Genomic DNA, 144,179 nt, shown 5'->3' with positions numbered 1-144,179 from the left:
CCTGGGGCTACCTTCATCTTGACATTAGTGATGTCTGCCATGGAAAAGGGGATAGGAAACAGCAAGACGTTCTTGCCATCCTTGGTTTTCCAAAGTACATCTTGCTGAATTTTTTACAGGGATTTATATCTGAAGCTAAGGGATACACCCACATGAAAGTAAACTGGGTCTTCTGGGAGACGTGACCCTCCTAGAGTCCCTAAAATCTTACAAAAGACATGTGTGCCTTCATCTCTGCTCTATATAGAAACATGGCTGCCAAGGTCCATTCTAGAAGGAAACACTTCTTTGGTGCCCACTCAGTTACTCCTGCTCTCCAGTAACTCCCACTCCCTGGTTCCTCTTAACAATTAAGGAAGTTTACTGAGTTCACCCCAAAACAAAGTAAATCTAGAGCAGTCGTTGTCAACTGGAGGACATTTTTTTATCATTAGAACTTAGGGGGAAGGGGGCTGTTGCTGGCTTCTAGTGGGCAGAGGGCAGAGATGCTACAGAAAAAACCCTACAAAGCACCAGACAACTCCACAGCAAAGAACTGTTGGGCCCAGATGTGAGTAGTGCTGAGCCGAGAAATTGATCTAGAGAATCAAAATCTAGGTCTCTGAGCGCCTGATTCAACCAATAATAAACCCTTAACTTATGAATCACTAAATGGAGAATATAATTCTTCCAATAGAGGAAAATGAACCCAATTCTTGTGTTCGACCTAGGGAAACTGCTATCTATACGCTATCTTCATCAAATTAAAGGAAACTATGTTTCTAAACTCCTACTACCCTAGTGTTCCTGCAAAACCAGACATACTTCTTACTGTCTGGACCTGGGCACACCATCTGCGGCCACAACAAATTTGTTCAGCAGATGTGGTTGGGAGGGTAACTTACCGCTCCGCTCACCGCTAAGAAGGGTCAGATTAAACAAAGCACTCCTTGGGCCCCCCTGCTTACTTGCAGTAAATGATAATTGTAGTTTCTCCATCTTCAAGATCAAAATATTTAAAGGACTTGTGATTCCCACACCTATAAAAATGATGTGCTTAAAATGCTACAATCTTAAAAAAATAAATATTAAAACCTCAGTTCATTTAAGACATCAAGGGGAAAAAAAAGTTGTGTGGTTTTTTTTTTTCTTTCCTGATCAAATAAGGAACAAAATCAGCTACAACACTAGCTTTTGAAAACACTCGAGACTGTAGCATTTTATTGTAATGAGTCTGTGGCTTTGCAAGGCGAGCTGAAAAGTTAGGACAATCAACCGGATCCCAGAGGGAAGAGTTTAGTTGTGTAAGCACTGGGTTGGGGAATGCATATTCTGTAGAATCAAAGATTCCAATAGTAGCTGGGTTTTCTCAACCCTAAATTCTTCTAAGATGCATAATTGGATATTATGCAGTTAACTGAGAAGGACCTTTGGAGAAAAAAAAAAGTCCTCTTAGATCTTCATGAACATGAGAAGCAAAGCTTTCAACTCTCGCCAAATGCCATTACCACGAATTTCTTCCAATATATTGTTTAATCATAAAGCTTTATCCTTGATAGTACATGTGGTCCTGAAAGTTCAAAATTATAAACCAAGACTCCAGCACTTGAAATCCCAGAGGCAGACTGTGACCAACACAAGGCATGTCATATCTATATGTTGTAAAAAGCTACTGATGATAAAGTTGGACTGTGTGGGATTTGATTAAAGTCTCTACCGACTGCTTTGTGAGCGGTGGCATGGAGAAAAGTGGGTAGGTCTCTCCAAGTGGGTGCAATGGCAACTCAGTAGGAATAGTCATTACACAATTATAAGAAGGGTAGTGTTTCCTGCTCGAAGCCTCCAGGGTTTAAAGGAATTCTGGACTCTCTTGGGCTCCAGAATAATCCTTTCCTTGGACACTCAAAGGATTGTATAGTCCCCATCACTGACAACTGTCTTGGGACCAGGGAACAACTGCTTCAGTGTTATCTAAGACAATCCATTGAAATGGGGTTTATAACCCATCCCCATAGCTCCCACCCCTTCCCTGGGGCTACCTTCATCTTGACCTCAAACCCATTCCCCGCTCTTCTCCGCCCTTCTTATCAGCAATCTCACCAAACACTCCATCCTCACATGACGTTCACAGCGCCACCCTGCCTCCTTCCTTGTCACTTCCCCACCAATGTAGTCTCCTGGGGGTCTTCATTAAGCCCTCACTCTGGTTCCTGCTGATGCTGAGACAAGACGACCTTGGGCTTCCGGTGCGGCGGGTGACCCCGTGAAGGTGCGTTCCAACTGGATCACATAAGCACCCAAGCCTTGAGGGGCAGCTTCGCAATGAAGGCAAATTTTAATTTGACTTTGAAAATTTGGTCTGATTGACAGGCCAGAGAGGAAAAGAGAGATTTTCTTTCGCCGCATGAAGAAATAGGAACAAAAAAATTCTGAGGCAAAGATGTCAGGGCATTTCTAGCAAATACTTGGTCCAGAAGCTCAGCAAGTAAGCTGGAAGCAATGCTAAAAAAAAAAAAAAAAGTTTTGTTTTGTCCAACAGGCCGGAGGAGTTATTCATGTTTTGAGGTCAGAGTGGTTAGACGATCAAAGTGTTTCGGGAAAATTAATTAGATGGTATTATGGGTTGGGATGCAGTGTGGGTGGAAGAGAAAATTCAGTTAGGAGCCATTAGTGATGAGGAGTGAGGTGGGGAGGCCCGAGCCTGGGTGGGAAGAGACGGGGAAAGGCATTCCAGGAAGAACCGTGCCCAGATGGGTCGGCTCCCCCCAGGGAGAGCGGGAAGGGCACGGGGATCACAGGTGACTAGGCAGGCGTCAGGCCTGCACTCCATCAGTGGCCTTGTGGTTGGGGCGGGGGGTGCCGAGGCGTCTCTGTTCTGCTTGCGGCCCCCGCAGTCGTCGAAAGGGGTCACCGGGTGGTACCTCCTAGTCATGTGCTGCCGTCGTAAATGATGTCTCCCTGGTTCTCAGCATGCCCGGGCCCTGGCCTGAGTTTGCCCCCATCTGCCACTTGGGTTGAGTCTGATCAGATTAAATCCAGCCTTTTAGAACTGACCTTCCCTCTGCTTTTGAAGCGCATTTTCTGAAGCGATCTTGACGACCCTCTCCTTCCCCAGTCCTTCATTTTGAGCCCTTTGAGCCAGCTTTGTGGGCCTGGTGCACACAGCCTGTTTTTGTGGGGTTGGGTCTGAATCCCGACCTTTCGCTTTCTGTCCAGATGATTTGGGGCAAGTCATTTAAACCGGCGGGGCCTCAGTTTTCCCATTTAAAAAAAAAGAGGCTGACAGTAGCTACACAGGAGCATTATAAACATTAAATAGCATGTGATGGCAATCAGCACACTGTGAAATGGTTATATACTGTGAGAAAATATGAATAATGGAATGGGTATCTGTTGTTACTACGGCACATACAGAACACTGAAGTCAAAGTCTCGACCAGACTATACCTAAGGAGTTGATATATATTTATGTATAGTTGAATATATGCATATTATATAAATATATGGACCTAAGGAGTAAAAAAAACAACAATAACAATAACCACACATAAATCATCCTGCTCTTTAATCTGTTGCATAAAGACCCAAACACACCCGGGCTCAATTCTTTCTTTTTTTTTTTTTTTTAAAGATTTTATTTATTTATCTGACAGATAGACAGCGAGAGAGGGAACACAAGCAGGAGGAGTGGGAGAGGGAGAAGCAGGCTTCCCGCGGAGCAGGGAGCCCGATGCGGGGCTCGATCCCCGGACCCTGGGATTATGACCTGAGCCGAAGGCAGACGCTTAACGACTGAGCCACCCAGGCGCCCCCACGGGCTCAGTTCTTTCAAACATCACTCCACACGGTTAAGGTCCCAAACCCCTGCAGTCATTTACACGCCCATGAACTGAAAGGTTTAAAAAAAAAAAAAAAAGTTAATTGGTTCTAATCCCAGTTTAAGAAAGGGAATTCTAAAATACCAATGTATCATAACTCTTTTTAGGTAATTAAGCTAGTAGTTAGCCTTTGAGTAAGAAAAGACATTGGAAAAAAACTAATCTTACTATTTTAAAATAATAAAAGTTTATTTTGTTTTGTTTTTTAGATTACCTCTCTTCTTCTCAACCCTGGACCCACCTCTCCCTGCACTTGGGAGAGTCCTATATATCATTTTCAGCACAACCAGCCCATTTACAAATGGGCCCATTTCTGAAAATAGACCTTAACATAAACACGAATCCTTCCCAGAAATCAGAACTTAAATAAGAAAAACAAGTCTGTTTGCTAGAATTTCCTTGGCTACTCAGCTTTTCCTTCTCCCTTTCTGCTCATTTGAGGGAACACATTGACTATGAGGAAACCACAATAGCCTAGTGTTCATTTACCTCTGCCCAGGAAAGAGAAGAAAACTCAAGATGGCGGCTTCTTAATCACTTACTTACATACAAAGTGCAAGAGGAAGGCTGTGTTCATGATGTTTATGATTGTTCGTGTACCTGCGGTAAACATTTTTTTTTTTAAGATTTTATTTATTTATTTGAGAGAGAGCATGAGCAGAAGAGGGGCAGATGGAGAGGGAGCAGGCTTCCCGCCAAGCAGGGAGCCCGACGCGGGGCTCGATCCCAGGACCCTGGGACCATGACCTGAGCAGAAGGCAGACGCTTAGCCGACTGAGCCACCCAGGCGCCCCTGTGGTAAACGTTTGATCTGTGCTTGCTCCTTACTTGTAAAGCCCCCTTCAAAAGGAGTCTTACTGGGATAGCTCTTCAGCTGTGGCTCAACAGAAAGCTTTCTTCCCCACTGGAAGTCTGGGGCTTTCATCTCCCTGACCTCCTGCTTGCTCATGGTCTGTGCACACACAAGGAAGTGGTGCTCTTCAGCGTCTAGTGAATCTCTTAAAACTCAAGGAAATGTGCTTTTTTAGTTCATTCTTTCTCCCTAGGGACCACTGATAGTGATTGAGTTCTGAAGAGATGTGGGTAATGTAGGCAACTCATGCCCATTTTTATTACTGCTTAAGTTTTGAATTAAAGATTCAGTATTTCAGAAAAATAGCTTGATATATTAGCATCTGACCTGAATTTTTATGGTGTCATTTGACTGCTTTAAACTTGGCAACTCTCTACACCTCTTCAAGCCCAGCCGGGTGTCAGCAGCACGCTTCAGCCTTGATCCTCGGATATCTTTCCCCGTGATTACTGACAGTCCCTTTGGTTTTGCAGAGAAATGTAATAGCAATCTTTTTAAAGTTATATATTGATTTTAATTAAATACTAATCCATTTTGTACAGTAGAAAAATTAGAAAATACATCAGCCAACCCCTCAGAAATAACTACTTTTAACATATGGGCACAATTTATTCTAGTCTTATTTGTGTTTTCTACATGCTAGAGACCATTCTTTATGTACAATTTTATATCCTACTTTTGTTTTGCTTTAAAACCATATCATTAGGTGGGTCACTAAACACTCTTCACAAACATTTTAATGGTTACATAATATTTCCTCATATGGATATGCTTTACATTAATTATCCAAAGTCGACATTTGGGTTGTTTCCTACTTATATTAACCCTGCCATAAATACCAGTACTCATAAATCTCTATCTGCACTTCTAAACATTACCCTAGGTCCCTGGAAGCAAAATTTCAGGAAGAAAGGATCTTAGATTTTAAGACCATTTTCCCCCACATTTTAAAATTGGACTGACTTCTAAGGCTTGATACAATATGGTTTTTCACAGTTGTGAAGGAGAATGCACAGACCTGCAGCTTTCAATGTGAGAACATTGAGGCCCCATTGTCAAACATTATGAAGTTACATGTCGGGAGTCTAGAGTTTCCCTGTATGTGTTCCTACATGTGTCTACACGTGTCTCTTCGCTTTTCTTTGTCATTTTACACACGCCATTGTTCAAAATTTTCTAAAAACACAAGTTAAAAAAATATAACTTTTGTCAAAACATTTTGTATGATATGGATGAAATGTAAAGTGGTCATCTCTGAAGAGATGGACAGAGGAGGGTGGAATGTGAGAATTTTACTTTTGCTTTTTTTCTTTTTCTAGTATTGGAAGTTTCTAACTAAGTACACGTATTGCATTTTTTAAATATCAACGAGGGTGATCTTCATGTGACTACAAGTTTCTTATTATTTTCTTAAACAAAAGGTAATTTTTGAAGAAATAAACACAAGGGTCTGTCATCGAATTTATAATGAAAACGGTTAGTAGAAAAAGTCAATAAAAAGTTCAACTGTTGACAAAATTGTTCATGGTAAAATATAAATAATAAAATAATAAAAATATAATTTTAATAATGAATAATAGAAACATAAATATAAAAAATTAAAAAGAATCATCCTCATTAAATGAGATGTGTGAAATTTGGCAGGGAAAAGTTGCACTTATTTGAACAAAAGGCCAAGAAATAAAACCCTAAATGTATAACTGATAAAATTTTCATTTTTTAATATCTGAGGCAGATGAACATTTTCATGTTTATGAGCTCTTATATTTCCTCTTTTTAAAACTGTTCATGCCCTCTGCTATTTACATATTAGGCTCTTGATGTCTTTTCTTATTGATTTGCCTTACTTTTTGTATTACAAGCCTATTAATGATTCATTTGCAATGTTTATTGCAATTTTTTTTTTTTTAGCCAGCTTGTTTATGAAGTATTGCAACGACTACTTTGCTTCTTGCATCATTGTCCTAGTCATTCTTGCTGGAAGTTCTAAGACTTTCAACCCCATTCCTTCATTCATTCACAAGGCAGAATATGTACTTAGCATCAACCTCGTCTTATGCAGATTTGTGGTACTTCTGGGCAGTGGGCATCTGAACTCTGTTCCATGTTTTGCCACAGTCCATGCCCCAAACATAACAGAGTACTGAATGTATATTTGTTTCCTAGGGTGGCCATCACAAGGTACCACGATCTGGGGAGGCTTAAACAAAAGAGAGATTTCTTGTCTCACAGTTCCAAACGTAGAAGTCTGAAGTCAAAGGGTCAGCAGCTTTCTGAGGCTGTGAGGGAGAATCTACTCCAGTCTCTCCCCAGCCTCTGGTGGCTTGTTTCCAATCTTTTGCTTGTAGGTGCATCAGCCCAATCTCTGCCTTATTCTTCATGGTATGCTCCCTCTGTGCATGTCTCTGCGTCCAAATTTCCCTTTTTATAAGGACACCAGTCATATCGGAATAGGATCTAACCTAACAGCTTATTTCCAGATAAGGTCACATTCTGAGGCACCGGAAGTTAGGACTTGAACATTTCTCTCTTTGTGGGGGTACCATTTGGCCCAAGACAAGTTAACCAAGACCTGACTGAATGGTTCCTGGTTCTTAGGGCAAACAACAGAATCCCCTCTAGCAATTTTTAGACTGAAATAAATTTATTTAAAGACGTGAGGTGACCCTCAAAACCTCTGAGTGAGCAAAGAGCCAGGCTTGGAGGCTACGCCACCAAAAATAATCTAGTAGAAAAAGGTCTGGTCGCCGGGCCATGGGACCTCAGCACACAGTGCGCCAGGACTCAGAAGGGCCCCTGCATTTGGATGAACACCCTGCTCTCACTGTCCTGAAATGTTAACGATCTCATCTGTGAGCTTGTGTGTTGTGAGTGAGGTCCAGATAGAACGCACATGTGCGGGGGAGAAAAGTAACATATGCCCGCGCTCTGTTCTTAGTGGCCTCATTTGCATGTAGTGTTCCCGACACCTTATCAGCACCGAATTCCGGTGGGCCCACCCTGTGTGGTGGCTCAGGGAGGCTCGGGGCAAGTGCACGGTTGAGAGGAGTAAGCCCCGACAGCTCAGGCCACACGCTCCATCTGAAGTAGAACTTGCTCCAGCAGAGAGAGCAGGCCCAGCGATGGCGGACCCTGTCACATGCTCTCTTCCACTTGGCTGGGACAGCCAACAACTCAACTGCCAACTGACCACTTAGACGGAAAGGGAAAGAGAGGGCACTCTTTCCCTACAGCGCGCCATCACTCATGAGTAGCTGGAGCCAGAGTGTGCTGGTAGCAAGCGCGTGTTCCAAGGAGGGAAATAAAAACAGTCTGTGCAACTTCCCACTGTTCTGGTAAGTTGAAAACACACATGCGTGTATGGGCCAGGAAACACACCCTGTCATGCTGGTGATTCTGCACCCTTGTTAAATGCTCTTATATTTACACTTAAAACTGGTGTTGTAGAAAACGAAGATAAAGACAAAACTCATGCTAATAACTCAACCTTTTATTTTTAACTTAACAAGGATATGAAAGAGCAAATAAGAAAACATCATGACAAGTTGGGAAAGAAACGGCAGAAGAAACAAAGACACCTTAGACAGCACTGTTTTCCAACGTTTTGAACAAGGGCCCTGCCAATTGTGTAGCCTGTCTAGTAGAATAGCCCAACCCAGCCACAGACTGTGCCACGGACCCCCTCCACCTCCATAGCCAGACACCTGGCATCAGTGACTCCATAAACTAAATGCTACCGCTCCAACACAGGGGTGCTGGTTTTCCATCAGCGCCCAAACTCATGACCACACACTTGGCAGCTTAACCACCCCAGTGTATTATCTGATGATCAGAAGTCTGACATGGGGCGCCTGGGTGGCTCAGTTGGTTAAGTGACTGCCTTCGGCTCAGGTCATGATCCTGGAGTCCCGGGATCGAGTCCCGCATCTGGCTCCCTGCTCGGCAGGGAGTCTGCTTCTCCCTCTGACCCTCCCGACCCTCCCCCCTCTCATGTGCTCTCTCTCTCAGTCTCTCTCTCTCTCAAATAAATAAATAAAATCTTTAAAAAAAAAAAAAAGAAGTCTGACATGAGTTCACTGGGTTAGAATCAAGGTGTGCGAGTTCCTCGCCGGGGGCTTGGGTGGAATCTGTCTTCTTGCCTTTTCCACCTGCCTTTCTTAGCTCACAGCCTCTTCCTCCACCTGCAAAGTGGTACATGGGTGGTGTACCACTCATGTTTCTGATCTCTCCTCCTCCTGTTTCGTCTCTAATCCTGCCGGGGAAGTCTCTCTGATTTCAAGGACTCAGTGATGAGAATGGACCAAGCCAGATAATCCGGGCTAATCGCGGCACCCATGGTCCAGCGATCTAACTCCCTGGGCACGTCCACCTCCAGGTCTCAAGGAAGGGCAGCTGCCTGGTGCCGCTTACACAACAGGTGAAACTTTTTTTTTTTTTTTTAAGATTTTACTTATTCATTTGATACAGAGAGAGAGAGAGCACAAGCAGGGGCAGCGGCAGGCAGAGGGAGAGAGAGAAGCAGGCTCCCCGCTGAGCAGGGAGCCTGATGCAGGGCTGGATCCCAGGACCCTGGGACCGCGATCTGAGCCAAAGGCAGATGCCCAACCGACTGAGCCACCCAGGCGCCCCAACAGGTGGAACTCTTGCAGCAAGGGAGTTAAAGAAACATGGTCTCCGGTGCTCCCGGCTGGGTCACGCAGGAAGACAAAGCAGGTGCCGAGAAAGACAATATACAGTATCTGCAACAGCATGTTGGTTGGTGGAGGGAGACGGCGGAGAGAGAAAGGAGAATTTTACAGGATGCCGATGCCAAAGCCACATGACATAATGCAGCAGGAGAACAGGCTGAAAGGGTATGGCCTGCCATCCCTAAGCTGTGGCCCTCAGCTCTCACGTTGATCTTAACAGGACTGGATTTGTAATCTCTCACCATACTCTAAATGAAGCAATTAACTCTGTTGTCTTCTTTCCTCTACACTACTGTCAGATACATATATTTTTCGCCTTATTAAATACCCACAATAATCATGTCGGAGAGAGATTAAGATACTATAGAAAACATAAAATTTACATATAGCTTTTGCTTTCTTTAAGTTAAAATGGAACTTTAATATCTGGTTATTATTTATGGTGATATTAAATCTGGTTGCTGTTTTTAATGCAACTTAAATTGCTATAGAGGAGTAAAGCAACAACAACAAAAAATGGTTTTAGTAACACCTAACAAGCAGGCAATGTGATTTAGGCTAAAAGCCTAAAACTTAATTAACTCTGCTGTAATATAGCAAAGGCCATGCACCATGTGTTAAAGAAATAAAAAAGATGGAGGGGAAAATTTACTCCTACATCGATAGCAATTGCATTTTTATACTGCTGATTTCGGAGTAGGCAAAGCATTAGAATCAGGGAGTATATTCATTTTTAGTTTGCACCTAATTTTTTGAAGTGGAGTTTTTCCAGCTAGGAAAAAGCATGCAATAATTTAAAGAAAATGATTTCTAAATGCTTTCACACAAAATTGTAATTTTCACACAACCTAGATGAGCCACGCACACTGAAAACCTTACACAGATCTTTTATCAGGGAAGCTGGGGGCAAGGGGAGAGGGGAATTGGGCAGTGTTGCGAATTTGGCCTTGCTGTTCAGTAAGTAGAGGTGGGCGATCAAATATCAGGATTCAGAAAGAAGAGAATATCCCTAGGCCACCGGGAATTCGTGGAAGTGAGGTTTATTTCTACGTAAAGACACGTTCTGTCCTGGGCTCTGGTGAGCAAGTCGCGTAAATCCTCGCATTATGCGGAGAGGTGTTTTCTCATCCTGATGGGGAGGAAAGGCATCCCGCCGCAGTGGGGTCCTCATTTCACGCCCACCCGGTGCAGCCGGTGCTGACGGCTTGAGTGTGAGGCTGGAGGAGGGTGGGTGCAGTGCTCAGTCTGAGCTGCTCCAGCCCCACAAGGTTTTCCTTTGATCAGATGCTAAATATTCAACATATGTAAAAGCTTATCATGGGCAATCGCACCATCAGGACCCAAATCATCATAGTAACAAGGCAGCTCCTTGGGGATCCCCAAGAAGGGGCTGGACATGAAAGAGGAGGATGGTGTGCACGGAGGTCAATCCTTTTATCTTCGTGGAATGTGCCCTTGTGTCCCGACAGAGCACACACACAGGTGAGATCCCAAAATGCCTGCTCCATCTCAGTCCCCCTGGGTGGCCTGAGCCCCCCTTCATTTGGGACACTTTCTGATTTATTCCTTCTGTCACACTTGACCATCCTTACTCTCCTTCTCCCAGAGACCGCTCTCCCCTGGGGGATAATGAATGATAAGATGCTGTCCTTCCTGGGAAGTTTGTGGACAGCCCATGGGAAAAGTTAAGTCTCCAGAAGGTTGATAAGAGATGCACCCACAGCAGAATTTTAGGGCGCTGGGGCAGACTAGGAACAGATCGCTGTCATCAGGTGATCAGGTGGCCTTCTCAGTGTCCCCTCCCCAACTGTACGGTCTGGTGTTCATCGTCATCATCATCATTTTCTCTTCTGCTTTGCTGTTTATGACGCTCTGATACACGCACAGCTTTGTGTGATTAAATGTTAATGCAGCAGGTCTTCCGCAAGCAACCCCGAGGGGCGAGAGGAAGCAGATCTCAGTCCCGACAGTCCTGCAGAGGACCCAGGTCTCCGGCCATGACCACTCGGCTGAATGAAATTGCACGTTTTAGCTGTGGAGCTGTTGCTGAGGAAGCAATTCCTTCAGACCCGGGCAAGTGTGGGGAGACGAGAGGGAATGTCCCAGGGGGAATGCGTGGGGTCAAGGCATTGAAACCTGAAGGGACTGCGAGGTGCAGTGTCGGGCACGTGGTGTGTTTGGGGAAGTAGCCCTGTACGCATGCATCATCACTAGAGGACAAAATTCAGGATGACATGATAAAGGGGGTTCGGAGCCAAATTAGGGAGGCTTGAATACAATACAAAGAAACATGATCTGACCCACACAACAAATACCTCATCTAGATGGGAAATACACCATCCCTTTCCTTTAACAGACAGGGACCCTGAGAGGCCAGACCACACAGCTATTGAGCGGCGGGTGCGTGCCTCAGATCCAGCCCCCCGACCTTCCCCATCTCCAGCAGCCTCCCCTCATCACATGGACTAACCATGCAGGTGACCTTCGTTGCTGCTCACTCCCACGGCTGGTAAACTCAGCTCTACCCATGGCTCTTGTGGGGTGAAGTGAATCCCCCCAGAAAGACTTGTTGCAGTCCTAGCCCCTGGTTCCTGGGAACGTGACCTTATTTGGAAAGAGGGTCTTTGCAGATGTAAATAAGACGGAAGTTAGGATGAAGTCACACTAGAACAGGATGGAGAGTTCATCCTAGATGACCGGTGTCCTTATAGGAAGAGAGGAGACACAAAGAAACACAGAGTGCAGAGGGCCACATGAAGACCCACTCATGTGATGAAGGCAGAGGTCAGGATGATGCGGCTGCCAGCTAAGGACACCGAGGACTGTGGCCACCACCAGAAGGTGGGACAGGGCTGTGCTGACCCTGTTAAAACAGCCACCCTATGCCTGGTGCTTGGTTCCAGAAGCCGTAGGAAACGAAGACCATGTCCAGAGCAGTTCTGGAGCAAACCCAGCTCTCTGGGTGTCTGGATTACTTCAAGGATGGAATTTACAGAGGATCCGTACGGATGCACAGGCTTCCCTCCCGTCAAGCAGTCAAATCTGGAAGTCACCTTGCCTTCCGCGGGCTCCCTTCACCCACCCGGGGGCCACGGATTTGCTCTTGTCCCTAGCTGCTCCCATCCAGAGTGGGATAAAGGTCAGGTAAGCATTTTCCAAAAGGGTAACATTGTCCCAATCTCGGGCTTATAACTTGTCAGATCATTTGAAATCAGAAAGAGAAACGTTTGACTCAAACATTGGGAAAAGCAACCGAAAGGCCCGCTTGGGCCGTGAAACAGACTCTGATCTAAACTGCCTGGTGTTTACACACAAACTTCATCCCAGAAACAAACTGTGGAGTTAGTAAAACTGTAAGGATGCCAAAACAGAAAACTTAGAGGGCAGAAAGTCAAAAGAAAAGGGCTGACTTTTCTAAAAAATAGAGAAACCAAGACCAAGTAACAACGATTGTTCTAGAATTCAAAACAGCTTGGAAAGTAGCTTCTTTGCCAACAGTGGAAAACTCACTCGAGAGACAGAAGAGAGAAAAACCCTAACCAAATGAAGAAATGCAGTAAGGGGAGGAGGGGGGAAGCATGTAGGGGGTAAGGGTGCATGATGTTGGGCAACATCCAAGCTGATCTAAATATCTAAATGCCGGGTCCTCCTGCAATCTAGGAGAAGCCCAGCAGGTATTAGAGACTTCATTTTACAGATGAGAAAACACACACACATTTGTGCAAGTCACAGAGCTGACGAGTGGAAGAATCCTATTCCAAACTCCTAGCTGAAGATTTAGTGTTTTGGTTTTGTTTTTTGTTTCTGGTTGGTTTTTTTTCAGAACTCCCCAGCTGAGGAAAGAAGAGTGGAATTTTGGCATCCGGATTAAAGCCTATCAGTGCATGAGAGGAAAACGCAAAGGAATTAAACTGAAGACTGTATACACTGGTTTGGGGTTGTTTCTTTCTTCTTCTTCTTTTCATATGGATGAAGAGAAACGAGAGCTTCCCAGCAAAAACCAGAAAACTGAGTTCTGTTGGAATGTCTTCGTTCTAAGGCACGTGTGAATAAAGCAGGCAATAATGCCAGAGGGAAAAGTCTGCTAAGGAAAATGACAATATAATTTTTTTTTTTGGTCTGCCTTTGAATCTTAAAATATTTGGCACAAACCTTCACAATAGTTCAAAGATATTTCCTACCAGCTGTAAGTTAAATATTAGAAGTGAATGTCCTCATTGTGAATACAAACATAAATGTAAGAACATAAAACTGTCGGTTTCAAAGAAGGTTGTACTTCTCATGCAGCTGGTATCTTCGGAAAGAAGCACGAGCACCATTCTTTCCTTCGTTCTCATCTGTGACCCTTGTGTCGAGGTGCCTTTGGCCTAAAGCAAGATGTGATACTCTCTAGAAGGTTTTAAACAGTTTGCTTAACTCGGAGCATGGGGAGAGGGCAGGAGATGGGCCGGCAGGTCATCAACACCAGGCTTTGAATGCGCGCTCTGCCGCTCCGGGGTAAGGGAAGTCAATTTCTTTTTCTCCCCACCCTTAGCCATGAAATGGAGAAACCATACAGCTGTTGTAAGGACTAGATTAGATACTTTGTGTAAAATACTTGCTGTCCTCCATTGAATGGTGGCCCCCACGCCAATTCTATGTCTCCTTCTGACCCCTGGAATCTGTGACTGTGACCTTGTTTGGAAATAGGGCCTTTACAGATGTAATTAAGTTAAAGATCTTGAGATGAGATCATCCTGGATTCCCAGGGCAGGCCCTACATCCATGACAAATGTCCTCATTAGAGGCAGAGAGGCAGAGAGAAGACACGAAGGGGGAGGAGAGGCAGAGATCCGAGCCAGGCAGCCACAAGCCTGGGAGCACCTGGGGCCCCAGAGGCTGCACGAGACAACCAGCGGATTGCCCCCGGAGCCTTCATGGGAACTGCGCCCTGCGGGCCCCTTGATCTTGGATTTCTAGCCCCCAGCACAATGAGAGAATACATTTCCCAGTTTACAGTAGTTTATGGCAGCCCGAGGAAACTGACACACCTGCTAACTTCTCAGTAACGGTGTATTCGGTCCTCCCTTGTTCTCCTTCCCCAGCCTGGGGCGGGGGGCCCGTCTCCACCTGCTGTGGAACCAGAACACGGGTCTCTAGCGGACGACCTGCCACGTGCCCTGCCTGTGGGGAAGAGAAATCAGCAGTGCCCCCCCGTTTCCCCGGGCGTCCCCAACAGTGCACACAAGCCCTGTCGCGCCTTCATGGGGTCCTGCAGGGAAAGGCAGGCAGCCGTGATGCCCGCTGCGGATCACTGGTAGAAACGGCCCGGTCTCTCTGTGCTGGACGCCGTGGGCATCTCGCCACGCACAAGCACCTGTAATCTCCGCAGCCAGGTCAGGAGGCACACCCGGCCCCAGGACACTGTGCTGGCGCTCACACACAGACCTGAACGACGGAACGAGGGCCGAGCGATTGTCCTTCCTGCCACAGGTCACCAGCTCTGAATACCTTGCAGTCTGAGCTCATGCAAAACCAACAGATCGGGCCACAGCACCTGGTGGGTGTGAGTGCAGACCGCCGGCATCAAATCCTGGCTCTGGCACGTCTTCATTCTGGGACTTTGCGGAAAGATTTCAACTTCTGAGTTGAGCCTCTGTTTCCTCTTGAGAAATAAATACAGTCCCCACCTCCTAGCGCAGTGGGAGGGTGGGGTGAGCAAGCCCACATACAGCTGAGCCGCGACCGGTCAGCCCTGTTCTTACCTAACTGCTGTCTCCCTCCTTCGACCCTGGCACACCCTGCTCGTGTCCTTCGTTGACCTCTTCCGCGGGCCATTCTACAGCTTGTCCTTGGATGGGCCCTGCCCTACGGTATGTCAGGCCTGTAATTCCCACAGCAATTCCTCACCATCCTGCCCCTCCCTTTTTACCATCAATGGGAACTAACCCTTTCCCAGGCATTGGTACTGGGCGACAGCAGGTCTGGGCATGGCCAGAGCTGAGCAACCAAGGGCCGGCCATTGGGTGGCAAGTTGTCCAAATTCCAGGGTCCAGAAAGGCAGAGAAGACTCAGCCTTGACTCGAGCCAGGGTCTGTGTCCAAAGGGATATAATTCAGCTGAACCTTTTCATTTGATGCTCAAAAGTCCTATGAGATTGACAAACTGAGATTTTCAACTGAGGAAATGATGACTTACCCAGTGCCCATCCAAATGCAACGGCCAAGGTCAAAGATGGTACGACTACAAATGTCAGCAGAGTGGGGGGTCGGGGGGCCCCACTCAGCTCAGTTCAATTGGCTCAACAAACACTTACTGAGAATCAAGGAATCGTTAGAGCCAGTCCTAAAAAACAAGGGCATAGAGGTAGACACGGAGACGAATGTCTCCCTGCTCTCTGAGAACTCACAGTAAGAGGGAAGCATGTGTGTGGACATTACAGGAGGGAAGTGGGCGCATGGTTCAGTGGCCGTCCTGGGAGGGGGTGGCCCACCCAATCAAGGGGTTCAGGGGGAACCACACGGGGATCATCGGCAGGGTGGAGGAAATAGGAGAACGAAAGAATTTCCAGGCAGAAAGTGGAAGAGGAAAACAGAGATAGCCGTGTGGTCAGCCTTTGTAGGCAGAGGGAAGAGCCACAGAAGCTTGAAAAGCCATTTGTTTCTACTAACTGGGGAGCAGATGTGGGCAAGGGGAGTGTGGCAATAGAACCCTAGCTGTTTGGGGCGGGGGGCGGGGGGACGCAGGGGCCAGATGACCAAGGGCTCGGAACTGTTTCATGCCCAATGTGAACATTATCTGGTGAGTAACAGGAGACATTTAAGTGTTTTAAACCAAGAGACAAAATCAGTTTTGGATCTGAAGAACAGCTCACCACAGAGGATGGATGAGGGCAGAGGTTCTCCATCTTTACCAACAGAAGAATTTAATTGGGAAGGTTTGTTCAAATGCAGACTGCAGGGCCCACCCCCAGAGTTTCTAAGTCAGTAGGTGTGGGGCAGGGCCCGAGCACTCGCATTCCTAATCAGCTTCTAGCCGCTGTGGCTGGTCTCGGGATGTCCCTCTGAAAGCCACTGCCAGGGTCCGCGGGTGGGGAGGCCGGAGGAGAGGCTCCCAGTGATCGGGCCTGAGCGAGGGCTGGGGCTGAGCAGCACGGAAGGGCAATCTGGTGACTGGTCGCATGTGACGAGGCGGGAGGGAGCCGGACGTATCTCCTAGCTCTCCGGCTTCCTACTTGGGTCGATTGGCACAAACAGCTATGTCAGTGGATGGTGGGTGATGGGGAAAATGGTCCTAGGAGGTCAAACAGGTGCAACCAGACAGGCTTCTAGTACCTCGTGTGAGAGAGATCTTTCACAGCCACGGGCCAAGTCCTCTAGTTTGGGGCTCGGGGAAGGGGTCTACACTGGAGAGTGGACTGGTTTTGTAGCCATCTTAGTGACTCATTTCTGTTAGTCTTTACCTCAATTAGAAAATTTCAACCTGTGTTTTCACTTTAGAATAACATGATACATTATCAGTACTTCTTAGCATACGTTTTAAATACCAACTGTCCATAAATAGTCCGGAAAAGTATAAAATAAGATACTCTGAATTTTGCACTAATTTGCTAGTCACCTTCTTACAATATTATTCACCAGTGAATGTGAAATATGTACAGTATGGTCTGTTATGCTTCCAGGCCTTATCTTAGGGGGTAAACTAGGTCATCTACTTTAGGCACCGAAGTAGAAAATGTGTAATTTGTGCTTTATTGTTTTATTAATAATTTTACTCTGCATAAACTTTTATTAAATGACACAGTAAAGAGAAGTTGTAACAACCTTGTCTTTCACTTTTTTTCTACTGACGTTTTAAATTTCATTTCTCTCTACTATTATTACAAATATACAAATGACTCCATTTATTAGAAAACAACTATAGAATAAGTAAGCAAAAAGCATCTGATTATTATCACGCGAAGTTCGGCAACTATCACTTCCAATGTGACATCTAGTACTCAAATTACTACATTAAATCTATCGCTGAAATCTTCTGTTCTATCAGATTATGATATGGTAGGTTTCGGAGAGATAGGTTTGCGCGTGTTACATTTGCTTGACCAGAATGGCCAGTTCTGTCCGGTGTTTGAGCAGTGTGGTTGTCTTGCTGTCCCGTGAAGGGCTCCGTTCAGGGGATCCCAGTGGTGCCCCTCGCTCCTGAGTGGTGACCTGCCAGTGTCCCGCTCACTGCACCTTCCAGAGACACCTGCCGGGTGTGCTAATGGGAGTGTGGTCAGCAGCGTCCGGCTGCGGCACCTGCAGAGTAGCCCCCGGCTCTGACCAACGCCCTGCTGTTCTGGGGGGCCCCAGCCAGTGGACAAGCACAACAGGGGTCCCAGGGCCTGGCTGTCTCTGCCCAATACTCCTCTAGTGAGAAATCTTTGCTCCAGGATTCCAGACTTATTCACATGTTTTCATGGCTTTCTTACCTCTGTATGTGAACTCCATGAAGACAGTAAGTTTTATCCACCTCTTTTCACAGCAGGAATGCAGCTCCTGACACACAGTGGGGGTTTGCACTGAATGTTTGTGTCCTCCCCAAATTCAGATATTGAAGGCCTACCCTCCCCCCTCAAAGTGATAGCATTTGGAGGTGGGGCCTTTGAGAAGTCTTTAGGGGTAGATGAGGTCATGAGGGTGGTGCCCCCAAGATGGGATTGGTGTCCCTTTAAAAAAGAAGAGACAGGAGATCTCTCTCCCCACCACTGTCCCTCTCTTTCCATCTCTCTCCCTCTCTTTCCCTCTCCTGTCTCTCTCTCTACCCCTCTCTCTCCCCCTCTCCCTCTCCATCTCTCTCTCCCCCTCTCCTTCTCCATCTCTCTCTCCCCCTCTCCCTCTCCATCTCTCTCCCCCTCTCCCTCTCCATCTGTCTCCCCTCTCCCTCTCCGTCTTTCTCTCCCCCTCTCTCCCCTGCATGCCTGCACACAGAAGGACACAAGAAGAAGAAGGCTCTCTCCAGAACCCGGCCATGCCAGCACTCTGGGCTCAGACCTCTGGCCTCCAGAAAGGTGAGACAGACACTTCTGTTGTTTAAGCCCCCAGTCTAGGTTATCATGGTAGAGCAGCCCCAGCTGACTAGGACAGCTCCCAGTCATCTGACAACTGTCACCTCTCCATCAGGGTCAGAGGCTCTTCCTGCCCAGTCCTGCTTGCCACCCTCTTTCCTTACATACCTAACAAGTCTGCACTGCAATCCACAGGTCTTCCTGTCTCACCTCAAACAAGTGGTACCCCCATACTTTTCCCATCTCCCTTTAAAATAGGTTAATGGCTCTTGGCTAGGGTAATGATCAAATCTTTAAAGTGTGCTGTAAAGCATGGCGGCGTCTGGCATGCCCTCCAGCCTCCTCACCAACCATGCTGGCCCTGCGGCTCCCTACCTCCCTGCCCATCTCCGTCTGGGAGTGAGAGGCACCACGAGGCAACATTCACACATGGGCTCTCTCTCCTGGACCCCGCTGTTTCTTTTCACGCCCTCCTCACCAAGGCAAACTTTACTCTTCCTTCCGAGCTCAGCTCTAATGAACCTCCTCCGGAAAGCCTACCCTGACTGTGGCATTTTCTCCTATTATTAATTCTTATAGAACTGTGAACCTCTTCTTAGAAACACTCCAGTTGTTATCTTCCTATTTATCATCACGGTAGATTCTACTCCTGTCTGTCTCTCCCACTAAACGGAACACAAGCTCCACAAGGGCCGGAAGCACAATTTCTTGTACTGTTGTTACCACCTCGCCCACTGTGTTATCTCCAACATCAACACCTGGCACAGATCAGACTCTCCAAAAGCACTTGTTGAATAAATGAATTAATACACCTTCTATGATAAACGTGGAAAAGCAGAGGGTCTCCCATGCCAAGTGTCACGATTCAAGATGAGAAACTGTTGCTGGTTTTCTTTCTTTGCTTTTTGCAAGTCTTGCTCCCAGTTTCTGTTCCTGGAATCAGTGACTACAGCTAAAGTATATGAGAGCTGAACTCTGGGAGAAGCCCCAAACAAAGTGCAGCATTTGTAAACATTTAACCCAGGACGTGATGCCAAAGAGCATATGTCGGAGTGGATTGTAGCCATGTGGCATGGAGCTGCAGCGAGATTCTTTATGGTTTTTAATTGAATTGGGGTTGCAGGCCCTTGCTCTAAGGCCCTTCCCCGACCTCCCAAAATAAAAATGTTATGAAACCTCTAGAAAATGTCCATGTTTAAACTAACTCTCGGGCGTCTGGGTGGCTCAGATGGCTAAGCGTCTGCCTTCGGCTCAGGTCATGATCCCAGCGTCCTGGGATCGAGTCCCGCATCGGGCTCCCTGCTCCTTGGGAGCCTGCTTCTCTCTCTCTCTCTCTGTCTCTCATGAATAAATAAATAAAATCTTTAAAAAAAAAATTATAAACTAACTCTCAATTTCAACCCCTTCCTACTGCAAAGTTCAAAAGTTGGAAGTTCTTCTTGCTTAACTCCTAATTCAGTTCCATTATGAGCTGGGCTTTTCTTTCCAATATGGTGGCTAAATAGGTCAGTCATTGAGTCAAACTTCCCATGCCCAGTTCAGCAGTATCGAACCCATAAGTCCTCAAGGAAGCATTAGCAATTCAGAGACAATGAACAGTTTCTGTAAGAATGCGTTTCCGCCTTCGGTCTCAGCAAGGAATCAGAAATGTCTAACATCAGCAAAGCTCGTGAGGCCCAGACAGCCCATAACCCGCCCACGTTTTCAACATATGAGAAGTATGTGATGTGAAGAAAAGGATGAAAGCATACAGATCTTCATGGCTCCATGCCCCGAAGAGAAAGCTCCATGCTGGGGAAGACTTTCGCCCGTGTCATCCATGGCCTAAAACCATTCCTGCCACATAACTCAATACAAATTTCTTGAACGGTGAATGAGTGAATGCACTAAAAACTTAGTAAGTTCCAGATTGCTTTCTAAGTACTTTACGTGTAGCAACTCATTTCATGCCTATGATGTGGCAACTATCACTATGCCTTTCAGACGAAGCAACTAGAGAGGGACCAAATAATTGTGCAAAGCCACCAAGCCGGACAGTCACTTTTCGGGATAGGTTTGACCCCCACTTGGCCAGACCATGAAGCCGGTACCCCGCCCTGGCCCTGCATGCCCACACTTCCCATGACAAACTATGGTTCCAAGTCCACGTTTCCCTGCCATGTTGCTTCTCATCTCTACACGTCTTCCAGATGAGCCTGGCATGCCCCACTATCACCCCAGTGAAAAGTTTGTCCACTGGGGCGTTTTCTACACTAAGCTGAGTTACCCACGTGTGAAGAGCTCTATGAAGTAGAGCAAGTAGTTGGTGGGACCAAGTTCCTGAAACTAGAGAAGTAGCTGTGCTTTGTTCATGTTACAGTTCACCCATATAGCGGCTTCCTTAGCTTGTGACCGTGAAACGAGACCACGCTTTTTTCTAACACCCAAGAAATGACGGCAAAGCCTCCGGGCCTACAGGCCTAGTGGGTATGGCTCCTCCATACTGACTTGTCCCTGCAGCCAAGCTGCTGCCTTGGCTCTTCTGGACACCGCATCTCCCAAAGATGATGCTCCCGATACCCTCCACCATCTTGAAGACGAGATTCGGCTCTCCAATCCCCCCGGCACAATGACAGCAGCCGTAACCTGCTCCCAGAGTGGGCGCGAGGCTGATGGCCTGCAGGAAGACGGCACTCTATGTCACAGATGCTACTGGGGGGGTGGCGCGCTGAGATCCGAACCAGACCTCAGCATCCCTGCCCAGCCTCCCTGGCCCAGCGAGCCCACCTGAGGAGGCCACAACTATCCCCATCCGTGGGAATCTTGGTGGCTCCAACCCCCTGCATCCAGACTTAACTTCCTCTGGGTCCCAGAGAGAGGCCATCTCCCGGTCCCAGGCTCATCTCAAGGAGAGTAGTCACTGCTATTTCCCTGAAGGTGCAGCCCATGTCCCACCCTCCAGTGTCTAACTTGGAAAGCCTGAACCAAACAATGACAATAATTCACAGAGCAATACCCCAAGTCTGGCTTATTCAGTTTTAAGTAACACCATGTGTGGGAATGCACCAGTCCCATTCCAGAAACTCTGTACTGAGCCCCGTTTCACTGCCTTCCCCCACACAAGGAAAGAAAACATCAGGCCTGCTTGTCCCTCATGCCATGGTCCAGTTTTCCAACATGCCACGTAAGGGCTTAGGCAAGAATTCACACACACACACACACACACACACACACACACACACACAGACCCTCTCAAAACAAGCATTAATTTTAGGGCACTTGAAATCATGATTCAGGGGTGAAAGAACATTGCATATGATTCAGCAAGAACAGCATGTTGGTAAAGACTACAGTTTACATTGCTCCACAAAACACGGATCAGCCCAGCAGGACACATCCGGCTGCGCAGTGTGCTGTGGGTATCAAGGCTGTGCCCGATAGCACCCATTTGCCCTCCAAACCCACGGCCCCTCCCCCTAACTGTGCTCTCTGCCTGGGGAGGCCAGCCTGTTTGGAGAGCAGGGGGCTCCCTTGCCCTCCAGTCAGGCTTGGCCAGAGAGGGGTCCTGATGGGGAAGAGGCTCCCTCCCTGTGGGGTCTCCTGGAGTTGGCTGTGCCCCTCCTATTCTCCAAAGGTGGTCCTTGCTATGTGATTCTCCCACATCCCAGTAACGACCCCACCCCATGTCCCAGTGGGCCGAGGGGCGGGCAGCTCTGCTTCATGAACTCTGCTTACTGCACTGCTCTTTGGGACTTTCCAACAGTCCGCTCACACCTTTGAAAACAGTCTCTTATTCACCCTCCCCGGATCATCCTGATTCGAAATGCCAGTGGTTTTCTGGTGGGACACCGCTGGACATGGGGCTTCTGCAAGACAAGAGCTGTATGGCCCGAGTTCGAGCAAAGGAAGAGTCTCCTGAGAGTTTGTGAAGCCACGGAATGTCTCACACTCCTGTGAGGCAGTGTCCCACGTCCGGTTCTTCTTTCTTCTCCTGTCTCCACCCAATACTCCCTCCCCCACCCTAGAGCCAGGCTTTTGTTCCCAAACGTAATAAAGAAAAGTGTCTGGAAGTGAACAATACAAGTCTTGGCACCTAAAGGCAAAGTATATTATTATACTTGTTTTCGTAGGGCCTGGAAAAGAAGCAACCCGAGAAGAGGAATTTTATTATAAGCTGGATGCCTCCACCCTGGCCTTTCTAGGCTAACCTCTGGAACTTGCCTGGGAGTCTATTTTACAGGGAACATTGGCTATAGGCATTTTTTTCCCATTATAACCATTTGCTTTTTATATATTATTAAACATTTAACCCTAGATTGAGGTTCTATTGCATTTTTAAATTTTAATATTTCTCAGATGATTTGGAAGTGTCCACTTGGAGCAATGTTAAAAGGGTCCACAGATACTATTACTCTTACCCAAGAAATGGTAGTTCTGTTTGTCTTATGAAATACCCTTTCGGGACCTGGGAGCTCCGAGCTGTGCTGGGAAAACAGTCAAGAGAATCAGATATAAACAGTGAGGACGGACGCAAAGCAGAAGTTTGGGGGTGGTGTGGGGAAGGGAGGGGTCTGGACGGCTTGCCTCCTCGGTAGGAAGGTAGACACAGTATTGGCATTGGGCATCGCTGGGCTGGTGTGAGGAGTGAGTCAGATAAGAAATCTGCAGGTGTCTGGCGCAAGACACACACGAGAAGCAGGCTGCAATTTATTAGTAGAATACTGCAGAGTGTGGATTTGTTACTGATTCTTTGTTGTTCTTATTGCACGAAATGCCTATGATTCCCTAGAGGACATTTGCTAGCATTTGGTCTCTGAAAGAAAGGATGGGAATAAAATGCCCTGTGGACCCCAGTGCAGCATCAATGGCCAGTGGCCAGGCTCCTGGGCAACATTTCCATTCTGTTCTCCGGCAAGCACCATGCCTAAACAAGGGTGGAGATGTCCTGGGCAAACCCAGAATGACCCAGAAGATGCGGGGACCCCAGGCTGAAAACAGGGAAAACAAATGAAAAACATAGGCTGCAGCCCAAAGAAAAGGAAACCCTAGAGGAATTTACTAGGCACCTTCAAGAGTAGACACTGATAATCTGTTACTGAGTATCGGTCAGGAACTGCGCCAGGTGGCTCATACACATTTTCTCAAACCTTCACCACCACTCTGTAAATCAGGTTTTAGAATCACCCTTGCACAGAAGAGAAGACTGAGGGTCAGAGAGAACAGGACCCTGCCTGACCACAGACCCTTCTCATTCTACCCCTTGCCTCCCTTCTGAGAGCTGAACTGCTGTCATAGAAAGGAAAACAGGCCTGTTTCTTTTGGGGTCTGAGGCACAGAACCAGGAACAATGGGTGGAAATGACAGGAAGACAGATTTCAGGTCAATAGCAGGAAGAACTTTGTAACACGGGTTGTTCACAGGCCTGCCTTTGGAGACTAAATTTCCCATTGCTGGGGATATTTGAGCATTGTTGGGGAGGGGATATTGGAGAGGAGAATCGAGTCGCAAAAGTACATCTGCGTTAAGTGAGCTTTTAGATTTCTTTCCACCCTCCTAAAATTTGTTCAGTCTGTGAAACAATCATTTCCCAGATTCGGAGGAGAGAGGGATGGTTTTGCTTTCCCCTTCACGGTCTCCGTAAAGACTGAGCAAAAAGCTGTGTAGAATGCAAGTGCTCTAGGGAATGGCCACCTCCAGCCCATCCCACAAGCTGAAGGGCTCTGAGGTCAGGATATTGCAATGGGCCCTGAGACCGATCTTAGCATCTTTGTGTGTGGGGGACCCCAGCTGGGAAGTAAGTCCTCCCCCTCAAGTGTAGTACCCCATCCCAGATGCCTTAATCCTTACAGTCATGCGTTGGGGGGTAGTCATTCCATATCTCACACAAAATCTTAGCAAAATAAAATGAAACATAAAATGTAAAATAAGACAACTTTCTTGCAAACAAAGCTTTAAAAAGAGAGCCAGCCAATGTGTTTTAGACATCTCACAAAGTTGCCATTGTATTGCAAAATTATTTTTAATGAAGCTGTTATTATGCTACAAGAATGCAATAAAACATCCGAAACATGAAATTTCCTATTTTTATCACCTCCTGTAAATTTTTCAAAAAAGCGAAAATGATTTGTTTCAAAATGTGTACAGGAGTAATTGGATTGAGAGTTTTCATGCCAACTTTCCATTTGGAATGAGATCTAGAGACTGTTATTTCATAAACCACTGAAAATACGAGCACAAAATGAAAAGGGTAAAATATTATGAAATCTAAGTGTAATCAAACATAACACACCCTGGAAGGAACCACTAATTTACCATCTCCCAGTGTGTGGTTCAACACAAAGAACTCTTTCATATAACAAAGTGTTCACACACACACACACACACACAAATTTGTTTTACCTGAATCCCCTAATTACTTCTGGAAAGAGAAATGCTACATACATGAATTTCTGTATGTGAACACATAATGCAAAATACTAATCCTACACAATATTAAGCACAATATTATTCTGGATTATTTACAGAGGTGATATACCAGCTCCCTTAATTTCTTCTTTGCAAAGCAAATCTTAGTTATTCCTTGTTTCAAACTCTGGCAAAAATCTAATCCTTGGGTGCTAAGCAAATGCATCATAGCACACAAAGTATGAGGAGTTTATTTCTGTGATTTGTTCTAACAGTCCTGCTAAATGACCAAAAATTAATCATATGCCCAAACATGTAAGTATACAGGAAGATGTTACTTATCCCGTGATTTCAGATCTAATTTTCAATTCACACCTTTCTTAAAGCCATCCTTGAAAATGAGTCACTGAGGGAACAGCCAAACCCTCCTCACTTGCAAATCAAGTTTCTGTTTTCGGTGAATGCTCTTTCCAAAGCATTCATCTCTGTCAGTGTATCCAGGGCACGCTCCTTCACGAACAGCTTCCAGAATTAAGTACAGCAATTCTGTCTACCATCTGGCTCCATAAGCAAAGGTTTTTTTCTATGCAAAGACGTAAAACTGACCTGCCCCCTAGTCTAGACTCACAATCTTTCCAAAGATACCATTCATCTCCTCATCCATTCCCAGTGCATGAAATCTTAGATGGACCAGTCATCAGAGGTGAAAGGATTGGAATCTTACTGCATATGTTTACTTAAGTTGTTTGTAAAGAACATAGAAGCTGGAGTTACTTTTTTCAAGAGAACCAACATCCCTGGAACTAACCCAATGTTTACTTTTACTATGTGACAATTGAGCACATTTTCAGAAATACGGTAGGAAACACTGCATAATAGAGGCAACGTGGGTCTTACTTAGCTTTGCAGATGTCAGTGGTTAAAACTACCCAGCTTTCACTGGTTGATCTGGAATGAGATTTCCCACCCTTGGTAACAATCTAACCACATGAGTTTATGCTCACATAATAGATAAAATCACAGTTGGAAAAAAAAAAAAAAGCATAAGAAATCACCATAACAAGAGTGAGTTTGAGCTCTCTTTAATTGTTCTTTTAATTCAATGGATTGCCTGCATATGCAAAGTAAGTTTGGGTTTTGGCATCAGAATTGGTTTCTTTCTCCATCATTCTTCGGCCCCACCAGAATAATGTGCTGTGTACTGAAATATAGTCAAGGCCACAAACTGAGTTCTCTTGTCTTCTGCTACTGTGAAATTTTTAAACTGATCATTTTGGAAACACATAAGCCACCACGAAAAGACTTTTCTAAAGAAATCTTATTGTCTTTGACATAAAGCAATTCATGAAATTGGTGTTCATGGGGGTGGGGCAGGAACCACACAAACCCACAGAAATTAAGGCCAGCCAGATTCCGACTCAGGTGAGAATCCCGAAGGATAAGATTTAGTTCTGTGTGCTTAATGAAGCTTCAGTACAAAACTGTCTTCTTTCAGACCCAGCAGCACCGACAGTTACCTAAAGATCTTGGTGGACCCACTGTAACATGCTTGAGTCCCCTGGCTCGATGTCCCACTGTCAGAAAAGTTACTGCAGATGGCCAGCCTCCAGGGCTGGAACTGGCCCTCTCGCTCACCGGCTAAGTGACTCTAATAAGCAAGTCCCTTAACTTCTCCATGTCGCTGCTTACCTGTGCGGTGAATAGTGTAACAGCGCCTAGCTCCAGGCTATTGGGAGGGTTAAGGAGTTAACAGGGAGCTAAAATAAGAAATAAAGGTCTTTCTTTCAGCTCCTGAACTATACCGCTGGCATTTTTGGGAGAGAAATTTTCCCAAGGACTCATGAAACATCAATTTTAAGAAGCTGTACCCAAGGAGAACTGGAGGTAAAGCTATCCACACTTTTTTTTTCCACCTCTGAGAATGTGCCCCATCCTCTGTCCCCACTGCTCATTCGGTCTTTTAGCTTCCCCATAGGTTGACGGTCAACCCAGCTCCTTACAGTTCTGTCTTTCCCCCACTTTTTGGTGGCTGGCTCGGTGTTAGGCTTTCAGAGGTTTAACCAGGGGAAGGACAGAAAGCTGATAATTAATGGATTCTAATGACATCTGTCTACCAGTATGAACATTTGACTTGAGTCCAAAGTAATTCTATCATTTTGGGCTGAGTGACGCAGGGTAAAATTTTCAGGCACAGCAAGGGTCTTCCTAGCCTTTTTTAGATCATATGGCTTACCCCATCCTTCTTATGACTTTTCTCAGCCTCGGATATACAGACTTAACCTGGGGTTATACAGTTTTTTTCAGTAAAGCCCTTTTGACTCCACTCAAAGGGCAATCCATATGACCAATACCAACCTTATGAAATCTACTTCCTTTACAGTGCATTGCAAATATAAACGTTCAGATAAAAGCTTTTTGCTTTTCATCAATTATACTTTGTCTAATAAGAGAAAAGTGCCTCAGGCTTGATTGTGTAAATTACAAAGTCTGATTTATATAGTTGTACTTTTTCGTGTGTCTATTTAAATCAATTAATAGAGGATAATCATCTCGGTATTACGACAGGACTGTCTGTGGTGGTTGAGATGAGAGTGGGACCTCCTCGGAGTGATAAATGCTTGTCTTCATCAGCTGTACTCTCTTTGCAGTCTGCATCAGAACAGGTGAGCCTGGCTCCTGGAAGCCAGGCTCCGGCGGGTGATTTATCCAGGTTGCCGCTAGGGGGAGGTGAAGCTAAACAGTGACCCAGATCTGCGGGAGGGAGAAGGGCAAGTGCAGGGAAGGTGGTGAACACCACTGCTCCAACAAGGGGAGAAGAGGAGGCTGGGGGAAGAAGAAGAGCTCTGGCTGTACATCAGGGATATTTATTTATTCATTCACCAATTTCTTCAGATGAATGATTAGGAGCCCTGATAAATGAGCCGAAGCAAGACTGCCAGGAGCTTCTGTTTCCGAGGGAAAGGGGATTTCTGCTCCCTCCTTCATCAGTGCTCACCAGCCATGAGTGCAGGGAAATGAAGTCACGGTTCCTGATAAGAACAGGGATCATGGAAGAATTATCAGCCATGACACGGAACCCACTACTGAGAACATGCTTGGTTGCGTTTCGGTTTTGTTCAGTCTTTGTACTCAACACAAGCTCCTTCCATAACCTGAGTGACCTAGATTAGAGACTGGGTGCTGGGCTAGGAGGGGACAGTGAGAAGCATGGGGGCTGCCGACCAAGCTCCAGCGACAGGCTCAGTAGAAATGAGCATTGCATCTCCGGGTCTAAAAAAGAATCTCTCCTCCCAAAAGCCATGTCCCATTCAGCACTTCCCAAAAAGAATGGCAAAAGTCACCATTGAAATGGATTGTTAATTGTCTGGGTTCAGTCACTGATAAGAATAAACCTGCTGAGGCAGCTGGCTTTTGTCAATTCAGCTCATAAGCAATATTGTTCCAGCACTGGGGATCCTGGGGGGATAAGGGAAGGAAGAGGAGATGGGGAAGGAGGTACTCAGAGCAGATGGCCTCACCCTCCGGGAAGAGCCTATCACCCAAACGCCCGAATCCAAGGGGCCATAAGGACCCCAGTCCAATCCTCACCACGGGCCCAGAACTTACCTCCACGGGAGTCTTTTGTGCCAAACTGGAGTCTGAACTGCACCCAGAAGACAATGGGAAGCCCATGGGGGTGTTCAGTCGGGCAGTGGATATTACTAGAAACCGGCCCCGTCAGCACTCCATCATATCATTCTAATCCTTGGCATAGCAATTATCACTACCTAATATTTATTTATCTATTCGCTCGCTCATTTCTTCGTTGTTACCTCCTGTCTCTCCCATTAAAAGGTAAGTCCCATGGCGGGAGAGACTTCATCTGTTTTGTTGACCACAATTCCCAAGTGTCCTCCAGCAGCAGCATGGATGATGGATTGTAGTTTTGGAGGAGAGAGAAAAACTGGATACTGAGACCAAAAGTGGGACACTCGCAGTAATGTATCTCATTTCCACTCCCAGATGGGTTGTGCTATCGGAGCTGGGAGATGGAGGACAGAAGCCAGAGTCTGTGGCATGGGGGGGCAGGGCAGGCAGTTGAAGCACAAGTATGGATGTGGTGTTTGGGATCTAGAGGAGCCCAGAGGGGCACCTGGGCGACTCAGTCGGGTAAGCATCTGCCTTCGGCTCGGGTCATGATCCCAGGGTCCCGGGATGGAGCCCTGCATCGGGCTCCCTGCTCAGTGGGGAGCCTGCTTCTCCCTCTCCCTCTGCCGCTTCCCCCTGCTTGTGCTCTCTCTCTCTCCCTCTCTCGCTCTATCTCAAATAAATTAAAAAAAAAAAAAAAAAAAGAGGAGCTCAGAAAGAGACGGTGGTTGCTACAGTGTGTCCAGGTCCTATATATCGTCCCCCAGCTGCTGGGAGTGTTGGTGGCTGTGGGCTCCCCGCCGAGCCCCTCTCTGGGAACTGCCCTCAGGCAAGAGAGCCACCTTGCCCAAGTTCACAGCAGTGGCATCCAATGACTGGTCGACCAAGAGGGTGGATGATAAGGGGCTGGCCCCTCCCTTATGGTAGGACACTCAGAAAGGCCACCCCTGATCAGTCTCCCAGTGGGATTGGTTGAGGCCCTTCTTATGACCTCAACAGCAACATTCAGATTCTCCTTCTGCCCAGGGTTACTTCCGTCCTTCCTTTATAGATATAGATACCAAGGTTACTCCTCCATAAACTTGTCTCACACAGATCTTCAAATCTACCTCTGTTTCCCAGAGAACCTGACCTAAGACAGCTGGTGCCAGGAGGGATCCAGAGAATAGCCTCTCAAACTGAATTATAGAGCGGGATCACTCACCTGCCAACTGGAAATGAAGACTCATCCCTGGTGGTAAGCGAAATCCTGACAATCCCTGACTCTCTGGAGAAGCACAGTTGTTCAGACCTTCACTGGTGATCAGCTGGGATGGGTTACAAGGTGGAGGGAATGTGCTGGTAGGCTGGGACGTACAATATCCAGGCTTTTGGGAGACTCTGAAAAGCTGCCACTCATGAGAACGACGGAACCGGTGGTTTTTGCTGAGTCACTGACACGTTACAGAAAGACCGAGTGAGGCCCAGGGCTATGAATCACCACTGGAAGCAAGGCGTGGAAGTTAGAAAGCCTCATGAATAGCAAGCACCTGAAGAGCTCCTACGCAGCCGGAGGGCAGAAAAGGCCGAGGATAAGGAGCAGGGCCTAAGTATGAGGACAGCAGTGCTCCAAAGAATCGGAACCCCCAGCCCTGGCAGATCCGCTCATCCTTGCCACAGGCTGGAGGGAGAGGGGCCCTAGGATTTGGATGGGGACCTCAGAGTTAGTGCTGATGGCTGAAGCCTGGAAACGCCATGCAGAGCCACGTGGGCCCCATCCTCCCTGTTGAGGCTGCACTCGTCCCTCGTTCGAGCACGAGGCAGAGAGGTCTCCACACTGCAAGACCACACAGGCCCCTGAAGAATCGACCCCCACTCCCACTCCCACCAGACCAATAACTAGACTCGGGGGCAGGCAACACATGGTGGGAAGTGCTGGGCGGCCGGGGGGAAAGAGGGACTAAGCCCCAAGGGCCTGTGGGGTCCAGCCCGCGGGGACTGGCCAAGCTGGAGACGGTATACGGGGCTGGGTCCTGAGGGTGCTGGATCAAAGGGGGCGGGAGATAAGGTTGGATGGGAGCTGTCTCCTGCCATAGCTGGCCAGCCACCCTGGCAAGGGCTCTGGGAGATGGTTGCATCAATGCTACGGGGAGGACTCTTGGAACATTGGACAAAATCATGGTCCATACTAAGCAAGGCTGAAACGCCAGAATGGTTGACACAGATGGTGGAAGAAGTGATAAAATCAATCTCAATCCTTGAGCCAGTTTTCTGACCCAGAACCCACTAATGAAAGGGAGGTCGGGTCCTCAGGAGTCCCGATGGCAAGCGAATACAGTAATGGTCCCACAGTCCTTTGCCAAAGAGATCTCCGGTCATTTATTTAGGAAATCGTGTACTGGAAAAGTGGAATGCTCAAGAATAGAAGTGCCTGGGCACTTTAATCTCATGCCATAAGGCCATCAGGCAAGAAAAGGAGAGATCATCCTGGCAGAGGGGTTGAGCCTTGACCCTGATCATGAACAGGCAGTGCCCTGCTTTGACACAGTGGGGACAAAGAAGAATAAATTTGATACCCAGGTAATCCACTGGGTGGCTCTTTGCGTCCTCATGACCAGTGCTACAGGTAAGCAAACAGATGCAGGAGTCACAGCTGAAGAAGGGCATTGTGAGCAAGGACATAACCCTCTCGGAAATGGAGGTCACGTCACCAGGTAAGCTACCTGTCCCAGCAGAGGGGCCAACTGAGGGGGAAGGCCGTCTGGAATTGGTAATTGAGGAGGAGACGATGACTATCCGTTGTAGTCTTAAGATCAGCTGCAGAGTCTGTATTTGATCCTGCCGTGGACTGAAGGTCTTTGTCCCCCAAAATTCCCATGTTGAAACCTAACCTTCAGTGTGGTGGTATTGGGAGGTGAGGCCCTTGGGAGGTGATTATTAGGCCACGAGGGTGGTGCCCTCACGAATAGGATTAGTGCCTTAGAAGAGAGACCCCACAGAGCTCCCTAGGCCCCCCCACCATATATGGACACCATAAGAAGACAGCCATTTATGCTCCAGGATGCTCTCATCGGACACTGGATCTGCTGGAGGCTTGATCCTGGACTTCCAGCCTCCAGGACTGTGAGAAGTCCATTTCTGTTGTTATAAGGCCCCTGGTCAGTGGGATTCTGCTACAGCAGCCTGACTGGACTAAGACACATCCCACCAACCTTCCTCTTGTAACTTCTAAGAAAAGAGAAGAAGCAAAGTGTTGAGGAAGCTAATGGATTCAATAGCATGAGGTGTGGACTGTGATGGGTGCTGTGAGCCATGCAGAGCCACCCTCCATGAGCTGAAGAGAGCGCCGCCCAAGTGCATGCCCTCCCTGGAGTGGGGGGAGCCCCGACTCCATGACTGGTCCAGGAGTGCAGAGGAATAATAAAGACCCACCCCTCTCTGACCTCAAGGTGAGACAACTCTAAAAAACCATCCAACTCCAGAGCTCCCCATGAGATCAGAGACTAAGGAGGAGTGGTTAGAAAGAAAAGGTATAATAAACAAGGAAGTAGTAACCCAGAATCAAGAGAAGTTACTAAAAGGAGTGTGTGCAAGTCTCTGGGATTTTATTTAATGGAATCTAGTTAGAGGGGCAGAGAGGGCAAGTGGAGGCAGGTAAACAGGAAACTGGATTGGCTTCTGTAATTGTGAAATTGGGTGACGGCCACAAGGAGTTTCATTTATATTTCCTCCACTTTATATATATTTGAAATATGTTGTAATTAAAAGTTAAAAAACAGAAACGGAGGGAATATGAGTGACTATCAATACCATCTGGGTGGCAAATACAGAAAACCAGGAAACTGGGGCACCTGGGTGGCTCAGTCAGTTAACCGACTCTTGATTTCGGCTCAGGTCATGATCTCAGGGTTGTCAGGCTTCACGCTTAGCTCGGAAACTGCTTGTCCCTTTCCCTGCCCCTCCCCCTTGCTTGTGCACACACACTCTCTCTCTTTCTAAAATAAATTTTTAAAATCTTAAAAAAAAAAAAAAAGAAACCCAGGAAACCAAGACTTACCTTTTCCTCATCTCTCTGCGGCACTGTCCTAGGCACTGGGAATACAGCGGTGAACAAAACAGGTGAAAATTCTTGTCCTTTATGAAAATTAGATTCTGGTCGGGGGAGACAGACAATAAACAAAATAATTAGGACCGGAAAAGTGATTTTGTGTACCTCTGTGTTGACCCTGCCTTTCCCTCCCTCCCATAAAGGTCTAGGATGGAGTCTTGGTGATCGAGGCAGTACGAGAAAAATATTCTGTGAAGGTACCAGGACCACAGATTGCATATACAAGTTCTTCCTGGGCCATGCTGTTAGGCAACCCCCAACCCAACCATAAAGTAGAAATATAGTTTCCTCCTTCTCAAAGCTAGCAGGAGTTATAGCACGGAAAGAACCATCTACAGGTCACCCAGAGCCAACTATGCATTCCACTAGGTGGATTTCTACTCCAGGCTCTAAAAGATGCAAAATGACCATAGCAGCTCCACACCCTACAACCTCTGCCATTCAAGTTGCCAGAGGAGGACCAGAGGCTCTTTCCCAGGTTGGTAGGCTGAAGTTCCATTATGTGTCATTGGCTCCAATGGACTCATGTACCCTAAACCAACCGTTGTCACCAAAAGATACAATACACTGATTGACTCAGGCTAAGTCTTATGCTCCTTTCCTGAGCTGAGGGCGGAGTCTTGCTCAAGGACTAGTCATATACTAGGAATGGCAGGATTTGTTTTGACAGTATAGTCCTCAGGACTTGATGATGAATTTTAAACAACAGAGCAGTGATTTCCAACGACGGTACCGCCACTCGGAAGGCAGTTTCAAAAATTTGTGGGAGTATTTCTGATTGCTACAATTATTAAAGGGGAATTTAGTGGGCAGGAGCCAGGGACGCCAGATATCCTGCCTGATATAGGGCAGCTTGCAAAGAGAACATAGGCCTGCGTCCTGCACAATTTCCATACAGCTCATCTAGAATTAAGCCCGAATATATGCTCTACAACAAGATGGGTTGCAAAGAGATTTGTTTTCTGTGATACTGTCGTCACCCCTGACCCATAGCATAACGAAGAAATTGTTTTGCCCCTACACTTACAAAAAATAAAGCTGAGCTCATTTACAAGATTACCATACTTCCTCATTTTTTCACTTCAAGAGTCTCCGGCTGTAACGTGTCTTGACATGTTATCAAGTATCCACTCCAATTAAGGGTATTTCCCTCATCCTCGTATTTTATGCCCTTGTGGGAAACAGACCACAGACTCTGAGGCCCCTGCAAGATTTTCCCCGTGGTCATCAGAGAAGGAAGGGCCTCATACAATCAACAAGGAAGATGGGGCATCCTGATGCTCAGCAGAGAGGAAAAGGTGCAGCTGTCGTGAAAAGTTTGCACACAATTGGAGGGGGAAAAAAGGGCATTTAAAAGAGTATTGGAAATATGCATTTTCAAAGGATTACAGTATCTATTCAGGAAAACATTTAGGTTCTAAAAATAAATCACAGTGCTTGTCCAGGGAAGTGAAATCCCAGGATCTCATCGTTAGTTTTTTAACGTAGAGTACAGGGCATGAAGATCGCTTGGCTGTCAAGGGGCTGATTTTTTTTTCTTTCTTTTTTGGTCAACATTGGAGTAGCTCTGGTTTTCCTAAAGCTAGTTTCTAATCTAACATTGGTTTTTAATCAGTGTCAACTTGGATCTCTGCTCTTTCCTGTTCCTGAACTTTCTGTTCAGAGTGACTTCTGATCTTCCATCTCTTAAATCCAAATGCTTCCCTAGAAACAGATGCATCTCGCCAGTTCATCGTGGACCGTTAGTATCTCTGCCAAGGAACTCATTACCTCAAAATTTAGTGGCTTAGGGTAATATTTATTACCTCACTGCGTGCCTGCGTCGGGCCTACGCCTCTGCTGCCTTATCACGTGATGGCAAGATTAGAACAAGAAGTGGCTGGAATAAAGGGCCATTAAGGCTGCTCCCAACCACAAGAGATCCTTGTAAGAAAACATCTGCACTAAATGCTTTTTGCATTCCCAAGGAGCTTATCTTTCAGAAGAGAAGCTTTGTCTTTTTAGTTCATGTGTCCCACTTATGTGGAGGCAGAAGTCAGCATCTCGTCAAGCTTATACATCCTAGGAAGCAGAAGGTACCAACTAAGACAAAGAAAATATGAAGCAAATGGGTACGACCCATCAGAGGGTTGAGTTAAAGAAGTCCTTCATTCAAAATATTTATTGAATACCTTCTCTGGGCCAGATCTGTGTTAATTACTGGGAACTGTGCTGGAGGCTAGTTAAAATTTTAATAGCAAGATACCCTCATCTGTGTGAAACTAGGTCAGGGGGACAGAAGGACTCAGGCAGAACTTCTTAAGTAACTAAAAATTTCAGACACGCGATAGACCGACGTCTTGGTCAAGGTTAATTACAATAGTAGGAACATTTAATATTTGACCCAGATGTGGAAAGTTTCCCTGGACACCCAGTATGGGACAGAGGAACTGTCTTACATTGGACTGCTAGAAGCCGAGCCTGAGAGAGGATCTTGGTTCAAGAGGTTTACTTGGTGATCTTGGTCAGGAAAGGGGAACAGAGGCGGCAGGACAGAGCAGGACGAAAGCAAAGCAGGAATGTGGTTTCCTGAAGACGGGCTCCAGGCTGGCGCCACAGGGAGGCTTGGGAGTGGAGCCTGCGCACAGAGTTTGTCCTACCTTGAGGCCAGGGCAGTGATTTATACCTCTGGGCCATTCAGTCAGTCACTGGCCATGTGGATTTAGCAACAGGACTACCACTTATGACCTTAATGACCAGGTCCAGTGGTGGGGTGGGAATGTGTTCAAGAGAGAACGGGGAGTGAGAAACTGCAGGCAGTGGGTACGGGCGACTCTTTCCAGAAGTACAATTGCAAGCGAAAGCAGAGAAGAGGGTTCGTGCGTGGCTGGGTGGGCACATGGGCTCAGAGGGTCTTCTTTAAATGAAAACAATTACATCATACTACTCTACTGATGGGGAGAATCTAAGAGAGTGGGAAGATGATGATACCGAGAGAAAAGTGAGAGTTGAGGGGGCAAAGGGAATAGAAGCCAGTGCACAGGAGGCGGGCGTGACCCTGGTGTGGACAGCGCGCTTGGACGGACAGGGGAAGATGGCCTACAATGGGGCGGGGATGGTGACCGGGCGCGTGGACATCCCCTCTGGGCTGCTGTGAGCTTGTCTCTGGACCAGAAAGCATGATCGTGCACAGAAAGTGAGGGTGCCGGGAGCCTGAGGAAGAGAGCAAAGGTGATGGAGGTCCAAGGAGAGGACAGAGGGCCAACAGGCACCGACAAGAAAAATTCGGTTCACAAATCACTTCTTTAATGCAAATAGATTGTCAGTTGATTTGAGATCCCCTGGGGATATGGTCTGAAAGTAACGACTTCCCATATTCTTTCTGTGTCATAGCATGACCTTTACTTCTGCTACATTCTCATTCTCTAGCCAGAACTTTCCAAGACACAGACTCGTGTTGGCTTTTGTCTCCTAAATATCTCTCATTCTACTTTGTTCTCATCATCTCCACTACCAGCACCTGAGGACAAGCTGGTGTTTCTGGTCTGGACACTACAACAGCCTCGTAGTTAGTCTCCTGACATCCTGGCTGGCCTTCATCCAGTCCATTCTCTTCCAAAAGCTGAGTGAGTTTCTCCATACACAGATCTGATCCTGCTGTCATCACTCTAAACCCTGCAATGATCCCCACTGCTCTTGGGCACAAACCCTCCACAACCTGTCCCACCATGTCTCACACCTGTCCCTTCACTCCATGAGCATTGGCCATGCAAGCTTCCTCTCGGCTTTGCTCAAGTAACCACATACTCTTCCCTCTGAAACACTCTTACACCTGCCCACTTTGCTCCATTAACGCCTGCTCCCATTTCTTATAAAATATGAAAGAGAAGTAACAAGAAGTAGAAGGTACACTGAGATGAGTAATATATGTTTGGAGCTCCAGAAGTAATGGGGAGAGAAAGAGTGAGGAACAAGAATATTTGGAGACATATTTACTGAGGACTTTTCATAAAGACATCTCCCTCCCTCTCTCTCTCTCTCCCTATATATATATATATGTATACATATATATATATATCTTTTCTCTTTTGTAAAATTCTCTTTGGTAAAAATTCTCTTTTATCTTCTGTAAAATTCCTTTTTTACATTTTTTTTGGTTGTCTTGTCTTACTGAATGATGGGAGTCTTCTTATCCTGTAGTATCCGTGATATCATATGTATGTATATACCTTCAGCCACTTTATGTCTTGTATGTTTACCTTCTTTATGGCATCTTTTTGTGAACAAATGTATTTAATTTTAATATAGTCCAATTTATTACAAAATCTCTCTATATATTTTATACACACACACACACACAAGTACCCAATACATACAAACCCCATAAATAAGAAGAAATCCATACCTGGACACATTATAGAAAAACTGAAGAACATCAACGACAAAGAGAAAAACATGTTTAAACGAAGAGGAACCAGAAGAAAAAAGACGGAGTATCTTTAATAAAGTGGCAGTTGGAGTTTCAGATGATTCCTCAACAGCAACAATGGAGCCCAGAGGACAGAAGAGTGGTGCTTTCAAGAAATAACCCTCCCCCTGAAATTGTAGACCAGTCCAAGTGTTTAAGAACAAGGAAGGCAGTGAAAACATTTCTGAGGACTTTTCTGCCTAAAGGCAGAAAAAGTGATCCAGATGGAGAGGAAAGAAGAAATGAAGAGCAAAATGGTAGTACATAAGTGAATGGGCAAGCTGGCAACATGGGGGACCGTAGGGGCACGCTTGGAAAGAGATGGAATCTTCTGAGTCCTCTTGTTGTCTAGCTGTAGGATGAAGCCGTTGATTAATTTTAGACTCTGACAATGTAGGCATGTGATTGGACTTCTAAAATTCCAATCTTCGTATTTCAGCCGGACCACCTGCCTCTCCTGCATTCGACTGCTAAATTAAAGCTTAGCTGTAAAAGGCAAAATTGGGGAATACGAAGAGAAATATGAAAGATATTTACAACCTCGAGGTAAGCAAGGATTTTTTTTTTAAAAAACAAGAGACAAAAACCATTTCTAATAAAATCAGGATTGATAAATCGGACTATATTAAAATTAAGGACATTTGTTCATAAAAAGATGCCATAAAGAAGGTAAACATACAAGACATAAAGTGGCTGAAGGTATGTACAATACATATGATATCATGGATATTACAGGATAAGAAGACTCCCATCATTCAATAAGAAGAGACAACCAAAAAAATGTAAACGAGGAATTTTACAAAAGAACAAACTCAAATGGTCAATAAACGTTTGAAAAGACGATTAACCTTAGTAGCAATATGGGAAATGCAAATTAGAGCCATAATGAACCAGCATTTCATATCCAACAGCTGGAAAATGAAGAAGTCTGATGATTCTAAGGTTGCCAAGAGTACAGAGTAGGGGAAACGCTTCTAGAATGCTTTGGGCAATGGACTTTGTAGAACTACCTTCAAGAAAAATTGGCAATATCTAATTAGCCTGAGAATGGACAAGCTTATTACCCACCATTTAAATTCCTAGAGAATCTCTTGTAGTAAGTTACATACAATAATATTCATAGCAGCATGTTTTGTCTTAGCAATAAAAGAGGGAAAAACTGGAAACAACGTAAATATCTTTCAACTGTACAAAAGATAAATAGTCTGGATATATTCATGTCATGCCATACTATACTTGGAACATAATTCAGCTACCCACATCAACACAATAGAAATTCGATAATGTTGAGCAAAAAACCCCCCCAAAAAATAAAAAAAGAAAACTAGTTTAGGATGTATACAATAATATGTCCTATATAACAGGCAAACTAGAAAATGTGTAGTGTAGTTTAGGGAGACATACAAAGCAGGGAAAACCATAAAGAGAGAGATGATTATCACAAAGTCCAGAAAAGTGGTTATTTCCATGGGGGCAAGGATATGTGATTCAGGAACATCATATGGGGGATTTCTAAGGCTCTGGTGATGTTCTAGTTTGGACATAGATTTCTAAACCTGTTTTATATTTATATAAGTAACACATATGTTTATATATAAACAAATACATTTATGTTTTATGTACTCTCACATGCCTGCTCTATTTCATAATAAATCTCACGCTTTAAAAAGTGAAAGTGAATAGCAATTGAGTATTACTACTCAATTGAATAGCTACAGTAGCAACGTAGACTTTTTCAGTAAGTTTTGCTATGAGACAGCAGAGAAATGGTGTAGCTAGAAGAGTATGACAGGTCAATAATAGGTCCTTTTAAAGATTGTACTTATTTATTTGAGATTTTAAAGATTTTATTTATTTATTTGAAAGAGAGACAGAGTACATGCACAGGAGTGGGGGGGGGCAGAGGGAGAGGGAAAAGCAGACTCCCCGCTCAGCAGGGAGCCCTACGGGAGACTTGCTCCCAGGCCCCTGGGATCGTGACCTGAGCCGAAGGCAGATGCCTAATGACTGAGCCACCCAGGTGCTAAAAATGGGAAACCACACAGCCTGCTCAGGTGCCCATGGGAATGAGCCTGTAAAGCAGAAGCAATGGACGATGCGTAGCAGAGAGACAGACTAGCTTCGGAAGTACAAGCCTCCAGCAGGTGGGAGCGGGCAGGCAGTGCAGATGGAAAGGAGAGGAGCTTGCCCTTGAAGAACAGCACTGATGTCTCACTCTTACAACAGGTTGTAGGGCCAGACAAGTGTGGGATTTTGAAAGGAAGGAAAGAAAGGAAGGAAAGATGAGGGGTTGCCCATCTAATAAGTCAAGGCTGGCTACTAAAAGAGAAGCAAGTGGAGAGGAGGGGATATAAGAATTTCGAGAAGAGTTGAGAAAGTGGGAAACGTTTTGGAGAGTGTAGCAGAACCCCAAGGGAGTGTTGAGTGCCCACATGGAGCTTGTGGTCATGAATGTTCACTGAAACCCTCCCACCTCGTGTATAATTTCCCCAGATCACTTGTAACTTCCCACAGGTGAAGGTGCACATGAGCTGGAGGGCTGGGTCCGTGGGTTAACCAGGGTCAAGCTCAGGTTGGCTGGAAGGAGGCTCTTCATTTTGTAATGTTTCCCAAAGTCTGCTCGCACATTTGTCTATTATTGTTTCTTGAGACCCCAACTACCAGAGCCCCAATCTCCCCAATGCCCTGAAGGTCATCCTAGGATGCTTTCTATGACTGGCACTGTGTTACTCACCAAGGCGAGAGGGTTTCACTTACTTAACATCTGATACTAAGTTACTGAATGTTTAAAAAAAAAAAAAAAGCGTTCACTCTCACTAGTCTCCGAAAACATACAAATCCATGGAAAAGGGAAAACACAATGTTTGGCAACCAGTTCAAAAACATGAAACAGATAATGCCCAATGTGGTTAGGAGTCAAATGAAACAAACACTTTCATGTGCAGCTGGTGGGAAGACAAAAGCTTTGTGGGGCAATCTGGCAAGAGCGTCGGAAGTCTTTAAAAATGCTTCCCCTTTAACTCAGTAACTTCTAGAAATCGTCACCAAGAAAATACACTGGGAAATATATAAATATTTAACAACATTAGCTTCACTACATTTTTTTAAATAGTAAAAAGTTATAAGAAGCATAAATGCCTACACAAATTAAGAGAGTTGTTAAATGAATTATGGCCCACCAGTAATTTCTTTGCAGCCATTAATAATAATCATATAGTGTGTACTTACTGATACAAATAATACAAACATTTTAGAATAAAGAAGAGTTGCAAAACAATATATAGTTTCTATTTTTAGTTATAAATATATTTATGTACTATTGAGGTCTATCCCAATGGGGCTTTTTCTATAGACCTACACTGTTGGGAATGCCTCATATACATGTGGTTTCCTTTACTCAGTCAAAGAAGTCCAACCAAAAGAATTGTGGACTGACAGTGACAACTGTGAATTGAACAAAAATTCTTTTTCATTTATTTTTTTTTAATTTTTTATTTTTTTAAAGATTTTATTTATTTGACAGTGAGAGATACAGCGAGAGAGGGAACACAAGCAGGGGGAGTGGGAGAGGGAAGACACAAAGCTAGGATGCATGTCAAACTGGAATACCTAGATTTGGGGTCAGCCTCTGCCTGCTAAAACACAGAGGTAATTGCCCCCCCTCCCATAACCACGCTGTTATAAAATCAGGTAAAATAAATAGCGTTCACCTTTCGACACGGAAGTGAGATAAAATAAAACGTTTAAGGTAAGACACAAGTTCTAGTTGAACAGAAAACACATTAACTTAAAGGAAAATGATAGTCCAAGGACATACACACAACTGAATGCCAGGGAAGACAGGCTGCAGGTGCAGAGGGCAAAGCCCTGGTAAGGTCAAGGCGGACGTGGGGGGCGGGCAGCCCGAGCCTGACTGAAATGACGGGGAAGGAAGAGAGAATGGAAGTGTGGGCACTGTGTTTGGGAAAACGGAGAAGAAATGAAAAGAATGTTCTTGTAGAAATGCTGTGAGAGGTAAGGGTGGCAAGGTTTAGATGCTACACACACACCCCCGCGCAACATACACAACACACACACACACCACAACATACACAACACACACAACAGACACAATACACACTACACACAACATACACACAACACACACAACGCACAACAGACACAATACACACTATACACAACACACATTACACACAACAAACACACCACACACAACACATAACAGACACACCACACACAACAAACACAACAGACACAATATACACACCACACACAACAGACACACTACACACAACACACACCACACACACAACAGACACAATACACACAATATATACACCACACACACAACACACACACTACACCCAACATACACACCACACAACATACACAACATACATAACACACACATACAAAACACTCACCATACACAATACAATCACACAAACACACCACAATACATACACCACACACAACACACACCAAACATAACATACACCCTAAGTACACACAATAGACACAACACACACAACATACACATACATATAACATGAACAACACATACACTCACATGCACCACACACCATGCCACACATACAAAACACACACACATCACACACAACGCAAATCATAAGCATAAAGTAAAAGTAAACACCTAATTCCTTGATCCCAAGTTAAGTTCTGTTATGGACAAATCACACTTGTTTGGAATATAACTTAATTTATTCGCACTTCTGTCACAAGATACTTGTCTGCATCTGCCATGTCTCCCCCTGCCCTCCCCTCAGCTGGGCTGTACCTCCTGCAGTCTGTGACAAGAGAGGAAACCAGCCGAGCGACTCTTCTTCCTGTCAGCCCTTCCTCCTCCTCGGCCCAGACCCGGGTCATCCGCGACGCCGCCCGCCACTGCCGCTGGCTTGCTTCTTCTGAGGTCCCCTTCTAGAAATACTAAGATTCCAGATTCTGCCCCTCTCCTAACTCAACTAGTTACTATTTGGCTTCCATTTTCCCACTTCTAAAAATGCTCTGATCACTCACCTGATATTGTCCCCTCTCCTCGTCTTTTTGTTTTTATGTTTATTCTTATACCTTTGCATTAAAATGACTTTGTGGCCATTCTGTTGGAGTTTAGGTGGGTGGGGATTGTTAATTACCTACGCGGACTCCTCCTACTTAAACAAGGCCTCTAAAATAAGTTCTAAATGTGGAAATGACAAAGGGGTCTGGGTAACAGTAATGATTAAACCTATTCCCTCTCATCTGCATAAAGTTTTGCTTTTAATCCAACCTCTAAGTTTTTCCCAATAAACGCACACAAAAGCATTGACCTGCATATCTACCCCACCCCCATGCACTGCAGAGCTTCTGAGACCAACCAAGGAGAACCACATTTCAAATAAAATGATCTCAGACTCTTGGCAGTAGGAGTGCCCAGCATGATATACAGTCTGTTTAAGCAGAAATAATAATAACTTTCCACACAGATATAAATTGACTCTAAGCATGCGTGACTTTGCATTTTAATCCGGTCACTATCGGGTGGAACCAACGTTTATTAAACCAACTTAAGCAACGGAAAGAAAAGTCAGTTATTTAAAAATGAGCTGGAGTCCCTACTCATCCAAACAAATAAGAAAATCATAGACTTAAATTTCTGATAGCATCTGGTTTTGCTGCTGCCTTCGGACACCATGCAGGTGAATCTTTAAAGCAGTATTTCCTGCAGATGAATCTTTAAAGCGGTATTTTCTGCCAAATGCCAGGCTTTCCAACGGTGAAGCGACTGTCGGCTTTCCAAAGCTGCTGATGCTACCACTCTTACTCAGATATTTCACTCTTACTCAGATATTTCACGCCTTCCTCCCTTACCCACTACTCTCCACTCTCTCTGCAAACACACACCCCATTAAGCAATACCAGAAAGAAGGTACTGATGAGCCCACAACATTGATTTTAGGGGTGCTGCTGATAGGAAATGTAAAGGCCTTTAAAAAAAAAAAAAGGCAGAATTGGTGTGAGAAGGGGTATTGTAGAGAGTTTCCAGGAAGTTGGAGGGAAAAAAAAAAAAATTTCACTTTTGTTTTGTTTTTTTTAAGATGATGGACTTAGGGGCACGTGGGTGGCTCAGTCAGTTAAGTGTCTGCCTTCAGCTCAGGTCATGATCCCAGGGATCCCATGATCCCGTGGGATCGAGTCCCAGGTCTGCTCAGTGGAGAGTCTGCTTCTCCCTCCCTCTCTCCCCCTGCCATTCCCCCTCTCCCCTTGTCCTTCCCCCTGCTTGTGCTCTCTCTCTCTCAAATAAATAAATAAAATCTTTAAAAAAGAAAAGAAAAGATGATGGACTTAAATAAGGGCTCTGGGCTTCTCCAACTCTAGCCCCGTCATGGACTCTGTGAGCAGAATGACTTCTGAGGTCAGGAGCCTTGTCCTTCTTGTCACTGCTTCGTCTGCAGAGTCCAGGGTGCATTTTTGTTGGGTGAATAAATAAAACCAGTAAAGAGAAAATAGCTCAGTAATAAGCCTGTATATGTACTCTGAAATATTATGTAGCATTAAAAAAATGACTTAAATCTATGTGCACTGACAGGCAAAAACTCTAAGACATATGGCTAAAGTAAAAAGTTAAAGAAAAAAATATATTTGATAAATATAAGAAAAATCCTAGAAGCCTGTGCACCAGATATAATAGATTTTATCTCTGGAAACAGAAAGGCCAAGGAGACCATGTTTCATCCATATTATTTGAATATTTCCAACAAGAGTGCATTCACAAATTACTTGGGTAGATAAAAAATAAAGCAAATGTTTCCAGCTGCCAACTGATGTTTTTTATGTTTTATGTACTTGTGGTAAGTTTTCATATTTTTGTTCATCTTTTTAATTTCCTGTTTGCTTTTCTTATTTTTTACTTTACCTTTTTAAAATTAATTTTTCATAATTTCCATTTGTCCTTGATAACATATTTTTACTGTAACAAGTAACATGCCTGATTTTTTTTTGCTTTGATCTCATGTAATAAACATACACTTATTAACAAAAATCGAACTATACTATTTGCAATCTGCATACTTTTTAATTACATATTAGATCTTTCCATGTAAGTATCATAGTTTTACGTCAGTATTCGTAATGACTTTGTCTTATTCCTTTGCACAGATATATTAAAATCCTACAATGTCCTATTTTTAGATATTTATATTGTAGTCCAATTTTTTCTTTTTTAAAGATTTTATTTATTTATTTGACAGAGAGAGACACAGCGAGAGAGGGAACACAAGCAGGGGGAGTGGGGGAGGGAGAAGCAGGCTTCCCACAGAGCAGGGAGCCCGATGTGGGGCTCGATCCCAGGACCCTGAGATCATGACCTGAGCCGAAGGCAGACGCTTAACGACTGAGCAACCCAGGTGCCCCTGTAGTCCAATTTTTATTTTTATTTTATTTTTATTTATTTATTTATTTATTTTTAAAGATTTTATTTATTTATTTATTTGAGACAGAGAGAATGAGAGAGACAGAGAGCACATGAGAGGGGGGAGGGTCAGAGGGAGAAGCAGGCTCCCCGCCGAGCAGGGAGCCTGATGCGGGACTCGATCCCGGGACTCCAGGATCATGACCTGAGCCGAAGGCAGTCGCTTAACCAACTGAGCCACCCAGGCGCCCTGTAGTCCAATTTTTAATGTAACAATTTTAAGAAATATAAGTTTAGATTTGATTAGTTTATGTTTTTTTAAAAAGCTACAGTAGTGCCGGTTACTATCCAGAAAAGTTGCACTAATTTAAATTTGTAGTGTATAGGAATTCACGTTCCCCTTTCAATACAAGGAATCACTTTAGCATTTTAAAAAAATCTTTGCTATACGGTAAGAGAGAAATAGAATCATGTTGTTTTAATGTATCATTCTTTAACTATAAGTAAAAAAATGTTAGTATTTGTCTTTAATTCTTTAGTGAAGTAACTGTTCATGGGTATTCATTTTACCTACTGGGTTTTTATTTTTCTTATTGATTTATAAGCTCTCTTTATATACTAAGGTTATTAGGTCTTTGCAACATATATCAGAATCTTTTTTACTAGGTCATATAACTTTAAACATTATCTCTAAGTTCTTATTTATTAAAATGAAGTAATGTGTCCCCTTATTGTTTTTTCCTTAGGATCATGGTTTAAACAATCACCCAAAATATACATGTAAGAAAATATAAATTCTCAAAGCACTAGCAGAGTTTTGATTTTTACCTTTAAATATTTAAAATATAAATAAAAAAATACACCAGGGTGCACAAAACATAAAAACATAAATTTAAAACATAATTTAAAGACTTTAATTCTCCTGGAATCACTTACTTACTTAATTTATATGCATACAGGTAGGAAATGAAATTTATTTTTCCCTATATGGTTATTAATTAATTATCCAGATACCAATAAATAAATATCATTTACCTATCTACTGTTTTGTAATACCATTTTCATTATATGCTAATTTTTTACATAAACTTGAGTTCATTTCTGAATGTCCATTCATTCCTTCCTTCCTTTATTCATTCAACCAATTTTTATTAAGGAAATATTATGTTCTAGGCACTGTTTTAGGCAGAAGTGATACAGCAGCACTGAATACAATGGATGAGATCCTTGCCTTTCCTGACTTCTGTTCAACAAGTAGTCACAGGCAATGAACAAATTGGGATAAGCAGGAAGAAGAAAACGATGCCAATAATACAGTAGAGTAACATTGTGGACAGGAGGACAGCTATTTTAGCAAAAGGCTTCACAAGCCTCTGTGAAGAATGGTAACTGAGCAGACACCTGAAAGAAGCAAAAGGAACATGAAAAATGCAAGGGAGTCCCCCATGGAGTACAGAAAAAAAACCATGACACTCTGGGGGTAGAGGAACAGCAAGTGCAAAGACACTGAGGCAGGATCAGGTTTGGTATTTGGGGGAGGGGAGGGAGAGCAAAAAGGCTAAAGCAGCTAGACGGAAATCAGTGAGCAGAAGTTCAGGGATTTTAATGGGGGTCTTTGCAGGCCATGGGATGAAGATTCTGTAGCTAGGGAGTATGGTTGGATTTCCATTGATGAAAAGAGCACCCTCGGGGGGCACTGCGTCGAGGACAGGCATGGAGAAACAGGAGCAGGACTGGAGAGGCCAGTTAGGAAGCACTTGAGGTCATCCAAGAGGGACAGAGACAGCAGTTCTGAGGACGGTTGGGAGCGATCAAACTCAAACATAGCTATGTTCAAGCTTACGGGACCTGGTGATTTGCTGGATATAAGAGAAGGGAATTTGGATATGGTAACTGAGGTGCTAAAAACCTGGCGACGCGCTAAGTTCCAGGTAGGAATACCCAGAGCTTTGTCTTAAATAAGCTAAGGCTGAAATTCTTTCTCACTGTCAAGTGGTGGCATTAAGCAGATGGTAGGACCTCCCTCAGGAGGAAAGTTCTGGCTGGAAATACAAGTTTGGGAGGGTCATTAGCATTCCTGAGTCTGCAGGGATCAAGGGTCTCCTGGACAGAAAGTGTAAATGGGGGGGCGGGGTAGTGGAGGAAAGGAGAATGCAGAGGAACAGCCAGTGCGGGAGCCCGGGGGGGCGGCTTCCCAAAGCCTGGAGAGGAAAGCACTTTAAGAAGGAGGGGAGGTCTGCTCCTTCAAAGCGGCTGAGGGGTAAGATGAGCACTGCAAAAGGACCGTTGGGTTTGGTCATTGCAGTGGAGGAGGAGGGCTCCCAGCTGAAGAGAATAGGGGTGAAGACACAAACATAGGGAAAAAAGAAATGCATCTGGAGAAGTGTGCGGAGAAGTGCGGAGACTCAGGGAGCTGTGTTTTGTTTTGTTTTGCTTTTTTAATGGGAGCTAATTCATCCTGTTTGTACGTTCATGAACTGACTCAGGAGAAAGAAGCAGCTAACCCTGCAGATGAGAGGGGTAAGGGCAGGAACAAGAGGGGGTGGGATCTGGACCCATCAGGGGGTTGAGCTGTGTTCAGGGCAAGGACGTTTCTTCCATTTCTGTTCCATCCCATTCATCTGTGGCTCGGACATTTGCCTAAACCCACTTAGCTCTATAACTCTGTGGAAGATTTCAATGTCTGATAAAGCAGGAGACACCTTGCTAACATTATTTTTAGTCCTCATTTTAAAAATTAACACATATATTTCCAGCTGACCTGTTTTTTCTTTTATTTTTATTTGTACCAAGTTCATTTCACTTGAAGTGATCATACATTCATATGGTTAAAAATTCCAAAGTTACAAGAGGCATAGAAATGAAAAAACTCTCCCTTTTGCCAGTGTCTCCCAAATATGCATTTTTCCCCACGTGGAGGACCAATGTCACCATCTCTTGAATATTATATTAAAAATATTTTATGCATATACAAACACACTTATATTTCTTCTTTCTTTTTCCCTTTTTATATAATCAGTGACACAGAGCTTTGCCTGTTGCAGACTCCACTGCTCAAATATAAATATTGACAAATATATAATGACTGACAAAATCAGGTTATAGATGAAAAAGAGGGAGGGGGAAGATTCAAACGTCATCAATGCCGTCTAAAAAAATGAAGGAGCAAAAGTGTGGGTAATATCATACTTATACAAGGGGCGCCTGGGTGCCTCAGTGGGTTAAGCGTCGGACTCTTGGTTTCGGCTGGGGTCATGATCTCAGGGGTGTGATATCGAGCCCCATGTGGAGCCTCACCTTGGGCTTCATGCTTAGCGGGGAGTCTGCTTGAAGATTCTCTCCCTCTGCCCCTCCCCCCAATCTCTCACTCAAATAATAAATAAATCTTCCAAAAAATATTATATTTATACAAGTAGCCAATAAAATGAGACTACATACCTTAAATATAAAAACCCTATACAAAAAGCAAAGAAAACAAACCATATAGAGAAAAACTTTTTAAAAAATGCCCTAGAAACTGAAATACAACATAAAATAATGGGACAGAGCTAATACCAAACGTATGTGTTAATCATTAAATGATTAGAGGATTAAATCACTTATTAAAAGAGAAAGATCTTCAGGTTTTATCCCAAAGCAGAATCCAACTGTATGCTGTGCACAAGAGACACACCCCATAAAGGTGATTCAGTTCAGTTAAAGAGATGAGCAAAGTACAGCAAAGCATATACAAATAAAAAGAACACTGTGTTCCTCATAGGAAAATCAGACAGAGCAGAATTCTGCCCCCAAACCATTAGAAATGACATGAAGGGCACTTTGTGATGACCTAATACCCAGCAGCAATATTCACAAGGAATGGTAGGAGACCGAAGAGGAAACAGACACAACCCACCAGCAGGGAGAGATTTTAATTCACCTGTAAGCATAGGTCAGATTCATGGGACAACGATAGGCATCTATAATCAAGACAGAGTAATATCAATAAACTGGGGGAAAATAGTTTCAGTCATGTCTGGGACAGAGGACTGAGCTTCCTGATATGAAAGAGTTCCTAGAAATTGAGGGGAAAAAACAAAAACTTAATTAAAAAAGAGAAAAAAAACCAACCATGCAAAGGATATAGACAGCTCACAGCAACACCAAGGTGAATAACCTTTACACATATGAAAGACTGCCCAACCTCAGCCACGAGAAGAAAACTAGTTCTAAGAATTACACTGTGATGCACAGTTTCTCACCAAACAGGAACCAGATTCCCAACTTTTACAATATACTGTGTGGGAAAGCGATTCTCTTACAGAGCTGGTGGGATGATCACAATGCTCCGGGTGGAGGCGGTCACCTTGGCAAATCCGAAGGGATTTCTGTGGTGTCCGTGAAGTATGATCAGGAGGTCCCCACGGTTCACGGGTACAGCAAGAACTGCCTTGACAGAAAGAAAACCAGGAAGGATGTGCTGTGTGACGAGATTTAGCAAATAAAAATACAGGTCATCCCCTTAAATCTGAATTTCAGATAAACAATGAATTATTTTGGTATACATATGTCCCCTGCAATAAGGAGGTCCCCTGCAGTATTTATGACATACTCTCAGTACCCCCTGGTTAGAGGTTTGTGGCAAGGTACTTGACATAGGACTTTGGTTAGTCAGGTCAGGCCCACCCTCCTGCCCCTGACCGCTTTCTAGGTTGATAAGCACACCAACTGTGCTTCAGGTGCTCATAGCCTTAGGTCTCTGGCTGAGCGGAGGCCTCCGCAGTGAGGGGTGGGCCTGCGCAGATCCACCCCTCAGGAAGTACGGAGGCTGGGCTTGCTATGAGTATAGACAGCCAGCGAGGCCAAGAAGCGGCCTCCAGCACTTGGAATACACGGAACCATGTCTGCTAGTAATCACCATAGGAAGAAGTAGAGTCGAAGGCCTGAGATCAGACGCATTTCTGCTTCATTCTGCCCCAGACAGCTTTAAGTGGCAGGAACGTCACTGCAAAATTCAAACAAGAACCTCTAAGGTTTTGACTAGTGAGATGATAAGGAAGAACCATAAAATCACAGCTCGGTGCAGGAGCTCTGGGGTGGGCCTCCTGTGGCCCCTCCTTTTGCAATTAAGGATTGAGGAACGTGAGTGCCAGGCAGGGGCAGTGTCTTGCTCAGCTCAAACAGAAACCGTTGAATGTCCTCAGCTCAGTGCATCCCCACTGTCATTGCATGCCATGTGAAATGTTTCTTATTCGTAAAAGGTGTTGGGCTGATTTGTACACACGCCTGCACATTCCTCAGACTCATCAAGAGGCAGAGTCTAGACTCCTCACCTTACATCTGGGCCGACCTTAGTGACTCCCTTGTAGCCAATAACATGTAGCAGAAATGAGCGACACAGCTTCACAGGTGAGCAACACAGGTGAGAAAAGGCTGGCTGGTTTCTGCCGCCTTCATTCTCGGCTTGCTCAGCGTGGAGCACTGAGCTACTGCAAGGCTGCCATGTAGTGAGGAAGCCTAGGCCACAGGAGGTGGCCACATGTAGGTGAGACAGCTGACCACCTCCAGGCAAGCACCAGCATCAACGTTTCCTCCCTACTGCTAATAACTTTTAGATGGGAAGTGAAGACCAGAAGTCATTCCTGGTCTACTTTATCTTCACTTGAGGCCAACAAAAGCCAAAATACTGTTTTTGCTTTGGGAAGATGATGAAATAAAACCTGGTTTTGAATTTTAACTTTCGGTAGCACAGAGTCTTCGGGGAACAAATATAAGGCAATCCCAGGAAGTTGTTCTTTTTTAAAGGTCAGGAGATTTTCAGATGATAAATACTTGATCAGCAATCCAGTTCCCAAGCAAATACCCAGGCAATTAATCACAAGTAGACAAGATCTTTCCTGTGGAGAAAATTTTGCTGTTTTTGGAAAATACAGCTTTGCTTCAAAAAGTATTTGAAAAGGGGGCGCCTGGGTGGCTCAGAGGGTTAAGCGTCTGCCTTCGGCTCAGGTCATGATCCCAGAGTCCTGGGATCGAGTTCCGCATTGGGCTTCCTGCTCAGTGGGGAGCCTGCTTCTCCCTCTGCCTCTGCCTCTCTCTCTCTCTCTCTGCCTCTCATGAATAAATAAAACATTAAAAAAAAAAAAGTGTTTGAAAAGAAAAGCAAACCAGGGGCTTCTCTGCTCTAAAGCCCAATATGGCCGATTTACTTTCATAACGTGAATGTGCTTACATTTTCCTGATTCTCATGGGCAAAATAAACAGCAAAGTGGGGCGAGGTCTAGAGTGGGACTAAAGTGCTCTGAGCAGCCCCTGAACCTGCCTGATGACAATCCATCCAGAAACACGGAAAAGCAAAGCATTGTGTTAAGTGTTTCTACTAGTTTCCTAGGGCTACTCTGGCAAATTACCTCAAACTTGGAAGCTTACGATAACAGAATTTTATTTTCTCAAGTTTTGGAGGCTGGAATCCTCAGTGGAGGTACAGACAGAGGCACGTTCTCTCTTAAGCCTCGAGGGGAGAAGGCTTCCCTGCTTTTCCAGCTTCCGGTGGCGTCCGGCCAGGAATCCTGTGTCCCTTGACATGTGGCAGCCTTACTTCACTCTCTACCTCTGTCTTCACACGGCATTCTTCTCTGTGCATGTGTCTGCATCTCCTTTCCAGTTCTTAGTAGGACACCCATCAGATTGCATTTAGGGCCCCTCCTCCAGGATGACCCCATCTTCACTTGATTGTATCTGTAAAGATCCTATTTCCAAATAAGCTCACATTCGTGGGTCCTGGAGGTCAGGACCCGAACACACGCTTTTTGGGAAACACAGTTCCAACTCATAGCAGTGTCCTAAACAGAGATCTAACTAGAGGGCTGTGGTTGTGGGGATGGCAGGATAATTAACTGGGAGAATTCCCGTGGCTACTTCTTTTGTAGTCTGAAGAACGTGGATTCAAATACTGACTAGCTGTGAAGCTGTGTAAAAGCTATGTCTCCCCTCAGTCTCAGATGACTTATATATAAGTGGGGATTAATTGAGACAAGTGTGGTCCCAGACCAGCAGCCTGGGCATCATCTCGTGAGAAATGCTCAAGTCAGGTCCCAGCCCAGACCAAATTGAGCTGGAGTTTGCACTTCAAACAAATCTCTAGATGACTCAGAAGCACAGTGAAGTTTGAGAGGGACTTAGCACAGTCCTTGGGACATAATTTGCCAATAAATGCTACCCCATCCCCAAAACCATATAAAGGCAGTTCAATAAAACAGTTGAGTTAAAAAACAGAGGAGCATAAGGGAAGGGGGGGGAAATAAAACAAGATGAAATGAGAGAGGGAGACAAGCCATAGGAGACTCTTAATCGTGGGAAACAAACAGGGTTGCTGGAGGGGCAGGCGGATGGGGTAACTGGGTGATGGATATTAAGGGGGGCATGTGATATAATGAGCACTGGGTGTTATATAAGACTGATGAATCACTGAACTCCACCTCTGAAACTAATAATATACTATACATTAATTAATTGAATTTAAATTAAAAAATAATAAAAAAATATTTAAAAAAACAGTTGAGTTAACATTTAATTTAATAACTATGGACTAAAATTAAAAAAGAGAGAGAAAGGACAAGGTTAGGCCATTTTTAAACTACCCAAAAAGAAACTGGTTGACTAGCAATAGGCTGGTAGTGAGATACTAAATTTTAGGACTCTTTGAATATTTAAAAAAAGAAAAATATTTTTTAATTTATGAAAATATTGCTCATACTAAGTGGGAAAAAGAAATCCAGAGAGGGGAGAGGGTTCAGATACATTTTTAAGACCGTGTTATCTGAGGGGCACCTGGGTAGCTCAGTTGGTTAAGCGTCTGCCTTCAGCTCAGGTCATGATCCTGGACTTCAGAACCTGCATTGGGCTTCCTGCTCAGTGGGGAGTCTGCTTCTTCCTCTCCCTCTGCTCCTCCCCCCACTCATGTGCTCTCTCTCTCTCTCTAATAAATATATATATTTTAAAAGACTGTGTTATCTGAAAAAAACTGAATTTGGAGATTACCAGTGTGTAATTCTTGTGAGAATTTTAAAAATTATTTAAATGTATAAACAAAAAAACTCCAAAGCTTGGAAGTCATGTTTCTCTCCCTCAGAACAACAAAGAAGCTGAACAAACTGAAAATCAATGACTTTTCTTACATTTACCAGAGAAACGAGGTCACAGGATAAACCAGCACCCTGAAAACTGGAGAGACAAGTGAATACAGAGACCACAGACCAGCTGACCTAAAGCAGAAGCTGTTGGAGCCAGAATTGGCAGGAACATGTATGTGCTTCAGAAATTGCTGGAAGCTGAGGATGGACTAACCTGAGAGTTAAAAGCTCCTGGAGGCCCAGTTAAAGCAGGGATCCCCCACATTTTCACAGAGTTCTACTTCCAGCACCCCCAGTGGGTTCTCACGGTGAAGACAGGAGAAAAACCCTTCATGTCTGGCTGTGGGTGGGGCAGGGGAGTAGCCATTCTGAAATACATCACAATAAACACTTACCCAGCAAGAGAAAGGAGCCTTCTTAGGGAAAGGAATGTTAGCCAATTCCAGCCAGCCACTTCTAGCCTTCCCATCTCACCTCAGGGGAAAGAAAATTAGCTGAGAAACTTTTATGAAGGTCACAGACAGGGGTACAGACTCACTGAAACACTGAGACCTAATTATAGGATTATAGAATGATTCCCCTCCCCACCCCCTTACCACCAAATCAATAGGCTCCCTGTATAATAACAGGGGGTTAGAGCTAAAAGAACTGCAAGGCCCAGACTCTATCTAAGGAGGAGTTCCTAGGGAAACCCAAAGACAATGGAGAGACAAAAACCAGGACACTAGAGGAAACTGAAGTCTCTGATACCTACAGCCACTATAAACACAGCCTGACTCCTAGCCAGATAAAAATAAACTTCACACCAAAGGCCTATCTACTCAATTCTTATTACCCAATACATCACGTCTAGTTTCTAACAAAAAGTTCTTGCCAAAAGGCAAGAAAAAAACCAAAATCTGAAGAGACAAAGCAAGCATCAGAACCAGACTCAGATACAGCAGAGATTTTGGAATGATCAGATTGAGGATTTAAAATAACCATAAATAAAGGTGCTAAGCACACTAATAAAAAGAGTAGATGACATGCAAGAACAGGTGGGTAATGTAAGCAGAGAGATGGAGACTCAAACTCAAAGATAATCATAGAAATCAAAACAACTCTAACAAATGAAAAATGCTTTTAATAGGCTCATTAGTAGGCTGGGCACAGCTGAAGAAAGAATCAGTGAGCTTGAAAACATGTCAATAGAAACTTACTACTGAAATGCAAAGAGAAAAAAGAATGAAAAAAAAAATTGAACAAAATATCCAAGAACTGTGGGTGCAATTACAAAAGGTATAACATAAGCTAATGGGAATTCCAGAAAGAGAAGTGAGAGAAAGAAGCAGAAGAAATATTTGAAATAATATAGGCTGACAATTTTCCAATATTATTGACAAAAATAAACCATGGACTCTAGAAGCTCAAAAAAACCAAAAACCAAAAAACCCAAACCAAAACAAAACAAAAAACAAAAAAAACCAAGTATGATAAATACCAAAAAATCTACACCTAGGCATATTGTACTCAAACTGCAGAAAGCCAAAGCCAAAGCCAAAATCTTGGAAGAAGCCACTTGGAAAAAAAGACATCTCACGTATAGAGAAATAAGGACAAGCATTACACCAAATTTCTTATCAGATTCCATGTAAGCAAGAGAATGGAAAGAAATACCCAGATTTTTAAAAGGAACAAAACAAAACAAAACAAAAACACCAACTCAGAATTTTGTACCCAGCAAAATTATCCTTCAAAGGTAAAGGAGAAATACTTTTTCTCAGATAAAACCTGAAGGCATTTGTCATCATTAGACCTGCACTACAAGAAATGTGAAAGTTTCTTCAAAGAGAAGGAAATGGATAAGGGAGTCAGAAACTCAGATATATGTAAAGAAAGAAGGACTCAGAGAAGGAATAAAGGAAGACTCTGAGGTTGTCCTTGGAAGCTCACTGCCAATAGCGTTGAATTTGAACTGAACCCCATGCTCCTGGAAAACAACAAAGAATAAGGATATCTCACCCATATTTTGCCTTCTGGAAATGGCATATTGCAAAAAAAAAAAACCCTCCTCCAAATACGACTTAGGTAAGACTCACAGAAGCAGCTCCCCACCTTAATTACCTAGGACAAGACCAGACATAGACCCTCCAAATTCCCATTCTTTGCCTCAAAAATGAGCTGAACTATTTTGTCTTCACTGATCAATAGGAACAAAATGCTTGTTCATCAAACTTTGGTTAAGCTTCTCTTCTGCCTCCAGGTGCCCGAACTTTGGTCCACCCTCAGCCTGACCAGTTGACAACCCCTCCTGAGACTAGGCTGACCTCAGACTAAAATATTCTCTGATGTACAATCCAATCATGCTCTGCTTTCACCCCCCCACCCCCCACAACAGGGTATTTCTATCCTTGTTTATCCCTCTTTATCAAAGAAAACCCTTATCTGCCTAACTCTGGAGACGCCTGCAGGTGCTATGGTCATGACATTCTCCCCATTTCCATGGTCCCCCACATCCCATTGCAATAGGGCTTCATCCCCCACATGCTACACCCCACTCCTTGCAATAATCCTTTTGAATAAAGTCTCTCCTTTTTAAGTTCAGACTTGTTTCTTATATGAATGAAATTTGGCCTCTGCTCTGCATTGGTTCCATGTCAGAGCTTGCCAATCGCATGCTCCCATCTCTCAGAGATGGGATCTAGTCACTGTCTAGTTTGGGCAAATTTCTGGAGGGGCTTTCTTTGCCCTTCTGTGCTCACAACACCAAGACTTTTTGCAGCCTTGCTCTTCAAGCATTTGAGCAGAAAGGCAATCTGCATCTGTTGCTGACTATCTGTATGTGCTTAGTCTGAAGGTTTTCTTCTTTCTTTCTGAGTAAAAAATTCCCTGTTTCTTAGGCAAATACTGTATTTTTTTTTTATAGAGGTGCACTTACAATTTTACAATTAACCTTGCTTAGCATAGGGCTTCCTGACAATACTTTTAGGTGGAGAATTGGAGTAACATTTGTCTAGGACAAAAAAAGGCGGTATGTTTTGTACAGAACTGAACATTTTTAATTGAATCAAGATAGTTGTCAGAAGCTAAAGTTTTGCTGATTTTATTACCAGAACTGTGATTAAATCAGTTTACTTTATATTCGAAGTATGTAACATTCTGTAATTTTGAATTGTCAAAAGCAGTTTTAAAAGAAGCCATGTTTTATGGTTGCTAGGAGAAACCAGACAAGGCATCCCACGTTTATTTACTCCTTCAGATTGTTTTGTTAAATGCCTCCCCCATGTAAAGTCCCATGGCATGATGGGAAAACAGCAGCAAACAAATCAGACGTGGTCCCCCTGCCTTGAGGAGCTCACTAAACAACTTTTTTTTTTTTTAAATTACAAGTATGTAAAGTTCTGCTAAGGAGAACTAACCTGCCAAGGGGTAAGCAGTTGAGTGGGGCAGGGAGGGATGAGTATGTCAGATAGCTCAGGGCAAAGTTAGGGAGATGATCTTCTAAGAAACAACAAAAAACTAATTGGTTGTTACGTGAACTATGGGGAGATTTGCACCTGGTGTCCACAGCTCTGCCTATACTTGAAGTGTAGGTATGAATCTATAAGCAGTTAGCACAGTAATTTGCACAAACTATGTACTCAATATTTATGACCTGAATAAATGGGGCTTCATCAACATGTTACAGGATACACCTCAGATTTTGAAAAGCTGGCAAAAGGAGTTGAGGATTACTAATGTAAGAATTAGGAGGAAAGATATATTTAGGCAGTTCCTTGGCATTTTTTTTTTAATATATATTAGGAGATCGTGCTTCAGAATGATCTGCTTCTAAAGGATCTGTTATTTACACTTGGCTATTGTGATTATTCAAAAATGAACCGAGGGAACACTTTGGGAGAAAGGATTGGAGGAGGCGGGCATCTGGAAATTTAAACAGAAGCCAAAAGCAAAACAAATAAAACCAAACTCAAAGCAAAACACACTCAAATCCTCATCATTCAACATGTACTCAGTGTACATTTATCAAGGTTAGCATACTAACCTGTGGGTGTCAGTGAACACAAAGCAGCAAAAGCCCTAAATTTGGATTTCAGTGGTGAAGAGAATCGATAAACAAGTAAATATATAAGGAAACAAGGTAATTCAGGGAGTGTTAAATGCTGAGACTTCGATGATTATATTATAAAGTGGAGGCATGAAATATGTATGCCCCTCGTTCCTTCCCTGCACCCTCAGAGAAAACCCCTAGTAATTTGGCTGGGGGTAGGGTGCTTGATGTACTTTTTTGTGTGTGTGGGGTCCCCCCACCCAGGGGCAGCAAAAAGACATGGCTTGAGTGTGATATATATCATCTTCTTTTAAAAGTTCCATAAATTAGCAGCATTATCAACAATAGCCAAACTATGGAAAGAGCCCAAATGTCCATCAACTGATGAATGGATAAAGAAAATATGGTAATTATATATACTACAACATATTACTCAGCCATCAAAAAGAATGAAATCTGGCCATTTGCAACAACATGGATGGAGCTAGAGTGTATTACGGTAAGTGAATAATTCAGAGAAAGACAAATACCATATGATCTCACTCATGTGGAATTTAAGAAAGAACACAGATGAACATATGGCAAGAGGGAAAATAAAAAAAGGAGAGAGGGAAACAAGCCATAAGTGACTCTTATTTATAGAGAACAAACTGAGGGTTCATGGAGGGAGGTGGGTGGGGGATGGGCTAGACAGGTAATGGGTATTAAGGAGGGCACTTGCTATCATGAGCACTGGGTGTTGTATGTAAGTGATGAATCACTGAATTCTACTCCTGAAACCATAATTGCACTGTATGTTAACTAACAAAATTTGAAAAAAAGTTCTAGAAATGATCTTTAAGCCAACTCCAGAATACGTGTAATCTAAATAAAATAAATCACGTGCTTTGCAAGCAACCAGAATAAATCCCCAGACTACTCCTCCAATTCTAGATCCTTCTATGTAAATATGTAGCTATCATTCACACACAGAAATATAAGCACACATATGTTTTGAGAAACAAAAATGAGACTGCAACCTGCACATTCTTCTACAACTTTCCTTTTTCACCTACCAGCCATAATTATAGTAAGAACATATTTGCAAGTCAGTCCATATAAATCTGTATCATACTAAATTTGTGGCTGTGCCGCAGACTTCTCATCCTTCCATGTTCGATTGTTTTCAATTGTCTGACATCCAAATAATGCCCCAATGAATATTCTTATACATCAGTATATCATGCATATTGTGTTATATCTGTGAGACAAATTCTTGGAAGTTAGACTGCCAGCTTATGGGATGTAAAAGCTTAAAGTGCTGATAGGCATGGCTAAATCAACCCTTTGCCATACCACTTTATTAGTAATTTTTAAAATAATTGTCAATATTAAAGGAAAACATACACACACACAAATAATTGTTATTTAAATTTGCATTTCCTTGGTTATTAGTGAGGTTTAGATTCTTTTATCAGTTTTTTTTTTAATTGGTTGTATTTCCTTTGTGAATTGCAGGTGTATATTCTTTGCTCATTTTTCTATTGAGCGGTCTTTCTCTTATTATTAGAAACTCTTTTTAAGAAATCTTTATACAGTAGAGATATTAATGCCTTGCTTGCTAAATATTATAAATATGTTCTCCCAAAGTCTCAAATTTTACTTATATAGACAAATGTATTAACCTATTCATTTACACCAGTGTTTCTCAAAATGTGGTTGGTGGAATACCTACAAGAGAATGTGGAGTACTTGTTAAAAATGGAAATTCTAGGGCCCAAGCACTGTATGAGAAGCTTTGGGTAAGACACAGGATTTTGCGTGTCTTATTACATCTCCAAGTGGTATATTCATTGCTTCATGTTCTTATTTTTGTATCTTGCATGATTATTAAAAAAAAGCATATGCTTTTGAATATATTTAGATTTCAATCCATCTTAAATTTACTTTTGCTCCTGTTAGGATGCAAAATTTTTAAATTAACTGCATTTTATTTTTAATCTCTTTAATTACAGCAACAGTATTTAATAAACCATTTTTTCCACTAAAGCATCATCTTTGTCATATATGGTGGAGTTTTTCCACATTCCTGTAGTTTTTAAAAGAAATATCCCTTTTTTTTTCCTAAAATATCATATATTTATAAAGAATTCACAGCATGTAGAAAAAACACTAAGGAGAAGTTTTTTAAAAATCCAACCTGTAGTAGGTTGACTAGTGTCCCCCAAAATTCATGTCCACCTTGGACAGGTGATCTTATTTGGAAATAGGGCCTTTGCAGATATAATTAAGTTAAGATGAGGTCATGTTGGATTAGGTTGGGTCCTAATTCAGTAACTAGTGTCTTTATAAGAGGACAGACACATAGTCGATGCCATGTGATGAAACTGACAGAGACTGGAGGCTAAGGGATGCCAAGGATTGCCAGCAACCACCGGAAGTTGAGAAGCATGGAACAGACTCTCCCCAAGAGCCCTTAGAAGAACCAAGCTTGCCAACATTTTGATTTAGGACTTCTGGACCCCATAAGTGACTAAGTTACTCTGTTTTATGCCACCCGTTCGTGGTGCTCTAGGAAACCAATGTATCAACTAATCAGAAATAACTTATCTTTAACATTAGACGGGTATCATCCCACGTGTGTGTATACATATTAGACTGACAAAAATATTTACACTGTCATGGGGATAATGCTCTACAATCTATATTATTAAAAGTTTTTTTCTTTTACTTGAAGGTATCTGAAGAAAAATAATAATAGATCTATCCTCCTATTCCATTGATTATTTTCCTATTGCTGTGTCAGTATCTTGGTGTTCAGTGTATTTTAATTTTTTGTAGGGCAAATGCTTACTACTCTTTTTTAAAGGGTTTCCTGATAATTCACAACAATGTAATCTTCTGTATAAAATCTAAAATTAGTTCTAACACATTCCCAAGAGAACTTGGGACTCCGATGGAAATTGCGCTGATTTTGTGACTTAACTTGGAAAGAACTGGCATAATTTTGATACTGACTTGTTATCCAAAGAGATGGCACCTATTTTTCACTTACTCAGGTCTTGTTTCTGCCTTTCAGCAAAGGTTGAGGGATTTCATCCTGAGGATCTTGTAACTTGCTCATGTTCATTCCTAAGTACTTTATACCTCTTGTGTAAGAGGTCGTGGAGGAAATCTTTTTTATTATTTCATTTGTAAGAGGCTATTATTTGTTCAAAAGGGAAGTTTTTAATTTTCTTCTTACCTCTCTCGAGTTAAGCCTTTTCCTGAATGTTTTAAAATTGAGGCACTCCGACTCTCAAGGTTTTCTACCACCTGCGCAGAGTACGTCTCCTCCCTGAAGGAGTCTGGGTTGTGCCCTGCAGGAACCGAGACCGCCTGGCTGGGACCTAGCGGGTCTTAGCGGCCCGCCCGCAGACGCACGCCCCTGCCCTGCCACCGGCCAGCCGCGTGACCTGGACAACCAACTTCTGCACCTGCTGGACCTCAGCGTCCCCACCCCTAAAACGCGAATCGAGCACCAGTTAATAAACGCAAAGCACTGAGAACAACTCCCGCCACATGGGGTCCTGTACCAAGCACTGGCTTCCCCTTATCAAAGCCGACGTCACCTCCTGGAAGCCTCACAACCACTTCATAAAGCGCGGTTATCTTCACCGAACAAATGAGGAAGCGAAGCTCAGAGACCCAAGTCATCCGCTCAGGGTCACTCGGATACAATTTGGGGCTGCCTGAGACAAATCCGGCTCCTAGAAAATAATGCAATCAGTCAGTTCCTGCTGAGGCACGATTTCATTCTCACCAAAACGTGACGAGTTCATTCTCCCGGCGTTGGCATCTTACCGGAAAGCAGAAGTGCACTAAAGCTAAGGTGGGGACTCCGGCTCCGGAGCGTCAGGCGGGCGCGGGGCTGGCGGAAGGAGCCGAGTGCGCTCGGAAGCACTCGCTTCGCCTTCGGCAACCATCGTCAGGGGGCGGGGCTCGCGTAGCGGCGCGTTCCGCGCGGGGCAGTGTGGGAAGGGCGGCCGGTGCAGCCGCGGCTGCCATCTTTGCAACTCCTGGCGTTGCGGCCTTGTCGTTGGAGGCGGCCTTCGTGGCGGCCGTCGACCTAAGAGAGCGGTATAAAGTCAGCTGGCTGACAGCTTTCCTTCCCCCGGCCTCGACAGCCCGGCCAGCCGGGGTCCGGAGGCGGAAGCGAGGGCAGTGGGACGCGTGCGGGGCCCGAGGCCAGCGGCTAGTCACAGCGTCGCCCGGAAGGATGGGCCGGTCTCGGAGCCGGAGCTCGTCCCGCTCCAAACACACCAAGAGCAGCAAACACAATAAGAAGCGGAGCCGGTCGCGGTCGCGGTCCCGGGACAAGGAGCGCGTGCGGAAGCGCTCCAAATCCCGGGAGAGTAAACGGAACCGGCGGCGGGAGTCGCGGTCCCGCTCGCGCTCCACCAACACCGCCGTGTCCCGGCGCGAGCGGGACCGGGAGCGCGCCTCGTCCCCGCCCGACCGCATCGACATCTTCGGGCGCACGGTGAGCAAGCGCAGCAGCCTGGACGAGAAGCAGAAGCGAGAGGAGGAGGAGAAGAAAGCGGAGTTCGAGCGGCAACGAAAAATGTGAGCGCCCGCGGGGGGAGGGGCGGGGAGGCTGGTGGGGGTGGGGGCTGGCGGGGCTGGGTGGGCCGGGTGGAGAGTGAGGGGCTGGAGGGGCGTGGGAGCGGGTAGAGGGGTCGCAGGAGCCCGCCCGAGAGGCTGCAGCCTGGCCGAGTTGGAGAGCCTGGGCCAGTACAGACCCACGAGTTGGCTGGGAAGGAAAACAGTGGGGCTTGCGCAGGAAAGGCTCGGAGCGGAGAAAGCGATTTTGGCGCGAGAGAGGAGCTGAGTGCCGGAAGTAGGGGGTGGAGTTGGGAGTAAGGTGGGAGAGCTGCTGGGGCCAGTGAGGGCGTGGGATAAGCGAGCCTGAAGCTATGGACGGGGAACGTTTGCAGGCCGGCTGGTGAAGAGTCGAAAAGGAATTAACCCTTGGGAACAAATTGCAGCTGGCCAGAGCATTCTTGTATGGAAGCTTCAGATTGGGACAGGGCTCCCTCGGGAATAAGACGCTGTAGGTGGTCCAACAGTACACCCCCAAATGCATTTTCTGTTTGTGCATTTCTTTTGTTAAAGATGTGGTTGCGTTTCTTTTTTCGGGCCTGCTCGGTTTTTGTTATTTTGTGAGCTGTAAAAACAAAATGCACACGCTTTTAAGCATACAGTACAATGAGTTTTGACACTTGAGTTCACCTGCTTAACCACCATCACAATCAAAACTTATTCCATCTTTATACTTCTTATTTATATTCTTTTGTAGCAAACTTAAGTGCAATCCTGTTATTCGTTTTCCTTTTTAGTATACTTTTGTTTAGAAGACACTTGAATATTTGCTTTTATTTTCGCATTGCTCACATATAGGACTTAGATTTGGGGAAAATCAGAGTCACAGTAAGGTTCTCAACTTGAAATATTGTTAGGGTGAAAGTATTTCTGAAAGAGTCACCTCTCAGGTATTTTTAGATCCAAGAGTAGGTGCAAATAATTCCAAACTGATCATCTTTTGGTTTTAAAATGTAGGGTTTTGTTTTGGTTTAAGACCATGGTACTGTGATGCTCTGGGTATTCATTTCCCAAAGTTAGTTTGCAAACTCTCCCTGTTTAACCAGCTGTCTTCCTCAATTCTTCAGTTCATGTTTAGAAAGTGCACATGAGGCAGTAAAGTTAACTGAATTTAGGATCTTTCTGGGACAAATACATGTGTGCTGAACTGTCTAGGGATTTTAAATTTTTTTGTGTTTGGGTTTGTATTATGTAGATTTTCCAGCAGAGTGTGTTTCTGAGAAGCAAAGTTATTAAGACGTACAGGACTAGAACACTAACAATATTACAGAGGAAGCAGTACCAGAAGAGCTATTTTGTTGCATACCTTTATTTTTCCTTTATGTAGAAATGTTGAGTTTATATATATATATATGTGTATATATATATGTATATACCACACACAAATAAATACATACACACACCAAATACAAGTAATTGTTTCGCAACAAACCTTGATTATATAGAATCCAGGTTTTTTGGTCTGGAACAAGATCCTTCACTGTAAAAATGCAGCTCTCAAATGTCAGCAGATGAACATTTGAAAGATTACTGAAGACATCTCTGAGATAATTTTCCCATTTGAAAACAGATGTCCAAAGAGAAATGATTTGCCATTCACTAGAAAGCTAAGACTTGTAGGAAAAATGAAAGAAACCTCGGTATGCAAAGAATAATTAGAAGTATTTAGCAAGCTACACATGAATAGCAGAAACAAAATCCAGGGATTACATGAGAAAATTGGACAGCTGTATAGTTCCAAGTTGACAGAAGCATCAAACTACCATTAGCATTTATGAAGGGAGGAGGGGGCAGAGCTAGCAGCCACCTATACACAGAATTCCTCTGTGCCATGCAGTAGGCACTCCTTAATTTTTTTTTTTTTAAGATTTTATTTATTTATTTGAGACAGAGAGAATGAGAGAGAGCGAGCACATGAGAGGGGGGAGGGTCAGAGGGAGAAGCAGGCTCCCTGCCGAGCAGGGAGCCCGATGCGGGACTCGATCCAGGGACTCCAGGATCATGACCTGAGCCGAAGGCAGTCGCTTAACCAACTGAGCCACCCAGGTGCCCGGCACTCCTTAATTTGATGTAATGTCTTGGAGATAACACAGGGAACAATGGAAAGACCTAGGTTTTGGAGCCATGAAAATGGGCGTAAGTAGTTGTATGTCTACATGTCTCTGTTGGTTAGCTCATTCATTCAACTAATATTTATTGAGCATTTAATAAGTGCCAGACATTGTGCTAGGTGCTGTTAATATAAAGATAATTGAGTCCTCTCCAAGAAGCTTAAAGATTTATAAGTAGCTACATAATAACACAGTGTGGTAAAGTCAGTGACCGTCATGTGACTAAAAAGAAAGATCATGGATAGGTAAGCACCTTAGTTCTAAGGAATGTGGGTGGTAGATAAAGAGAAAATAAGAGACTGTCAGGTGAGGCATAGGAAAGTACATGTGGACCAAAGCAGAGTCCCCTCCACCCCTAGCAGAATAAAGGAAGACGGGGTGGGAATGGCCCTAAAGAGAGGTAAAACCGTGGACATTGACTGGAACATGAAGGTGTATAGGTACTAAAATCGTGGAGTGACTGGGGAGGTACATAGTGGCTGAGAATCATGAGAAGTGTCTTGTGTGCCATATTAAGGAGCTTGGTTTTATTTCATCATAGAAACAGGAAAAGTTTTTTGTTTTGTGTTTTTTTTTTTTTTAAAGATTTTACTTATTTATCTGACAGAGGAGACACAGCGAGAGAGGGAACACAAGCAGGGGGAGTGGGAGAGGGAGAAGCAGGTTTCCCGCGGAGCAGGGAGCCTGATGCGAGGCTCGATCCCAGGACCCTGAGATCATGACCTGAGCCGAAGGCAGACGCTTAACGACTGAGCCACCCAGGCGCCCCAGAAACAGGAAAAGTTTTAAGGAGGTAAACAGCGTGGGCTTTTTTTTTTTTTCTTCTCCCCCCCAAAAAACTGCACGGACTGCTGTATTGGATAGATAAGTAGTTACAGTAAGGCCACACAAGAGTAGTGAGGGGATGGTTATTGGAATGGAAAAGAGGGACAGATTTAAGAAACTAGTGCAAATAAAACTGGATTGGAACATAAGGGAAATAAAACATTAATGTTGGTTCTCATGTTTATGTTGTGTCTGTTGCACCTCAGCTACCAAATGTTTAAGTAACTGTGTGGCAGACGGTGGTTAAAATGTCAGAAACCCTGTGGGTAGAGGACAAGGAAAAATCAAGGGGAGCGTCCATTTGTCACTTCCACTGTGGGCACTTATACTTGGATATGATGAGTTTATTCAAGGTTGATAAGGGAGACTGAAGCCTGCAGGAAATCTTGAGAGTAGATAAAATGACCCAGGAAGAGCATGGAGGCAAAAGAGCAGTTGGTTCACAGGACTGAAAGAACCTTAGGGAATGTTTGTTGGAGGAAGACAAAAGCTTCCTGGAAGCAGAGAAGGGACGTCAGAAGAATGCATAGTGTCAGTGTACCTTGAAGAGGTTCAGTGTAAGATGAGAGACCGCAAGACAGCAAAATTAGATCATTCTGTTGGGCTTAACCAATTAGAAAGTTTGGGGTAATATTGGAAACCAGATTGCTTTGCTCTTTATAGTTGTGAGGCCTTGAATAAATCACCTGTAAGCCTGATTTCTTTTTCCTGAAACGGAGATACAGATCCTGCTTATTACGAAGATCAGAAGTAGTGCATTTGTAGTATCTAGACATACTTGGCATATAATGGGTATCACTAAATAATGTTGGGTAATATAATTTTATGTACATGCAACCAGATTGAGCCTGGTGAGTTTAGAAGTGATCTTATGAGTTATGTATTAATACTGTGAAAGGCAGACCTTAACATTAAACCTTTTTTTTCCTCATTTTTGAATAGCTAATTCACATGTTTCAGATGGAGTTCAAAAGTTCTCTCTTCTGTGTACCAGCCATTCAGTGTGGTTCCCTCTCCTTATCATTTTCTTATATATTCTTTTGAGATGCTTTGTGAATGTCGTATTAACTGCATGTTGAAAAAATGGGCAGCTGTAAATGTCTTGGAGCAAAACAAGAAATGTTAATGGTTACTGTTAATTTACTGTAGCCTGTGATAATCTATGTATGATTATGCTTTATGTTCAACTACATGACAGATTGAGAGCCTTCTAAATTAAAGTATCTAAACTGAGCTGGGATCTATATGAGTGATTCTTAGAATACTTGAAGAGCTCATTTTGAGGGCAAAGAGCCGCTTTTAAGAGCAAATTCAGTATGTGGAACTGTGTGTTTTGGGGAAGTTAGGGCTTTAAGACAAAGTATTAGGGCATAAAATCTAGCTGATGTTGATAAGAATCCTATGAATTTTTAAAATAACCATTTTGGTAGTTAAATCTTTCTGCATGCTTTTCCCTTTCACTTTTGTCCTGGAGAAACAGTGTAGGGTAGTATAGTGCTTAAGATGATTGGCTTTGGAGTCAGGTTACCTAGGGTGGGCGTCATCTTAGCAAAATGCAATGAGCTGGAGCCCCACTAATAAATTGTTTCTATGCTTGAAGAACCATCAGAGCTGTAACATGACATGGTGCATAAAGCTGTTGGCACAGTATTTGGTACCAAGTCAATACTGAATTACTGCTATTTGCTGATGTTATGAAGCACTTCTTCAAAGTAAGCTCCTAGGGTTGAGTTTGTTCATTTAAAAATATTTCTATATATATTATATTTAAAATTATATTGCTGGTTGTTGTATACAGAGTCATACTCTGTGCTGTATTGCCTGGCCCTTGCTGTTTTAATAGTTGCCATTTTAAATTGATTGTTACTAGTGTGTTACAAAATTCTGAAAGCATGGAGAAAATGGGGGCCTAATGTTATATATACTAGTTCCATTGAAAACAGAAGCTTCATCAGTGGCACAAATTCTTGGTAAGGGAATATATTCAGCAGACTAGCCTGAGGAAAAGATAGGGACCCTAAACATCAAGAAAGTGACAACTCCTATGGGGAAAGTTTGAAGGAGTGAATAGGCAGTGACATTAAATGATAGGTCTTCTATGAAGTGCTAATGACCAGAAGTGTTTGTTTTTTTTTCCAAGAAAGTTTCAGTGTCTCTTATGAAAGTTAGCCTTACAGCTGCTTTATCATTGATTATGATAATAAATTTGTCATCAGTAAAGACTCATGTTTAATTCAGTTGTACATGTGGCCATTGTTTTTTTGAATTCAGTGAGAGGAGAGAGGAATTGAAGCAATAGCTTTTCAGGGCAGAAACTGAAAAATTTCTGTAAAATTTTTTTTCTGATTACCGAAGTAATAATTTTAACCTTACTGAGAAAAATTGCAACAACAGAAAATTACATTCTTGATAACCTTGTAGGGAACAATTCTGCTGTGGCTCCCCCCCACCTTGCCTGTCTCCACGTGGGACCCAGGAGAAAGCCTTAATTACAGTCATGATGGTACGTCCTTCATGTTCCTAGAATAAGGAACAAAGGGAGATAAGCGGCCTTTTGAGAAACCCCACTAGGCCATTTTCTTATCCTCCCAGTTTCATTTGAGGTTGGGACTTTCCACTTGCCCTCCCCTCTGGGCTATAAAACTGCTGAGCAGTTCTTAGAATTGACTCCATCGCAGCAGACCAGCCCACTGCCTGTGCCTCTGTTGGGTGTCATCTGGCCCCTCTGGTTTGGTGTCTGTGAGGGGACAAGAGACAGAGCTCACACCATGCTGATCTGGCTTTTGCTGTAAGTAACAAATGAATTAATTTATTTAGGCTTATTTTCTCCTTACTGACCAAATTGGTGGAAATGTGGCCCCATTAGCCATTGTGCTACTGCTATTACTTAGGGACTGCTTGAAAAAACCCTGAATATGTATCAAGTGTCTTCTATCTTTACCAAATTCCTAAGTTGTTTGGCAACTTTTCTACTGATAAGCTAACCTAAAGCCTTATTCCAGTCTTCGCTCTCCTTTTTACTTTGTATTGAAAGTTTTAGTTGAAACTGTTTTACATTGTCCGTAACAGTTGAATTGTACCATTTTTGACATCTTAAAATAAGATTTCTTTTTAGGCTTCTTTACATTTATTAATACCATAAGAACCAACTAGCAAAATGCATGTTTGTGGGGGTGCTGTATACTTCTAAAACTTTGTTATTATGTAAACTTACAGATGTATGCAAAAGTAGAGAGAATATTATAACCCTAGTGTACCCATCATTCCTGTTCAGCAGTTACCAGGCATACTTATTTCGGCTCATATTTCTCTTTGGATGAAGTAGAGAAACAAAATTTTTATATTTGAAATGTAGTTTAATTTCCACTGAAATTACTGCCTGATTTCCTTTAGATATTTCTGGCAATTCATTTTAGTGTTGGAGTAGATAGCTATTCTCTTTTATTGAGCTGCTATAAATAAAGCCTCCTTGAAACTACCTTAAACTGTATTTTTTTTTGGAATTTCAAAAGGAAAAGGAGCATTGTTACATATTAGGCTTTCGTATCTTTTTAAATAAAAATCACCATTAATTTGGGGTGCCCCGGTGGCTCAGATGGTTGAGCGTCTGCCTTCGGCTCCGGTCATGATCCCAGGGTCCTGGGATCGAGCCCCACATCGGGCTCCCTGCTTGGCGGGGAGCCTGCTTCTCCCTTTCCCTCTGCTGTTACCCCGGCTTGTGCTCTCTTGCTGTCAAATAAATAAATAAAATAAATAAAATAAAATAAATAATTGAGAGTTGGGAGGAAATATTTAAGAAAAAACAGTAGTCTTCAGAATGGGTAATGCATGTATCTAGAACCTAAAATTGTGTTTTTTCAAGTAGCTGCTATCTCCTTGACAGAAAAATGGATTATAAATGCAGAAACTGAAATGAATCAGAATGTTAGAGATACACCGGTGTTCGTATGGTATCACTGTGAATAAGTAACAGGAGTTGAGAATGAAAGCACTTGAGTGGGAATTGAATCAACCCCCCAAAATAGAGTTTAGTTGAAGTGGATTGGGGTCTTTAAAGGTCACTTAGACACTATAAAGTCTTTACTAAACACGTAAATTGAATGACTGGCTCATACATATTTATGAGTCATCAAAAGATAAAAGGTTACAGGTTGTATTTAATTTTGTGGGTTGTGAGAAAGCTGAAGCATTACTACTAATAAATTGGCTTCTTGGGATTTAGATATATTTCCAGAGCCTCTGAATTTATTAATTTAGCACAAATTATTGTCTCAACTAGTGCAGTTCAATAGAAAATACAATGTGAGCTACATCTGTAATTTAAAAATTTTCCAGGAGCCACATTAAAAAGAAAAGAGTGAAATTAATTTTAATATATTCTCAGTCTTTAAGATGTTGTCATTTTAACATGTAACCAAATAAAAATAATTAAAATATTTTTTATACATTTTCTTTATACTAATCTTCAGTTCAGACTAGGCAGATGTGGCCAAGAAGCTATCATACTGGGTATCAGTGGTATAAAATGTGCATTGTTTCCACTACAGAGCCTTGATAAATGTCAGTATTTTCAGTGTGGAATTTCATTTTGAGTAATTAAGTTGGTTTATAATATCTAAATGTGATTAAAAGAATTAAAACTGTCATGCTTCATTGAACTTTTTCTTAGAACTGATGATATATTTTCATCCACTTTCCCATCTCTTGAAGAGCTTTTAATTGAAAATCAATTAACCAAAGAAAGAAAAGGTACAGTTAAAGGTGTTAGGTTCAGAATCTGAATTAAGTTGTCTGTATTTTCAGTAAAAGCTACACTACATTGCCTTAGCAGTCTGAGTCTCTTTGAATCTGCATTTATTTTGATTTTGTTGGTGGGGGAGGGGGGGTGAACTTTGTCAGTCTGAATTGCTTGCTCCATAATATTTTCTCCTGACTTCTCTGTAGCTCAACCCTTAGACTGAGTGCATTGGCAAATGAGCAAATCCGTACACTTAACAACAGCTTGTCCTTTCATTACAAAGTTGGTACCAAAAAAGTAGACTTCTTATTTCAGATTTACTCTACAGTTCCTAAATTAAAACTAATGAATTAAGCTCTTTGTATATACATACTAGTCATTTTGTACTTGGAAAGTGATAAAAACAAGTATTTCATATTTATTTGAATTTCTGTATTCCTTAATATGTTGGTATCTGATATTTCCTTGAATGTTGCATGAAAATGAATTACAGAATTACAGAATCAGGCTGTATGTTTGATAGATTTATAACTAGTTTTGTTAGGTTTACTTATCTAAGTCATTGTTTTCTACTTTGTTTGCTAGTCGGCAGCAGGAAATAGAAGAAAAACTCATCGAGGAAGAAACAGCACGAAGAGTGGAAGAATTAGTGGCAAAAAGGGTAGAGGAAGAATTGGAGAAAAGGAAGGATGAAATTGAGCGAGAAGTTCTCCGAAGGGTGGAGGAAGCCAAGCGCATCATGGAAAAGCAGTTGCTCGAAGAACTCGAGCGACAGAGACAAGCTGAGCTTGCAGCACAAAAAGCCAGAGAGGTAACGCTCGGTCGTTTGGAAAGTAGAGACAGTCCATGGCAAAACTTTCAGTGTTGGGTGTGCCTCCTGCTCAGTTCGGAAAGAGATGGAATACAGACTAATTCCTTTCTCATCTAAACTTAACATTGCTGCGAAAGTTAATTTTTTAGCCTATTCAGAAGTGCTGACTGATATTTAAAAGTTATTTTCATAAAACGTATTCAAGGATACTTTTTGATTTAATGGAACTGGCTTACATATTTGAGAAGTGTTTGAAACTTTTGCCATGGCTGCAGGACTTACATTCTTTTTTGGGAGGGTGGGGGGAGACAGGGAGTGGTCAAGGGAAAAGGTTAAAATCCACCTGTGGATATGCATTCTTCTTTTCTGTGTGTCATTCTTAACTGCTGGACTGTGAGAGGCTGTTTGCCTTCAGTCAGATTACAGAGCAGGGCCTGACATTGAGTGACCGCACCTGCTTTTGATACATAGGTTTTCTTGCTCTTCTTTTTGTCCTCCTTTTATCCCTCACCCCTACCCCAAATCCTGCTTCAACACAGTGGACTAATTCTAGCACTCTGATCATAAGGCCCTCCATTTTCCTAATGTGTTTCAAAGAATCTTTTTAGGAAAAATGTCCAGATTATTCATCCACTTTTTTAGTATCTACTAACAACTCCTTTTTTTCTCTAGAGAGTTATGAAGGAACAGGTTGTCCTTGTCTGGAGTCAAGCTAAACACATGATTTGTTTTATCAGCAGCTGGAGCAGAAGTTGAAAATGTCTTTCTGTGAGACAGTAATTTGCTACTGAAGCTTTATGGCTTATTTGCACTGATTACTCCAGGTTCCTAAAACTTGCTGAAAGTCACTGAAACACTCAAGGCAAATTACTTTATGGCCCTGAGTGTCCCTTGACATAGTTTGCATAATGAATATGAATTCCATTGGTGTATGCCATAGAAAATCCTGTAGTTACATTTTCTTGAACTTAAATATTTGACTCAAAATATGTGTCTCATATCATTGTTAATCTTGGCCTTATTGTGTACAAGTTGGCATCATATTAAATCTCTTTTTTTCCAGTAAGCTTAGCTTTTCAAATGCATTTTCCCTTGTGCTGTCTTTAAGTAGATACACGTGTTTATATTTGGTAGCTATCACAGACTGTGCAATTTGAATGTATGAAATTTTATTTATGTCAGTGCTTTTAATAATGATAATTTTGGAGTAATGGTGCTGTCTTGTAGCGAGTTATTAATCATAGGAAGATTTTTTTCTCTTCGTTTGCTTTTTGTTTCATGTTAACAATTTTTTTTTACACGGACACAACCCTCTGACAGTCTTTCCAAATATTAAAATCATTTGAATATGTATGCTGTGATCTGAACACTGCCCAAACCATCAAGCAATCTTCATATAGTTTGCATTATAAAATTTCATTAAATGCTCCAATAAAAAATAAATTACAGAATTTTATTTCCGGACCATGCACCCCCTGGATTCCTGAATTTCAGTTCAGACTGTAGATGACAAGATAAGCTGCCTTTAGAAATTGTCAACATCTGAATGTTAAGTCCATTTTCCCCATGGAAGAGCCCTTAGTTCCATGAAGTATGGATTACCATTTGTATTTTTCACTAACAGTAAATGTATTTTTCTTATTAATTGTTTGCCTTAGGAATGATGAATTACATTTTTTGTTCCTTCTTACCATAAACATCTGCATTCCTCAGCTCAGCCTTCCTTGTATGTTGTTTCTTTATAAATGGTTGAGCTGCTGATGCAGGTATTGCCAAGCTAACAGTACAAATCATTTTAAAGAGGAAGCTGGCGCGTATGGCAGCCGAGGAGCACACTCTGCAGGACACTGGACAAGACAGTAAATATTCAACTTTTAATGCTGATTAAAGGAGTATAGGTAAAGAATACGTAGGTATACATAATTGGTGAGACAAATATTCACTTTATTTATATTTTATATATTATTTTTTTAATTTGGTAAATACTATCCAGTTTTGTAGTTGTCCTTGTTGATTTGTGTGATATTAAAGTATTAGTAATAATTGCCAGGAAACTATCATTAGGGAGGGTTTAGTCGGTTGCTGTTTGGACTGGGAGGGATGATTTAAATTTCGTGCTAGAAACAAATTTTAGTGACTGCACAGTTTATCATTTGTCAGACAGAAGGTAGCTATAAAGCTACCCTCTAAGTCAGATCAAAAAAGTTCAGAGGAAGATTAGTAAATATTTATCAGTAAAAATAAACATTTTATTTTTCTAACATCTTAACATGTCCTCCCCTTTAGGAGGAAGAACGTGCAAAACGTGAGGAACTAGAGCGAATACTGGAAGAGAATAACCGAAAAATTGCAGAAGCACAAGCCAAACTGGTATGTATGAAGTATATATGAAAATTACTTTATATTTGCTTTATTTTTTTCAGATTTTGTGGAATGATTTCTTAGAGTTTTCAGGGCCCTTTTCAGGGATTTGAGGCAAGAGCAGGAATAGTTGACTAGATTTTAGCGAGTGTCTTCCAGAGGAATCTATTGGGGCTATCCAGAAATTCTACTTTCTGGAGAGAAAATTCTAAAATTCGCAGTGGTTTAAGACCGGTTTCCTGGGAGAATTGGACTAACCCCACTCTAAAGTTTTTCTGTCTTAACCTCATTTACATTTTTATGCCTAACCAATAACAACAAAAGTTCGGAAGTGTTTAAACTAAAATGCAGCATTTCACTTCACATTAGTTACCTTGTTCCCTACCCATTACTAGGTGAAGTAGATAGCATGTGTTTGGTGGTAAGTGTACCAGACTAATAAGCTCTTTACCTGTTCCAAGTTTGTAGTCTAGCAAGGAATACAGAGACTGAAGTAATTATGATCTAGGGCAGAGCAATTTAAACATTTTAATGAAGAAGCCAATGTAAGAATATTGAGGTAATTTTTTAAAAAATAAAAAAAGAACTAATCTATTTTTCCTTCCAGTTCTGTTTTTTAGTACTTTCTGAGTTTTTGGTTTGTTTCTTTGTTTTTAGCACAGACTAGCATTTAAAGTGGAGTAAAGAAGTAGAATAAAAATTTGGTGTCATAGGGTTTTCCATTTAAGAGTATATATTTTGAAGCAGTCTCTGTATGAAGAAGAAAGCTAGAATTAAAGGACTGTGGATATAAGGAAGCCAAAAAACAAAAGGAGGCTAGGTTTTGGAAGGAAAAACTTTCTTTTCTCCCTGAAGGTGGCGTATAGGAATTCTGCTTCAAAGTAGGAACATAAGTCAGAGATGGAAGGAAATTTACTTAGGATGAATGTGGGATGAGTGCCATTTAGTGCCCAGGAATAGAGACATGACCCAGGATGGACTCTGGGTTCTAGACATCTTACAGAAGTTTTGTCTAGTTAGAAATGTGTTGAGACCAAAACAGTCATAGGAAGACATTTGCTGCCAAGTCATACTGTTGACCGGGGCGGGGGGCACGGGGGTGCGCAAGTTGTAAGCTCCAGCTAAGTGATTTAGAAAAAAGAAATTCTGTGACTGTTTATAAAGGCACAGAAAAAGATCTGAGTTGGGCTAACCAATCCCAAGGAGAGTAGGGATGAAGGAGGACCATAAATAATGTGATAACTTTTTACATAAGGTTAAAACTATGGGGCAATTAGTTCTAAAGCATGAGGTTTTAAAAGATAGCATACCCCAGAGAAAAGCCAGTACTGGAAATATCTGAAGCAACTTAGCATGACACCGTGGATTCTTAGCTATTACTGCTGTCCTGGCTGTTGTAAAGGCCGTCATGAAAGGGAGAGACTTAATCCTGCTTACCCAATGAAAAGACCTTAAAATCTCTTAAGGTAGAAAAGCCCTATCTATGAATGATGATGCACTCTGAATGGAGTAGGAGTCATTATAAGGTATATCCCTACGTGTTTATCAATTAGTATATGATAATGCCTTTTTTAGTGATTCTGTATAAGAAAAAGATCTCAGTGCAGGTAGGAGGAAGTAAGATGGAAACTAGGAACCTTAATTTGAGTTTGGAAGGTTGAGCTTTGAAAGGTAAATATAGTGTGGTTTTTAAGGCATGGATATTTCCAGAAGGGAGGAACAGTATAGTTGGTATTTAAAACGGTGAACCAGAATTGCCAAGCGGGTGGAATGGAATTCCTCTTAGAACATGATAAAAGAGTGGCTAGCATGGTGAGTTCAGTTTTTGGGTCACCTGGAATGCCAGATTGTGACTTACAGAGCAGAGCTCCTCAACCTGTTAGGCCCTGCCAAGATCCCTTCTGATCCTGGGATAACTGGGTGCCTTTAGGGAAACTTGGTTGGGCTCTTTATATTCCTTTTGGCAGCTTTCTTTGTTTACCCACATGGACCTTAAAAATATGACTTTGTGTGTCACTACTGGGAAAAGATTAGCAAGCTTATTCTAGAGCAGTGCTTCTCAAGTGGTGGTAATTGGCCAGTTTTTGTTCTTTTAATCCTCATTTGTCTCAGACCTCTACTTTTGCAAAATACAATTAAGATGAATTACTAGAAAAATGAGGTCAAGTGGCTATAAAAGCTTCTAAAACACTCCTGGTTTCTACATATCATGTTATGGATCCATTACAGTTTGCAGACTGTTTGCTGATTCATGAGCCATACTTAGACGAGCACTATTCTAGAACATTTGAGTTTGATAGAATAGATTGTACAGTGACACTGTTTTGACTGCATGTTATCAATAGACTTCAGTGAAAAGGTATCTTGGAGAAAAGGAGTTTGAATTAGAGAATATTTGGTAAGGATTTGGGCGTAACTCATTTATTTCCTGTGTATGATAAAGTTGGAAGTTTAAGAAATCGTCCATGTTGGAGAAAATTAATTTTTATTTGGTTCTATTGGTAGTGAGTCATATGCTTGCAGGGAAAGTGGAGCATCCTTTGTGTTGGAAAAGACAAGGAAATGTTGCTACATAAAGATGGCAGGCACAAATGGAGATTTCTTTAATTTTTGTTCTCCATTCCTTGTCCTCTCAATTTTGAGCAAGTTCTTTAATCTTTTTACACATTTATTAGGAAATATTACATGGACTATATTGAATGTCCCATTAGAAGAATCGATATTTAAGAAAGGAAGGGGAGTGTGCTAGTGTTGTAGATAGCATGGGACTTGTCCTGGTTATGTCAGTATTGGTCGTTTATCTTGTTGCAACAGCAGTTCTGTTTGCTTTATGACATAATAAATATGCTAGAAATGTGGATCGGTTCATTGTATGGCGAGAAGAATGCGATGCATTCTTACTTCTAGAAGGCCAGGGAGGAAGAGGCAGTAGCCAAGCTTAACTATTCACATAACCTATATTGAGAAGTTAATTATGTGTAAAAAGCAATTTGGAAATAAAAATGGACAAGACATTAAGTTCTCTTATTTAATGTATCAATGGTGGAGACAGGGACAATCCCAAGAAAAGTTAACAAGTAATAGGAAAGTATTTGGTAGTGGGATGGATGATGTGTGGTAATTGACATAATTGCCCCAGGGTGGCCTGGGAACCTTCCTGGAAGAGACAGCCATGAGCCAGGCCTCAGTGGCCAGTTAGGAATTGAATTTACCGTGGATGCAGGAGTGTGAGGAAATGAAGCCTGGCAAAGGCCTTTTCGGGATTTCATAGAATTAGAATAAAGACAAGAGTGTGTGGGCACTCTGAGGGTGGTAGTAGCTATAGTAGTAAACCGGCTTACTGCATAGTAACAAGTCTGTGGGGTAAGTAATGGTAGATGCGGTCTGAAAGCAGATTAAAGACAGGTTGGAAAAGACAGTACCCGGGGGGAGATTTCTTAAACATCATAACCATGAGAGAATAATACAACAGTTTCTTTCAGGTCAGTAAAGAAGACCAACTCCGTAATAGAAAAAGAAAAGTGAGAGATGTAAATGAGAATTCACACAAGTAGAATGAAAAGTTCTATGATCAGTTCTTAAAAATATATCCCAGTCTCGCAACTTCTGAAGGAAAACAAAGAAAGGACTCCCCCATCCCCTTTCCTTTTTCTGCAACAGTAAATACCATAGAAAAGACTTTATTTCCCTCATTAACACCAAGTGTTGGCAAGAGTAAGGTATAAAGAGACCTTTTATATGGTGATGGAAGGAGTTTATAATGGCCCCTGACCATTTTAGAAAATAGTACTGAATCAGTAAATATCAGGAACCTTAAATCTGTTTCTAAGAATTTATCTTGTGAACACTGAATCAGATACAAATATGGTAATACAGAAAAAAATTCTCACCATATTATTTAGAATAGTGAAAATTTCGCAGATTTTTAGATGAATTATAACATGTGCTTACAGCTGGTTTTTCTGTAGTCTAAAAGTATTTGAAGGTAATACAGGGGAAATAGCTAAATACAAAACTTATGTATACACTATCCTGCTAATTTGAAAAGTACATTTGCGCAGTTTAGTAGATGGGAAAATATGCCAAAAGGCTAAAAATAGTTATCTCTAATTGGTAGACTTAAATGTAACTTTATACTTTTCTCCAGTTTCTGTATTTTATGCAACTAACATACATCACTTTTCATGATCACATAAAAATAATTACTAAAGAAAGTAAATTTAAACCACACTTTAACGGACTTTTAAGTAGGTCCTTGTGACAAAAGTTCAGATTGATTGTAGTAATGACTGTAATAAGGAATGCATTAACTTAGCCACATGGGCTCTCTCGTATGTGAAATTCTTTTTTTTTTTTTAATTAGAGAGACAGAGATAGGAAGACAGCAGGAGCAGGGAGGAAACGGGAAACAGGCTCCTCATGAGCAGGGAGCCTGATGTAGGACTCAGTCCCAGGACCCTGGGATTATGACCTGAGCCGAAGGCAGACGCTTAACGGACTGAGCCACCCAGGTGCCCCTCGTATGTGAAATTCTTATGAGGTGCTCCAGACCAGGGTAGTTTCTGCTCACATTCCAAATTGTTTGTGAAGATACTTGATTTTATCTGTCCAGAAGGAGGCAAAAGAATATTAATCAACAGACATGTTTGATTTATAACCTCAAACATGAATTAATTCACATGTGGTTTGGCTTGACTGGACTTGGCCTTTTGGCAGATTGGTTTCTAGTTCTGGGTTAGTATTGGCAGTGCACAACTGTCTTCAGATATTTGAAAGGCTGTTAATACGACGGAGAATTTTAACTTTTTATTTGTTTATTTTAAAGATTTTATTTATTTGAGAGAGTGAGAGAGAGCATGAGAGGGGAGAGGGCCAGAGGGAGAAGCAAACTCCCCGCCGAGCAGGGAGACCGATGTGGTGGTATCGATCCTGGGACTCTGGGATCATGACCTGAGTCCAAAGGCAGTCGCTTAACCACTGAGCCACCCAGGCGCCCAAATTTTAATTTTTTAAAAAAATATTATAAATGGTACCTAAAATTTTTTTTGCTCCTCTTTTCCATACAGGTTTTTTGTGATGTGTCTGGGGAAGGCCTGGGTATTATTCTGAAATGTGTGAGAATTTATCCAAAAAGGGAAACAGAAGAAAAGTGATAGGTGTTGCTTGGAATTAAATGTCCTTCCAGGAGGCTGTATCAGTAGAAAAATGACCCTCAAATTATCCATTGGTGAATGAAGGTTAGGTAGTAAAATGGAACCTGGTTAATTTGCGTGTAAATACCTGAACTATAATAGATTGACAATTTCTAATAAAATTATAAAAATTATTACATTATGGTGATAAGGTAAAATTAATTTTAACTGGGAAACCTTTGAAGTTTTTTTTTTTTTTTAAGATTTACTTATTTATTTATTTGAGAGAAAGAGCGTGCATACAAGCTGGAGGGGGAGAGGGAGAGGAAGAGAGAATCCCAAGCAGACTCCATGCTGAGCACGGAGCCTGATGCGGGGCTCGATCTCCTGACCCTGAGAGCATGACCCGAGCCGAAACCAAGAGTTGGACGCTTAACTGACTAAGCCACCCAGATGTCCCCGAAGTTTTAAAATATATGCAAATCATAAGTTTGAGATCTACAGTGTATTTCTGCTCTTTAATACTGAAAACAGTTTTCTCTTTACCTACTTGCCAAAAAGGGAGATTTACCTGTTCATCACTCCTTTGAGAAATGAAAAAAACAGTACCACGTTTGGAAGTTGATTTATATGTGAAATGTGTTCCACATACTTAAGCTAGATCTCACTTTGCAATTAAGAGCTATTTCTGGAAAATCCCCCCCCCATCTATGTATTCTATGTCCTGATCCCTGGAACCTGTGAATATTACCTAATGTGGCCCCAAAAGAGGGTCTTTGCAGATCCGATTAAGTTAAAGAGCTTGGGAGTTTATCCCGCATTAACCACTATGCCCTAAATGCCATTGCATGTATCATTATAAGAAGGAGGCAGAGGGAGATTTTTTTTACCACACAGTGCATACACAGGAGAAGGCTGAAGACAGAGCAGAGAGAGATTTGAAGATTCTGACCTTGACGATTAGAGTGATGGAGTCAGAAGACAAGGAATCCTGAAGCCACCAGGAGCTGGAAGAAGCAAGCAATAGACTTTCCCCTCGAGCCTCCTGAGGGAGCATGGCTCTGTTGACACTTTATTTTGGACCAGTGATACGGATTTTGAATTTCTGGCCTCCAGAATAATTTTATATTGTTTCGAACTACATAGTTTGTGGAAATTTGTTGCCTAAAAATGTGGAAGTGGTTTTGAAGTTGGAGGTTTAGAGGTTGGAAGAATTCTGAGGCATATGATAGAAAATGCCTAGACTGCTTTAACAAAGACTGTTGGTAGAAATATGGACTTTAAAGGTGCTTCTGATTAGGGCTTAGACACAAATGAAGATGTTACTGGAAGCTAGAGGGAAGGAGGTCCTCGTTGTCTAGTGGTAGAAAACCCGGGTGAATTGTGCCCTACAGTTGTGTGGAAGGGGGAGCTTGTAAGGGTTGAACTTTCATATTTAACTGAAGGTGTTTCTAGATAAAGTGTTGAGTACAGTCTGCTTTCCTCTGGCTGTTTATAGTTAAATTCAAGGAGATAAATAGAGGAAATAACTGATAAGTAAAAAGGAATGAGCACTTGATGTTTTGGAGAAAATTTTAGCCTGTCTGGATTACAAAAGATGCTGAAGTTGGTTATTACTGTTAGAAAAACTCTCTGGAAAGAAGGCCAAGGGTATGGCTGGACAACCATTTGCTAGGGCTGAAGAGATTATGTATGTGACTCATAGGTTCCCTCAGCCACTTTAGCAAATGGCAGGAGTAAATGAGATTATCCAGGAGCCTCTTGTCTAATGGCCTGCCAGATGTGGGAGACCCACAGTGTTTTCAAGGATGCTATATCTGCAGAAACACTGCCAACTTGGACTGAAAAGGACAGAGGGAGGACACAATGATAAAAAGACTCTTCAGACTCCCAGCAGACTCCACTCATAAAGGAAAAGTGATATGAGGACAGAACAGAGAGAGATTTGAAGATGCTGGTCTTGAAGATTGGAGCAATACACATGCAAGCCAGGAAATCCTGGCAGCCAACAGAAGCTTGAAGAGGCAAGGAGCAGATTCCCTCCGAGAACCTACAGAAGGAAGGTGGCCCAGTCAACACCTGTTCCAGTGATAATGATTTGGGACTTCTCTGCCTCTGGAATAAATTTCTGTTCTCTTAAGGTATCCAGTTTGTGCTACTTTGTTAGAGTGGCTACAGGAAACTAATGGAAAAAAAAATTGGGAAAAAAATGTGCCGTTTATACTAGAGTGAGGGTATATAAGTTGAAAGAGCATAGTATCTAGGATAGTTAATATTGATATATTTATACATTGTAAGAAACAGGCAAATACGGAGTGGTGCCAAATGTAAATGTCAATTAAATATTTTAATTTGAGGGGCGCCTGGGTGGCTCTGATGGTTAAGCTTCTGGCTTTGGCTTAGGTCATGATCCCGGGTTTCTGGGATCGAGCCCTGTGTCAGGCTCTCTGCTCAGTGGGGAGTCTGCTTCTCCCTCTCCTCCTGCTGCTCCCCCTGCTTGTGTGTGCTCATGCACGTGCACGTTATCTTTCTCTCTCTCTCAAATAAATAAAATCTTTTAAAAAATATTTTAATTTGAAATGAAATGGTGGGGAAGTTATGGAAGGATGTTTAATCAGTGAGACTTGTTTCCAGTTGATAAGATAAAAAGCTCATTTAAGGTTATGTTGATGTATTTTGGGCAACAATTATTTTAAAACTTCCTGGGCATTAGTGTATTGGCACCGTATAGGGTGGCTTGAAGGACAGAATGTCAACCATAAACCACTGAAAGCCAGTCAGAAGATGGGGCTTGACTTGATAAGGTGGCTGTAGAAACTAAAGAGAGAATGAACTTGGTGAGTGATAAGGGAGAGGGAAGGGGAGTACTGAAGGAGGAAGTGGAGGAAAAAGGAAGGGGAGAAAATCTGGTGTAGGAACCAGAGAAGATGCCATCATGCTGACAACCCAAGTGTCAGCAGGCACTTAAGAAAACTTCCACAAAAGGGAATGAGTGACCAAGACAAACAACTGACTTGAAAGAAAAGAGAATTTAGGGTATAGAAGAATAAAAGAACCATATCTGGATGAGATCATTTTTTGTGAAATTTTAGGACATAAATGATAAAATCCTGAAGGTATGAGATTGCTCTTTTGGCAATTTTCCAGAGCAGTCTTTCCAGAGCTCTGGGGGACAGGGATTCTTATGCCGAGTATCCCATACCACTCTCAATTGTCAGTTCCTTCTTGAAGCCATGGTCTCCACGTCAGGTAAATGTAGGCTCTCGGGAGATACTACGTAGTGAAGTTCCAAAAATATATTTAAGATTATAAATATATTTAACAACTGGGTAATTAAATTGAGAAGGAAAGGGGCTAGGAAGAGTGGCTGGGGGTAGGAATTCTCTTCAGGTGGTAGCTAATAATATCCTGTAATGGTAGTATATACTGTAAGGAGAGTAACTATCAGAATAACCAAATTGCCATTGGTAGGGATTGCTTTTTTTAATCCTGTGTGTTATTTTTTTAACTTTGTACATTAATAACTTTAGAAAATTTTACTGATCCATAGTTTGCTGAGGGTCAGAATTTATATCAAATTTCGTTTTAATGTTTTTTCATTGCTTACCTAAAGTGGGCTACACGTGTTATAGAGGGGAAGATGAATCAAAGAATTAAAATTTATAAATGGCACAGTGGAACAGGATGTGTGTGGGAAAGTTAAAATGCAGAAATCCACATTTCTGAGTAGTGGCATGACTTCCTAATTGTAGTATTTCTCATTCTTACCGTTTCCGTAATCACTTCTGATAACAAATATTTCTCTTTGTATTTTTAAAATTTTGTAAAATTTCATATATATTTTTTAAGTAGAGAGTAGTAGATTTCAGCATCCTTATTTACTGAAAGAAACTGCTGCTAAGGATCACCTTGATGTACAGTATTATAGACAGTGTAAGAAGGAGAATGCTTATTAGAAAAGTAATTTTTTTTAATGATTTTTTTTTTTTTGAGAGAGAGAGAGATGGTGAGAGAGAGAGAGCACAAGCGGGGAGGAGAGGGAGAAGCAGGCTCCCCAGTGTGGGGCTTGATCCCAGTACCCTCAGATCATGACCTGAGCTGAAGGCAGATGCTTAACCAACTGAGCCACCCAGGTGCCCCAGAAAATGAGTAATTCTAATAAAGGCACTGGGCCCTCTGGATAAAGGGGGAGTGGGACAAAAGGTACTGGGAGAGTAAATAGGTCCTTCTACTAGAATGGTGTATTTTGCTTTCATGTATTTCATCTCACCAATCACTCGAGTGAGGTGTAAGGTTGAAAGCCACCTTTGCGAGGGTTCTGGACTTAATGGCCTAGGAAGGCCGACCCTAATTTCATGGCTCTAGGATTGTGGATGTTAGCTTTCTCTTGGGCCTCCATGATGTCCATCATGTAATCCTTGTAGGAGAGCTTAGTATTGTTTATCTGTATGAATACCATATACATACCCCCTCCCCCCCATTATTCGGAATAGTTCTTTAGCATACATTTGAAACAACAGAAGGGTAGAGGGGGAGCAGTGGATATTCTGACAAGTGGAGTCATCAGGAAGGAAATGGCATGTCAGACAGATTGCAGAGGGAGGCTAGGGTTTAGAAGAACACCTAGCAGATAAGGTATAGGGTCAAACCTCACAGATTGATTTTCATCATTTGAGAAGCACTATATTAAAATAGTAGATGGCTTTGGGTTTTGCTCAGCTAGTCTGTTTGTTTTAGCCCTGGTGTAATTGAATAGCATTTTTGCTTCTTTTAAAGCTATAATGGAATAAATTACAAATATTTATACGTAAAGACGGGATATTCACCTGCCCACTTTATTTTTAAAAATCATTTCATTATCAGGTACTTCCAATAGGCACTATATGCTTAACACTAAGGGAAAACCAGAGAAATTACAGCAACCCTTCCACATACACGCACTTTTATCTCCTCTATTTGTAGACCTAAATGAAATTGAAACTTGCTTTTTCTTTACCCAATCTAAAGTTAATTTCAGTGCAGAATTAGTATTTCCAATCTATGAAGGAAATGACTTTGCTTTAAAAATCTTGTTTTTAATTTAGGTAATGTGATCACATCATTCAAATTTATTTTTTAGAAAAATAACTGGTTATATCTTTTTCCCCCATCCACCTACTTTTCATTGCCATGTCCAAAAGGTATATTCGATTATGTTTTTTGTCTTTTTTAGTGTTTAAAATGCGTATTTTGGCAGATACAGATATATGTATTTTTATTCTCCCCTTTTTGCAGAGAAATCGTATACTGTATATACACTATTCGGGACTTAGTTTTTCTTAACAGTGTAACTTAGGGATTTTTCCATTTTAGTATGTAGGGATTCCTATTTTTTTTTTTTTTTAACTACACAGTATTCTATTATATGTATTTTCCATAGTTTTAATAGTCTCATCTTGGGGAATATTTAGGTTTTTCCAGTCTTTTGCAAGCTACGTTGCTTTAAAAAACCTTGTTCAATTTTGCATGTATGCAAGTGTTATTTATAGGATCTATCCCAGGAAATTTATTTGCTGGATAAAAGCATTATGAAGATAGAGCTTTTGGTAAGTAGTGCCAGAGTACTCTTCACGAGATAGTATTGTGTATCTTTGGAATTTGTCAGTATGGTAGGGTGAAAAATACTGTGTAATTTAAATTAGATTTCTCTTAAGGGTTAGGTTGTGATGTTCAGACCCTTCCCTCTTCAAGGTTCTAATCTGCTTTTCTCAGGGCTGAGTGAGAACAGTAGGGAACAGTGAATCTCGGTGTTTATATTCCTAAGGGTTTCCCAGGCACATGGACACATCAAGAGTCTTTACCTTGATTTAATTGCACTTGCCAAACTCTTATCCAAATGTCTGATAATTTGTTAAAACTGGATAAAGTAATTGGCATATGAATTCACTAAAGATGATCAAAGGCAGTTAATTCTTTTCTTTAGTAATTATCAGTGGAAGTCTAAGCACGAAAGTGGTGGTTTGAAATGGATGTACAGGTTAAGGTTTCAGTAGGTGGAAAGAATGGCATGAGCAGAGGGGGAGGTAGGATAGATAAACCAAGCATAATTTGAGAAAGAATAGTATATACACAGTGGGAGCCAGATTATAGAAAGTCTTAAATAGTATGCTCATTTGGGAAGTTAGGCCATATTCTGCGCATGGTAGAAGTCACTGGAAGCTTGAGGGCATGCGAGAACAGAATGATGTTCCAGAATGGTGAGACTGGTAGCATTCTGTAGGGTGGATGAGGATACTGGGAACAGGGAAGTCCTGTGAGGTCTCTAAGGGAGGTGGGGCCCTGCGCTGGTATGGTGGCTGTGCATGTGGAGCTCCAGATGAGACATCTTAGTGGAAAAGACAGCATGAAGGAAGTAATAACCAACTGGTTGGCTATTTGCTTGTGTCAGGGAGGAGGGAAGAGACAGAAGAAAGCTACAGAACACGGGTGGTGGTAGAGAAGGTCCTAGAAAGGACCTAGAAAGGGCTGATTTATTCTCTGGTTAGGTTTGAGGAATTTGAATCTTGGACATGTTGAATTTTGAAGGTACCCGGAGGTCTCCCTGGTATGTGTCCTACTAGCCAGCTGTAGCTTAGGAAATGCAGCTTACGAAAATGGTCTGAGAGATGGGAGATCTATTTTACTTCTCTGTTGGGTTTTCCATCTTGCCTGCCGACCACATTCCCACTTCTTTAAAATACCGATCTTCCTCATCTTTGACCTTTACTTGATTACTGTGGATGTCTCTACCTTTTTGTCTACACCCCCCCACCATCTTGAAGTAAAACAAACCTCTTTGTGTTACTTTGGTATTTAAAAGTCAGGGGTTTTTTGTTTTGTTTTGTTTTTAAACATTTTATGTTGCATACCGGAGTCCATCACCTTTCCCATACTCTGGCATAAAGCCTGTGATGCAGTCACATTGAATGTTACTGTTTCTGAGCAAAAAGCCTATCAGTGGAGACAAACCGGAGTGAACAGGTGGAGAGCCTTAATGTTTTTGAATCACCAGTGTTTCGTATTAAAGAACATGTGGGAGGGGAGAAAATTTTTAAAAGACCTAAGTTCAAGTGAACAGAAGAATGAATAAAGAGGTCGTTAAGCATTGTAGTTCTGACCATCTAGGAAATAATTTTAGTAGAGTAATGGAGATGGAAGCAATGACTTTAAAATCTGACTTTGGGAATAGGAAAGCATTCAGTGGATGCAGTGAATGTTTTAAATTGAGGGTCAGATAGTGATTTTCCTGAGATTTAAAAATTCAAGGTTTGAGCAGGTTTTCTTCAACCTTGGCCCTGTTAACATTTGGGGTTGGATAATTCCTTGTTGTGGGGGGCTGACCTATGCATTGTAGGATGTCTAATAGCATGCCTGTGCTCTGCCCACTAGATGCCAGGAGCCACCTCCTGTTTGTGACAACCAGAATCACCAGCACACATGGCCTAATGTTTCTTGGGAGGGGAGAGGAGGGGTAAAACTGCACGTGGGTGAGAAATAAGGACGTGGGCATGGGGTTTGGGGGAGGCAGAACGAGAGACTTGATGAGGAGGGAGAAGGAGAATGGCCTGAATTTTTTTGGGGTGAAGACAGGAAATGCGTAGACAGCACAGGAAGGAAGTTGGTTCCATAAGACTGAAGGAGTTAAAGGCCCTGCAGAAGTTAATTATGCCAGTGTCCACTTGAAAGTGAAAAGCATTTCATAGTCAGCTAGGTGGAAAGGGTCTTTAATTTTTTCTTCAGAGAAAAGGGTCTTTAGTATTTCTTGGTTGTATATTGACAGTGTAATGTAGCCCCAGTAGGGATTTTTTTCTTACAACTTCGTCTTTCTAATGATAAATCTATGGTAATTGGTAGATAACTTGCTCTTTGGAAAAATTGATTCCTTGTTTCATAATTGAAAATCTCTTCATCTGATACACTGAAGGTGTAGATAAAAATAGGTAATAGGACAAAATCTATACTGATCTTAAAACATGATTTTAGAAATTTCCATTTTCAAAATGTGTTAAGTGCTTTTTTGCAGTATTTTAAAACATTTTTCATAACAAAATCAGAAAATTAGGCAGAATTAATAAGGAGTTCTAATTCCTCAGTGTTTTTTCCTTGATCACTTTTTGTGTGACCTTACGCAGGTAAGTATGTTATTCAACATACTGTTGTTTGTAAGCTGTCACCTGATCTCCCAATATTACTAATAGAAGACATGAAATTCATAGAAAGTTTTAATGTTTACTTTTCACCTTCAGGCTGAAGAGCAGTTGAGAATTGTTGAAGAACAAAGAAAGATTCATGAGGAAAGGATGAAACTAGAACAAGAGCGGCAACGTCAACAAAAAGAAGAACAAAAAATTATCCTGGGCAAGGGGAAGTCCAGGCCCAAACTGTCCTTCTCACTAAAAACCCAGGATTAAATTGCAAACTCTGAACTTTTTACGAAGAAAAATGGAAAAACTTTGTATGGTAGCTTCATGTTGAAGTGGTTTTTTGTTTTGTTTTTGTTTTTGTTTGTTTTTTTTTTAATTTGGAAAATCTGGAAAAGTTAGCTTGTTCTAATAGGGGCTATGCTCTGCATTCCTTTTTTCCCCCCTTAACTTCCATTAAGTCAGATCCTTATCAGATCATTGTTGTCTTCTAGAAAGTGATCTATTTTTCACCTGTTTGAATTCTGTGTTAGTGGTCTGAAGAAGAGCAGATCACTTCGTAAACTGTGGATGGTCTGATAAGGTTTTTACTGACCCATTGACTTCAGAGTTATACTCTGTCTATTACATCATAATGCTGGTTTTGCTGACTTTTTGTTTTTTTATATATTTATAAAAAAAGAAAAAGTTGGAAATTGCATTGGAAGCTCCCAGGGTGTTATTGGACCTGTGTGGTGTATTGTTAAACCAGTGTCCTTGTGATACTGTTGCTCTTGATGTTCCTGATACAGGTAAGGAAACAGTCGGTCAGCTCTGGTACAAAATATATATACAGTTCAGTATTGTGTCTGTTCAGTCTGTTTTTATTTCATTGACAAAATCAAACCAGCATTCCCCATTGTGTAAATAAATGATTTTGCTGAATAAAGTAAAGTCTTAAATTCATATGTTGAAGCAATTTTTTTTAAAGTTCTGTTAAGTCTTAAAGAGGGTGGTTTACTTTTTGATGGTCAACAGTTTAGAAATCCTAGAACTATGCTATATTTCCTCATTTATACTTTTAATGTAGGATTTATATGTACATTAAATATACTCATGAACTAGTATTTAATGGCTATTTTTACAAATACCTAATTTATGCTGCTATGGCAATTAAGACATCAGTATTACCTGTAAGAAAGATTAAGCGCCCAGAAGATGATTTAAATTCTCAATCCTGTGCCTCTGTTTTAGGATAGAAGTATTACTACCACAAATTATACTTAATAAAAGACTAGAAAAATGCTTCTAAAAATTTATAGAATCTTAGATTATTTTCAAAGTGGGCCATCAGAAAGAACTTAGCTTTGTACTTTCACAAAAGGCTAAGGTAGTCAAATCCTCTTCAATGTAGGGTACCTGCACGTTTATTTTCAGGACAAACACATTTAAACTTCTTACGAGTTTTTGTTTTGTTTCTGCATGTGAAACCTTATGGATGACTTTTATACACTAGACTCTGCCTCATTTATCTTTACATATGTTTGTTTTAAGTCTACTGGTATTAAAACATTTATTGAAGAAAGCGATATACCTGAGATGCATAAACATGTCATCAAAGTAGAATGTTCTCCAGTATTTTTAAGACCATTTGATCACTCTTTCCAAGTGAAACATAAGTTAATGAGATGACTAAATGGTAGATTATTTTGTGTGTGCATGTTAAGAAAATGCTATTGCTTTAGTTAGAGCTCTTCAGTGAGTCTAATTGTGGTAAGGAACAATACTATCAGTTTAAATATCCTTAAAGGTAGAATTTTAAGTAGGCATGAACTGTAGTGAGAACTGACTTATAAACATGATACCTATTACTCTAAAACAATCACTTTATTTACCTAAAGAATATAGGTTGCTTATGAATCTTTTTTTTAACCTTTAAATATAGGTTAGCTCTAATTATTTCATGATTTTTTTTTTTTAATGTAACTTTTTTTTGCTGCAGATCCATTGTTCTTAGGCTGTGTATTCAAGTTTTGGGAAATGTTTACTTAAAATTGTTTTGCTCTTCAAGTGTTATAAACATTGTATCTAAGAGAGTAGCCTGGACTTAATATTTGAAATTAGTTTATGCGTGCCTTTTAATTTTTAAAGAATCTCTTACTGCCACATATGGTGTGAAATCACAGTAAGTTGCTTAGTGACATCGCAGTATCTGCTTGCTGTTGGAGACTCTCATCAGATACTGAAATTGTTCCTGTGCCAGGCTACAGGAAAGAGGATGTAATTGTTAATAAAATACACCCAATCTTTCTGTGCTGCAACAATGTGTAGTAATTTGTTTTCTTCATTTGTTTCCACTGCCTTTGTATACGTATTATAAAAGTTCAAATTCTCTCCCAATTTATTAGCAGTTCAGATGTTCCCTAATTTATTAAATATGCCTTTATTCACAATTTGTTTTTTAGGTTATTCTTAATGCATTATAGAATTAACTAATGACTTGTTTATTTTTATTCCAGTATTTAAAATATGTAGTTATTGGATTTTTATTGTGGAGTTTGCAGAATTATCAATTATATAAATGAAACCTTTAAATTAGCTTGGTGTGAGGACTCTTTAATGCTTGCAAAGAGGGGAAGGGGTTTGTAGTTAAAGATTTACTGCTCCAGTTTCCCTTATGAAGATGTAGCAAAGTAGGCCCTGTCTTCAGTTAACTACCCAGTCATGTAGTTACGCCTAGTATAGGTCTACAGCTATTTTGTATGGCCACCAGTATTTTAAAAATTTTCAGTGATGTTGCACCTCTTTTTAATTTTCCAGATTAAAATAAGCATAGAATCCTGGCTTGTTGAAGCCCATGTATCATTTCTGATACCTCATTTTATATTAAGCATCCTCCACTTGTCACTTAACTAAAATTTCTCCAAAGCTGTTACTATTAACTAGAGCTTCTGATTTCAGTTATCTTAATTTTCTGCTCTTTTACACCCAGAAACCTCCGTTTTGGATTACTAGCCATGAGAATTTCTGAAGACAGGATATCTTCATGTTTGAGACTTGCCATTCTCTCCAGGAGTCTCAGGAACACTCAAATGCCAGAATGTTACTAATTTGTGAAAGGACCACTAAAGGGAGAAGAGCCTCAATCTAGGAGTCTCGAATGGGTGTTGAAGCCCAAGCAGTAGGTCCTACTTTCTCATTGGTTGAATTGGCCACTTAGCCTAGATGCCTTTATCATCTTTGTTATTCCTGTTTTTTGTTCACTCCTCTGGTTTTGTTTTTCTGAACATTCAGTTGTCTGGAATTAGAGTTGCTACTGGTTCAGTAATCTAGAAGATTTGCACTTGCTAATGCACTGCACAGTACATTTTGAAGCAGATTTGTCATTGGTTTTCAGATGATGAGATCATATTGATCTGATATATTGTGTATCTGTAGTTACTACAGTAACTGATACGCAGAAGATTGTTCTTTTCCAAAGCATCCAGTGGTTGGATCAGAAGATGTTGGAACAGTTGTATTTTATATATGTATTTCTTTAGACATATTACTGTGAAGCCAGTAAGTTAAAAGAGTAAAATTTTCAATGGTCCGGCAGTTTCACGCTCGCTCAGGAATTCCTAATTGGGGGTGGGGGGGGTGGGTGCTGTGTGTTTAGGAGTGTCACTACAGCTCGTGATTACTAAACCTGGCTTACGAGCATTAGAATAAAATAGGTTTATTCTTTGTATATGTTTGAATAATGATTTTCTTCCTCATTTTCCAGGCTTACGGAAATGCAGTATGGGTTGAGGAAAAAAAGTAGCAAGGAATTTTAACAAAGGAATACATAATTGCAGCCTCTTCTAAGTGCTGTTGAATATCTTACTGTAAAGTGGGATAGAGGGCACAAAAATGGTTTTATGGACCCATAACCTATTAATCTCCTTACGATTTCCATTAGTGATATCCTTTATATGTTCAAAGCAGAATTTAACTTGTTATTATAATGGTGTGTCTATATTGTCAGTCTACAAAGTGGGAATCCTGTGTAGAGAGGTTAGAGTTAGTATTAATGAGTGGTAAAACCGAAACTGCACAGCTTTTAACCTGTTTATCTCCAAACTACCTAAACCAATTTGGAAGGGTGACAGGAGTTTGGCCCGTTCTCTAAAACCTGTTGGTTTGCAACTCAGGAAGTGAGATTTCATGCCAAGTGCTTAAGTTAGTTGGAGCCATAACTGTACTCTTTCCACATATGCTCATTTTGCATTAATAATATAAAAGCAATGATCGATTATAAATGAGATTTAAATGAAGCAATGATCGATTATAAACTAGAGATTTAAATGACTACTGTAGTGGAAAATAATGGTATTTTAGTTCCATAAGGGATATATTGTTAACAGTTGAGAAGGTCAGTTGTCACCAAACTTCCCAAAGGGAAAAATGATGTTATTTTGAACCAGAGCGCAATGTAGTAACTATCCCTACCAAACTCCTAAATATAGGTAGATGCTAATTTAAGGTGTTTCAGTGTGTAAGCTGAACTTTAGAAGCACATGATGCAGGAGTGTACGGCAAAGTTTACTGAGAAAAGACTTCACTTTTGTTTTGAAAGGTCTTCCCTTTGAGGAATTTGAGCAGTATCATTTGCAGAAGAGTCCTGAAAATTAACGGTGACTTTTATGAAATAAACTGCATGCAATGGCAGGAAATCTTAGTAGAGTCTTACAGCTACATAGAAAGTCTATGGCTTGGACAACATTTACTCAACATGTATATCAAATTTCAGTAATTTTTCTGTAATGTTACATTTAGATAAGGCTTTTGTTCTTTGTTTTACAGAAGTTATGTTAAAGATGTCTTTTGAAGTACACCTAAGAATTGATGGATTACTATACAAGAAACAACCATAAGGTCTAAAGACTAAAGCATGCATAGGAACTCAAAAGGGGCAGGAATATGACCTTACTAAGGTGCATGTACTAGGGCGAAATTGGCTGCCATCTTAATTTTTTAAAGCGAAATTACCTAGCTTTACATTTGCTACTTCATCATACATTTATTCAAACATATTTCTATCAATTTTTATTGACTATCTGGAATTCCCCAAATTTTTATTAACTTAAGAAACAAAGTAACTTGCTCAACTGAGATAAAACTTCATTTTTTTTTTTTTTAATGTGTGGGTGAAGATGTGCTGGTAAAATCGTGGATTTTCAGAAATTACCACATTTCTCCTGACAATTTAGTCACAAAATGAAGTCAAAGTACAAACATGCATTAAGCTGATGTGATAGGTTCTTTCTGGTTTGGCATGCATTAAAATTTCACCTTTTGTCTTGTACATGCTGATGTAACAGTTTTTGCGTAGCATTGTATGTACAGTAGTAGACACTGATGGCTTGAGGTGATGCTTTTAATTACAGTTGCCCCTTGAACAACTTGGGTTTGAACTGCATGATTCTATTTACACAGGAATTTTTTTTTCAATAAATATAATACAGTACTGCAAATGTATTTTCCTTATATTTCTTAACATTTTCTTGAGCTTGCTTTAAGAATACAGAATATACATAAAACAACAAAATATGTGTTGGTTGATTTTACATTATCGCTAAGAGTTCTGTAGTTAAGTTTTGGGAGAGTCCAAAGTTAAACAGGGATTTTTGACTGGGGTGGTTGGTGCTCCTTACCCTCTCCCTCGTCCCCAGGTCAACGGAACTGAAATTACCATCTCAACAGCAGTGGAACATTTTATCATCTTGAAGTTGTTACTGCTGATGTTTTTCACCTAGTCTTCTACAGATAAATTAATCCTTATTTACTGAAAATAAATTGATGAATATTCACACTCTAGTTATACCATAGGAATCTTTGTGTAGGACTTTATTTTTTGGTCAAATACACTTTGTTTAAAAAAGAAGCAGTTTTTACATGTACATTTACATTTTCCCCAAGGCAAAATGCTTTGGGTGTGTGAATATCTGATTTACTAAAAATGGAAGCTAGGGTTATTTTCAGACAATGCAAATTTCCTTTATTTCCTCTAGTTTACTTGGAGAGAGGATGTAGGAGCTAAGAGGTCACCAACTTAAACTTCACAAAAGAAATTCGCCAACTATGAAACATGGTACTGAGATACTCATTTCTTGTAGAATATTAAGCTCGCTTTACATTAAATTTCAAACGAATTCCTTAAAATGTTTTAGGCTTACTAAAAACCACTCCTTTTTTACCCTTGTGACAAAGTTATGAATAATACCACCTGCCCCTTCCTGGTATTTTAGTCCTCATGGGAATGCCCATGACTTCAAATCGGTTTGCAATCTTTGAGCCTTTTTTTAAAAAAATTATTTCCTCAAATTGGAGGCTTATTTTTAAACTAGCTAGCAAATAGGGAAAATGAAGTCGTTTTCAAAGATTTACCTGGAGTAGTATAAATGTATTTGTTACCTCCCGTGCCTTAGTGTTTTCGAGCGCAGCAAACTAGTCCTAACAAAATGTCAACACTCCAGGGTGAAATGTACATTAGCTTATGTTTACTATTTCCAAAAAGGAATACTTACTAAGCCGTAAAAATCTTCGAACTTATAAAGAAGAGTGAGAGAAACACTAGTATCTAAATGAGATGTTTTACAATATATATTTTTTAAATTTAGCTTAGTAGATAATTTAGCTAAAGAAATACAATTTGTAGGAATACCGTCTGGTTCCTTGCGTTTGAAACATTAAAGAAATCCTGGAGTAGACAGGATTTTTTTAAAGCATGTTGTGGGTATACGGCATATTTTATTTTTTTCAAACTGTGACTTGTACATTAGTACTGTGCCCTACCGCCGCCGAATTCTCCCTGCTGTTGGTCATTTTAGAAGCTTCTGCTTCGGGCTTTCTGCGGGGTTGGGTTCCCGGGGTTCTGGTTCCGGGTGGGCGGGCTGTGGTGCGCTCGCGGGGAAGTCAGGCCGGCCGCTAGTGGGCGCTGTGGGTCCGTGGAAGCCGTCGACGCGGTGGCGCTCGTCCAAGGCGTTCTTTAGGCAAGGGCAAGCACTTGCCGAGAACCACAGTGAAGAATTCCTGCCACCTCTCCATTTGGGCGCTATTTGTCACCGTCACCCCTAAACTCTCGGTCACCTTGGGGCGGCGTGAGTGTGTCCCAGAGGCTAATTAAGAAGAAGGTCCCGCGGCGGGCGCGGGTATGCCAGCGACACTCGGCAGGGAACGCCTGGAGGTTCTGCCTTCCCGGGAAGCGAGGAGCGGAGGGTGCGGGGCCAGGATGCCTGTGCCCCATTGTCGGCAGCCCCACCGGCTCCACGTCCCCGGGGGTCGTTTTGCATCTCTCGGCCCCGTTGACTTTGGTCCGGCCGCAGCTGACGTTAGGAACCGAAATCAGGTGTGTAACACATCGCTCAGAGGCCTGCTGGGGGCAGCGAAGGGATGCGCGTGCAGGGGGGTGAGCCAGTCTTGCAAAGGAGAGGCTCCACTGAAAGGAGGAAGACCCGCGGAAAAACCCACTGCCTTCCGCTCCGCAGGGAAAGTTTCGCCCTCGACGTTGTCCCTCTGATGAAGTTAGAACACTTGCCGGGCAATGCAGGCGCGTGCTGCGCTCGGGGACAGGTGGCCCCGTGCTGTCCCAGCTCGCCTCTCGGCCGTCCCTAACTGCGTCCCCACCCCGCCGCTGGAGGGGCGCCGGGTGCACGCGCAGGCCACCCCCTCCCCTTTTTGGCGGTCCCGGCTATGCTCCCTTTGCGCCACCGCCCGGGGCCGGGGGCGGGGCTCACCTGTCAGACGGCGCCCCGCCTCGCGGCGCCCAATGTCGGGCGGAGGCGGATGACGGACGGGCCGGCCGCCCAACCGGCGCGCGGCTGCTGGGCGGCGGGCCAATAGGCTGCGCGGCGCGGGGCGGGGCCCCGCGTTTATAGTGCTCTGACAGCGCGCCGGCCGCGCTGACTCTCCTCGGCGGGGACGGCGGCGCCGGCCGGAGCTGGGAGCTGCGCGCAGAGAGGGTCCCGGCGCCCTCCCCGCACACAAAGGCCCGTGCGCGTCCGGCGCCCGCGGCGGGGACCGAGCCACTCCTGCCTGCTCCGCGGGCCGGGAGCCGCGAAGATTGAGGAGGCTTCCGCGCGCCTGGAGGCGCCCCTCACCGCTCCGCGCTCCGCGCCCTGGGACATGGAGCCGCGCCGACGCGGCGCCCGCGCGCTCGGGCCGCTGCCCGCCCCCCTGGATCTATAGTGCGAGGTGGCCCGCTCGGAGCGCAGCGTCCGCCGCCCGCGCGAGTCGTTTCTCCGCCTTTGTGTCCCGGCCGCGCGCCCTCCCTGCAGCCCGCGCCCGGCACCCTGGAGCCGCACGGGAGCCGGCCGTCAAAGCTGCGTCCGGCGCGGCGCCCCGGAGCCCCGAGCCCGCCGCGCCGCCGTGCCTCGCGCGTGCGCTCCCGCCCCGCACTCTGAGGGCCCCGAGTGGAGCGCCCCCGACCTCGGCGACGGCTGGAGCTGTCCGGCGCGCCCCGGAGCTGCCTGCGGTCTCCCCCTTGTCTGCCCGGAGGATTGGGGCTCCGGCCCGCACCCAGTCTCTCCGTCGTCCGGAGTGTGCGGCGCTGGGAGCGGCTTGGCCATGGCCGCGAGGAGGGACTCCGTGTGGAAGTACTGCTGGGGAGTTTTGATGGTTTTATGCAGAACTGCGATTTCCAGGTCGATAGTTTTAGAGCCCATCTATTGGAATTCCTCGAACTCCAAGTAAGTGGCGTCCGCGATCCCCCTCGGTCCCCGCCTGGGGTCCGCCGCGTCGCGCCGTCCGGGCGGGAGGAAGGGCTGGGCCGCGGAGCCTCGGAGTCTGTTTCTGGAACCCCGGTTCCCCCACCCCAAGTTCCCTGTCCCCCACCCTCGCCACATTTTACTTGATGAAACTCTTTTCGCTCGGCGTTCTGGCCGAAGCGCCCGTTCTAAGGGGCTCCCTCCCCGCCTTCCTTTCCCCATGAGCTCCGGGGCTCTAAGAAACCCCTGGCGGCTCGGCTCGGGTGTCACGTTCGGGAAAGTGTCCGATGGCGATACCTGACCCTCATTTCTTTTAGAGGACGGAGAACATGGCCACAAACAGGGCTGGCCGGCGCGTAGGCGCTGGCGGGCTGCGGGGAGAGGTGGGGATACTGTGCTCTCGAGGAGCCCCGGAGTGCGGTCGGATCCCCGCAGGTGGGCGAGGGCTCTGAGCCCGGGGCAGAGGAGCCCGGAGAAGAGAGCCTGTGGTCCCTTCTCGCCGCCGCAGCGCCCCGGAGCCCGCGCGCCTCGGCGCCGCGCCGCCTGCCCGAGTGTGCGCGGGGAGCTCGCCAGCTCCGCCGGAGAACTCGGGCGGCGAGCCCTCTCCTCCCAGCCGGGGAGACGGGTCTTAGGTTTCTCCCGGAGAGCCCTCTGCACGTCGGCTTCTCCCTTCGTTTCTAAACCAGTGGCCCCGAACTCTGTGCGGTCCAGATAGTTGACTTGATTTTAAGGACGCTTTCTGCAAAAGCTTCAGGCCCTGCCCAGTCGATACAGCTCCTGACGCCTTGGCGCTCGGGGAGCCTGGGCAGGAATGGGATCCTTGGATCTGACTTGCTTTTACCAAACCGTGTAGCCAGGAGAAAGCCAGGCCTCGTGGAGATTAACTTCCAGTGTGAGCTACCAAAATAGAATACATTGAGAATTTAGAAAAGGCGATTCGTCGGTAAGCATGTACGGCCATGGCTCCTAAGTAGTTACCTGTGCATTCAGTTTTGCATCTTAGCTCCTTCTTGGAATACGTTTCTAGTTAGATCCAAAAATACTTTACAGAATCATTGAATTTTAGCCTTTGGAAACTTGGAAAAAGTGTGGAGACATTGGCTGGCTCCTGGAGTAAGCGTTTGAGATCAGAGGGAAAATCAATGGCCTAATTGAAGACAAGCAAGTTGGCCATGGATTTAGGAGTAAAGAGATGGGGAATTGATTTACAAATCACATTTTAATTAAAGAATTATATCCATTCTTTTAAAAGTGGTAAATTTCAAATTCACCAACATGTTTTACCAAGAATTCCCCTTGATAAGGGCAAGAAACGTCACGGCTGTAAATCGGATTAAACACATTCTTGCATGATGCCGGATGGCACTTTCCAACACGGCTCATATTTAAAAGTTACTTCATTGCAGCCTCCCTCTATGCAGCCCGGTCTCGTATGGACCACTCTTTTTCCTTGATTGATGTAAGGTTTGTGTTTGCCGAGAAAGTAGTTGCAGTGACATCTTTACACCGGTCTGGAATTGTGAGGCACCAGGTGGTGCGGGAAAGCGCCGGGCTAGGCGGGCGGGGAGCCCGGGCTGGGCGGGCCGGGAAGAGGCCGGCCAGTGTTCGCTTTGCGCCTACAGAGGTCACTCTTCCACGCGCAATGCTCGCGGCGCCAGTCCTCACCTCTTCCCCCAGGCTGTCTGCTCCGCTCCGCTTTGCACTTTCGCTGACGGATTATTTGGGGAAGCTGATTCCCCCCTCCACCACCACCACCAAGATTTAACATTACACTTAAGACATTCCCATTAGGGCGCCTGGGTGGCTCAGTTGGTTAAGCGACTGCCTTCGGCTCAGGTCATGATCCTGGAGTCCCTGGATCGAGTCCCGCATCCGGCTCCCTGCTCGGCAGGGAGCCTGCTTCTCCCTCTGACCCTCCCCCCTCTCATGTGCTCTCTCTCATTCTCTCTCTCTCAAATAAATAAATAAAATCTTAAAAAAAAAAAAAAGACATTCCCATTAACCCGTCCATTGCTCAGCCCCGTGTATGTATCTCTGCGCTAACTACTTACTACTTGGTGTGTGATCAGGAGGCAGAGTAGAAATACCTACTTGGAAGAAAAGGTAGAGCAGTACCTGTTCCCAGCACGGACATTAATATCTTCTTTTCCTAATGTATTTGGGGTGGGGGGAGGTGACTGCTATTTTACGAACGGTCCTGATGAGCAGCATTCCTCGGTTTTTCTGTGCTGTAGCCACAGACTTGGAGACCTGCTGGAGGCCTGCATTTTGGAGAAGCCTGCCTCCCTGCACTGATGAGGTTTCTGTTGCCATGATTGCTCCGGTTCTCCAGAGTAGAATTTCTTTTAAAATTCTCATGATAATGGCTTGCCTGGAGGACTGGATAATTTGTCCCTGGAAAAGGTCTACTTAAAGTATGCAGCTGAATGCTAGCTCGAGAGATCAGAAAGATTTCTTCCTGGAGGAGTGATATGAAAGAGCCTTTTCTAAGTTGGGGAATGAATAAAAACCCCTAGTGCCAAGGGGTTGCTTTATTTGGGGAAGTTGCATATTTATTTCCAGGGAAAAGTTTGAGTCCCGTGAATGTGATGTGGCAGGAAGGTGATCAGATGCAACTGAGGTTTCACGTCAGTTCCTACGAACTGTGGAACAATTCACTTGTAATGAAGCCGCCATCAGTAATTAGATTTGTTTCATTTGGAGGTCAGCTTTTTTAGCAGGTGGTCGACGTAGGAAGCAGGAGCAGCTGTTTGGATGCAGTGTCCAGAAAATCCTTTGTAAATTCACTGTCTCCATAACTACTTTAATCACACTGTCTGCTGCTCCCATCCCTGAGAGTTTATGCCGCAATCAAAAGAAGTTCTGTGTGCTGAAACATTAGCAACTACCCTGCGAGGTGGATTACTCACATCAGGCTCAGTTGTGGTCCGTTAGGTCGTCGAAGCCTATTCCCCCCCCCCCCCTTTCAACTGGGCAGAGAATAGCAAAGCCTGGCTTTCATTTCCAATTAACGGATGTAGAACAATTTTTCCAAGCATGATGAATAGTTGCCTCCTCTAAAAAATATCCACTTTCGAGTCTGTATTAGTATGGTGCTCTATAATGAATTACACTGACTTTTGTTGGAAATTTCAGTCGAGCCGTAATTTCTTCTGTCTAGGGGTACTGTTTCCTGTGCACCATATACTAGCTAGTTAACAAAGCATTTTGCTTTTCCCATGTCATTTTTTCTCTGCATAATACTGAATTCCTGGTATTGATTGACTTGATACAAAAGAATGGCTGGATAATATCCAGATAACCTGTAATACGTGGGCCCCACCACAGTCAGGCTCTGAATAAATACGGACCTGTCAGAGATTGATAAAATAAACTACAATGGATACTGCTGTTTGAACAGTCCATTCAATACCATATACAAGCCAGCCTGCCTTCCATTGTGTCTGAAATTCTTATTTTTGTAGGTAAACAAATGCACATTCAACACTGATTGAATAGCCCCTTGAACTATGCTCCACAGTTTGCGTTTGGGTTAATCTTGTCGGTTTTAATATAGAGAGAAAAAAGCACAAAGCACCAGGGGTGGAATTGTTAGTCCTTTCCCATCCACATTCCTCACATTTTGTCAGGATGATAAACTAGAGGTAATGGAGTGTCGTTTCACAGGACAGCCGAGCCAGGGAGAACACAAAGACGGAGCTGAAGTGATAGCTCACAACATGCTTGGTCGCCTTCTTTTCAGGCGAGAAGAGAATTTATTTGGGAATCATGTGTCTAGGGACTGCACTTTTTAACCTCGGCAATTATAGCTTCAAGCCTCAGAAACGGGGAGCTGGAGGTTAAGATGATTTGTTAAGCACTTGGTTCTAAATCTTTCACAAAGCGTAGCTGTTGACACTTGTCCTACCAATGTAAAGAAATGCAAATGACTGCCAGTTTCCTGAACGTTTCTGACTCTTGCAGGCAAAGTAGAAGGACAGGTGAATTAGCCATCATCCCCAGACCAGCTAAAAACTACAGATTGGAATGTTCTCTCCAGGTGGAGTGAGCTGAAGAATAATCAGTATATTTGGATTACTTATGGTAAAACCTCTTGTCTGTAAATTTACTGAGGGAAATGCTTTGGTTGGTGGGTCAGTGCGATCATAATCCTCAGAGGGACATGGCAGTTGGAGCAACTAAATCCGGGCTACCTTGCCTTCCACTGAGATGCTTTGGGTAGCTCCCAGGAGGTTGAGTGTGACATCTACCTTAATGTGATGTTTCTCAGAGCGTTTGCCTAATGGGACTCGGTCTGAGCTCCCAGCATGACTGCAGTCATACGTCATAGGAATGGGAGTGGCAGGGAAAGGAAATACGGACTGTAGACCCTCAGCAAAAAGGACTTTTTTCTTTTAAGGAAGGTGATTTCTTTAACATTTTACGAAAACTTTATTCTTAAACTGTTCCATCACAAAGTAGACAAAAAGCAGGGCTCTTGTAAGAAAAATAATGATGAAAATAGTACTCCTGTCTGCCTAATCTCTGCTTTCGTTAGCTGCTGACATAAAGAGCCTGTTTTTCAGGTCACTTATCATTCATCTACATAGATTTGCTTATGAGCTCGGCCTTTGTGTAGCAGAGTAGAGCCTTAAATAGGAGTGTTCAACTGTTTAAAATATTTTGATTAAAATATGCAGAACCCATAGAACTATAAGCTTCTAGTCAGGAATTAGCTCTTTCAGGGAAGAGCTCCCCCCCACTTTTTTTTTTTTTTAGGGGTGGGATTAGAATGGGGTTGGGAGAGGGATAGAAGAAAAGCAAAGAGGGAAGGATGGCAAATGGGACAGTGTTCGAACAGCTTGGAAAAACTCCTGTGGCTTCATTGTCTCTGTAAAGCCAAAGAATACAAAGACATAAGCAACTCAGCCCTTCTCCCATGATGGAAAATGTAAACCGTTGACATGGCCCCCTGTTTAACTTGTTTAATTCTTGTTTTAAATTCAGTGCTACGCTAGCCGTGTGAACTCTGAAGATTTCTTTAGTAATCCATTTTGTAGTTCCGAATCAAAAACAAAGTGAAAGGGTCTGACACAATTTGCTTTTATTTTTAGGCAAATCAACCCTGGTCATAGTTAATAAGGGGATTACAACCCAGACTCGGTCTTTACAGATGTAATGTAAATCAAGGGCAGAGTATAAAGAAACTGATCCCTTTTGATTGAAGTACGGGAAAAAGGCATAGAGGAACTGGCAGCCGTAATCTGATTGTATGGCAATAAAACCACCATTTTCTGTCTTTCAGATAAAAATAATGTGGTAAATCCATGCAGTTCATAAGATGGAAAGGCAGATAAAGGGGGAAGCCATGGCAACATATAGATTAGCTTGATGTTGGAAATGACACGTCTCTGAAAAGGGTGTAGAAGCGAAGATCCTTGCTCCAGGCTGTTGGTTATTATGTGAGAACCACACAGACTTGGAAACTCGGATTAGAAAGTATGAAAGCCCTACTTGTGGCCCGGGATGGTGAAAGCAGGAAAGAAAAGCTGCTCAGTTCTTGCTCATTGGTGGCGGATAATATGGCGAAGGTAGATTTCATTGGCTGCCTTTTTTAGAGGTTGAGATATGGGGCTGATTAAAACTTCAGATCACTGCAGTTGTTAAGGCCTGCAAGATTTTCCTTTTTAACTCCTGGCCTGACAGCGGCAACCATTCTGTAGGATTAGCTGCACTTGGCGGTCCTCGCCTTAATCTATTTGGGCTTCAGGCAGGGCCATGCTGGGCAGAAACAGAGACCAGAGGGGAAGGTAGGGCTGGAGCTCCACGCAAAGAAAGAGACCTTTGGACTGTAGCCATGTTTCAGACCCAGCGCCATCTCACACCGCGTGGGAGAAGTGAAGGTAAACAGTACCCATTGTCCCTCTCCCTCTGCCAGAGAGCCCTTCCCCGAGTTTTGTCCTTCCCGCCCTGGAAAAGAATATATAATAAAATAAATAAAAGGGGGGGTTTGTTTTCATTCAAATCAGCGGTAATCCAATCTGACCAAACCAAGGGGCTCTGTATTTTACTCGTAAATGTGAGCCTTAACCTTGGAGTTGAATGGGATGGGCTCCCTTCGTGTAAAGACAGGATTAGAAAATGTTAGCACTGCTCGGCTTTAAAGTAAAAAACCAAAAATGAATCAGCATGCCTGGAATCTTACTGCCCTGTGTCTTGAACAAGCTTGTGAATCAACTGGACTTTTGTTTTTGCCTTCCACACTCTCCATTTTGGTCATTACACAAAACGAGCCATTGAAACCATGATTGGGTTACATTTGGAGTGACATCCACAATTGGGTCAAGCCAGAAAGGAAATATTTGCTTTATTGCCTCCTACTTGGTGTTTTAGAAAAGTCTCAGCATTTCCTTAGGAGAGTCTGAAAACTCTTAAGACACATGGACAATACTGGCCACTACAGACACCCCCAGTGTCTTGATGGAGTGGATCAAGGGTGTTCCCCGTGCTGTTCTCTTAAGAGCAACGTGGGGCCTTTCTAGACTAACTCGTTCTGTGTCTAAGATCTTCATCAAATCTCGGTATTCTCTTTCAGACCCATTGCATTGATTTGGTTCCTAATACTCAGCTGACTCGACCCTCTGTTTGGGGCAAGGATTTATCGCCTTTGTTGGCTGCTTTTCTGGTCGTTACAATGTAGCTTTCACAGATCCAAAACATTTAAAGACGATTGCCCATGCACTTGGCCATACCCAGTGCCAGCAACTTTACCTTCCTTTCTAGTCTAATTCAGTAACCTATATCAAAAGATCCATTGCACTTGTCTAGAGTCACCAAAGAGAAGGGACACCCCCTAATTTACAAGCTGGTCACATCCAAGCACCTTGCATTCTACATTTGACAATGATTGCTAATGGCCCATTCAGCTAAAGTATTTGCTTGTTAACAGGGAACAGAGCATGATAAATGTCCAGCAAGCTTGCGGCCTCCTTCAGCTTTTCAAATGCAGACTGGTGCATATTTATGGCAGGCAAATGACAAAAGAAGACGCTGAATTGCCCTGGCCTCCAGCTTTCTACTAGGAACAGGGTTAAAGTGATTAGAGAAAGAAGCAGGGGAGTCTGGCCTCCAGTTTACTGACCGTCCCGCAGCTTTCAGCTTCCCGGTCTCCCTGCAGAAACGACTGCAGAGGTGCTGGAGATAAGGATGGTTGGACCGGGTGCACCAGGGGGAAAAGGAGGTGATCGGTGATATAGTGTTTTCCATGCACACTGGATGCCAGGTGAACCTATATCTCGTGCTCCCGCAGAGAATCAGCAGTGGTTCTTTATGTTCCTTTTCCCGTATAAATTCAAACGTGTAATTCTAGTTCAAAGCATTTTGTGACTGGTGAGTGCATACTTGCTGATTTAAAAAAAACAAAAACAAAAACAAAACATAGTAGGAGAACGCTCCATTAAAGAAAAACAAGTTGTTTCTGCCTTTAGTATCTCTACGCAGAACATGAAGGAAGAAAAAAGGATTGTAGTGAAGTATTAATAGTTTGCTGTTTTGTTCCTCTAAAAGTACGGCTAGGAAGGTTCTCACAACTCAGTAGTGGGCAGACATTCAGGATGCTCGGAGTGAACCACCGAGGATCGGCTTTGCTTTGAAAACTTTGTTTTCTTCAGTACTATAGGTTCTTCATGTTTTCTATATAGAAATGATTAAACAATCCAATGTATTTTCTCAATTTAAGTTCAGCTGCCTCCTTTAATTACAGTCCTTGTATATAGGTCTCCCAGTACTTGCTGGGCAAGTCTCTGTGGCCCCCAAGGCATTCCCCTGTGCTTTTCATGTACTGATTCCTCCCAAATCAGCCCAGAATAATTATGAGTGCTACTCTCATCTTTGAAACCAGTAGAGTCAACGTGTTTGTATTGGAGGAACGGGATTATGGATGGTCCTAAGGCCTTAGCTTGTTTGGTAGTTGGGGGTGTGGGTGGGTGGGTGTGTGTGTGTGTGTGTGTGTGTGTGTGTGTGTGTGTGTGTGTGTCTCGGGTGCAACACCTGCTGTCTGCCCACTGGTGCTCCCCAGCCACACTCCCTGCAGGGTCCCTAACCTTAGAGTGTCTGAAGTGCTCCTTTCCCTTTCCAGCATCTGAGGACCAGAGGCACAGCATAGTGAAATGCATCTGAAACTTGGTGCTTGCTTTTCCTGCGAGTTGAGCTGGCTCACTGTGGCCTGAAACATTTGCCCTGGACTAGAACTGTCTGTGAGTGGGGTCGGGCCCAGAATGGGCCTGCCAAAGAAGTTAGAAAATGCCAGTTTTCACGTAACTACCAGAACTAAAGTTGGGGTACATTTTAGATGCAAATAAACTCTTCTAAGCCCTGAGTCCCCCATGGTCTATGGGAAAATGGATCTTCATTATAATGGACTGTCTAATAAAGTTTACAAATTCCCCTAGATGAGTGCCCTCTTTATGACATAGATCAAACATAATTTCTTTAAATCTTTTCTCTGTAATCCCACAGCACTTTAGTTAAATACCTAGGGTCTAGAAAGAACATTATACATATGATTCATATGCAAGCCTTAATCCCCATCATTGCCCTCCCGGTCCCTAAGAGGCTGGGACAAGAGCTGTTGTATTTTGGCAACCTCTATTAGCTAGTGGTGACGTCCAGTAAGGATCAGTCCGATGAACAGACACAATCTAGACGTATATTTATGGCTGCCTATGGTGTGTTAACTTGTCACCTGTTACTAGAGAACTCCCTGCCCCCTGCCAGAGCAATGGCTCTAGAACTTTAGGGCACAGAATCACCTGGAGGGCTTGTTAAAACAGGGCTTTGCCGGGCCCCACCCCCGAGTTCCGGATTCCTGAAGTCTGGGTGGTACTCAAAATTGACATTTCTAACAAGCCCTCAGCTGATGCTTCTGCCCCTCAGAGACCACACCTTGAGAACCATTGCCCTAAATTAACTTCTTTTTTTTTCCCCCCCCTTGGAAACAGCTCAACATTAGCTCATCACCCTCTAAGGCTGTTTTGGAATCTCTGAAGAAATCTGTGGTCCTTGTCTTGCTGCTTTCTGCCCCATTCTTGCCTTGTTGGAGGCCATAGGGGATCATCTAGGTCCCTGAGAAGCTGATAAAGCATTGATTTATTCAACAAGCATTTGTTAACTGTGAGGCCCATTACTAGGCTCTGATGATAGAAAGAACAATCTCTCCCCTCAAGAGACTTAAGTCCTAGGGTGGGGACAGAGAAGGCCTGGCGGAAGTATGGTTACAGTAGGTCCCTGAAATACACCGTAATAAGCAAGTCAAAGTAATAACAGTTCAGCTATGAGCAGTATGTGTGTATCGAGTACACGTCTGTAAGCATCCACAATATTTCATACATCTGAGCACAGCTCAAAGACCGATCCCACAAGTGAGGCAAATAGACCCTGTGGGATAGCTAACCCAGTGATCTCAGCTACCTTTGTGAATATGAGAATCAGCAGTACCGATGGGTTTTTAAGATGCATATGATGATAATGGAAGGGTCAGGCAATTCAATTTAGCAAAGACGACCAAGCAAATGCTATTTTAGTTTAGCAAACAGTACCTGCTTTGGAATCTGGCTGTTCGAGCCCAATCCCAGCACAGCCGGGTTTTTTTCACTGTGTAACTAGGGGGAGTACGCTCTTTGTCTCAGTTATCCTAACTCTAAAATGGAGGCAGTAGTCTAATAGCGCTGAATAAAAGAGTAATAAAATTGTGGTCAGGATTAAAAGAGCTTAGCTCTGTGCTTGGCACAATGAAGCAATAAATGTCCGCTATTGTTAATAAAATTAATTGAATATCTGTGTGCCTGGCTATGGTTCATTTTGCCTACCATATACAAAGAATAAATAAAAACCACATGTTAATAAAGATTGCAACATGGCATGTTCACCTTTTAAAGTTTGTTTTGTTGATTTTGTTCACCTGCCACCCTTCTATTCCTCCTTTAAACCTTTCCTCTTAAGTGAAGCACTTTATTTTCCCCTCTACTGCAAATTCCATGCTCTCCCCTCTGCTCCCTACCCCTAATGCTTTGTTGTAACATTTATAACACTGGAGAAATCCGCTTCCCTACCATGGACTGAGGGGAGCCTGGTCTGAATCCACTTTGTGTGTTCTAGTACTGGATACAGTAAGAGATTGTGTTGTTGAACAGATAAAAGAATGCAGCCTGTAGGGATGGGCATAGTAGCCTCATTTGTGTTAATGTTACATGTTATTTCTTATTTAGAAACCAACTCACCTGGTGGACACAGTTTATTTAACAAAAGTCATAGAGGACTTAGCGTATGCCATATGCTGTTCTAACAGTTTAACAAATAACTGACTCATTCAATGTTCACAGTAACCATCTGAGGGGGGTACTTTTATGATTCCTATAATATCAATGGGGAAACCAAGGCACATTAATTAACTTGCCCGAAGTCCTATAGTTAATAAGTGGTACGGTCTGCATTTGAACCTGATTACTCTGGTTCCAGAACCTGTCCTCTTAATTCTCTGCCTCTCTCTCTTATGCTATTGCTTGGAGTAATTAGAAATCGAGTAACTAAATTAAGCATACATACGTTCATGGAAAACCATGCATACAAGATGGATTAAAAAAGTTTGTGGTGTAATTCTTCCCTTTGTCAGTCGTTATTTATAACCGTTCCTATGATAGATACGCAGTTCTGGATGGACCCTTTGAATCTTTGATAATGAGGTTCTACTCAATGGAAACTAGACAGTTATGAAAGTATATAATAATGCATTTATTGAGTGTTATTCCTTTGACTATTAACATCTTCCTTTTAAAATGTTAAACATTTGATGATTTCTTTGGGAGAAAAAGAGGTCAGATTTTCGAGGAGAGTTGCATTTGGTTAGGTGCTGAGCATGTGTCAAACTAAGGAGGTAGTATGACATCTTTTTTAGAGTCTAGTCACAATTAAATGCCATTTTATTTTGGATTTTGGGATCTGTGCCAGCTTCCAGCTTGTCAGAGCTGAGAAGACTCAAATCAAGTCCAGGCCTATTTCTACAGCAAACTGGGATTCTGGCTTCTTGCCTGTGGATTCATTCAGTATATCCCATCTGGCTTTTGATGTTCTGCAAGTTTGGAGCAGTTTGTTTCAGGAAGCCAAGCAGCCCGGGGTCCTCTTGCCTCCAGAATGAGCCTCTCGGCTTGCTTCTTCTCCAGGACTTAGTGTCCACTTACCTGTTGACAAAGCAGCCGGCTGGAGGTGTCAGCCAGGTCTTCCTTCCTTTTAGAGCTCAGGACCCACGGCGTCCCTCCTAGTTTCTCCATGCCCTGTGCCCTTCAGTTTAATTCAGTCACAGCCTGTTTGAATAACTTAAGAGTATTTAATTTCTGTGCATGTTTGTGTCTTGGTGAGGCTCTACCGGGCTGCTTGTAGTGACTGAGCAGGAACTATACCGTCCTTAGTTACAGTGGTGCCCCACGCACACTTTTATAAGGGACAGTTTGGGGGTGATCTGTGTGGAAGTCTCCAGCCGGTCAGGCTTGACTCTTTTGTGCTGTCGGCGGGACAGACCTGACTGATGTGCAGCCTGCTTTTTTTCTTCCCTCCTCTTCCCTCCTTTCTGGGCTGTCCCAAAGCCATGAGAGGTGCAGGAAAATGTCTCCTGTCTTCTGCACAGCAGACTCGTCCCTGACCCTGCTCCCGAGCCTGGGAAGAAGGGGAAGTGTGCCGGAGGCAGGCGTTTGGGTGGTTGGTTGTAAAATGATTTCGCACAGCCTTGTAACTTTTGTTGGCAGGCTTATGCTTGACTGGCAGGGAGAAGCTGTTCTTATGTGTTCTTGTATCAAGAGAGAACTAAGAGTTTTGTCTCTTCTTCAACCGTACTTATCTAAGTGTTCATTCTGTAATCACACCGATGCCCGTGGAGCACTCTTCTGTGCAAGGCACGGGGGTGGAGGGCTTGGAGTCCAGCAGGAAACTCAACAGGCTCCGTCCCAGGGTCCCACTCCAGCTTGAGGAGCAGGAACTGGACCCCTTGGCGTGCCTCTTTCTCTCAGTGCTGTTTTCCCCACCAAAGGGGAGAGGTTTCATTCACCCATAAAACATGGGTGAATTGTTTTTCTAAACAGGCGAGATTCTTTGGAATTAAAAAAAGTGTGATGATTAGGAACGAAAGGAATGGGCAGGCTCGTTAGAAAAGAGACGCCCTTTGCTGTGCATGGAGATCTCAGCTCCATTCCTTTGCAGCCCGCCCACTCCCCTGTGAGTTACATGTACCTTTCAGCCCTGTGATGTGCTCACTCAGGCCGAGGAGCAGATGGATCTGCAGCTTCTACCTGAGACAACATCGTGAGAACCACCGGGAAGTGGCCCTTGAATTTCTTTCTGTATGAAGGCCACTTTCCTCTCGGGCGCCTCACCTGTAAGTAACAAGCGTTCCACCTTCCTTTATAGACTCTTGCTGAAAGCATGGCTTGGAACAAGACGGTGCAGGTGCAAACAAATCATAGTTGGGAAAGAAGCTCGCCGCGTCCCTTGCCTCCGCAGCTTATGAAATCCCTGTTTCGATAATGGGGCCGGCGTGGATGAGCCAGCACGCAAACGGAGTTGGCCGGAGTGACTCACTTCCCTCTTGCTTTCCCACTGCGCCTCCCGGCACCCCAGCCTTACTCTTTTCAGCTCCCGAGTTTGGCCTTATCTGGCTACAAACTTCACTTTTCTGAAAGTTTTGAGGGGGAGCAGGGGTGCTTAGATCAGTGCCATAAATAAAAACCTGTGTTTTGTTTTGAGGTGGGTGGCTGCTTTTTGTTTTTAATTCCACAGCTGAGATCAACCAGTCTCTTTGAACCCATGCAAAGAAAATGGTGCTGTGTGTCATGTGCTGAACGTCTTGACTTACAGATGCAGATCTCTTCTTTTTTTCTTTTCTTTTTTCTTTTAATTCCAGTATAGTTAACATAGCGGTTTCAGGTGTACAATACAGTGATTGAACAGTTCTATACACCACTTGGTGCTGTTTCAACCTCAGCTGGCTCTAGGCTGGCCTGTGCACTGGAAGTTTTTATTACAGCGGAGCGGAGGAAACTTAAATAACTTGTGTTATTTTCCTCAACGAAAATTTAAACTATGGGAATATTATCTTTGAGTGTTTTAAAATAAAACTTACTTTAGCCACCACTGTTTGAGCATTATGTCACAAATAAAAAACAAGATTAACATCAAAAGGAGTCAGTTTTCATTCAGTTGTGCAGCACTGTAGGCTGTGAAACTTAATATTATTTTGACTCGTGCAGTAATTGTAGAATGACAGGGAAATGGATTAAGTTTAAATACGAGTGCACACAGCAACTACACACAGACCGTCAAATGCAAGGCAAGGTCATTGGCCAGAGTGAGGGCCCTGGCTCTTCAGATTAGGATTTTATAAATAAAACTTCCCTTTAGACTGTAGTTTACTACTTTTTTCAAGTGTGTGCGTAGACAAAGAGGCACAAATACTGTGGCGCCTCACCTTGAAAAGTTGCTCAACTGGTTTGCACACCCATCGGCTCACAGTGCATTCTGAATTTCTGTGCTTCTCATCTTTCTTTTTCTGGAAAAGATTTTGCTTGTCGTTGGTGTGAAGCTTGAAATGCCCCCCCCCCATACACCCCCTGGTTCTCGGGTTTATAACACTTTAATGGCCCCAGATTGTATAGCCTGCTTTTATGCCCCTTTTCTTTTCCTTGAATAAATCAGGTTCATGTTGCAGATGATATTTGTTTGAGAAAAGTGTGAAAGAAGGGGCACCTGTGAAAACCAGTGATTGTCCCAGCACCCCAGACACTTTCGAATTAAAGCAGAAAATGTCAATTAACTCCTCCAGTTACTACCTTATTTCTTGAACGTTTAAAGCCACTGAGAACGAAGTGGTGCACTGGCTTCAAGTTTTAAGGTAATTACTTGCTGCTCCGAGCATCGGTATCTGGTGACCTAATTCTGTATAAAGCTGACACGCTGTAACTACGCCCCACTCTCTCTCTGGTTTCAGAGAAAGTTCGTGCAGAATCTTGTTCTGATGGGAAAGTGCAAAAGGGGGCAGTAAAGTGCTATCCACAAAAAGGAAACTTTTCCCAAGTATTTCTCAGGGTCTCGATATTGCCTGTGTCTGTTGTGGGCCCTGCTTTTATTTATTCCCTTTCTAACAAACTCTTCTCTTTGGGGCATTTAGAGAGAGACAGTCTTATTAAGCTGTGGCAGCAATGTAGTATTCAACGGAAGTAATACCGGAGGAGTATCCCGCCTGGTTTTGAAATTCACATGCGAATTTAAGTCCTGCTTCTGCAGTATTTCTGTTCCCCAGTGCACAGGGTGTTTCTGAAAGGAATCTTGGGCTTCTGTGTTCATGCTCTTCTAGCCCCCCAGAGACGTGGAAGGCCCCCAGTGCATGGTGAGGTTCAGGGTCATGGGTCTGGGCTTATCCAGAGCAACCTGCATCTTTTGTCAGGAGGTGACCAGAAAGCCCAACCAGCTGCAGAGTGCTCCTCCTTCAGAACTTTGGACTGACTAATTTACAATTGGACTGTTCCTCTTCCCTGAAGCCTTTGAAATTTAATTAAAGTAAAACAGAAGCGTTTTATGGGAAAAGTGCATGTTTTCCAAAATGTAGTAAACTCAAAGTGTACGTAATATAGAACTGTGGCCTGCAAATAAACCTATTCTGTGATAGGACTTGATTTTGGGTGCCAACTGCTAGGGTGAACCTCCTCCTAAAGCCAGCATTCAGATCCCCTGAAATGTTAGCCAACTTCCAGATTTTTCCAGTGCAGTGATTAAGCCTAAACTGTATCCATCCTGTATTTTTCATTTATTTTACTAGGGTTTTGTGGACTCAGAAGCTGATTTGTTACATAGGCCACAGTTCCAACCATAATAACTTTAGTTATTTCTAAGGAAAGGCATCAAAAAAGTTAAAACGTCTACAGGTTTTAAATATTTTAAGTGCTGGTTTTTAAAACCAGAATTATGAAAGATGGCTCAGGAACATGATATCATTTGTTCTTTGAAACTGTGCACTGAAAATGATGTTCCATCTGATCACAGAAGCATTTAATGTTTATCGTAGAAAATTCCGAAAAACATGGAAAGCAAAAAATCACGCTGGGTCCACCACCCAGTATCTCAAAGCTGTCTCAGGTAACAGCCCCAAGTTTGATCATCTGCGTATGTTTTCTGTGTTGTCAGAATAAGCAGAATCACGTACCACACATTGTGTCTGTGTATGTTTTCAATTGAAATTAGCCATGTACTTACAATAATCATATACTCCGATGTAACTTGGGGAGGAAAATAAAAACAATCCTCAGTGAGAAAAGTAGTACCTGTGCATTTACGAATCTTATTTTGCTCCACAGTGTGCTCCAGAGGTAGAATACCATGTGTGGGTCCCCTGTCCCCCCAGGTTACATAGTGGCCGGATTGGCACTGGTCCTGTTAATGAGCACCAGGGTCCCGTTCTCAGGTGGGTGATACCTGCCGTCAGTATGCAGAAATACTAGATATTTAAATTGATTTTGATGTACCTAGTAGTAAATGGAAACGGCTCTGGATCTGAGCTGACACTTTTTAACTCAGGAGCACTGTCATCGTGTCTGGTTAAAGGGGGGTTTGCCTGACCCGGTCATTTGTTTAGACATGGACATTGATCATTCCTGTCTGTGTCTTCTGATCTCTTTTATTCTCTGTCACCTTGCTACTTTGCATTCGGGTACCACTTACTCTTGTGTATATGGTGGTCTGGCATATCCTTCAATCATTTACCTCCATATATTCCTTCCCTCGGGAGAACCAGGCCTCCTGTTTTTCCGTGTATGTTTTCACAGACTCTGTCAGCATCAAGGAAGCCCCTCAGCGATTTGGCCTTTCTTCTAGGCTAATTTTGGACAACTTTGAAGAAAAGCATGAGCAGTCACTGAATGTTTGTCCTGAGGTGTAGGTGTCCCAATCAGGGACAAATGCAGGAGCGGGTAGGGGAGAAAATGGGCCATTTGTGGTGGGGTTGGGAGTGCAGCTGTGGGTCGCCCCTACACAGCGATCCCTAAACTAATCTCAGCTACCGGCTTCCCGTGGACCCTCCTCCTCCATCTGGCCAGGGTGAGAAGTTGATGGGGCACCCACTGCCCCCATCTGATTTCTCAAGCACCCCCAAGACCTGGTAATGCAATACTAGTCAACAGAGGAATCCAGACCTCAGATCACACGTGTGATGTTCTGGTCTGTCAGAGAAAATTGCGTGTTGTGACCCCTGAGCTCTTAAGTAGCTGGTTTGTGCTTTAAATGCATTGTGCTAGGGTTTTTTTGTTTGTTTGTTTTTTGTTTTGTTTTTTTTTAAAGCATGGATTCCTAGTGTGGATTAAAACATTACAGAATATCATGTCGCATAAGGACTGTATTATAAATAGTTTCTACAATAATGAATATGAAGTTGAAATGTCTAATTTAGATTATTAGAGATCTAATTTAGATTACTAAATATTAATGTCTAATTTAGGTTATTAGATTGATTCAGAGTATTCCCTGTGGGAAGTAGTAGAGTCTGGTGTGGTGAATAACTTTTTTTAAAAAACTTGGATTACATTTGATAGGTAATCAGAAGATAAAAACTTTCTGGTATCCGATCATTTCATTTCAGGCAGGTTAACTGTTTTATTCTGTATTGTCTCCATATTTGACTCAGAGTCATCACATCTATTGTTGCTTGCTTGGAAGTGACTCATTGGGGAAAACCATAGGAGTTGCCTGTTTGTGCTCAGCAGGCACCCTCTCTTACCATTCTTGGGGGCGGGGGGGCTGCAGTGAGCAGCACAGACCCAGCCCTGACTTCAAGGAAGCAGCCCTGAGCCAAGGTCTCCTGATGGAAAGGAGGGTATGATTCTCCCTCCCAGGACGGCAGCAGGTGACTGCTCTGCCCTTCAGTAGCCTGGCTCAGAAAGGAAAGTGGCCTGGCTTTGTTCTCTGTCCTCTATAGGACATGCAGCACTGTAGGCCTTCTTTGGTTTTTGTTTTGGATTAGACACCAGCAGACTTTATGAAATGATGCCTATCACTACTCTTTGTTTGGGTAGAGTTCACAAAAACAACCTCACCTGTGTGGTATGGGTTGTAACTCTGTGCTCCTTTTGGTTAGAAGATAAATGTTATTTCATCACATGGAAAGAAATCTGTATTTGACTTCCACCGTGGATAGCCAGGTTAGAAATTTGAAATGAGCCGCTGGTTACCACGGTAATTCTCCCTCTGTGTTTTTTGGGTTTTTTTGTTTGTTTGTTTTTTTGAATACTTCCTAAGTCAAAACAGGATTAGGTAAATTACTAAATATTACAAAATATTCAGGACATCGTTCTACTGTGTAGTCTGACTTGTTAAGGTCTCTCAGTAATCTTGAGGTAATAAAATCCCAATGTAAAGGACCTAGCTTCAAAAACAGGATTTTGTCTGTGTTTTTAAGTCTGTGGTTACTGACTTGCTTTTAACATACGGGACGTAGTGCTTTCCAATCAAAAGTGGTGTTATTAAGAAATTCACCGTTTTATTTTCATTTACATTTTGGATTCTCATAAACTGTCAGGAGACCATCCATAGTACTATGATTAAAACACAGATTTCACATAGTTGGCCAGTTTCTTCCTCACCTATTGGTTCTCAGCCTCCTGGGGCAAGGTGGGGTTACCCGATAGCCACCTTTGTGAGCCGTGGTCTCAGGTGACTACTTCTGGAGCAGCCTCCGCTGTAGGCACATGCTTGGCGTGGAATTAGACTCCATGGGACGATTGCAAGCCTGCATGGCCATTCACTTTCCCTTCGTTTTTCTTAACTTTGTGGCTTATCTATGCAAAGCTCAATTTAGAAAAAAATTGCATTTCACAGAACCAGATTTATGCTCTAATGTGATGCAGTGAGAACTGAAAAGTGTGCAAAGAAAGGGGGCTTTTCCTGTCGTGTCTCCTGTTTGGCACAGCGGGGCTTCATCTGTTTTGCATGTTACGTACGTGTGCAGTGATTAAATCAAGACAATGTGGTGGAAGGGGCTTCGATCAGTGCTTAGCTGAGAGTAAGTTCTCAAAAGCAGCCTTGTGTTTGTTAGTGGTTCTGGAGGGGCTAACTGCCTTGCATTTTAGATAGGAAGGGATTGTGGAAGACTGCTGTACTCCCAGATCCTTCCATAGAGAATGGGTCAAAAGCTCTGTCTGCTCTGCTCCTTGCTCTCCAGAAACACCCATCATGCCTGGAATGATGTCTTAGAAATCTCATCCCTGCTCCCCCAGCACACCCCTGTCTTCCCAACACTAGGTGGTCCTGTCTACAGAATTCGTCCATGCCTATCATCTGCAAATAGTCTATGGCATATAATTTGACTTAAATTTATTTGTGTATATCTTCCCTTCCATTTGTTCTTTCATATTTTTTTAATGAGTACATTATTTATTGAGCATTTACCATATGTCAGTCCTTGGGCATTCAGCATTGAACCAGACACATGGGATCTGCCTGCCCTCAGGGAGCTAGACAGTACACTTCTGACCACGAGCACTTTATGCTTCTGTCACTCAGAGCATCTGCCACAAAATAGGTTTGCTTTACTTGTTATACTCGCTTGACTCTCTTTTTGCTCTCATGTTGCCTTAGAAACAGGGTTCCTGGGGAGCAAAGGGGTTTTTGGGGCTTGACTGTGCACAATGGTAATGTAGGCAAGAAATTCATGATTCAGGCTCTCAGCTTAGCCACACTCTTTATCCGCTGAGAAACTATAATCTCATCAATTGAATGACTGGTGTGCTAACCAGTTTATATATGCGTGTTTGTTTATATATATTATATATTTTTATATGCATTATATAAAAATCATTGTATATATGTAAACCAGGTTATATATAAATATGTATACGTATATCTTGTGTGTGTGTATACATATATATGCTTCAGTAGCTTGTGTGTGTGTATACATATATATGCTTAAGTAAACTTTTAAAGCACTCAAGTGCTGGGTCTTTTTTTAAGGAATTATTGAAACAATTATTTTTTCAGGGAAAAGGATCAAATCCTTGCCTTACTCTTTGCCAAAATGTATTCTGAAAAGTAAACAGACACTTTTTGAGGCATTTGGAATAGTGGGTTTCATCGGGATTTACTTTTTATGAGCATATCAAATATGCTTATTGAAATTCGAGATTTCTCCTCTTCCCTTTCATTTTGCTAAGCCATCCCATGGCTTACCCTCCCCATCCATCACTCCCCCATCCCTGACAGTTACCACTTTTTACATGATTTGTGCCTTTTGAAAGTACAGTCTAAAACATGGCGGTCCTCCTAGCCAGACTGGCCCATGTGCGGAAGGTTCCTGATCTCAGGCCTTTCAGCGTGGCAGCAGAAGCTGTTACTCAGATTTGGTGAGTGAGGAGACAGTCATAAGCAGTTGTTTACATGGCGGGCTGGAAATCTCCCGTGATCCTTTGGTTAAGCGGTCGGGCGGCAGGGGGCGGGGGGGGGGTGGGCGGACAAGACAAAAACCCTCTCATGAAGGAAACAGGATCTAGGGAGCATTTTGAATGAAGAAAGAGCTTAGTGAGCCAGACACACGGGGTGTGATGTGGGAGAGTTCTGAGATACGCAGACATGGTATGTGGCTGAGAGGGAGTGGGGCAGGTCCGATGCATTTGAAAATGGGTCCATCTAGCAGCTAAGGATCCTGATCTCTAGTGCCTGGGCAAGCCCCTGGAGAAATGGTCCAAAGTAAAAGTTGGTGGGTGTGAAGACCAGAACTTTGAGAGGAGGCAGACACAGGCCTGCAGGCTGCAGACCTCAGCTGTGGTTTAGGAGCACTTCTAACACAGCTAATGCATGCTGCTCGCTCTGTACCAGCTCCCAAAGGAGCAGATTTAGGATCGAAAATGTGTGGCATGGGGTGGGCCCCCCAGGCAGGAATTGTCCTCTGGTTCTTGGAGGCAGAGAAGATTTCCTGAGAAGGTCAAAGAATAAAACATGAGGAAAAGGTTGTGTTAGGAAGGTGAGCAGTGTAATGGTCACCACACTTCTTCATACCGACCGCCAGGCATCCTGCCCCCACTTCTTAACCCAAAGGACACATAGAATTACTGTGAGGGGCAGGAGTGAAGGCGACAAAGCTTCATCCACAGACATTCTGATTCAGCCCTTCAGTCCATTCCCCAGAACCCAGAGTTGTGTTTTACCTGCAAGAAAGACAGAATTGCCTACAGAGACTACACTGGCACTCGGGAGGTGGAGGCTGGGAGTTGAATTTTCAAAGCATCTCCCCAAAAAATTGTATATATGGCCAAGAAAGTCACAGAGAGGCTCTCACTAGTGGCGTTCTTCATTTGTCAAAAGTTTTAGAAAAGACTTCAAGGGTGCACACTTGACTGAAATTTGTCAGTTACCAAAAAAAAAAAAATTCATTTTGAGAAAAATTTTGTTAAATGATTCTGGTTCACTTTTCTTTCCTTCCCTTCTTTCTGTCTGTCAGTGAAATGTCTTATGTCCTTTCTAAAGGAGCTCAGGGAAAAAAAGCGGGGAGACCACACTCTCTGGGATTATAAATGACACATTCCCAAAGAAGAAGACAAACCACTGTGCAGCATGCATTTTTCCTGCCATAAAGAGTATTGGTTTTTAATATAAATCTATAGTATAATTTGTTATGTTCTGTGACGGTTCATAACAACCTCCTGCACTTTTCAGAAAATTCATACCATTCATTAGCATAAATCATAACCCGTTTCCTCAGTCTGTGCTTGAAATTGGGGGTGCCCCATCATCCAGGAGCTCGCTTGCTCTCTCTCTCAGTGAATTATGACCCATTGTCATGGCTGGTGGGCTTCCCTGGTTAAATAAAGGATTGGATTGGAAGAATTCAGATGTGATGCTTTGTTCTTGGGCTTTAATATTTTAATGAGCCTGCAGGCTTGGCTGCTTACTGAGGGAGGAACGAGATGGGGTTTCTGAGTGTGCTCTTAGTGTTAGCACTTGTAGATGGATGTTCATTAGAAAGCTCTTGTTTCAGTTTCTCAGAGAAACTCCCCATTAAGAAAGATCTTTCAGCAGCATGGCAAGCAAGAAGGAGAAAAGAGAGGAGGGAAGCTTTTAGCTCTAAGCATTAAGGGGATATTGTATCAGTTGTCTTAGTTCTAAAGATTTGCTTCTAAGAATTAATTGGAGCAAATACATCTCAAGGCAGAAAAAATGGTTTGTGGAGCAGGGACAGTAGTTGCTGTCCTTGCACTATGGGGACTCTTCATCTTGCAGCTGAATCAATACGACAGGGAATTATTTCTGGTTCTCTTTTATGGGTTTGTAAGACATTTCTTTTGTTCAGTGTAATAAAAAACCCATTGTCTGATCAGTGACTGACTAATTATGATAAGTAATTTGAAACATTCTTGATGAAACTTGCCTGTTAATTAACATCAACAGCAAATGGAAACTAAGAGGACAACAAAGTATTAGCGCACCCACTCTTCTCTGGAATTGACGCCATATTTCTATGGCATGCCCAATAAACCAAAGCTGCCGATGGTTAAAAAAAAAATAACAAACAGGTGTGAAGGCCTGACTCACCACCTAGGAAAAGTTATTGTGAAGTTATACAAAGGAGTACTGAAATATTACAAGTGAGGGGGTGGTAGAATGGAGTGTCAGGAGGTTGACTGATCCTGTTGCATAGAGTAAGGAGAGTGGTTTCTTTCTTTTTTCTTTAAAGCTTAATTCCTAAATACATTCATCCCATGCTGATCTGAACTAAGATACTTTTGACAAATACAGATGTGGATTTATATAGTTGTACTTTGGAATTATTGACATTGGCTATATTGTAATTATCATTGATATTGTTAATTTTTATCAACTCAATGGCTTTTTTAATTTTTTTTTATTTTATGCTTTTTAGATTTCTACCTGGACAAGGACTGGTACTATACCCACAGATAGGAGACAAATTGGATATTATTTGCCCCAAAGTGGACTCTAAAACTGTTGGCCAGTATGAATATTATAAAGTTTATATGGTTGATAAAGACCAAGCAGACCGATGCACTATTAAGAAGGAAAATACCCCTCTTCTCAACTGTGCCAGACCAGACCAAGATGTAAAATTCACTATCAAGTTTCAAGAGTTCAGCCCTAACCTCTGGGGTCTAGAATTTCAGAAGAACAGAGATTATTACATTATATGTAAGTATGATTTTATTCATTTATCTTATAGAAATTAGAATAAGCTAAATAGGTTTGTATCAATTTTTTAAATTATTACTCTGGCAAATAATTTGGTGAGAGTCTTTGCTGAAAATTGTCCATTTTTTTTTAAGAAACCTTAATTGAATGAGGGACCCTGTATCAATAGTACTCGATAATATAAATACCCAAGAGGAAAAAGCCTCCTAGAGTTTTTATAGTATTGAAATAAGTGGATATTTTTGAATTTACTCAGCATCTCTACTGACAAAAACATTTTTAAGGACCATTGGTGAGATCTCATAGGTAAATCTTGTGCGATGACTTCTCTCTTCATCCATCCATCTATCCATCCATCCATCCATCCATACGTTCACTCACGCATTTAGTAATTTAGTATTTACTCTATGCCAGAAACCGTAAGTGCTAGGGATTCAACAGTGAACAAAGTGGTGTAAAGCTGCCCTTTCCTTGTGGAGCTCATAGATTCAGAGGATGGGGGGGGGGGGCTTACAGGCAATCCAGAATTACACATTGACGTGTTAAAACCAGATTTAGAAGAATAAGACCGAAAACCTGGATTTGTTCAGTGAATTACCTTTTTCTTCCATCTACATAATAATATGACACATTGTTGCAGGAAATAGGTACTAGATATCCTTCGGGTCATATCTGAGTTACTGCTTCCTTCAGAAGGCTGTGAAGGCAAAGGGTGCTCGCATCCAAGCACATGCCCATTAGGAGCAAACAGTATGTGGGCACAAAGGTAGGATTGTTCCAGGCCCAGGGTTTTGTCAGAGTGCAGTCTGGATGATTACATCACTCAAGCAATGAAATATTTTTTCTTAGTTCCTTTGGTGTAAAACTATGCCCATAACTGAGCTGGAGTGTGCACGCGTTTGTTACCATGGGCTTCGGTTCGTCAGCAAATGCAGAACTGCTCTCTCCTGGTGATCCAGTCTCATCTCTTGGTGATCCATGGAAATGGCTCTCCCATCTCTTGGTGATCCAGTGGAAATGGCTTTCTCAGCCTTCTGGCCGCTTTTGAGAGTGCAAAGTCAGGAATTCACCGAACACTTACTTAGTAATTATACACTGTTTTTTACTACATTAGTCATGAAAACAAAGATGGTCATAGCTGTCTAATTATCTTGTCCTTGCTGCATACCTGAAACACCAGGGACTAAAAACCTGTTTTGAAGCCAACTTGACACAGAGTGGCTTAGCAAGAGTCAGTACCACAGAGAAAGGGAAAGTGGTAAATTATAGATTTAAAGGACTAATTATCATAAAACGAAAATAAAAGCATTCTGAGGGATGAAACAAGGAGGCAGGGTGGTAAAGGAGACAAAATGATAGAGAAATCTTTGAAAATAGAGAATAGTTATTAGGTGAAATCAATGGAGCTATCGGAAGCCTAGTGGTTTGCTTATTTATTTATTTGAAAGACCTTTTAAGCAAGACTGTTTGCCAAGGACACTAACGTGTAGCACAGGGACCTGATGAATTCCCACGGAGGGCTATGCCCCCCTGGGTAGGTGGGGGAGAGCATGCACAGTGCCTGAGGGGGGGCGCTCTAGAGCACCTACTGCACCTGCCATACTCAGTCTGTCCCTAGAGCCATGTGTACCGCCCAAGTCCACGAGCCGGTTCCTCCCAGGAGATAAGCCACCAGACCCAGATTCTGTCCTCTTATTTTCATTTATGACTTCCCCTAATGAAGATGGCTTTGTACAATCTGCGTCCCCCCTGAGTGCAAGCAGGGTTTCAGGAAGCATGGTGGGTTGAGCCTGCGGTCTGAGGTAGGATGCAGGAATGCAAACGCTCTGCACTTGATAGCAACACCTTTGTGTGTAACAGAGTGAGCATTTAGCAACTACATGGCATCCATACGTGACAGGTGTGTATTTAGAAGCACGATTCAATTTATAGTTATAATACTAATCTATACAGTAATGGCATCTCTTAAAAAAAAAACTCATTATTGGGCGCCTGGGTGGCTCAGTCGTTAAGCGTCTGCCTTCGGCTCAGGTCATGATCCCAGAGTCCTGGGATCGAGCCCCGCATCAGGCTCCCTGCTCCGTGGGGAGCCTGCTTCTCTCTCTCCCCCTCTCCCTACTTGTGTTCCCCCTCTCACTGTGTCTCTCTCTGTCAAATAAATAAATAAAAATCTTAAACAAACAAACTCATTATTAGTTTCAGTAACAGGTAGCCAAGCTCCCTTGGCCTCCAGAACTCGCCTCAGAGTGGCAATTACTGTGTAAAACCTCGTGGTAGCCTGGGATAAAAGACTCTTTCTTAAAATAGAGCTAAGGGTTTCGAGTGTGAACGCTGCTGGCCAGGTGAGTGTCCAGGGCTCCGAGGCTGGCCAGGAACCAGGGACACTGTCACTAGACCCCTGAGCAATTCTGTCACGTCACAGACATGGGAAGACGCTGCAGAAACCTTGGAAAAGCCAGAAGCTCATTCCTCACGCCCGCCCCCGGCCAGCAGTGCTCAATGATAGACAGCTTTCCCTCCAAAGGAGAAGACAGATGAGCAGAACACATTTTAAAATAGTTTAAAAAGTGAATGCTGACCTTCCATTCTTGCTTCTTTGAGAATTCCAAGATTTTTAAAAGTCACCGATTTCCACATCACATGATCACTCACATATACCCCAGAGTCACACTTGACTTGAAAGAGTATCATTCAAGATGGCGTAATGGAGAGCACTCAGATTCACAAATGTATTTTGAACACCTCAGGTCCTCAGTTCACTTTGAGACCGTTAGTAATGTTGGGTCGGGAGATGCGGCAGTAGGACATGTATCCAACTCTGAATCTCCATTGTCTAAGCACCTTCAGCGCCAAGAGAATGGCTATCAGCATCGTCATCACTGTGTGCTGGTTCCTTGTCACGGGCAGGAACCAGAGAAGTGATGGTGTGGAGTAGTGCTACCCCCAAGGGGAACAGTCCAGTTTGTCAGTGGACAGCCCAGGTGTTGGATAATTCCCCAGGTAAACTGATTCCAGGAGCACTGGGCTAGCAGCCCGGAGACCTCAGGTCTAGTCCCGTTGCCTGTGCTTAAGGAGAAAGTCACTTTATCTCTTTGAATTTTGACTTCTGGAAAGTTCTTTTATCGTTGTTGTTATGGCCAGTGACGGACGTCTGCAGTTCCAAACCATTTCATGGTTGGATATATACATCCCGTGTAGGATGTCTGGTTTGTGTGTCTCTTCTCCAACTGAAATGGGTGGGATCTGCTATGAATTCTCCAAAGACATTTAATTTGATTTATAGTGTTACCAGATTTTTAGAATATAGTCATCGGACTTTGGAGTTTTGGAAGTAAATATTAACTTTCAATTGCAAGTGTATTTTTAAACCTACCAAGTATCCACTAAATTCCCTTAGGAAATGACATGACAAAATGATACGCTTCCTCATTAGTTCTTCTCATAGATGATTATTTGCTTTGACATGTGGCAAAATGATATTATGTGGGTTTTCTTAATGTTTAGAATTGACTTTTTCAGGTGACCTATTTCAGTAATTAGCCTTAGGCCTGATTTGCATCATCAAATCTCCTAATCTCAAATGATCCAAAAGTAGGGATCTACCCCTCCGTTCTTTACGACGTTCAGATTCTTAATTGCCTTAAAAGCATAGTAAGCATCGTATATAACCTATAGTTATGTTTATAGTCTTTAAAATTTTTTAAAGTTTATGAAATAACTATCTGTCTTCAAGTGCCCATTTTCAAGGGAAGCTCTACCTCAGGAAACACTCCAGTTAATAGGAGAGCATTCCTGTGTTCTCAGCCTTCGTCCGCGTTTGTGTCATTGACTTTTCTTGTAGACACTTTCTGTGCGTGGTTTACAATTTCTTTGAGAGACCATCACCCAGCGGTGAATAAGTCAGCAATTTTGGTCTGTCAGCCCTTTGCAACATCCAGCCTTATGAAGGTTCTGGAGGTTGGTTATCCAGCCTCAGCATGGAAGCTTGCAAAATACCTACAAAGAAGTTTTCATCACTCTACCAAAATTATGTGAGTCAGAGATGGATGAAAAATGAGTGCCATTGTGTTGATACTTTTCAGGTGAACAGTGGGCACAGCAGGGCCATGTGACAGAGGCGGCCATGGGCACGAGGCCCCTCCCAGTGTAGCCTCCTGTAACTTCTACGATGTTTTACCTCAAATCCATAGCCGAGAACTGGACTTGTGGAATGGTCTGAAAGTCATCATTTCTAACAATTGTTTAATTAAAGGTTGTCCTTTTATGTACACCCTGCCGTATGCACAGTGGGCCTTTCCAAGCTGCCCGTCTCTTTCTTGGTCTTGGGAAAGTCTTCCTTGAGGAGTAGTCAACGAGTTTGACTGAGTCACGATTTCCTAGGCCATTGGTTTAGTTTTGTAAAGCAATTTTTAAAAAAATCAGACCACATGAAATTGGAACCTCCACAGTCAGCTTTGCTTTGCTGTTTCTTAGGCATAGACTTCACTTCAGAGCAAAATCGCAAAAATAAATTTTAAAATGCTTGCATGCAAATATAACAAAACACTATTCTTCAAGAATCAAAACAGGAACAACAGATTCCATTTCCTGCATTTTTGTTAAATATATATGTATATATGTATAAATTTTATTTAGGTGTGTTTTCCTTTTGGGTTTGTTTTCCTTTTGGGTTTCCGATTTACTTATTTCAGGAAGTAGGTATGGCAACTGGCATGAAATACACTGGATGTACCCTAACCTCTCCTCAGCAAAATAGTGTGGGAGCTTTTGAATATCCTTTGACATGTAGATTTCTTTTCAGATATATAAGAATGTGTGGCCTGTGTAATGATTATGGGTTTTCTGTCACGAATTAATTTATGTGCTACATTTCCCTTAAGTTTAGTGATAGGACAGTATCAGCCTGTCACTTCTGTCTCTGACTTCGGGGTGAGGATTTATGTTTTAGACCTTGTATAGAATTGCCGAATTCCAGCATTTTAAACACATTTTTGTTTCTCACCTACAACTGTCATCTTTGTAATGGAATGTCCATCAGATTCTTGGGTGTCTGGAGGATTATCTACACACACCAGTTGGGGCGACAGATGAGCATGGTAGGTGGGAGTCTGGAGTCAGGCAGACCAGGGTTCTTGAATGCCCTTCAACAAGTAACTCCCCAGCCTCTGTCTTGAGCTCTTCATCTGTGAACTGGGCATAGTGTCAGCCTCGGAGGTTGATAGAGTTTAAATGGGTGTTATGTGTCAAGTGCTCATTTCCAAGGTCGGCTCCTAGTGAGTACAACCGAGGGGTCCCCTTGGAGCAGAGCGGGGTGTGGCGGAAGACCAAGGGCAAAGTGATGCCTTCCTACAAGCTAGCGGGTGGGGAAGATGTACTCACAAAATGTAATGTTTTTGCAAACCATCCCTAAAATGAAACTCCAGAGAGTTTGCAGGTTTCAGTAATGCTGCATAACTTAATTGTAAGATCTCTGCTCTTTGTCTTCTTGGAGTGTTATAAAAGTTCTTTTGTCCTTGGGCTTCCTTTACCAAGAAGCATGCATTTACGTATGTTTTTCTTGGTGGAACTGCCGGAGCTTGTTAGCAGATCCTCTGTAAGACCCAAAAGAGACAGACCGGGAGGAGTGTTCTATACATATAATCATTTCCCCACTTGTCATTTCACCAACCTTGCCAGAGCTTTTTCTCAGTTCCCCCGCACACAAAGGAAACACTGTATTTTTATTGATAATTTCGGCAGCATCCTAATGTAGTATAAATATTCTCCTAGACAAAAAAAAAGGTGTGTCAGGGTCGCCTTGTCACTGAGACTAGCTGGGAAAGAACGTTTCATTAGTCTGATAATCAGAAGTGTTGTTTCTATTATTTTTTAACATCATGTGAAATCCTCCTCTGACGGTACTGAAGGCCCTTTCAGAGTGTATCAGTAAGACTCCTGGTTGAATTTCATATGAATAAAACTTACATTCTTTACACTTAAGTTACGAAGTCTCAGCTTCTGCTTAACTGGAGATTGGACTGAGAAACTTCTGGCTCTGTTCAGCTGGGCAGTAGTGAGAGTCCTGTGAACACTCTTCCTTATTCCCAGAAGTCACTAAGGAAAGAATAAGATGACTGCTTCCTAAAGCAATGGAAAGACGAAGGAGAGGAAAGACTAAAAACCCTATGTACAAAATAAGAGCAAAGCAAGAGCAGGTGAGAAATGAAGATTACTTGGGAAAAAAAGGAATTCTTTACAGATTGCCCAGAGTAAAACTGCCTTTACAATTTCATAAAATACATGTCAATATCTCTAGTGCCTGTATTTACTTAGCCTTATAAATAATCGAATAATACTAGAGAATGAGTGAGACATAGTTTCTTTCTTAATAGCCTTTAAATATTCACCTTGAAGATCAACACTTAAAGCAAAATAAAGCACTTTAAAAAAAAAATAGCCAAGAGGCATAGACAGACATAAAAAAGATGACTTTGAGAAAACTTATTTATGTAGTTCTTAAGAGTCACACATTTGTTCCTGAAATTCTGAGATTCCAGGCTAGGTGTTTGACCACTTAAAAAGGGGAGTGTTGGGGCGCCTGGGTGGCTCAGTCGTTAAGCGTCTGCCTTCAGCTCAGGTCATGATCCCAGGGTCCTGGGATCGAGCCCCGCATCGGGCTCCCTGCTCTGCGGGAAGCCTGCTTCTCCCTCTCCCACTCCCCCTGCTTGTGTTCCCTCTCTCGCTGTCTCTCTCTCTCTCTGTCAAATAAATAAAATCTTTAAAAAAAAAAAGGGGGGAGTGTCACAGCGTGACATGCTCTGTGTCACTTTGCAGTCTCAAAAACAGGTGGTAGAGAAGTTTTTATCACTCTGAGAACACGAGAACTTAGTCTGAGTAGTTCCTAAGTGGTACATGTATGGTTCACCCTGCCGTGAAACGCAAGAGTCAAGACTCCAGCCAGGGCTAGGGGACCCTCAGACCAGCATCTTCAGCCTGTGACAGTGCCGCTGGGTCAGCAAGCATACGGAGGCATACCTCGTGAGACGAAAGGTGTACATACGTGTCCTGTCCCATGTGTGGTGTAGTAAAGGGAGTGTGCGTACATGCATGCCTCCCCCACTTACACAGGGACGGTGTAGACACTTACGTGTACACACAGCACATACGTAGAAGTACAAAGAAGCTCACACGGTTCAGACACCTGATGATCGCTGGGCTTGTCCAAACGTGTGGGGCCCCGCGCCCTCTTTTGTATCGTGTAACCTGGAACTGACTTCAGTCGTAGTCCCCAGAGCTGAATTCAGAAAACTCTACAGGAGCAGGCGGGAGGGAGAAAGGGTCAACGGGGAAGGGGGTTGCACAGCAGCGTGTCAGGTCTTCCACATTTCCTCTTTATCTTTAGATCTTTTCATCAATGCCGTGTCTTATTAAGACATGCTACTGTGCGGTTTTAAAAAGCTATCAAGTCCTTCAAGCCCCTCAACGGAAAGTTGCTAAATAGTAAAATTATCAAAATGTTCCATTTCTCAAATATACAAACTGAGGCAATGAGACTTCAGATTTCCTTAGTCAAATACAAGTGCTGTGGTTGAGGTGGATGGATGGATGGGCAGATGGGCGGGCAGCACGGCGGGCATGAGCATTGATGACGTCATAGGGGGACCCAGGCTGTGTGTTACTAACAAGAGTTCTGCTTTGAAAATGGCTTTTTGCATTAGTGATGTAGCCCGGTTTCATCGTTCCTGAGGTTCAGCAAGGAGATGAAGGTATTCTTTGATTGAAGCAAACATGTGGAAAATTGCTCTGGATTCCTAGAGAATAGAACGTGTCCCCTGAATGGAATAAGGTTCATGTGTAGGGCACATTCAGACAGGACACTTTATTGGGGTTACCACTGGTCTCTGGATGGTCAAAGCAAATAACATCACGTCCATCTAAACTCTCATGCCATGGACAGTGGCGCATTTTCTCCTTTGCAGTGTTCTATGCGAAACTGTCAGCAAACATTAATTCAGTCACTAGTGAAGTCTTACCACCCAGAGATGAACTCAGCCTCAGATGGGTATTTTCCACTTCAGTGCTGCAGATGCCCAATTACTGGGCCATTAATATCATTGCATGCGATTAGTGACAGTAGAATGAGCAAGAAGTTACGGGATGGGCGCCCTCCCCGCCATGAACTTTTTACTCCAACCCTTTGTTATCTAGACATTTCCCTATCTCCGCATGGATATTTTAATGATTAAGACTGTTAAAAAGCCAGGAGTGGGCAGTGGATTGTGTGCTAGAAATAATTCACTCTAGCACATGCTTCTTCATGGTTCAGAATGTTTCCATGAGATATTATCACTGTCTCTTGACCGGGAAGCCTCAGTTTTACAAATCTGAACGCTTAAGTAAGGCTAATATAGACAATAGGGAATAACGGTTTATCTTTAGAACTCTTACATCATTCTTGCTGTGATTTTTTTTTTTTTTAACATGAGTTTGGTCATTGTATGGAAGTCATCTAGCCACCTATTTTTAAAACCTAATTCCTTTTAGTAGATTTTGACCCATATTAAGGTTGACTCTCATGCGGAAAGGTAATTGTGATGAAAAATGAAAACTTTTTTTTATGAGATCTTATTGCAATTTTTTTTTTACCTAATGGAAGATTCCACCTGCATAAATCATCCTAACTTTTAGCCATAAAATCTTAGAAACAAGTGTTTTCCCTCAACAGACTTCCTTAGAAATCAAGACACTAAGGCGTTGCAAGCAATATTTTCAGGGGAAATAGGGGAAACCACTCTGTAATCAGTCTCATGTGGTTAGCGTGCCTCTAGTGAAAGGAAAGAGGGACTGGTCATTTATTGCTAGGACTGTTTGATCTTTCTCAGAAAAATGTCACTGCACTGCTGGAGCCTGGAGGGTAGATCTTTCATTGACATATAGTCCCTGTGTGTGCACGTGCATGCTCACGCACACACACCTACACGCACATGCACGCACACACAGTCAACGCTTCTTACCCCATCCTTTTCAGCCTGGTATGTAATCAGTGATCCTTCAGGACTGTTCTCAAAGGTAACTATGGCTCTTAGCATCTTTAATGATTGTCACGAACTGCATCTTTGTGTACAGTTCTTGATGGCTGAAAGATTTTATGAGTAAGCAGTGATAGAATTCTTACGCTCTAGATGTGGTGACTGTTACTTTATATTGTTACTGTTTTCTCAGTAGGTTGACCTCCCTCAATGTCCAAGTCTCATGGGATCTATGAAATAGGAGATAGAGTGAATATACTGGCACTTCTGCATAGTATCCTGTTGTCTCCCCCTTCTTTCCCCCAAATTAATATAAAGTGGCAGAGTAATATATGTCGTTAAATCTTCCAGTAAATGCACAAAGACAGTTGACCAGACTGCTTCAAGGTTGTTATACCTCGTCTTATTTCTGAGCTGTCAGTAGAATAGCCTGTCATTGTTCATGATGAACCTTTGAAACTGAGAAAATTAAATTACACTGTTTTATTCAAGAGCATCCATTTATATTTGATACCTGCTATCTTTATTCACATTTTAATACTAGAATGCAACAGGGAAGGTCTAAATTGTAACTCCATTTTTAAATTCATTTTTCCAAACAGTTCTGTCTAGCAGAGAAACTAATTAATTGTGTTGTGTAGAAGTCACTGGGGCTATGCCAGTTATTAATTCTTAATGCATGATTTACTGCTTTAAAATTTCAAAACACAACCATAGTGATGTGGTTTTAATTCAAGTGATTCTTCTTATCATACTGGAACAATGTTTCCTTAGGTGAGAAACACACACATCCTACCTCACTAGTCCCTTATACAGTGTTTAAACTGTGACCTGTTCCCCACACACTGAAATCAGTTAATCAAATGCCAGCAGGAGCTATCTCATCAAGTAGGGATTAAAACAAAAACAAAACCTTTTTGTGGATCTATATTTCACTTTGAAAATATCTCCCTTTGTATTTTTCCTTTTTCAAATTGAGGCCATTTTAAGAAGTGTTTATATAGCAAAGATAAGGCAAATTTGGTGTTATGGGATGAAATGCCATGTGCTTTGAAATAATGCTAAATTTTTTTTTTTAACATCCTGCCAAACAAAAATAACGAGGCCCTTGGAAACTCACGATGACACATTCCTCATCTCTTACACTGTAAGTCCACAAAGAAAAACACATAAAAAGAAGCTAGAAGTGAATTTTTCCTCCTCCTTTTGGCACATTATACAGCTGTTTCTGTCTCAGAAGTTTTTATTAAAATTACAGAAAAAGGCATTTATTTTTGGCATTCAGTGAGCATTATCATCTCCATGTTTGGAATCTTTCTCCTCAGTCAGTATATGAAAGGATACTCTTCATCCTTGAGGCATTAAAATCTGCACTGAGATCTGGAGATTGAGTCCCTGTTTCCGTAGTCCACATTGTGAATATGAATTGATGTCAGGGGGTTAAGGAGATAGATCTTAGTTTCCTGGGTTGTATGTTCACAGTAACTGATTACATTTTTATCAGGCTCCTTGTTTTCCAACTTGCAGATCTCATTCCATCTTTTTTTTTTTCTTTTCCGAGAGTTGCTAGCCCTGGTGGAAGGCAGTAACCTAGTTTGTGTGCCATGTTTATTTGAATCTCACGGCTTCACTTTCCACGTTTCTCACTTGATTCTGCTTCTTTTGTTCCTCAGTTTGTCAGGTGATAGGCTTTTGGTTCTTCTGAGTCTGTGTTGAGCTGAAGGAGAGAGACCGATGTGTAGGAAAACCGGCCTGAAGAAATCAAAAGTAGGAGGGCCAGCATATCATGACATGGTGGAAGAGAATAGTACAGGGAGGATGATAGTGATAGAGAATTGTCATAAAATGCTGTTTGTTTCATAATTAAATAAGACAAATGTGTCCCGTGTAGCTTTATATAAATTATGGTTTTTATTCTTATCAGACAACTGAACTCTGTCGTTTTACTGACCCTATATAGCTTATTACCTGTCTCTCTTTGGTCGACTGCTTTGATGAAGTGGATAAAAATATTTGCTTTTGAGTGTCAGTCACCCGCCCCATCCCAACAAGCTACATTTTAAAATAGTTTGAAATACCCTCCAGAGTAGCAGTGTTTTTTTCATCCTTTCCAGCATAACCAAGAATTTTCTTTCATAGCTTCATAGTGAAGCTGTATATTATCCTGGAGAATTTTTTTGTGCTGCCCTCATTCCTGACCTCTTTTTGAATGAGGCTCATATATCGGCACAAACCCAGCAGCGAATTCTCCATCTGATTAGCACAGTGTTCCCGATGTGATAGACTGAAAACAGCCCGAATCCAATGCTGCTGTGTAGCCCCTTGGGTGCAGGGCAATAACAATCAGAAGAAGCCAGGTTAAAATGCACTGTTACTTCCTCTCCGTGGGCACAGTCTAGAAAACACAGCCAGAAAAGATTCTTGCCCTTTTAGTCTGTTTTATTCACTGGTTCTCTTTTCCCTGCTCCGATAACCAGCGGAGGATTGCCAATGAGTCAGAACTGCAGCTAAGTTTAAGTCCATGTGCAAATTCATGGGCAACCACAGCTGTTGGCTGGTGCGGTTTTCAGATGTGAAGAACTCTCAGGCAGTGTGAACTCCGGGTACTTTTTTGCTGAGCAATGATCTCCACCCACTGAAAATCAGGCCCCAGGGGAGCAATCTAGTGATTTCAGTATACTTAGGACATGCAATTAGATCCCCGAAGCAGAAGCTTTTAAAAGCAGGCCATAAAATGCCCATGTATCTTTATTAAGCCTATTTTCTAACTGGATGGAGAAACTTTTCTAGTAATTTTTAATTTTATAAAGTCTATTTTTTTTCCTCTAGGCCAAGGGGAAAAAAATGTCTGGGCACTAAAAGCTTAGGTATAACAGTGTTATTTTTTCCCGTCTCTAAATGATTAAATGCAATTTCATCCATTTAGTAATACTATAATTGTGGTGGCATTAGCTAATGCCAGCAGAGAGACACAAGGAAAAAGTATAATGAGGTAACAATTTATTTTTACTAAGTTAAAAATTCCTAATACATTCAGATCAACAATAAAAACATTGCAACATTGTCTGCTGAAATGAAAGTAGATTTTTATCCCAAAGCATTAGCAATTTCTTGTTGTTTCTCAAAGTCAGCTGCTAAGCCTGTTTTTTAAAGCTTCTTGGTGACTGGGTGTTATGGCAGAAATCAGACTTTAATCTTGTGGCTTTATTTCAAAGCTCACCGCCATAAGGAGGGGCAGTCAGGATGGGACACTTGTCAGGGTCCTTGGTCAAGGCAAGGAGGACCTCAGGGGGACCTCAACACTGAGAACCACACTCCCTACACTCCCTGATGAGGAGGTATGGTAGGAAGAGTGAGGTTAATTTTCATTATGGCATCAAAATAAGTTCGAGTCCCTCTAAATTATTTTAGACTTGCTCTGAAGTTTACTGTCTGAAGTTTCCGTGGGTTGCTGGCATCTGAAAACCGGGTTTTCTGTGACCGCTCAGGTCATTTCTAACGGAGGGCGGGGCAAAAACCTTTTCATGGCAGAACATCTCACTGTATTATATAGCTTATCCCCTTCTTAAGCAACCAGGTATTGGGGATGCCATGTTAACATTAGTAATAAATTTTTCAATATCTTCCAGTAACCTTTGCTGCTCCCAAGTTGACTTAAAGGGGAATAAAGCAGAGTCTGGAATGCATATCACAGTGTTCTGCCTCCTGGCCCACCCTCCCCCTTCACCAGCCCCACCCCCTCCCAACCAGCAGCAGCCTCTGGTGTCCAAGAACCCCAAGAACCCTACAAAGGCACAAGCTTCCATTTCCCTCTATGCAACTCAGGGCCAGAAGGCTTTTTTCCCCTCACCCAATGAATAAAAAAGTTTCAACTGTTAAAGATGCAAAGCAGGTTCATTCTCCTGCTGCACAATTTTCCTCCTCCCATCTTAGAGTCTGTGGATGCTCGATTATAGATTGCAATTGATTTGAATACTTTGAGTTCTTTACGTTGGGGGGTTACTTGGACAAAATTTGGGGTAAACCAAAAGGAGCTCTGCATGAAAGCATTGATATTCAGAAAGGGCGTTGACCACAAATTAAAATCAAAAGAAAAAAAAAAATCACCCAAATGTGATTTTGCTTCCAAACTGAAGAAGGAGAAGCAGTCAGCACTTTTGAATTCTGTTCCCAGGTGATGCTTCTTTACCTTGTCTTACCCGTTCTGGTATTCATTCCTTTATTTTTTCCTTTTAGATCTGAATCTTTGACCTTATTACCTCAAGGTTAAGATAAACAAACCCCTGTACCCTCCCCCTTTTCTGTGCATGATCCTTCAGATCTTATTTTTAACGTATTTGTTAAGCTGTTAGCCAGAAAAAGTTAGTCATTTAACTGCATTTGGGTGCACTTTTGCATGTGGGCACATTTATGCCCATATGATTTAGAAAACATGGAGATTCCATTTGAATTAAGTAAACTAAACTTTTGAAGCCATTAGCCAAATAAAGACCTCAGCTTTCTGCGTTTTTCTACATGAGAACATATCCTAATTTTTGAGAAAGATCAACTGAGAAAACTTGAAATAACTAAGTGAAGATTATAGCGCTCCCCAAAATGGTGTCTGGTCATAGATAGCCACACTGTTTTATGCCTTTAGGAGGAAAAGACACTTCGAAATTTAGGAACCTGTGTAGAGGAGGGAAAAGGGAAAGCAGACGGAGAAATGGGGAGAAAAACAGATTTTATTCGATTCACAGAGACATATAAAGTTTATAGGTACTTGTTTTAACTCCTCTGCCGGATATTTTCTCAACAGTCTACGAGAAGATACTGTCTACTTTTTACCCCCCAAAATTATTATGGCAGTGTTGCCCATTTTCCCAGGAGAAACTCAGTGCCAGCATCAGCAGAGGAGTGAGGTGTGGTTATAAGACTGTAAACTTTAAGGAAACACTCAGATAAGCAAAGAGATATTTATACACACGAGAAGCAACAATTGTTTTTAAGGAAAACAGTGAAAGTAAAAGTTGGTAACTCAAGAACACAAAGACAAGTAAGTAAGTGCCTTATTTTGCAGCTAATATAATTATCTGTAGCGTGCATATTTCTATGCGTGCACGAAGTCCTTGTTTGCCATTTGGAAAACAACCCATTAAAACAATGTCTTCAGATTTATTTTTACCAGAAATGCTGTCCCTGTTTCCGTGCCTTGCAAAGTACAGTGTTAGTAGACAAGCCTTTGATAATCCAAGTAGAGAATGACTTACAGTGCAGAAATGTATATGAAACACTTCTGTTCCTTGCCCCTTGAACTTTGGAGGAATGAAAATGTCTAGCACTCTCCACCTTCTTTTCTCTTCTGGAACTTGACCTGTAACTTAAATCTTCTTCCTCAGTGAAGTACCTGGCAGCCTGTCTTCTCGCAGCTTTAGTTAAAATGCTATTCAGAGGACACACCACCCTAAGGAGACAGAAGGGCAGTGTGTTTTAGGAGAGGAGAGCATAGGTTGTTTTTTTAAAAAAGTACTGAAAATGGTCAAATGCTCTGCCCTTTCTCCTCTTCTTCCTCCTCCCTCTTGAAGTGGAAAGCTAATCAAGCTGGTGAACAGGAGGCCATGGCTGCAGGACGTCCTCCCCATATACCCCAGGGTTGTTGCCGCGGGGCCCTGACCAAGCAGAGGACATGTGTGGTCCCCTCTGTCGGTCAAGTTGTCTTCTAGCAGGTAGCTTGGTTGAAGGGTTTGCCTGAGGTCCATCTTGGTAATAAGAACACACTTGCTATTTCTGGTCCAGTACAAAACGATAGAGAGAAACTTCAGAATTTGAAGACCTGAATCCTAGCCGCCTTCTTCATCTCAAATAAGGCTGGGAAAGAAGGAGAGGGGGTGTGGGAGTCTCCTCGTTTAGTGTTTACCGAACTAGGACGCTTGGCAAACAGGGAGCATCAAGCTAATTGTTCTTGAAGCAGGAAATCTGTAGTTGAGGAAGCAGGTGTTGTGGGATGATTACCATGTTTTAAAGTGACTGTATTAACTCTTTTGCTCTTTTGACTTTGACCCTGAAATAGTCAGTAAGCTTTTTGGAAGATGCTGTCCCTTTTATGTATGTGGACTACTTACTAAATCAGTTGGTTCTGAAGGAAGGAGAAAGCGCTTAAGTAAACTTGAAACCAGATAGCATATGCACACCAGTGTGGACAGTCTCCATTTTTCTTTCTTTTCTGTTTTTTTCTTATGTTTGGCTTTCAGCATTCCATACTTTCAGAAAACTTGTGACTAAGAGTGAATTCTTATTTTTCAAATTGTTTTCAGGCATTTCATGTTCATGTAAACTTGGCTTATTGATTTCCTGATTTTTCTTTATTTTTTTGTTTTGTCCATTTTATTTTTAATCAGCTACATCAAATGGGTCTTTGGAGGGCCTGGATAACCAGGAGGGAGGGGTGTGCCAGACAAGAGCCATGAAGATCCTCATGAAAGTTGGACAAGGTAAAGACCATCTGCTGCTTCATGAAGCCACCGTAATCTGGTTCGGCCCCCAGCGAGCACGACACTGGTGCTGTTAATGCCCGCTTTCGGTCCCTCGTAGCGTAGTTTTGAAAGCAGACCTTTCTCTGTACCTTGAGCCACTGACAGATTGCCTCAAGTCAATGTAACACACTTTTTTTATTGGAGATTCCTCTAAAAGTTAAGGTCAGCCAGGTCCGATGTCCATTGCCATATAGTGTATATATGTATATATGCACTCTTTTTTCTTCTTAAAAACGAAAGGCCTCTTTGATTCAAAAATTAAGATATCCAGAGTGGAAAACTTAAGTTTCTGCCATTTTGCCCATTTCTGCATCTTGACTACAGAAGACTTTAGTTCACTGAGCCATTTCACATACAGATAACCTATTGTGCAGAATTATTCTTCTAATTAGAAATTGGTATAGTAGTCAATCAACTTGCTCGTTTAAATTGAAATGTCATCTGCAATGCTCTGCCTGCCAAATGCAAGAATCCCTATAGTTTGCACAGATGGCCTCACAATCTAAACCTCTGAAATAACTAGTATAACCGTTTTGTTTTAAAAGGAAAATTATATTCTTGTATGTCACAGTACTTTGCATAAAGAATCTTACGTTCATTGCTATTTATGCCTCTTGAGATATATATCCAAAAGCTCCTAGAGCTAGATCTCATTAGACGCCTGGGCTGTAAGTAATCTATTCTTTCTCATATAGATGCAAGTTCCGCTGGGTCAACCAGGCATAATGATCCAACACGACGCCCAGAACTAGAAGCCGGTACAAATGGAAGAAGTTCAACAACAAGTCCCTTTGTCAAACCAAATCCAGGTATAGCAGCATGAGTGTGTGTGGATAGGTCTGTGTGTTCCGGGCGCCTCGGGTCCCAAGAGGTGGAACAGAGTCCGAGCACTTGGATACCAGTTGGGTTAACTTGTAGTTCCTGGAGTCGGTAATCTTTGCTCTCAGTTAGTTGTTATTAATTTACTCAATCAGAACAAAATAACTCATTCCCACGAAAGGTTCACATTCAGAGGAGTAGAATTCATCAGATGTAGGTGTCAATTAGGAGCACCACTCATTCAGACCAAAGTTATTTTTATTGGTGACACTTAATCGTGCCGGTTGCAACACTAGCTTAGAGCTGATGTTAATGTATATATAATTAATGTTCTAATCCCTCCTCTAATTATACCTAATCCACAAAGAGCCCGATTGATCCGCTTTCTACATTTTAGGTGGCAGCATCTTGAAATATTGCATAATGCCGCGTTTTTCAGGTGGTTATACCGCTGAATTTTTTTTTCACATTTTCAGTGTAAAATAAAATACCAGACGGATCCTGGGCCACAGTTTAGAATACCTGAGAAAGTTGGCTGTCATTTAACTTCATTTTCTTAACAATCCTTGAACAGATAGCTATGTATTTGTTTGCACACTAATGAAATTTTTATGTGGCGGTTGCTGGGCAGACCTCAGCAGTTTTGTATCCGGGATCTGTGCGCCTGGTTGGTAGTCGTGTGAATTTAGCATCTGCAGCGATATCCCCCCGTCTCTCCAAGCGTCAAGGAGGGAAGTTGTTATTTCTAACTTTCAATGACAAGATGTGTCAAATTCTTGTGACAAACTGATAAATGGATCATATAATGATGCCAGGCGATTTTTTTTTTTCGTGCTTAACATTTGGGTTGGCAGCCTGTTCAGTGTGAGAGTTTCTGCCGCCTTCCAAATATATTTTAGGTGTAAATCAAATAATACAAAGGAGGTACGAGTTGAGCGTTTTCCCAGGCCCCAGCAGTCCCGGGCGTGCTCAGGCCGCGGTGCCGGTAGGCAGGGCTTGCCTGTTCAGAGTGCAGGAGGTTTGAGATTCCCACGGAGCCAGCGCCCAGGGAGGAAGGCGGGAGAGCAAGGGGCCGCGTCCTGCGTGTGTCCCCGCCCGTCCCCGCCGTGGAGGGACCGTGGCGCGTGTGGCTGCGAGGCGCCAGCAAGGCCCCCCAGCGTCGCCCATCCTGATGTGGGGGCCGCGCCGCCCTCGGCTCTGCCGCGACGGGCGGGGTCTGGCGCGGGCGGGCGGCCGCCTGCGCGTTTGGGGTGGCGTGGCTCCCCGCCGGCCGCGCCCGGCGCCCCGCAGTGACCCTTCTGCCCCTTGTGTCTCCCCGCCCGGCAGGGTCGAGCACGGACGGCAGCAGCGCCGGACATTCCGGGAACAATATCCTCGGTTCCGAAGTGGCCTTATTCGCAGGGATTGCTTCAGGATGCATCATCTTCATCGTCATCATCATCACGCTGGTGGTCCTCCTCCTCAAGTATCGGCGGAGGCACAGGAAGCACTCGCCGCAGCACACGGCCACGCTGTCGCTCAGCACGCTGGCCACCCCCAAGCGCAGCGGCAACAATAACGGCTCGGAGCCCAGTGACATTATCATCCCGCTGCGGACTGCGGACAGTGTGTTCTGCCCCCACTACGAGAAGGTCAGCGGGGACTACGGGCACCCCGTGTACATAGTCCAGGAGATGCCCCCCCAGAGCCCGGCCAACATTTACTACAAGGTCTGAGACTCGGCGGTGCCTTGGCTTTCCCGGAGGAAACTTCCTGACCCGCTGCCGCCCGAGGAGGGTTTGATGACCCCCTGTGCCTCGACTGGACTGGAGCACAGCGGGGGAGAGGGAACGCCGCTTCTCGGAAGAGCCCTGTTGAGTTGGACAGCTTACCTCGTCTGTAGCGCCCCGGCCGTGGTGGAGACAGACGCTCGCCGGCAGCGGGGAGCCGGGCGCAGGGCGGGGGCCCGCTGGGGCTGCGGCGCTCGCCTGCCACCCCTCCACCTCCAAGCCATGTGCGGCACTCAGGCCTGCGGGGAGCCGAGGGAGATGGAGCGCCCGGATGGGGGGAGCCGGGCGAGCCGTGGGAGCCTCCCGGGCCGGCATCCCGGGCCGCCGCGCCCGGAAATGCGGTCTCTGCCTCGGGTGTCCCTCCCGAGGAGCGTCCGGACTTGACACAGAGACCTCGGGCTGGGGGAGGCTTGCAAGAGGTCCAGCTTCCAATCCTCACCGTGGCACCCCCCCCCGCCCCCCCTGCCGATCTCCGGCTCCCCCTCCACACTCTGCATCACTGCTGGAACACTCACGTTGGGGGGTCTCCTGCTCCACGCACTTGCAACCGCAGCTACAGCGGAATGGGTAATACGCTTCTCGAAGTTGTGTTTGCTAATAAGGAGCCTTGCGGCCAGACGCCAGACTGGGCTGGCAGCCGTGGAAGACGAGGAGTTCGTGGAAGGGGGCGGGCCAGGGAAAAGGGCTGTCTGCAAATGCAGTTCAACGCCGCTGCCTCCGAAGCAGAGGATCGGGTGGGGGAGAACCCAATTAGGTAGCACAGCACTTTGGTTTGGCTGAGATTTTAAAAGGCAAGTAGGAGACGCAACACCACCACTCGCAGTGGAGGAGGGTGCCTTTGAAGGAATCCGCTCTGATCACATGGCAACGTGCAGGAAAACCAGAGTCCCTCTTGGCTGGGGAGAACAAAGGGGCATTGTTGGGAGAGGAACAGGCCAGGAGGGAAGGGGGCAGTGGGCCGCTGATGACAGATTTGGGCAGGACTGTTGTGGTACTGGCAATAAGATGTACAGCTTCGAAGCTGTAGGAGAGTCGGTCTGCTTTGGATGATGTTTAAAGCAGACTCAGCTGCTATACTGATCACATTTTATTAAACACAGGGAAAGCATTTAGGAGAATAGCAGAGAGCCAAATCTGACCTAGAAGTTGAAAAGCCAAAGGTCAAACAGGCTGTAATTCCATCATCATTGATGTTATTGAGGAGTTCTCTTATATAAAAGGTAGGTCAGATTCCCCGCCCCCTCCCCTCCCCAGTGCACCTGCCCCGCCCCCCTCCCCCCTGGAGCCTCCCTGACACTTTGGTTTTGGGAGGTGCTGTGCTGGCCCAGGGGGGGCTACTGAGCGAGGCCACAGCGCAGCTGCTCTGTGTCTAGGTGAAGCACACGGCGAACCTCTTCGAGTCCTTAAGCCGGAAATCGATGATGTCGAGGGGGAGAAGGAAGATAGCACGTATTTATAATAGGTATAGAGAACACAAGGGATAGAAAGTGAAAGATTTTTACTAATATATATTTTAAGATTGCACACAAATCACACCAGAGGATGTGAAATTCACTTGTGGCAATTGCGTGGTCTCAACGCTCAGTGCTTAAAAAAAAAAATTGGACAGCTACTTCTGGGAAAAACATCGTCACTCCCCAAATAACAATAACGAGAGTAAATACAAAAATAACCCAGTCCTCTGAAGGCATCTCACGGAACCTAGACTAGGAAATGCAAGCCCCAAACACCAGGAAATGGACGTGACCGCACCATATGTTGAACAGTGGCAAGATGTCCGGGCATTTCTTCTCTGTGTTGTGTTTGCCCTTGCCTTACGGCTCAAGTGTTCGCCAACACCCACCGGGTCATGTGGAGGGGCTGCGGCGGCAAGTTCAGCTCCGGCCCCCTCCGCTCTCCCCGCTGCCCTCCCAGTCCCCTCGTCCCCTCCCTTCTGGGAAACAAAACGAGTAAACAGGAAACCTACTTTTTATGTGCTATGCAAAATAGACATCTTTAACATAGTCCCGTTACCATGGTAACACTTTGCTTTCTGAATTGGGAAGAAAAAAGAAACGTAGCAACAGCATTTTAAGGTTCTCAAACCTCCAGTGAATACCTGCAAAAATGAGTTGTCACAGAAAATTATTCCTTCTCTATTTCCTGAACCTGAAAATGATGTTGGTCCAAAGTGCGTGTGTGTATGTGTGAGTGGGTGAGTGGTATACATGTGTACATATATGTATAATATATATCTACAATATATATTATATATATCTATATCATAGGTCTGTGGAGGGTTGTCATGGCGACCAGCCACAGTACATATGTGATTCTTTCCATCACCCTACCCTCTCCTTTACGTGCATCCATACAAGATTTTCTTGTAAGCCATCAAAAATTAACCTTTAGGATGGGGGAGAGGGGCAAGAAGGGGAAAAATGGGAAATAGTCTGATTTTAATGAAATCAAATGTGTGTCTCATCGGTTGGCTACATTTTGGTTATATGCTAAACTGTGAAATCAGATGAATTGATGAAGAGTTACCTGCAACCAATTGAAAAGTGTTCTGTGCGTCTGTTTTGTGTCTGGTGCAGAATATGACAATCTACCAACTGTCCCTTTATTTGAAGTTGGTTCAGCTTTGGAAAAGTTACTGTAAATGCCTTGCTTGTATTATCATCCCTAGTCACCTGACTTTGGAATTTGCACCATAATGTTTAAGTGAAGATGCTGTAAATAGGTTCAGATTTTACTGTATATGGATTTGGGGTGTTACAGTAGCCTTATTCACCTTTTTAATAAAAATACACATGAAAACAAGACAGAAATGGCTTTTCTTACCCAGATTGTGTACATAAGCAATGTTGGTTTTTTATAAAGTCTAAGCAAGATGTTTTGTATAAAATCTGAATTTTGCAATGTATTTAGCTACAGCTTGTTAAACGGCAGTGTCATTCCCCCTTTGCACTGTAATGAGGAAAAAATGGTATAAAAGGTTGCCAAATTGCTGCATATTTGTGCCGTAATTATGTACCATGGATATTTATTTAAAATTTTTTCGTTGTCCAATTTGTAAGTAACACAGTATTATGCTTGAGTTATAAATATTTTTTTCTTTATTCGTTTTATTTTAATAGCCTGTCCTAGGTTTTCAGTCCGCTTTACTTCCACATTGCAGTCAGCCCCCAGAAACGAAACCCGTGAGGTCCCATTCCACGTCTGTTTCAAACTGAATTTGTTCTTAAAAAAATAAAATATTTTTTTCCTATGGAAAAAGCGCCTTCAAAGTCTTTTCCTTTCCCTCTTTTTTTTTTCTTTTTTCTTTTCTTTTCGCTTGTTATTTTAATTTGCTTTTCTACTCTGTTTTCTCTATAATTACAGTTATCCGGGACCTTCTGCCCGTGGGCATTCTTGTGCCCATTTTTCAAGTCAGGGCATGCACGTAATGTGATTGTTAATCTTGCAAAAGGCCACGAGCCCCTTGGTTTCCCCATAAAACTCAAACTCACATTTCACAAATATTTTATCGTAAGGTTTCATCAAGTCCTAAGTAAGCGTCCTAACCAGAAAGCATCTCTAGTTTCACCTGGATCACACCGTCTGAGCCGTGACCTCATTCAGGTGAGAGAGGAAAAGGAAGGAGATGCACTTTTGTTATCTCAACACTTAATTCCAGATTGATCCAGTTTCCATTCAAGCAGAGCAGTTTGCCATAGACCGCTTCATTGTTCTTCATGGAATAATCCCAGGAGGAAGGAAGAAAGTCCAATGTTCTCTGTCAAACTTTAACACTGATGAAATCATCCTTAGGAGGGAGGTACTTCAGGTGTGGGGGGTTTGAGAAAGAACCCCAACCCAGGAGCCAGATGCTCCAGGCCAGATTGACTTGCCCCAGATCACAGCCCCAGCCAAGTGAAGAATTGGTAGGTTTCAACCTCCCCCCGCCGGAGGTTCCCATGAAAGGCTGGTTTTAGAAGCAGGGATCTCCGAGGCATCTTCCTGACTTACTTGTCCTAAAGAAAGGTTGGTGGAATAAATGCTTTCCTTCAAAAAAAAAAAAAAAAAAAAATTCTCCAGGAGCCCACAGTTTCAGGTGATGCCAGAATGATAGATAGCTCCGGCTACGCCATCTCTTTATTCCGAGACACTTAACCGCCCCATCACTGCAAATCCAAGTTCCAGGGCACAATTTACGGCCGAGTGACTAAGCGGGATGCTCCACCCTCCGTACCATATTGCTAATGAGCAGTCCAGGCTAGAACAAAAGCACAACAGCCAAGGATTCCATTTTCAACTGACAGGGCCGCCTTTATTGCAATTTAAATGACCAAAGACACCGTGTCATTGTTCCCACCTGGTGTTTGAAACTAAGTTGTCCAAACTGGGCAGGCCAAACTCCAGGAAGAAATAAAAGTGCACCCCAGTTGTTACCCTTTTTAACTGGCGAGAAGGAAACTTACAGAAACTTCTCGCTGAGCTTGTCACGCAGATGCTCTTCTCTGTCTGAAGGGTCAGCCTGCTCCTGCAGTCACTGCGTCACTGTGCTCTCCCTGCCCGCTGCTGTCCACTCCTCTCTAATGTCACTGTCCTTGTCGGCAAAACGGTTGCCTGTTCAAACCCTGGGAGAAAGGTTCCCAGTGGAAAGGAGAAAAAAAAAAAAATACATATATATATATAATATCAGTACCATCTGTCATGCACCTTGCTGTCAGTCTCTGGACCCAACCCAGAGAAGGATCATTCAAAGGCAAAAACAATCCAGAGGAGGAAAAGTCACTTACCTAATGGATGTTCAAAAGGATGATTATCCTCCTCTTGGCTTCGGTGGCAAATAGGTCTTCAGGTGGCTCAAAAGGACACATAATTGCTACTGTGCAAAAGACACTGATCTGGGTGTTGTGCTGCTTTTTTGTTTCCAGTTGATTTGGGATGATGTTTGTGGGTATTTATACTACAGATGTACTTGAAGACAAAATACTCAGTGTTGTAATGGAAGAGTCTTGCCTATTCTACTCGGTTCTCTGGGTAGGGAGGGCATTTATCAGTGACAGGGAGAGATTAAAATAATACACTTATTTGTGGGGCACCTGGGTAGCTCAGTTGTTAAGCGTCTGCCTTCGGCTCAGGTCATGGCCCCAGGGTCCTGGGATCAAACCCCACATCCGGGGCTCCCTGCTCAGTGGGAAGCCTGTTTCTCCCTCTCCCACGCCCCCTGTTTGTGTTCCCTCTCTCGCTGTCTCGCTGTCTGTCAAATAAATAAATAAAATCTTTTTTAAAAAGTATATACTTGTTTGTAATAAACCATAGCACACCAGGTTGATGAATCAATTTTTTAGTGATGAAACTCTGCCCCAGAAGCTAAAGATGCATTCACCTCAAGATTTTTATGCTGTGGGGCGCCTGGATGGCTCAGTCGTTAAGCGTCTGCCTTTGGCTCAGGTCATGATCCCAGAGTCCTGGGATCGAGCCCCGCATCGGACTCCCTGCTCCGCGGGAAGCCTGCTTCTCCCTCTCCCACTCCCCCTGCTTGTGTTCGCTCTCTCACTGTGTCTCTCTCTGTCAAATAAATAAAATCTTTAAAAAAAAAAAAAAGATTTTTATGCTGTGATGCATTGATTAATGAAGCCTCTTCAAAACAATTCTCCACATGAAGTTAATTATATTTTTTTAAAAAAACCAACACCCTCATTAAAAAAAAGTGCCCCTATGTATAAGGACACTGCGCGAAGGAAATCATACCAACCCAGTTTATGACCAATCATAGATCACCGCTGAAGGTGTTAAATGCAGGGAAGGTGAGACCTCGCTCGCGGCTCTCTCTCTGCTACCCATGGCTCTGTGGTCTCTCTGCACATCCCATCCAGTTCTGTGCCTTGGGGGCCTCCCCTGTTAAGGGGAGAAGGTAGGACTCCAACACATTGAAGGTCACTTTCAACTTCCGCAGGATTTGAAGCAAAGCCCCCCCGCCTTTCAAGCTGTACAAAAGTGCCTTGATGTAAGCTGCTCTTTATCCCGGCTTCCCCGGGGGGCTAAGCTCTGAAGACCTACGGTGGTTCACAGTCACACCCCGCCCCCTCTGGGTTGCACTTGACCATCTCCCCACTGCCTCCAACAAGATCCCACATGGGGCCCCGGGCTCTGCTGCTCACCACCCCTTCCTGGCATGGAAGGAAAATTCAAAAAATCCAATAACTAGCAATGTGTACATACCAGTAGAACGGGGAGCCGCGCTCTTGTGGTTTTGGCCTTTTATTCCTAATTGTTGAGTAGATCTTTTTTCTTCACTCGCAGACATTTTTGGGTCACTGCAAGCAGGCCCCCAACTTCTATTTAAATACCTTGTAGTATTTAAATAGGGGCCAGGCAAGGGGTAAGGTGTGGGTGGTGCTCTCTTCCACCAGCTAAGGGAGCCCACCTTCGCTTCATCTTCCTCGTAGATTTGAGACTCACTTGCTTCGTATTTGATTCTTTCCATGCTGTGATCTAGAACACATCCCTGTTATGTCTGTCTCCTTTATTACTCATACTTCTGCTTCTGTTGTCTGCGGCAAAGAATTGTATGACTGGAGAAACATCTTTTAATTGATAATAGAGCTATTATTTCCCAAGTGCCATTCATACCTAATAAAATGACTAGAGTTTTTTGTGTGTTTTGTTTTTAAAGCCATGGTGACTCTCTCTTAAAAAGTCCCAGAACAGTAGGGGAGATAAATGTCATAAAAAAAAAAAAATTGCTTAAAATCAACTGAAATCTTAAGCAAAACCCAAACAAGATTGCTCTTCAGGTGTATCATCTGTGTTCAGTGGCTTTGTTAACGCAACCTTACAGGAAGACCAAAGAAAGTGGTAGACATTAATGTCTAGCTCTAAGCTCCAGCAAGTGGGGAAAATTAAAATGAAACAAAACAAAATGCTACAGGAGGGGGTCCTGGCTTGCTACATCTTTCACTTGGGTCCCTGAGTATCTGGTGTCTCGGTTCTTTATCATCTGGCTACTTCTGCATATGACTCAAGATGCTGAGAACGGTGTGAGAGGCTTCAATAAACATAACTCCCAGTTTCTAAGTTGTATGTGTGTAGCTTAGTGCGGTTCAGATTCCTTCATATCCTTGTGATGAAGCACCATTGACTCTGAGAGAAAGCCTACAACCCGCGGCAGCCGGGATGCCTCTGTCTGGACTCCTGGCTCCTGGCAGGTCCCCAGGCCGACCACACCGCTGCCCCTCACTGAGGCCAACCATCGGAATGTGGGCACTTCCTATGCTTTGACTCAATTATACATGCCTGGTTTTGAAGTGCAGCTTATAAAAACACAACAAGTCAGCAAATAGTATCCATCTAGCTTTTCCGTGGTGAATGCACATGGGTTAGGAGAGGGTGAGGACCGAGGGGCAGGAAGAGGATGGTGGACGTCATCCTCAGCAGAAGCCTTTTCATCAGACTGGGCCGAGACACTAACCAGGAGCCCACACCAGCGGACTCATGCTTATCCACAAGCCTCGAAGCTTCTGCCCAGTAAACACACACACAGTTTGTATCCCACGTGCATCTAGTTAGCACTGCATGTATGGAAGGCAGTGTGCTAGGTACGGGGGGCTGGGGGGACATGGAAGACAAAATCCCTCCTATGGGGAGCCCAGAGTCCACTCAGCAGCCCTGCTCTTTCACGAATAGCAATGACACATCTCACACGTGTGTAGGAAAGGAAGGAATAACGATTCCAGCGACTGTGTTTTATTCCGGGAGCATCTTCCTAAAAAAGTATTAGCCTGTTAGTAGGCTTTTTTCATCCACCTGTCTCTTCCGTTCGTGCGGGTTAAATTTCTTTCCTTTTAAATCTTTCATTACATATATGCCAACTGGCTGGTTAGGATGCTAAATTTAGTGTAACTGCTCTTCCAAACATCTTAGGAGTTTGCCTTAAGTGTCTGCCTCTGGCCTTAAAGGGCAAATCAAAACATTTCCAATTGGTTTCCAGCCCACATTACGAAGTGTATGTGTATTTGAAAGACTGTTTCTTGGCTATAATTGGTAGGTTTCTTGTAGCCAGTTCCGAGGAAAGAATTGCAGAGAGCTTTACAGTCTGCTAGCAGCAGTTAGCACTGAGCTCAAAAACAGTAGGAAAAAAAAAATGAAGTCTGAGCATCTGGGATGGTTGCCAGAGTGACCCACAAGTTACATGCAACATAAGCGTCTCAGACGAGCAGATGCGGGGCTGCTCCTGAAGAAGCCTGGGTCTCTGCCTTTCAAGTGTCCTACTCGAGAAGGGGGGAGGAAAGATAAGAAGCTCCTACCAACTCCCTTAAATATTTTAGATAAAAATAATGACCGTGTTAATCTCACTTGAACGTCACCGAATTTATTCCTCCCGTCCTGCTAGCCAAGGGTCAAGAAAAGACTAGCACACACCATTTTCCGGGAGCGTGTGTGTCAGCGATTCATACTGTGTGTAGCAGTCACGTGTGGGTCTATGAGAAACGTCTCCCAGCCGTGGTCGAAGCACCGTTCCCCATTTCCAAGGAGGAAGCGAAGATTCACCTTGGCAGACAATGGCAAGCACGCGTTGGTGGCTCCTTCTCTCGGGCTCCCTCACCGCACTGCGCGGGGTCTGGGTTTTGGTTGCAGGGAACTGGGGAGTGTGGGAAACGGATCAGAGACTGTGCATAAAGCAGTGAGCAGGACTCATAAACCTTTGTGTGTGATGACCATTCCCGACACATGGAGAGACCGACGCAGCCGGAATAGCAGCCTACCTCACCTCCCGAAGAATGACCTGCAGGGACATACTTTCTCCCTGAGTCACCACCACCTCCAGGACTCACAAGAGAAGGGAGTCGAGTCACATGGCTTTTCATCCCCCACCCCCATTGATTGTTTTTTTTTTTTTTTTATTTGAGAGAATAAGAGAGAGAGAGAGAGCACATGAAAGGGGGGAGGATCAGAGGGAGAAGCAGACTCCCTGCTGAGCAGGGAGCCCGATGCGGGACTTGAACCTGGGACTCCAGGATCATGACCTGAGCCGAAGGCAGTCGCTTAACCAACTGAGTCACCCAGGCGCCCCCCCATGCATTGTTTTTAAAGAGTCTCGTTGATGCTGACTTTAACAAGAGATTTCGGAAAAGTGCTTCAAACAGGGCAAGAGAATTTTTTAAGCGACATCGCCAGCCAAGCAGGTACCGTGATTATGATGGTCATTAAGCAGTTTAAAGAGTCTGGTTCTGCTTAATAAGGTCGCCCAGCTTTTTATGGGCCTGCACAGAAATCCTCTTGGAGAACTCATTCTACGGCAGCCCATCGTCACCACTGTTTTCTGTGATGTGTCTTGATTTCAGATTTTGAGGTCTGATCTCTGGCATTTTACTACGGCTACTTCTGGACTCCATCTACATCAACCCTAAGGTAGAAAGACGGGAGACCTATGAGCCTCTCTGCTCTTAAGTGGTATGCTTTTTGTCACTTTGTTTCATTTTATTTTCCTTAGCTTTTGACTTGGAGCATTGAGAGATACAGCGTGAGTTGAAAGACAAGAACAACAAACTCACATATATCTACCATGTAAATGCAACAATTAACCTTTTGCCCCTATGTACACGGTCTGTGCACGCACATGCACACACATACACACTCCCTCACACACACAATTCTTCAGCTAAGCATTGGAAAGTAGTCACAGACATCCTGACACTTCCTTCCCACATCTTACCATATAAGTAAAAAGGAATCCCCTTCATGTAACCTTAACACCATGATCAATCTTGAGAAAAATAACAAGAATTTCATGATATAATCAGTTAGTCTGTTAAATTTATCTTTTTAGCTTTTTTATTTTGGACAAAAATAGTACTGTACCTACATCTGATAAAAATTATGTTTCCTTAAAAATAATAAAGTAAAAATTAATATATATTAA

General features: G+C 43.1%; 2 protein-coding genes and 1 long non-coding RNA gene across 5 annotated transcripts; 2 read left to right on the top strand and 1 right to left on the bottom strand.

The window, feature by feature from the left end:
- Positions 1-25,873: 25,873 nt before the first annotated feature.
- LOC115938634 (uncharacterized) lies at positions 25,874-59,716 on the bottom strand. The gene is made up of 6 exons (XR_014143905.1): positions 59,549-59,716; positions 49,274-49,360; positions 48,678-48,805; positions 32,471-32,565; positions 29,639-29,867; positions 25,874-27,836 (listed from the first exon to the last, which is right to left on the bottom strand). It is a non-coding gene; the product is annotated as an uncharacterized LOC115938634 (long non-coding RNA).
- Positions 59,717-60,166: 450 nt separating this feature from the next.
- Positions 60,167-87,574, top strand: ARGLU1 (arginine and glutamate rich 1). Of its 3 annotated transcripts, none has more exons than XR_014143904.1 (4): positions 60,167-61,098; positions 69,394-69,619; positions 71,421-71,989; positions 85,377-87,574. XR_014143904.1 is itself a non-coding variant. In XM_081815196.1 (4 exons), exons 1-4 carry the CDS (start codon positions 60,752-60,754, stop codon positions 85,539-85,541), a joined length of 822 nt encoding a protein of 273 aa, XP_081671322.1. In that variant the 5' UTR covers positions 60,179-60,751; the 3' UTR covers positions 85,542-87,574. The 3 variants fall into 3 exon arrangements, 1 of the variants encoding a protein (XP_081671322.1); XR_014143903.1 differs by having other exon boundaries at positions 60,169-61,098; positions 69,394-71,478; positions 71,906-71,989; positions 85,377-85,515; XM_081815196.1 differs by having other exon boundaries at positions 60,179-61,098; positions 71,906-71,989.
- A 5,893-nt stretch (positions 87,575-93,467) lies between these two features.
- EFNB2 (ephrin B2) lies at positions 93,468-137,545 on the top strand. Its single transcript, XM_081815195.1, has 5 exons — positions 93,468-93,961; positions 115,896-116,179; positions 131,565-131,657; positions 132,395-132,508; positions 133,845-137,545. The coding sequence occupies exons 1-5, from the start codon at positions 93,840-93,842 to the stop codon at positions 134,231-134,233; spliced, it is 1,002 nt and encodes a 333-aa protein (XP_081671321.1). The 5' UTR covers positions 93,468-93,839; the 3' UTR covers positions 134,234-137,545.
- Positions 137,546-144,179: the final 6,634 nt, after the last annotated feature.

The sequence above is a fragment of the Leptonychotes weddellii genome, chromosome 3, assembly GCF_054177405.1.
Source record: "Leptonychotes weddellii isolate Sample4059 chromosome 3, ASM5417740v2, whole genome shotgun sequence".
Classification (NCBI taxonomy): domain Eukaryota; kingdom Metazoa; phylum Chordata; class Mammalia; order Carnivora; family Phocidae; genus Leptonychotes; species Leptonychotes weddellii.
The sequence above is the reverse complement of the archived record's forward strand: the minus strand, read 5'-3'. Positions and strand labels throughout refer to the sequence as shown.

Coding starts and splice junctions, on each gene's coding strand:
- ARGLU1 (XM_081815196.1), top strand. CDS start 60,752: ATGGGCCGGTCTCGGAGCCGGAGCTCGTCCCGCTCCAAACACACCAAG. Junction 69,620..71,905: donor CAGCACAAAAAGCCAGAGAG/GTAACGCTCGGT, acceptor CCTCCCCTTTAG/GAGGAAGAACGTGCAAAACG. Junction 71,990..85,376: donor CAGAAGCACAAGCCAAACTG/GTATGTATGAAG, acceptor TTTCACCTTCAG/GCTGAAGAGCAGTTGAGAAT.
- EFNB2 (XM_081815195.1), top strand. CDS start 93,840: ATGGCCGCGAGGAGGGACTCCGTGTGGAAGTACTGCTGGGGAGTTTTG. Junction 93,962..115,895: donor TGGAATTCCTCGAACTCCAA/GTAAGTGGCGTC, acceptor TATGCTTTTTAG/ATTTCTACCTGGACAAGGAC. Junction 131,658..132,394: donor CCTCATGAAAGTTGGACAAG/GTAAAGACCATC, acceptor TTTCTCATATAG/ATGCAAGTTCCGCTGGGTCA.